General features: G+C 44.4%; 1 protein-coding gene across 2 annotated transcripts; it reads left to right on the forward strand.

The window, feature by feature from the left end:
• The first annotated feature begins 34,714 nt into the window (after positions 1-34,714).
• MFGE8 (milk fat globule EGF and factor V/VIII domain containing) lies at positions 34,715-105,418 on the forward strand. Of its 2 annotated transcripts, none has more exons than XM_067471452.1 (10): positions 34,715-34,895; positions 63,022-63,147; positions 65,915-66,040; positions 68,173-68,286; positions 74,976-75,157; positions 79,783-79,938; positions 86,494-86,638; positions 92,159-92,361; positions 97,934-98,089; positions 100,708-105,418. In XM_067471452.1, exons 1-10 carry the CDS (start codon positions 34,823-34,825, stop codon positions 100,849-100,851), a joined length of 1,425 nt encoding a protein of 474 aa, XP_067327553.1. In that variant the 5' UTR covers positions 34,715-34,822; the 3' UTR covers positions 100,852-105,418. The 2 variants fall into 2 exon arrangements, with proteins under 2 accessions (XP_067327553.1, XP_067327554.1); XM_067471453.1 differs by having other exon boundaries at positions 34,716-34,895; positions 92,177-92,361.
• Positions 105,419-115,596: the final 10,178 nt, after the last annotated feature.

Below are 115,596 nucleotides of genomic sequence, written 5' to 3' on the forward strand. Positions count from 1 at the left end.
AGAGGGAGAGGGAAGCTTCAGACGTTTTTGGAGGTTTTTTAGCGTATTTCGCGGTCGCGTCCGCCATTAACGAATCGATTCGTTATTGATTCGGAAATCAATTCGTTAATGTTTTGTAATTTTTTTTCACATTTACAAAATTTCGTAAATATTGAACTTTTTAAAAGGAAAATTTTGTAATTATTTTAAATATCGAAACAAAAAAAAACCCCAAATACAAATCGATTTTAGAAACAAATTTTTCCGTTGTTACCCAGGCCTACAAGAAAAGCCAACAAATGCTCCGTTCAGCAAAGGACAAGAGGGATCCTCTCACCTCTGCAGGGGTCTACTGTGTTACATGCAGCTGTGGACAAGTCTACATAGGGACCCCCAAACGCAGCTTTGCCCAGACACGCATCAAGGAACATGAAAGGCACTGCAGACTACTTCAACCAGAGAAGTCAGCCATAGCAGAGTACCTGATGAACCAGCCTGGACACAGCATATTATTTGAGAACACAGAAATGCTGGACCACAACAACAACCACCATGTCAGACTACACAGAGAAGCCATTGAAATCCACAAGCATGTGGACAATTTCAACAGAAAGGAAGAGACCATGAAAATGAACAAAATCTGGCTACCAGTATTAAAAAACTCTAAAATCACTACAGCAAAACAGCAGAGAGGAAACAACCAGGCACATCTTAACACCTCTCAACAGAACATTTTCCCAGGCTTAGCCAAGCCTTCAAATGCTAATGAAGGTGGTCAGCTGAAACATTCACACCTAGCTCCAGCAGAGAAGAGCTCTTTGCCCCACCCCAGCCATTCCACAGATATATAAACCCATTGTCCTAGTTCCAACAGACCTCACAACCTCTGAGGATGCTTGCCATAGATGCAGGCGAAACATCAGGAGAAATGCCTCTAGAACATGGCCCTATAGCCCGAAAAAACCTACAAGAACCTAACCTGTTAACTGTTTAATTGCTTTTATATATGTATGTATTTTTGACTCAGGCATCGAATTGTGCCTTCTTTTGTATTGTCGAAGGCTTTCATGGCTGGAATCACTAGGTTCTTGTGGGTTTGTAGATTGTTTGTATGTTGTGATGAGGAAACACAACATACAAACAATCTACAAACCCACCAAGAAAATCCAACAAATGCTCCGTTCAGCAAAGGACAAGAGGGATCCTCTCACCTCTGCAGGAGTCTACCATTGTGTACCATGCAGCTGTGGACAAGTCTACAGAGGGACCACCAAACGCAGCATTGCCCAGACACGCATCAAGGAACATGAAAGGCACTGCAGACTCCTTCAACCAGAGAAGTCAGCCATAGCAGAGCACCTGATGAACCAGCCTAGACACAGCAGATTATTTGAGAACACAGAAATGCTGGAAACACCAACAACCACCATGTCAGACTACACAGAGAAGCCATTGAAATCCACAAGCATGTGGACAATTTCAACAGAAAGGAAGAGACCATGAAAATGAACAAAATCTGACTACCAGTATTAAAAAAACTCTAAAATTATAACAGCTAAACAGCAGAGAGGAAAAAACCAGGCACAGATTAACACCTCCCAGCAACAGATTTTCCCAGGCTCAGGCAGGCCTTCAAATGCTAATGAAGGTGATCAGCTAAACATTTCCACCTAGCTCCAGCAGGGAAGAGCTCCTTGCCCCACCCCAGCCATTCCACAGATATATAAACCCATTTTTCCTACTTCCAACAGACTTCACAACCTCTGAGGATGCTTGCCATAGATGCAGGCGAAACGTCAGGAGAAATGCCTCTAGAACATGGCTCTATAGCCCGAAAAAACCCACAAGAACCTAATTTTTTGGATTGCTTGTAAATCAAAATGCAGGCTATAGTCAAGAAATCGGAAGAAAAGGAAGATTCACCTCAATGCTAGTGCTGATTATTCACATGATGAACACAGACTTCCAATGAGAATCCTGTCTTTTATGTGTTGTCTTTTATGTTTATGTGTTGTGTTGTGTTTATGTGTTGTGTTGTCGAAGGCTTTCATGGCTGGACTCACTGGGTTGCTGTGAGTTTTTCCGGGCTAGAAGACTGGAGATAGCGAATGAAGCCAAATTTTCATTCTGCTCTCGTGTCACCTCTAGATTGGACTACTGTAATGCGCTCTACGTGGGGCTGCCCTTGAAAACGGCTTGGAAATTCCAACTGGTCCAACGGGCAGCGGCCAGGATGTTAACTGGTGCTCCTTACAGAGAGAGGTCAACCTTCCTGTTCAAGGAGCTCCACTGGCTGCCGTTTATTTTCCGAGCCCAATTTAAGGTGCAGGTGCTCACCTACAAAGCCCTGAACGGTTTGGGACCAGCCTACCTGCGTGACCGCATCTCCATTTATGAACCCATGCGCTCACTTTGTTCATTCGGAGAGGCCCTGCTCGTGATTCCGCCTGCGTCGCAGGCGCGTTTGGTGGGGACACGAGACAGGGCCTTTTCTGTGGTGGCCCCCCGACTCTGGAACACCGTCCCCAAAGATCTTAGACAGGCCCCTACCCTGGCAGTCTATAGGAAGAACTTGAAGACCTGGCTGTTCCGATGCGCCTTTCCAGAATAGGAAAACTCCAACAAGAAGTCCCAGAAGCACTTGATTAGAATTAAGATTGCTGCACACTGCACACTGCACTTATCCTATAATCCTTACATATCACCTGTCACATCAGCACTTTTAATCCTGTACCCTTTACTGTGGCCCAGCCCAGTTTTATAGTGTCTTGATATATTGTTTACTGTTTGTTGTTTAATATTGCTTTAATATTGTTTTTGATTGCATATCTTCTTTGATTGCAGTCTTGGGAAGGGAGTGGAGGTACTTGAAGTCCCATCATCCATGGTCTGTCCTCCTCCAATCTGCACCAGGATGTAGAGTGGGTCACTGGGGCTCCGCGTGCCAAGTTTGGTCTTGATCAGTCATTGGCGAGGATCTCAGTGGTCTCAGAAAGTGAGTGAAGTTACTGCAAGTCCCATCACCCATCTCCAAACTTTTCCAAACAACACCAGGACGTAAAGTGGGTCATGAGAAGTCTCTGTGCCAAGTTTGGTCTTGATCAGTCATTGGATGAGGTTCGCAGAGGTCTCAGAATGTGAGTGAAGGTACTGAAAGTCCCATCATCCATGGTCAACCCTCCTCCAAAACTGCAGCATTTGCTTTAACTGTTTTTAATTTGCTTTAGGTTGTGTATTGTTATGTTGTGTGTTGAGGCCTTGGCCTTTGTAAGCCGCATCGGGTCCTTCGGGAGATGCTAGCGGGGTACAAATAAAGTTAATAATAACAATACTAATAATAACTTCAAATCTAACTGGCATCATATCTACCAAAATGTGACACTACATCCCCCATGTTTAAACTATGGAACATAAAACTGGGCAAGTGGGGTTTATATATCTGGGAAATAATGTCCAGGGTGGGAGAAAATAATGTCCAGATGTGGGGTTTATATATCTGTGAAATAATGTCCAGGGTGGGAGACACACCTCCAAAAAAGAAACACCTCCCAACAAAGGATTCTCCCAGGCAGCAACCACCCAGGCTTTGAAGCTGCAAGGCCATTAAATGCTAATCAAGGTGGCCAATTGCAACACTCACATTTGTCTCAACCAGACAAGAGTTCTTTCTCCCACCCTAGACATTCCACAGATATATAAACCCACTTGCCCAGTTTTCAACAGACCTCACAACCTCTGAGGATGTAGGTGAAACGTCAGGAAGGAATGCTTCTGAAACATGGCCATGCATCCCGGAAAAAACACAGCTACCCGTCCTGTGTTTTCTTGCCTTAGTCCAACTTTGCTCTGCTTTAGCTAATGTTGGAAAATATTCTGTAGTTTCTGGGTTGCTGTGAGTTCTCCAGACAGTACGGCCATGTCCCAGAAGCATTCTCTCCTGATGTTTCACCCACATCAATGGCAGGCATCGCCATAGATGTGGGTGAAATACTGTCCTGTGTTTTCTTGCCTTAGTCCAACTTTGCCCTGCTTTGGCAAATGGTGGAGAATATTCTGGAGTTTCTGGGTTGCTGTGAGTTTTCAAGGCCATATGGTCATGTTCCAGAAGCATTCTCTCCTGATGTTTCACCCACATCTATGGCAGGCATCGCCATAGATGTGGGTGAAATACCTTTCCTATGTTTTCTTGCCTTAGTCCAACTTTGCCCTGCTTTACCTAATGTTGGAGAATATTCTGTAGTTTCTGGGTTGCTGTGAGTTCTCCAGACAGTACGGCCATGTTCCAGAAGCATTCTCTCCTGATGTTTCACCCACATCTATGGCAGGCATCACCATAGATGTGGGTGAAATACCTGTCCTGTGTTTTCTTGCCTTAGTCCAACTTTGCCCTGCTTTAGCAGATGTTGGAGAATATTCTGGAGTTTCTGGGTTGCTGTGAGTTCTCCAGACAGTATGGCCATGTTCCAGAAGTGTTCTCTCCTGATGTTTCACCCACATCTATGGCAGGCATCGTCATAGATGTAGGTGAAACGTCAGGAGAGAATGCTTCTGAAACATGGCTTTTCCAGGTCATATGGCCATGTTCCAGGAGCATTTTCTCCTGACATTTCACCCACATCAATGGCAGGCATCGCCATAGATGTGGGTGAAATACTGTCTTGTGTTTTCTTGCCTTAGTACAACTTTGCCCTGCTTTGGCAAATGGTGGAGAATATTCTGGAGTTTCTGGGTTGCTGTGAGTTTTCACGGCCATATGGTCATGTTCCAGAAGCATTCCCTCCTGACGTTTCACCCACATCTATGGCAGGCATCGTCATAGATGTGGGTGAAACGTCAGGAGAGAATGCTTCTGAAATATGGCCATACAGCCCGGAAAACTCACAGCAACCCAGTGATTCTGGCCATGAAAGGCATCAACAACACACTTCGGAGTTTTTCTAAAATTCCAGTTTTATGTTCCAGCCACATAGTCCAAAATGGAGGATGTAGTGACACATTTTGGTGGAGATGATAGTTAGATTTGAAGTTTTCAGTGATACAAGAGCACAATACAAATTTGGCAATGGCTTCATTTGCTATCTCCAGTCTTTGATCCTTTCCTCTAAGTAGCTTGAGACTACTTTCCAGGGAAAGCGTACGATTACAAGCACACTCACAGCATCTCATTTAATTGCTTCTGCCCCATTTGCCAGTATCTCCTTGGCCAATTTGCCATTGCTATAAGGATGTGGTCTCCTTGCCAAAATGGAACGGAGTGCGGAGTGTGCTGTGCTCTTCCTCATCTTCTTTTAAAGGTCTCTTGTTGTGCTGCCAACTCTTTTCAGGAATTGTATTTTGGACACAACTCAAGATCTCTTGTTCAGCCTTCCATCAGATTTCACTTTGTACCTTTGTGGAAAGAATAAAAGAGGGAGGCTGAGGCTGGATTGACACTGCCATATGATACAGTTTCTGAATCCAGATTATCTGTTTTGAACTGGATTATATGAGTCAACACTGTTGTATAATCCAGTTCAAAGCAGATAACCTGCATTCAGAAATGGGATTATATGGCAGTGTAAATGGGATCTGAGATGCCACAGAGTCCAAAATAAGTAGAATCTGTTTATTAGATGGTGCATCAAGAAAGTAACTTAGTAGTTATATTTTATGTATGTTATCTTAGTATTTAAATTATATATATATATATATATATATATATATATATATATATTTATTTGCGGGGGGGGGGGGGGGGGGCTCTGGTGGTACAGCTGAGCTGCTGAACTTGCTGACCAAAAGGTCAGCGGTTCGAATCTGGGGATTGGGGTGAGTTCCCATTGTTAGCCCCAGCTTCTGCCAAACCTAGTAGTTCGAAAACATGCAAGTGTGAGTAGATCAATAGGTACTGCTTCTGCAGGATGGTAATGGCTCTCCATGCAGTCATGCTGGCCACATGACCTAGGAGGTGTCTACGGACAACGTCGGTTCTTCAGCTTAGAAATGGAGATGAGCATCAACCCCCAGAGTTGGACACAACTAGACTTAATGTCAAGGGGAAACCTTTACCTTTTATATATGAGGGTTGAATGAAAAGAAATGCCTCCTCCTTTGTTTCTTGGGTTTGGATGGGAAAATGTTTAATAAATCAAACGCAGAAATAATCCTTAGAATGTGCTCTTTAACTACCACTATTCACTTTCCCACATAATCACTAGACAATTGGATACATTTCTGCCAACAATGAACAAGTTTTCTGAAGCCGTCATGGAAGAATTCGACACTGTTTCCGCAACCAGCGTCTCACAGTTCTCTCAACATCTTCATCAGAAGCATCATGATGTCCCTGCAGATCTTCTTCCATTATCAGGAACAGATGGAAATCAGACGGTGCTAAATCTGGACTGTATGGAGGATGATGTACGGTGGTGAGATCCAGTCTCTGACGTTTCAAGTCTGTGCGCTTTCATTTCAGGTGTTAGCATCCTGGGTACCCATTGTGCACAGATCTTCCGATAGCCAAGCAAAGCAATAATGTGACCCACACATTCTTGTGAAATACCGATTATGCTTGAAATTTCTCTCTGAGTGATACGATGATCGTCCTGAATCTGTCAACCTTTTGCTTGTGAAACTTGGTGGTTGCTGTCACAGGATGTCCAACTCTTTGTTTGTCACACAAGTCAGATGTTCCCACCTCGCCCAACGACGCACTGTACTCACATCAACACAATCCCCATAAACAGCTTGCATTCTCTGCTGAATCTCCTTTGGGGTGACACCTTCTGCTGCCAAGAATTCAATGACTGCACGTTGCTTAAGTCGCATTGACCGACTGTCTGCGCAGGGTTCATACTTTGCACTTTAACAACACAACTGTTCAATGCTAAGGCTTCCCGTCAAAATGGAACTGTAGAGGAGAGTCTACTGAACAAGCCAGTACCTGCCACATACAAGTACTGCCATCTGTTGAGGAGTTACGAAGTTGGAGGCATTACATTTTCTACTAAGGCTTCCCGCCAAAATGGAACTGTAGAGGAGAGTCTACTGAATAAGCCAGTACCTGCCACATACCAGTACTGCCATCTGTTCCCCACCTGTAGGGAAAAGGTCCGCAAGGCTAAAGCAAAAAACGAGCTCAGACTTGCCAGGGACATTAAAAACAATAAAAAGGGCTTCTATTCTTATGTCAGTAGAAAAAGGAAAAACAAGGAGGCGATAGGACCTCTTCGCGGAGAAGATGGGGCAATGCTGACAGGGGACAGGGAAAAGGCAGAACTACTTAATGCCTTCTTTGCCTCGGTCTTCTCACAAAAAGAGAGTCTTCAACCTCAGCAAGATGGAGTGGATGAGGGATTGGAGGACATCCAACCCCAAATTGGGAAAGAAGTCGTCCAGGAATACCTGGCCGCTCTTAATGAGTTCAAGTCCCCTTTCAGGGCCAGATCAACTACACCCAAGAGTACTGAAGGAACTAGCGGAAGTCATTTCGGAACCATTGGCAACCATCTTTGAGAGTTCTTGGAGAACGGGAGAAGTTCCAGCAGATTGGAGGAGGGCCAATGTGGTCCCAATCTTCAAGAAGGGAAAAAAGGACGACCCAAACAACTACCGTCCGGTCAGCCTCACGTCGATACCGGGCAAGATTCTGGAAAAGATTGTTAAGGAAGTGGTCTGCAAACACTTAGAAACAAATGCAGTCATCGCTAATAGTCAACATGGATTTATCAAAAACAAGTCATGCCAGACTCATCTGATCTCTTTCTTCGATAGAGCTACAAGCTGGGTAGATGCGGGGAATGCCGTGGATGTAGCGTACCTGGATTTCAGTAAGGCCTTCGACAAGGTCCCCCATGACCTTCTGGCAAGGAAACTAGTCCAATGTGGGCTAGGCAAAACTACGGTGAGGTGGATCTGTAATTGGTTAAGTGGACGAACACAGAGAGTGCTCACTAATGCTTCCTCTTCATCTTGGAAAGAAGTGACGAGCGGAGTGCTGCAGGGCTCCGTCCTGGGCCCGGTCCTGTTCAACATCTTTATTAATGACTTAGATGAAGGGCTAGAAGGCATAATCATCAAGTTTGCAGACGATACCAAATTGGGAGGGATAGCCAATAGTCCAGAGGACAGGAGCAGAATTCAAAACGATCTTGACAGATTAGAGAGATGGGCCAAAACTAACAAAATGAAGTTCAACAGTGACAAATGCAAGATACTCCACTTTGGCAGAAAAAATGAAATGCAAAGATACAGAATGGGGGACGCCTGGCTCGAGAGCAGTACGTGTGAAAAAGATCTTGGAGTCCTCGTGGACAACAAGTTAAACATGAGCCAACAATGTGATGTGGCGGCAAAAAAAGCCAATGGGATTTTGGCCTGCATCAATAGAAGCATAGTGTCTAGATCTAAGGAAGTAATGCTGCCCCTCTATTCTGCTTTGGTTAGACCACATCTGGAATATTGTGTCCAATTCTGGGCACCACAATTCAAGAGAGATGTTGACAAGCTGGAAAGTGTCCAGAGGAGGGCGACTAAAATGATCAAGGGTCTGGAGAACAAGCCCTATGAGGAGCGGCTTAGGGAACTGGGCATGTTTAGCCTGAAGAAGAGAAGGCTGAGAGGAGATATGATAGCCATGTATAAATATGTGAGAGGAAGCCACAGGGAGGAGGGAGCAAGCTTGTTTTCTGCTTCCTTGGAGACTAGGACGCGGAACAATGGCTTCAAACTACAAGAGAGGAGATTCCATCTGAACATTAGGAAGAACTTCCTGACTGTGAGAGCCGTTCAGCAGTGGAACTCTCTGCCCCGGAGTGTGGTGGAGGCTCCTTCTTTGGAAGCTTTTAAGCAGAGGCTGGATGGCCATTTGTCAGGGGTGATTTGAATGCAATATTCCTGCTTCTTGGCAGGGGGTTGGACTGGATGGCCCATGAGGTCTCTTCCAACTCTATGATTCTATGATTCTATGATTCTATGAGGCATCACTTTTCATTCAACCCTCGTATTTCTGTATTTATACACATCTTTATGTGCACGCACATGGAGCCAAATAGAAAAAAAACCAATCTGATGAAGTGGACACCACTGGATATACTCTCACACTATTATAATTTTACTCGTAGTATTTTAGCACTCACACCATTAGTATTCATACTCTGCATGGACACTGCAACAGCAGATTTGCAAAACGATGCATCCCTGGACACTCGTATATACAGATGTCATAGCAGTCAGCCACCAAAAATGTGCAGCCCTCTAACAAAGCCCAATTCAAAGTGCTGGTTTTGGCCTTTAAAGCCCTAAACAGTTCTGGCCCAACCTACCTGCCCGAATGCATCTCCCTTACGAACCATCGAGGATCCTGAGATCATCAGGGGATGCCCTGCTCTCGGTGCCACCTTCGACACAAGTACGTCTGGCGGGGACAAGAGACAGGGCCTTCTCAGTGGTGGCCCCTCAGCTATGGAACGCCCTCCCGAGGGAGATCAGTTCGGCTCCCTCCCTACTAACATTTCGGAGGCAAGTTAAAACATGGTTGTTTGAGCAAGTGTTCACAAATGCAGAGTAAACAACATAGGAAATTGAATGACTTGACGATGGAACTGGACAATCCTCGATAATAAGGAGGCGCTAATGATGTTGTTATTATTGTTGTTGTTCTATACTCTTTTAATGTTTTAACTTGTTTTATGATATTATGTGCACTATTTTATTGGAAACCGCCTTGAGTCGCCGATTGGCTGAGAAAGGCGGTATACCAATACAGCAAATAAATAAATAAACAAACAATAAACAACAGCTGTGGACATGGACTGATAGACTCAATGAAAAGGGACTTCCACTGAACATATCCAAAACGGAGTATCTGGAATGTCGCCATCAAACTGGGAAAACTATTTAAATTAATGGACAAGCACTAAAGAAGGCCATCCAGTTGAAATACCCAGGTTCACTAGTCTCCATAGGTAGCGACATATTGCCAGATGTATGGTCACAAATAAATGCAGCCTGTATTGTCGAAGGCTTTCATGGCCGGAATCACTGGGTTGTTGTAGGTTTTTTGGCCATGGTCTAGAGGCATTCTCTTCTGACGTTTCGCCTGCAGATAGGAAAGCCAGATGCAGGCGAAACGTCAGGAGAGAATGCCTCTAGACCATGGCCATATAGCCTGAAAAAACCTACAACAACCCAAATGCGGCCTGGTTGAAATGGCGGCATACTTCTGGCATTCTGTGGGACTCAAAACATTCCTGAACAACTCAAAGGCTAAGATCAACACTACACTATCCAACAATAAGTTAGTAAAGTGTTCCTTCCTACTCTCCAATCTCTTAGAAAATAATCCAATCAGATAGGAAAGCCAGATACTCCCCTGAAATTACATTGAAAGCATTAGGATAATTGAAAAGGAATAGGTCTTGGTAACCATGTGCTAATTCCCCAAGAAGAGGGCTAGAGGGCACTGTGTTTCCAGAAATATTGATGGCTCAGAGTAGCAACAGTCAGAACTGACCACGGAACAGGAGACGGGTTCCAGATTGGGAAAGGCGTCCGGCAAGGCTGCATCCTCTCACCCAACCTTTTTAACATGTATGCAGAACACATCATGCGAGGATGTGCGGGGCTGGATGAATGCAAAGCTGGGGTGAAAATGGCTGGAAGAAACATCAACAACCTCAGATATGCAGATGACACCACCCTGATGGCCGAAAGCGAGGAGGAGCTGAGGAGCCTTCTAATCAAGGTGGAAAAAGAAAGCGCAAAAGCCGGGTTGCAGCTAAACGTCAAAAAAACCCAAGATTATGGCAACAAGAATGATTGACAACTGGGAAATAGAGGGAGAAAATGTGGAGGCCGTGACAGACTTTGTATTTCTAGCGCAAAGATGACTGCAGATGCAGACTGAGGCCAGGAAATCAGAAGACGCTTACTTCTTGGGAGGAGAGCAATGTCCAATCTCGATAAAATAGTCAAGAGTAGAGACATCAGACTGGCAACAAAGATCCATTGCCTAGTCAAAGCCATGGTATTCCCTGTAGTCACCCACGGATGTGAGAGCTGGACCTTAGGGAAGGCTGAGTGAAGGAAGATCGATGCTTTTGAACTGTGGTGTTGGAGGAGAGTGCTGAGAGTGCCTTGGACTGCGAGAAGATCCAACCAGTCCATCCTCCAGGAAAGAAAGCCCGGCTGCTCACTGGAGGGAAGGAGACTAGAGGGAAAGTGGAAGTCCTTTGGCCACATCATGAGGAGACAGCAAAGCCTAGAGAAGGGAATGATGCTGGGGAAAGTGGAAGGCAAAAGGAAGAGGGGCCGACCAAGGGCAAGATGGATGGATGGCATCCTTGAAGTGACCGGACTGACCTTGAAGGAGCTGGGGATAGCGACGGCCAACAGGGAGCTCTGGCGTGGGCTGGTCCATGAGGTCACAAAGAGTCGGAGACGACTGAACGAATGAACAACAGAGCACAAGTGCTTCAGGAAGGAAAGAGAGAAGGAAGGAAGGAAAGAGGTAGAGAAGGAAGAAAGGAGAGAAAGATGGAGGGAAAGAAAAAGGGGGAAGGAAGGAAAGTTAGAGAAGGAAGGAAGAAGAGAAGGAAAGAAAAAAGGGAAAGAAGGAAGGAAAGAGGGAGCGAAGGAAGGGGGGAAGATGTAGAGAAAGAGGGAGGGAAGGAAAGAGAGAAGGAAGAAAAGAGAAACAGCAGAAGAGAAAGAAAAAGGGGGAAGGAAAAAAAGAGATAGAGAAGGAAGGAAGAAGAGAAGGAAAGAGGGAGTGAAGGAAGGAGGTAAAGAAGGAGAGAAAGAGGGAAGGTTGTGTGGCGGGTACAGCTAGTTAGTAATATTACATGTAATATAAATATATAATTATAATATCATACATTTATTATTTATTCATTTATTTACATTATTTATATCCCGCCCATATCAGCGCACAGGTGACTCAGGGCGGTCTACATATCGGCACAATTCGATGCCATCAATACATACATTCAAAAAGCAAAACCAATTAAGTGCATTTAGACAAAAAAGTGCAATAACAATTTAAAAAGAGCTATATCCTCTCATTCCAATCCTCATTCGTTTCATCGTCTTGGCCGTTCCTGGGTCATTCTCCATCTCAAGCTTGACTATCTATTCCAGGGTTCCGAATGCCTGCTCAAAGAGCCAAATTTTCACTCTCTTATGAAAGGTCAGGAGGGAGGGGGCTGATCTAATATCCCTAGGCAGGGAGTTCCACAGCCGAGGGGCCACCACAGAGAAGGCCCTGTCTCTCGTCTGCGCCAAGCGTGCTTGCAAAGCAGACGGGATCAAGAGCAGAGCCTCCTCAGATCATAGAATCATAGAATCAAAGAGTTCGAAGAGACCTCATGGGCCATCCAGTCCAACCCCCTGCCAAGAAGCAGGAATATTGCATTCAAATCACCCCGACAGATGGCCATCCAGCCTCTGTTTAAAAGCTTCCAAAGAAGGAGCCTCCACCACACTCCGGGACAGAGAGTTCCACTGCTGAACGGCTCTCACAGTCAGGAAGTTCTTCCTCGTGTTCAGATGGAATCTCCTCTCTTGTAGTTTGAAGCCATTGTTCCATTGCGTCCTAGTCTCCAGGGAAGCAGAAAACAAGCTTCCTCCCTCCTCCCTGTGGCTTCCTCTCACATATTTATACATGGCTATCATATCCCCTCTCAGCCTTCTCTTCTTCAGGCTAAACATGCCCAGCTCCTTAAGCCGCTCCTCATAGGGCTTGTTCTCCAGACCTTTTATCATTTTAATCGCTCTCCTCTGGACACATTCCAGCTTGTCAATATCTCTCTTGAATTGTGGTGCCCAGAACTGGACACAATATTCCAGGTGTGGTCTAACCAAAGCGGAATAGAGGGGTAGCATTACTTCCCTAGATCTAGACACTATGCTAGACAGATGATCTTAACTTCCTGGAGGGTTCGTAGGAAGAGATGCGTTCGGATAGCTAGGCTGGGCCAGAACCGTTTTACATTACAACTGTACCCTGGCTCGCTTCTGATGCCATAAATAAATACATTTAAAGGACAACTGCACTTGCATTTAGTAAAAAATTAATAATCATCCTCATAAATAGGTGATCAGAATGGCCACGCTGAGAGATGCAGAGAGCTCTGAATATTCCCAGGCAAGATTACACCAGAGCAATAAAGCTTCCTTCAGCCCAAACATACCAAAGAGCAAGACTTTCTGTTAATGGCTTCCATGGCATGCTTCAGCGTACAGATGTGTGGAGTCCAACCACACCGTTTCCTTTCCCTCCATCTTCTGGAATGCGCCGTAAGCTTGGCCTCTGCATATAACAAGCAGCAGATCCTGGGGGACATGTGCCTCTCTGGGAAACGTCTGCCAGTGACAGAAGTCCGCACATGGATTTCATTTGGGACATCTGGCTGGCTGGCTTGTGGCTTGTTGGTCTGGGGGATCTCCCTCCTCCCTCCTTAAAGGAAAAGGCTGGTCATCAAAGGGAGGAGGACAAGCGTGAGCCACTGGGAAGCCTCCTCTCGCATGCCAGACTTCCATTGTGGTTTCTATGCCCTGCAAAATATTTGATTTTTATAAAGGCAGGAAGTTACAGAAAAGCCATAACCCAGCTGGGGAAAGGCCATTCCAGAGTTTCCGTTGGATTCCTATTGCCCTCTCGGCTCAATTTTAAATGCAAGAGCCTAAAAATTCAGGGCCAGCTCCAAACATCGTGCTGCCTGAAGTGGAGTAGCAATGTTTCCCCTGGAATATAAGTATCTAACTGTCAAAAACAACCAAATTATTTTGACATATGAAGCAGAAGACCCTTAACCCGAATCTCCTCCCATTTATGAAACTAACAAAAAAATTTCACAGTTGATTGGGTTGCTGTGAGTTTTCCAGGCTGCCTGGCCATGTTCTAGAAGCATTCTCTCCTGATATTTGGCCCAATAAAATTTTTGTTTTTATGCCTTTGAAACAGTATTATTACTACATTATCGAAGGTTTTCATGGCCGGAATCACTGGGTTGCTGTGAGTTTTCCGGGCTGTCTGGCCATGTTCCAGAAGCATTCTCTCCTGATGCTTGGCCCACATCGATGGCAGGCATCCTCAGAGGTTGTGAGGTCTGTTGGAAACTAGTCAAGTAGGGTTTATATATCTGTGAAATGTCCAGGGTTGGAGAAAGCACTCTTGTCTCTGAGGCAAGTGTAAATGTTGCAACTGGCCACTTTGATTAGTATTTAATGGTCTTGCAGCTTCAAAGTCTGGCTGCTTCCTGATTAGAGGCATCCTTTGTTGGGAGGTGTTAGCTAGCTCTGATTGTTTCTTTTTTATTGTCCTTTTGTGATACCCCCCCCCCACATCCACACACTTCTTCTGATGTTCAGCTCAGCTGTCTCAGACCCCATCTGCACTGCCATATGATGCAGACTGAACTACATTGAACTGGATTATATGAGTCCATATGAGCATCTCTCTTCCTTTGCTCAGCCTTCCCTAAGGTCCAGCTCTCACATCCGTAGGTGACTACGGGGAATACCATTGCTTTTACTACGCGGATCTTTGTTGTCAGTGTGACGTCTCTACTCTTCACTATTTTATCGAGATTGGACATTGCTCTCCTCCCAAGAAGGAAGTGCCTCCTGATTTCCTGGCTGATTTTCTAGTCTGCCACAACTTATGGTGAGAGCTGTTCAGCAGTGGAACTCTCTGCCCCGGAGTGTGGTGGAGGCTCCTTCTTTGGAAGCTTTTAAGCAGAGGCTGGATGGCCATCTGTCAGGGGTGATTTGAATGCAATATTCCTGCTTCTTGGCAGAATGGGGTTGGACTGGATGGCCCATGAGGACTCTTCCAACTCTTTGATTCTATGATTCTATGATTCTATGATTCTATGATTCTATTCATGTTGCGGCCATAGCGAGACAATTTAATATAATTTGACAGGGGGTGTGGGGTGGGTGGGAAATCCTTACTCGATAACACAATGAGCCACTGAAACTCAGTGCTTCCTCTTTCTGGGAAATGCACCCAAACCCTATGAGAGATGCCTGTCAGTTCTGCTTTATGTGGCTAAACTGAGACCTGGACTGACCCTCCCTCCCACCTGCATGACTGTCCCCACAATGTCACGTCTCCTTGAGCTGCACCCCATACCAAAAATAAACCTGGCACAGGAAAAGTCTGCAGGGAGGCAAGCAAAAGCCCTGGCGAATGTTTGTTCATGTCAGGATGCGTTGGGTTCTTTAAACAAAACCCCACATTCGTTTATTTTTAAATATACAAGCAGTATAATGCGGGGAGTAGATGATTTCCTTGTGATTTTTGCAAGGGCCAGCCAATTAGCATTACAAACTGTTTGATGGGGGGTGGGAAATAAAAAGGACCAACCAATCAGCAATCTTTAGCTGGAATCAAAAACTGGTTGATTTTGGCCCTGATTCACCATGGAAATATGTCTGTCTAAAATTGTTCTTTTTTGGTTTGCAGGACTTCAGAACCATAGAAGGCTTGTTACTACTGAATATGTGCACCGTTGATTCCACCCTAAAAATATCTCAGCAGCCATCTACAAGCAATGAGGTGACAAAGAGTGAAAATATGGAGAAACTCGGCAAGGAAATAAATGAGGAAAAACAAGCAACACGGGAAGAAAAGGGTTAATAAATAATTTTATGGTTGGGGGTCACCACAACTTGAGGAACTGAATTAAGGGGTTGCGGCATTAGAAAGGTTGAACAACACTTGGGGCCCTTCCAGACAACTCTATATCCCAGAATATCAAGGCAGAAAATCCCACATTATCTGAGTGTGGACTCAGCTAACCCAGTTCAGAGCAGATATTACAGGATTTTCTGCCTTGATATTCAGGGATCTAGGGCTGTGTGAAAGGGACCTGGGATAGCAAGTAAACCATCTTGTCCGAAACCTCTCCTTGTCATTAACCATCTTGTCAGTAGCCAAGCAAAATGTGGCCTCTAGAAACAATATCATATGAAAGCTGACTGGCACAACCTGGGGATCACAACCAAACACAGTGAAGACATCTGCCCTTGAGCTATGCTACTCTGCTGCTGAATACGCATGCCCAGTGTAGAACACATCTCCCCACGCTAAAACAGTAGATGTGGCTCTTAATGAGACATGCTGTATTATCACGGGGTGTCTGCACCCTACCCCACTAGAGAAATTACACTGCTTAGCTGGTATTGCACCACCTGACATCCGCCGGGAAGTAACAGCCAATAGTGAAAGGACCAAGGCAGAGACATCTCCAGCCCATCCCCTGTTTGGGTATCAGCCAGTACGCCAACGACTTAAATCAAGAAATAGTTTCCTAAGCTCTACAGAGACACTCGCTGGAACATCTCAGCAAGCGAGAGCCCAAAAGTGGCAGGATCAAACCCAGAACCTAAATGAGAGACTCCCACCTGGGCACACAGAAGACTGGGCGACTTGGAAGGCGCTGAACAGACTGTGCTCTGGCACCACGAAATGCAGAGCCAACCTTCAGAAATGGGGCCACAAAGTGGAATCCTCGGCATGCGAGTGTGGAGAAGAGCAAACTACAGACCACCTGCTGCAATGCAACCTGAGCCCTGCCACATGCACAAGGGAGGACCTTCTTGCAGCAACACCAGAAGCACTCCAAGGGGCCAGATACTGGTCAAAGGACATTTAATAGAATACCAAGTCTGCAAACTTTGTGTTTTGTTTGTTTGTTTTTAATGCAATACAACTGTTTTGGTTCACTCCTGATATGATAACTCCACAACCTGCATTTTCGATTGTTCCTCATGGTACAATGCCTCCCCTGCACTTCCTTGTAACGAACCAGTTTAAGTGGACTAGGTCACCCCATTATCACGAGCTCTACATGTTATAACCTCTTATCTCAGATCCAAAGAGATTTGACCAGGCCTTCAAATTAAGCTTCCAGCAGCTGTGGCTGTGCTTGCTGATAGCTCTATGGGAGAGGGAGGAGCAGCCGCAATCTCCGAAAGGATTAAGCCCAAGGCTTGTTCCTAATCCTTCGAGACAATCAAGGCCTTCGAGCATGGCTTGCATCTCCTGCACAACCAGCACCAGCCAATACACAACTCACCCGATGAAGGAAATAACCAGGCATGCTTGGGCAACAAATACTAGGACAATGGGACAAAAAAAAAGGAAAGAGCATACATATAGCTTTTGTCAAATGTTTATCTGGGTGTCTTCCAGACCATTGTACTTAGTAGGCCTGGGTAACAACGAAAAAATTTGTTTCTAAAATCGATTCGTTTTTTGGGGGTTTTTGCGTTTCGTTATTTAAAATAATTACAAAATTTTCCTTTTAAAAAGTTCGATATTTACGAAATTTCGTAAATGTGAAAAAAATTACAAAACATTAACGAATCGATTTCTGAAACAATAACGAATCGATTCGTTAATGGCGGACGCGACCGCGAAATACGCTAAAAAACCTCCAAAAACTTCTGAAGCTTCCCTCTCCCTCTGTTCTTGACTGTTGGTGTGATATTATAATTTTTTTTCACTAATTAAACCATAAAACTGGCCCAGACATGCGGAAATAATAACGAAACGACCTCAGAACAATAACGAAACGAATACCATAACAAAATACGAAGCATTTACAAAACGTGTTTAAAAATTCGTTTTTTAAAAAAATTGCTCCAGAATAGTTCGTTATCGTTTTGTAATTAAAAAAATTAACGAATTATTAACGAATTACGAATTAACGAAACGAAACCGCCCAGCCCTAGTACTTAGTTATGGGGCGGCTTCATTGTGTCCTTATATTTTAAAAGCAATATTCCAAGTATCTTTCTTTCAGAATAAGTCTTCTGCAGCAGTTTGCTTTTACCTGAGTATACTGGGAATGGCAAGATCCCACCTCTCTTTCACTCTACTGAGTTAACTGAGTGCAAAGTATTGTTGTATATTGGACCCAGTTTGAGGCAAATATTGCAAGCAGTGTACAAAAGGAGGCTGTCCAGACCTTGAACCGGTGCTTGGCCGCTGTGTCGGACTGGATGAGGGCTAACAAATTGAAATTGAATCCAGACAAGACAGAGGTCCTCCTGGTCAGTCGCAAAGCCGAACAGGGCATAGGGTTACAGCCACTGTTGGATGGGGTTCCACTGCCCCTGAAGACACAGGTTCGCAGCCTGGGAGTGATCCTGGATTCATTGCTAAGCCTGGAACCCCAGGGGAGCTTTTGCACAGTTAAAACTCGTGCACCAGCTGTGCCCGTACCTTTGGAAGCCTGATCTGGCCACAGTGGTCCATGCTCTGGTTTCATCCCAAATAGATTACTGCAACACGCTCTACATGGGGCTGCCTTTGAATACGGTGCGGAAACTTCAGCTAGTCCAATGGACAGCAACCAGATTATTAACTGGGGCAACATACAGGGAGCATACCACCCCCCTGCTATGCCAGCTCCACTGACTGCCACTTCACCTCTGAGCCCAATTCAAAGTGCTGGTTTTGACCTATAAAGCTCTATATGGTTCTGGCCCAGCTTACCCGTCTGAACGCATCCACCTCTACGTCCCACCTCGTAATCTAAGATTATCCGGGGAGGCCCTGCTCTCGCTCCCACCAACAGCATAAATGCGTCTGATGGGGATGAGAGACAGGGCCTTCTCGGCTGTGGCCCCTCACCTCTGGAACACACTCCCAAATGAAGTAAGATCCTCTCCCTCCCTCCTGGCTTTTAGAAAAAAAAATCATGGTTCTGGGACCAGGCCTTCGGGCAGTAGATGTATGTAGCATTTTAGAGGGACATTGACTGGAACGGCGATTCAACTGATGAGACTCTTTTATTGTTTTAATGCTTGTTGATGTATTGTTTTAATTCTGATTCATGTTTAAATGTGGCTTTACTATTGTAATTGTTTGTATTGGCATCGTATCGGTGCCCAATGTAAGGCATTGGATTTTGCTATTATTTATGTGTAAACTGCTTTGAGTCCCCCCCCAGGAGTGAGAAAGGTGGTATACAAATACTATAAATAAATAAAAAAGAGAAAAGTGGCAGAAAATGAGAGGAATTGGGACATTTTAAAAATGGGACAAGAGACAATGGAGCAATGTTTCCTGCTAAGTTGTTGTAGGTTTTTCGGGTTGTATGGCCATGTTCTAGAAGCATTCTCTCCTGACGTTTCACCTGCATCCATGGCAAGCATCCTCAGAGGTTGTGAGGTTCCCTGCTAAATTGGTTCAGTTGGCAGAAAAAATGAAATGCAAAGATACAGAATGGGGGATGCCTGGCTCGAGAGCAGTACGTGTGAAAAAGATCTTGGAGTCCTCATGGACAACAAGTTAAACATGAGCCAACAATGTGATGTGGCGGCAAAAAAAGCCAATGGGATTTTGGCCTGCATCAAGAGGAGCATAGTGTCTAGATCTAAGGAAGTAATGCTACCCCTCTATTCTGCTTTGGTTAGACCACATCTGGAATATTGTGTCCAATTCTGGGCACCACAATTCAAGAGAGATATTGACAAGCTGGAATGTGTCCAGAGGAGGGCGACTAAAATGATCAAGGGTCTGGAGAACAAGCCCTATGAGGAGCGGCTTAGGGAGCTGGGCATGTTTAGCCTGAAGAAGAGAAGGCTGAGAGGAGACATGATAGCCATGTGCCAATATGTGAGAGGAAGCCACAGGGAGGAGGGAGCAAGCTTGTTTTCTGCTTCCTTGGAGACTAGGACGCGGAACAATGGCTTCAAACTACAAGAGAGGAGATTCCATCTGATCATGAGGAAGAACTCCCTGACTGTGAGAGCCATCCAGCAGTGGAACTCTCTGCCCCGGAGTGTGGTGGAGGCTCCTTCTTTGGAAGCTTTTAAGCAGAGGCTGGATGGCCATCTGTCAGGGGTGCTTTGAATGCAATATTCCTGCTTCTTGGCAGGGGGTTGGACTGGATGGCCCATGAGGTCTCTTCCAACTCTTTGATTCTATGATTTTAGTTGGAGATCTAGTTTCTCGATGATTCCATTTTGGCTTCCTTTCCCCTGGCATTCACCGCCTGAAAATGTTTCATATTGGAGAACCGCTACAATATTAAAAAAATTAATGGTTAAAGAAGGGACACAATCAAACATTAGACTGGATTATACACCTCAACTGTTCCAACTTTAGAAGGACAGTCCTTAAATATGACTTAGGGCAGGGGTCCAAAGAGCATTCTGAACTCCACCAATGATGGCATTGAACCAATCTAGGCACACAGAACTCCCATGACCAACAGAAAATACTGGAAGGGTTTGGTGAGCATTGACCTTGAGTTTTGGAGTTGTAGTTCACCTAGATCCAGAGAGCACTGTAGACTCAAACAATGATGGATCTGGCCCAAACTTGGCATACTCCATATGCCCAAATATAAACACAGATGGAGTGTGGGGGAAATAAACCTTGACTGTCATGGCGCGAGTGTAGAACTGTTAGTTGTAAGATTTAAACTGTTGTATCATGCTTAATCCTACCTTTTTACCCCGCTTATGTATAGTTGGATTTATTGGTTATTTATAGCTTTCAATCAGTGTTGTTTGCACCAGTTAAATTACTTCCTCAAGCTCAATTGTTTGGCTCCACCTATTCCTGGAGGAGGGGAGTGCTTCCCTTTTTCATTCTGCCATCAGAGTTTCTATCGGATGGATGTGAGTAAGAGACTTGGCTCTAAAAGCCCCTGATTAAATTACCTCTCATCACCAATTCTAAGGTTTCTTACCCTTGGGATTCATGCTTTATGTCCAGATTGTCCTGGACAACATTGAGGAGACCAGTTCTTTTGGCACCAGAGGAAGGTCTTGTCCCTTCAACATAGGCCATTGGATTGGGGTTGTGTTTATTCCTATATTCACAGCCATTGAGGAAAGAGGAAACAGGAAAAGCTTCTCAGGGGCAAACTCCTTGGACTTCAGAGATTGTAAAGTATATTTCCTTTATCCCTGTTGAAACACCAAGCTTATGCCTGAGAAAGATAACTCATTGTGAACAATAAATACCATTTCGAGTTATCTGTTGTGTTTTGGTCTTTGGGAGTTCCAGTTTCCTATAGGAGGGCAAGAAGCAATCCCCTGGGGAAAGATGCCACGTGCATGCCTCTCTCATTAAGAGTTATAGCCCCCAAGCACGATGACACATTGACATTTGGAAATTGTAGTTACTGGGATTTGTAGTTCACCTACAATCAAATAATGATGGATCACACGAATACTCAATATCCCTGAATGTGAACACCGGTGGAGTTTGGTGGAAATAGACTTTGACATTTGGGAGTTGTAGTTTATGGGATTTATACTTCACCTACAATCAAAGAGCATTTTGAACCCCACCAATGATAGAATTGGGCCAAACTTCCCACACAGAACCCCCGTGACCAAAAGAAAATACACTCCTCTTCTGACCCCCCACAGGGGTCCCGACCCCCAGGTTGAGAAATGCTGTGCTATCCAAGAGGACGAAAGGAATGATGGGTTCCTTGACCAGGACATAAATAGACTTTTCTCATGGAAAAGTTTTGGCAGGCTTCTGAGTGGGAAAAAGACATATAAATATGTAAAAGCAACATTTTCCATCTATACTCTCCAGTAAACTGTATTTCTTTCACATTACATTAAAATTATTTCCCCCCGTCGTCATTTGAACAGGTCCCTCATCTGTTATTATCTTTAGACTCCTCTGTTTTCTTCCCTCTGTCACTGTTTTCTTGGAAAAAGGTTGAACAATGTCCTTATTCGGCATCGCCTGTGTTTTCCCTGCCTTGAAACACTCCGCACTTCCTCCTGTGTTCATGCACCCGAAAGTGATTTGTTGATTGGTTCTGGTATTTGGGTCCCTTGAGAGAGAAGAAAGAAAGAAGCGGAGGAGGCAGGGGACACTTTTTCTTATAACAGGCAGTCTGTTTTCCGAGGACTCACGCGGTGACACTGTCAGAATGTAAACACTACTGTTGAACATCCAGCCCCATTCGTCTCCTCTTTTCTGACTTCCTTCCCTGCACAGTCTCTGCTTTGTCCCAGATCTGGCCCTGCCATTAGGCAGAGGGAGGAAACCGACCCAGGCAGCAGATGCAGAGGACTTCACCCCACAACGGGGTGAAATTGTCTTCTTTGCATGTGTGTGCTCTCGCACGCTGGGCCTATGACAATGTCTGTTTGCAGGACGTGCTTTCTGTATGCCCAACGGGATGCCGGGGTGCCTCAGCTAAAGGGTCCCATAGGTTTCCCAACACAAAGTTCTGTAGAGGCTCAAAATAAATCCAACAAAGTTCTTTATTAAGGCTTAAATCTTCAAACAAATGAATTAAATGCTTTATAATCTTAAAAGGCTGGTATCTTTCTCGATCTGCCAACAAGGGTCAGGCAACTGCTTGATAAACTGTTCCTATCTTGGGTTGTTGTAGGGTTTTTTGGGCTATATGGCTATGGTCTAGAGCAGGGATCCTCAAACTTTTTAAACAGATGGCCAGGTCATAGTCTCCAAAATTGTTGGGGGGCCAGATTATAATTTGAAAAAAACATGAATGAATTCCTATGCACACTGCACGTATCTTAGTTGTAGTACAAAAAACACTTATAAACAATACACTAATTAAAATGAAGAACAATTTTAACAAATATAAACTTATTCGTATTTCAGTGGGATGTGTAGGTATGCTTTTGACTGGTGAGATAGGATTGTTGTTGTTGTGTGCTTTCAAGTAGTTTCAGACTTAGGTTGACCCTGAGCGAGGGCCGGGTAAATGACCTTGGAGGACCGCATCCGGCCCCCGGGCCTTAGTTTGAGGACCCCTGGTCTAGAGGCATTCTCTCCTGACGTTTCGCCTGCATCTATGGCAAGCATCCTCAGAGGTAGTGAGGTCTGTTGGAACGAGGAAAAGGGGTTTATATATCTGTGGAATGACCAGGGTGGGGCAAAGGACTCTTGTCTGCTGGAGCTAGGTGTGAATGTTTCAACTGACCACCTTCATTAGCATATAATGGCCTGACAGTGCCTGGAGCAAACTTTTGTTGAGAGGTGATTAGATGTCCTTGTTTGTTTCCTCTCTGTTGTTGTGCTGTGGTAATTTTAGAGTTTTTTAATACTGGTAGCCAGATTTTGTTCATCTTCATGGTTTCCTCCTTTCTGTTGAAATTGTCCACATGCTTGTGGATTTCACTGGCTTCTCTGTGTCGTCTGACATGGTGGTTGTGAGAGTGGTCCAGCATTTCTGTGTTCTCAAATAAAATGCTGTGTCCAGACTACTTCAACCAGAGAAATCAGCCATAGCAGAGCACCTGAGGAACTAACCTGGACACAGCATTTTATTTGAGAACACAGAAATGCTGGACTATTATCACAACCACCATGTCAGGCTACACAGAGAAGCCATTGAAATATGCAAGCATGTGGACAATTTTAACAGAAAGGAGGAAACCATGAAAATGAACAAAATCTGGCTACCAGTATTAAAGGACTCAAAAATTACAAAAGCAAAACAACAGAGGGGAAACAATCTGGGACATCTAATCACCTCTCAACAAAAGATTGCTCCAGGCACTGGCAGGCCATCAAATGCTAATCAAGGTGATCAGCTGAAACATTCACACCTAGCTCCAGCAGACAAGAGTCCTTTGTCCCACCCTGGTCTTTCCACAAATATATAAAGCCTTTTTCCTAGTTCCAACAGACCTCACTACCTCTGAGGATGCTTGCCATAGATGCAGGCGAAACGTCAGGAGAGAATGCCTCTAGAACATGGCCATACAGCCCGAAAAAAACCTACAACAACCCGGAATTTTCTTGTGTTCATGAAACCACTGGGTAATATCTGGGCTTCATGAAGGGAAGGAAAAGGAGGATTGTCTCCCTGAAACTGGACTCAAAGGCAAAGTGAGGAGGGTTTGATGGAACTCTTCCTAATTTAAAGGCTGCTGAGAAGTAAGCAGAAAATACTTCTGTATGCTTATTCATAAGTAAACAGGGCTGTTCTGCTGTAGTATCACAAATAGCAAGTCTCTGCATGTTTACTTAGACGCTAGCGTGATCACTGTATCTACTCAAAAGAAAGTAGGAATGAATCACTTTCAAATGCCATTAGAAATACCAAGTGAGCAAGGCAAGCCCTTGAAGGACATGATTCAATAGCACTAGCGGAACAATATTGTCATAATCAACTGTTTAAGGAAAAATACATTCATTCAGCAGAAGAGATCTTATCGGAGATCTCTCTTATCACTTGTAGTCTGAACCTGATATCAATGACCAAACCTTTAAATTATCCTCAAGGGCTTCAGATGCTCCTGGTCTGAGGGTCAGGGCTACACATGCCTGTGTGCATAGATTACACACACATTTGGCCCAGCCATCTTCCTCCATCCCTTGGATGAAACAGGAGGGGGGACTTTTCTCCACTCCTTTCCCCAATGTGGAAAATATTTATGTGTCTTACAAGAGATCTCTAATACCAGAATACTGTGTCCAGTTCTGGGCATCAAAAGTCCAAAAGGACATGGACATCCTGGATTATGCCCAGAGGAGGGCGATCAATAATAATAACAACAACAACAACAACCCAAGCCACCTTGCTTGGATCTGCACGCATCTTTCGAAAATACATCGCACAGTCCTAAATGCTTAGGAAGTGTTCGACTTGTGATTTTGTGATACAAAATCCAGCATAGAGATCTCATTTGCTGTGACATACTGTGGTTTTGTGTCAGTAAAATAATAATAATACCCTTTATTTGTATTCCGCCTGTTGCAATCCAGAGCAGGGAACGAGGCCCTAAGATAACTATCCACCACACTTGGCTGTGAAAAACAATCCTTTTTTATTGAAGAAAAATGGTTACAAAATAAAGGAAAAATGCAAGTCAAAAGCCACAGCAAAATCAGCAAACATGAATTTAAATGGACAAAGCAAAACCAAAAGCCTCACTGGGAAAATACTGGAATCTGTTAGCAATCCACTAACCGTACTTGATATCCTAGAAATCTTCCCAAACTATGACCAGGGAATTGGGAGAACTGCCAAGGTCTTCATCAGTTCTGAAACGATGCCTGAACTGAGGCAATCAGCCTGGCGTATTGCAATTAAAACTCAAGAATCGGTTCCGTGAACCGCCCTTCTGTTTTGAAGCCAATGTTTTTAATTCTTGAATTCGGGAGGATCGACACAAACTGAGTGTTTTATTTCTGTCTTCCCAAATTTGGCCCCTTCTGTTGTCATTACAGTTAACAGGTGCAGAAGGGAGGGAAAGTTCAAGGCCTCCCTCTGAAACATTCTCATGAACACTGGTACTTTCATTTTCCAAATCTACAGAAGTTCCTTCCTCACTAATTTCAGGAACATTGGCATTTTCCAAACCTACAGCAGATTCTTCCTCACTAATTTCAGGAGCATTGGCATCAAGAGGTACATTTCCACTAGCATCAGTAAATATACTTTCATTAGCATCAGGAGGAACAAACAGAGAATCAGGTTCAAGTTCAAACTCAGGCTGAACCCCAACACCACCCTTCTCCCCTCGGGGACTCAGAGCGGATTACAGCATTTACATACATAGGCAAACATTCAATGCCTTTACAATCATATACAATGAGACACATAAACACAAACTAAGGCAGAGGCTTCTTCTTTCCTTTCCGGCTTCTCCTTTCATTTCCAGCTTCTGGAGGCAGTGCTCATTTCTGGCTCTGGGTAGGTGCTTTGCTCCATTTTCAAGCTGAGGAGCCTGCGTTCTCACCTCCTGGTTGTGTGGCCAGCAAGATTGCTTGGAGTGTCTCTTTGCCTTTTCCTGCTGGAGCGGTACCTATTTATCTACTCACATTTGCATATTTTCAAACTGCTAGGTTGACAGGAGCTGGAGCTGACAGATGAGAGCTCAACCTGTCTTGCGGATTTGAACTGCCAACCTTCAGATCAGCAGTTCAGCGAACCTTCAAGTCAGCAGTTCAGCAGCACAAGGGTTTAACCCAGGGGTCCTCAAACTAAGGCCCGTGGATACGGCCCTCCAAGTTCATTTACCTGGCCCTTGCTCAGGATCAACCTGGCTTGTTTTGCCACCGTTATAGCACTGTCAGCAGTAGCAACAGGTTAGATCTAGCCAGTGGCTGATGCTCCTCTCCCTTAGAAGAAACCCAGCCCTTCCTCCCCTACTTTTGGCAGGGTGTGGGTGTCACATTGCCAGGGCTCTACCTTATTTAGGTAGAGATTAACCAAACTCCCAGTTTTATCAAACAGTTTAATTAAAACAGCACTTACTTGCTGGCTGTTTTTATAGTCCAAAACATATTTAATAAGCTTCAGCACTATAAGAGGGTTTTCCAAGTCCAGTTTCTCTTGTTGCAACAGTGTAGTAACGGAGAGGCCATGGACTATATTTTAGTTCTTGAGACCACTGGTGGTTCATGGACCACAGTTTGGGAACCACTGGTCTACGTAGACTCTGGTCATCATGGCACAGAGATCCCTTTTCTCCAAATATAGCACTCAGCTAGAGAATAAACAAAAACTGACAGCAAAAATAACTTCGTAGTCAGAAGGGTCCAGTCCAGTGGTCAAAGGCCGAGAGTTCAATAACAGAGTCCAGGGATTAAGAGTCTATACCGTAATCAAAAGCCAGTCCAAAGGTTCAAGATTCTAGGGTTCCAAGATTACAGGAGACAGGTCAGGATACCGAAAATCCAACAGACCTGGGGGAAAACCAGCAGCATCCACCACCAAAATACAACAGATACTTTTCTCCCAAAGATCAGTCTCAAGGTTAGTTCCTTCAATCCAGTAACACCCAGCTGCAACCCATCTCCTGCACACCTCCACCCCTAATTGCTTTCACCCATGAACTCCCACTTACAGATTACCAAACCCTTTAGAACTAATACTCACATTAACCCTTCCATCACCAAACCACCATCAACTGCAGAACGTATGACATTGGGTCAGGAGTTTTGCTTTCCTTATTTGATGTGGACATTAGTTCATGCAGTTTTAAAGTATGGCTAGAAACGGGATCTCTATGCCATGATGACCAGAGTCTACATAGACCAGTGGTTCCCAACCTGTGGTCCATGGACCACCAGTGGTCCCAAGAACTAAAATATAGTCCATGGCCTCTCCGTTACTACACTGTTGCAACAAGAGCAACTGGTCTTGCAAAACCCTCTTATAGTGCTGAAGCTTATTAAATGTGGTTTTCTGTGGGCGAGCAGATGGCGACTACTGGATGGCATATGTTCTGTATCAGAAACTAGACCTAATGTGGTCTATCCAATGCAATTTTCTGAATCTACACCCCAAATAGCCAAACTGAATCTAAAGTTGAACAAAAACTGATTTGTAACCCTTTTGGTCCTAATGATGGAGAGTGGTCTCTGGTCAAGGTGGTCCTTGTCCAAGTGGTCCCTGGTCAAAAAAAAGGTTGGGAAACACAATCATAGACAGTGATCAATGCAGGCGACAAATAATAGTATGATATGGGTGGCAAACCATGAGAAGAGCCATCCATTTCATGACATGAGTCTAAACCAGTGGTTCTCAACCTGGGGGTCGGGACCCCTGAAGGGGTCACGAGGGGCTGTCAGAGGGGTCACCAAAGACCATCATAGACAGTATTTTCTGTTGGTCATGGGAGTTAAGTATGGGAAGTTTGGCCTAATTCTATCGTTGGTGGGCTTCAGAATGCTCTTTGGTTGTAGGTGAACTATAAATCCCAGCAACTACAACTCCCAAATGTCAATGTCTATTTTCCTCGAACTTCACCAGTGTTCACATTTGGGCATATTGAATATTCGTGCCAAGTTTGATCCAAATCCATCATTATTTGAGTCCACAGTGCTCTCTGGATGCAGGCAAACAACAACTCCAAAACTCAAGGTCAATGCCCACCAATCCCTTCCAGTATTTTCTGTTGGTCATGGGAGTTCTGGCCAAGTTTGGTCCAATTCCATAGTTGGTAGAGTTCACAATGGTCTTTGAATGTAGGTGAACTATAAATCCCAGCAAGTACAACTCCCAAATGACAAAATCAATCCTCCCATCCCAACCCCACCAGTATTCAAATTTGGGCATATTGGGTATTTGTGCCAAATTTGGTCCAGTGAATAAGAATGCATCCTGCATATCAGATATTTACATAACGATTCATAGCAGAAACAAAATTACAATTATGAAGTAGCAATGAAAATAATTTAATTGCTGGGGGTCACCGCAACATGAAGAACTGAATTAAGGGGTCGCGGCATAAGGAACGTTGAGAACCACTGGTCTAAACATTCTACATACATCTCTCCGTATCTCAGCTCAAGTCTCCGTCAGTCATCCTGATAAAGGCTTTATCAGCTGATTAGTTTCATTTCCTCTATTTCCTATTATGCCCTAGACTTATCCATGCCTGATAATACACTTTTTTTGATGAGCCAGCTCACAATCAGCCACCTTCTTGAAGCATGAGATGGAAACCCAAAGAATGGCCTGTTGTTTACTATGATAAACGGAAAGGGATAAGGGGAGACAATTCCTCATTTTTCAACATCCCCTCCTTCCTGCCTCTGACTCCACAACATCAGCTTTGGTTGCAACATCTATTCTGTAAAACATAGCGCTCAAATCTTTCATGACACAAACAGAAGTTATAGAGAAATCTGAGAAATGGTTGAAGGTCTTCCACCCTCCAGATTTACTTTTTGCCAACAAGTAAAAATATTTCTATTCTGACAGGGAACTAACAATGTAAGGCCCACTTGCAATGCACTAGTTATTGCCCATTGTGCTCATGTGTGCATCTCTAGGTGTCTTAATGATGTTTGATTTAATTTGGTTTATCATTCGATCAGGTTTAAACTTTCCTACATTGTTTACTTTAACAGTGTATTTTTTAATTGTATTAAATATCATTATTATTATCAATATTATCAATATTAATAATTATTATCAATTATCAATTATATTATCAATATATTATATTATTAATATAATAATAATAATAATAATAATAACTTTATTTGTACCCCGCTAGCATCTCCCGAAGGACTCGATGCGGCTTACAAAGGCCAAGGCCTCAAAACACAACATAACAATACACAACCTAAAGCAAATTAAAAACACTTAAAGCAATATTAAACAACAAGCAATAAAACAATACACAAGGACAGAGTAATGGGTACAGGATTAAAAGTGCTGACGTGACAGGTGATATGTAAGGATTATAGGGTAAGTGCAGTGTACCAACAATCTTAATTTCTAATAAAGTGCTTCTGGGACTTGTTGTTGGAGTTTTCCTATCCTGGAAAGGCACATCGGAACAGCCAGGTCTTCAATAATATACTAATAATAATTAGAAAGAGAAACAACTGGAAAAGCTGATTTAAAGATCGAACTGCAAAGACTTTGGCACAAGCCAGTCAAGGTGGTTCAAGTGGTGATCGGCACACTGGGTGAAGTGCCTAAAGACCTTGGCCTGCACTTAAACACAATCGGTGTTGTAGTTCAGCGTGTTGCTCAAGTTGCTACTCCTAGTAGCAGGGAAAACGGGTCTCCTTTAGAGTCAGAAAGGGAACAGCAGCGTCAGCACATTAGAGAAATCATTATGGCTCCAAGCGATACTGACACGTTCCCAGGTTTTGCTGATCGGGAAACAGGGGATGGGGAAGGGAGCAGAGGTGTAAATAGAGCTGCTCGAGAGCCAGAGTCTGAAGGGGAATTACAAAGGAAGCGTATTTGGGAAATACTTTGTGCACCAACAGAGGATGAAGATTTCATTGGGTTTGAAAGGAGTTCTGGGACTGGGAGTGACATGGACGACGATGAAGAGTTAAATTGGACCCGTGTGCAAAACATAAGGGATATCTGTAACCAGCCCACCTCTAGTGAGGAATTTGAGGGGTTCACTGAAGATTGGCAGCCAGGGGACTCTTGGCAGGATCTGAACCCTGATAATCCTTGGCAGAAGTGGAGGGATGGGCATTCAGCTGGGGGTGATGGTGAGAGGGTGGGGAGCTCATCAAGCTCCAATGATGAATTGTAAGATATAAGGGGGTTCAGTTTGAATGGCAAGTTGCAGAAGGCAAAGTGTCGTCTTGGGGACATTAGTCTTGTATCTGCCAGCTTTCCACCTTGGGTCCTGGGCTATAGCCTCGTGTGTTCCTGTTTCCTGAGTGACTTCAACGTTTCAGCCTTGCTTCGCTACAGAATTGACTACGGACCGGTTTGACTTCGCTTTTGGACTTTGCTTGTTAATATCTTTGTGACTTTAACAACTTTCAGTTTTGAAACAACGTTCTTTCAACTTTATAGACTGTGTTCTTGCTACATTTTGATTTTCAAGCAAATTGCTTCATCTTTAGTTTAATCCGGATTAAGAGGCAGTGCTATAATCCGGAATATATTTTAGTTTCTTCTATTGACTTATTTTTGGTGCCAAATTGCTCCAACAGACTGAAGCACTGCAGTTAAGTGCTTTTCAAGACTTTTTGTTAACAATAAAGCTGTGTTTTACCATTTGAACTGTGTCTGGCGTGTTTAAAGGCTTCTGGGTTCTGACAATCGGCGCTGGCAAAATTACCACCTGCCAGCTGCAAAAGGCCACCTTACTGGGATCTGCTTGCATTGTTCGCCGATACATCACACAGTCCTAGACACTTGGGAAGTGTCCGATGTGTGATCCAATACAACCAGCAGAGTGATCTTGTCTGCTGTGGACTCATCCTGTTGTGTTTCAAATAATAATAATAATAATAATAATAATAATAATAATAATAATAATAATATCCCACTACCACAGTGTTTCTCAACTTGGGGGTCCGGACCCCTGGGGGGTCGCGATGGGGTGTCGGAGGGGTTGCCAAAGACCATCAGGATACACAGTATTTTCTGCTGGTAATGGGAGTTCTGTGTGTGAAGTCTGGTCCAATTCTATTGTTGGTGGGGTTCAGAATGCTCTCTGATTGTAGGTGAACTATAAATCCCAGCAACTATAACTCCCAAATGTCAAGATCTATTTTCCCTAAACTCCACCAGTGTTCACATTTGGACATATTGAGTATTTGTGCCAAGTTTAGTTCAGATCTATCATTGTTTGAGTCCACAGTGCTTTCTGGAGATAGGTGAACTACAACTCCCAAACTCAAGGCCAATGCTCACCTAACCCTTTCATTATTTTTTGCTGGTCATGGAAGTTCTGTGTGCCAAGTTTGAGTCAATTCCATCTCTGGTGTAGTTAAGAATGCTCTTTGATTGTAGGTGAACTATAAATCCCAGCAACTACAACTCCCAAGACCCAGAGAATAAGAATACATCCTGCTTATCAGATATTTACATGATGATTCGTAACAGTAGCAAAATTCCAGTTATGAAGTAGCAACGAAAATAATTTTAGGGTTGGGGGTCAACACAACATGAGGAATTGCATTAAGGGGTCGCGGCATTAGGAAGGTTGAGAACCACTACACTACCAGATGCTGAAATTTTAGCTTCCAAGCCAGGACAGAAGGCAGCCCAGTTGGCCTGGACCTGTGGTAAATATCATTATTATTATATTCTTTCATCTGGTTTGCCAGATGAATGGATCAGAAAGCAGTTTGGTGCCTGGTTGGGAAGACATCCAATAGCTAACGGCAACCTTGGAAAGCAATTGCCGGCCATGTGCTCATAAGATTGTCCAAGATAGTTTGGTTTGCAGGCCATGAAAGGAGAAGAGTGTGATTTCTTTGGGTATTATACCCTCTAAGTGTGGTGCTACCACAGCTTAGTCATGTGTGAAAAATGCCATGAGTGGGTCATCTTGGCCACTGCAGAACAATGCACCAGATAAGAGAGGCTTCTTTGGAAATTACACAGATAGTAGAGGAAGAAGTTAGTGATAACCCTCTCTCAGTGAATGGGCCTTGTACAACCGCAGCCAAGTTCAGGAGGTGAGGGAGAGAGAGCCTCTACACAGGGCAAAGTTCCTTTTCTGTCTGCCCCTTGTCAAAGAAAGAGTGTGGATGAACACATGGCGGAGAAGAAATTCCCCGGATTCTTATTTCCCTACTAAAATATACATTTCTCTGATCCTAAGATTGTCAGTGAGATGGAGAAAAATCCATAGATTTCAGAACCTTGTGATGTGTTTCAGCATTTGGGCACCACAATTCAAGAGAGATATTGACTCTAAGCTGGAATGTGTCCAGAGAAGGGCGACTAAAATGATCAAGGGTCTGGAGAACAAGCCCTATGAGGAGCGGCTTAAAGAGCTGGGCATGTTTAGCCTGAAGAAGAGAAGGCTGAGAGGAGATATGATGGGCATGTATAAATATGTGAGAGGAAGCCACAGGGAGGAGGAGGGAGCAAGCTTGTTTTCTGCTTCCCTGGAGAGAGACTAGGACGCGGAGCAATGGCTTCAAACTACAAGAGAGGAGATTCCATCTGAACATGAGGAAGAACTTCCTGACTGTGAGAGCCGTTCAGCAGTGGAACTCTCTGCCCCGAGTGTGGTGGAGGCTCCTTCTTTGGAAGCTTTTAAACAGAGGCTGGATGGCCATCTGTCAGGGGTGATTTGAATGCAATATTCCTGCTTCTTGGCAGAATGGGGTTGGACTGGATGGCCCAGGAGGTCTCTTCCAACTCTTGGATTCTATGATTCTATAGCGTAGACCTGAAAATTGTGTGACCTAAATATTTGAAAAACACACACACAAACAAGCTTCATTTAATGAGAGACTGCCTATAGGGCTCAAAGTTTATTTCCTGTCAGTTGCCTGTGGGACTTCGTTTCTGGAGTGTGTAGAAACAGAAGTTTTGGGAGTTGGGGACGAATGGACTCCAGAGCTCCTCGCTCAAAGACGTCTCAAGAATGATGCCTTGCCCCTCCTTTAGAGTAAGGGGATTGGGGGGCAAAGAATCCCATAAAAGCGATGTAATAAATCTATATCAATAAAAATGTAATGTTTGTTTGTGGGGTTAACAGAACTAAAAAAACCACTGGACAAATTGACACCAAATTTGGACACAAGACACCTAACAACCAAATGTATGTCCACTCAAAAAACATTGATTTTGTCATTTGGGAGTTGTAGTTACTGGGATTTACAATTCACCTACAATCAAAGAGCATTCTGAACCCCACCAATGATGGAATTGAACCAAACTTGGCACACAGTTCTCCCATGACTAACAGAAAATACTAGAAGGGTTTTGTGGGCAGTGTCCTTTGGTTCTGGAGTTGTAGTTCACCTACATCCAGAGATCACTGTGGACTCAAACAATGATGGATCTGGATCAAACTCTACACGAATACTCAATATGCCCAAATGTGGACACTGGTGGAGTTTGGAGAAAATAGAATATTGACATTCGGGAGTTGTAGTTTCTGGGATTTATAGTTCACCTACAATCACAGAGCATTCTGAACAAGCCCTATGAGGAGCAGCTTAAGGAGCTGGGCATGCTTAGCCTGAAGAAGAGAAGGCTGAGAGGAGATATGATAGCCATGTATAAATATGTGAGAGGAAGCCACAGGGAGGAGGAGGGAGCAAGCTTGGTTTCTAATGCTCTGGAGACTAGGATGCAGAACAATGGCTTCAAACTACAGGGAAGGAGATTGCCCCTTGCCACCCCTCCAGGGGTCTCGACCCCCAGGTTGAGAAATGTTGCTCTAAGGCAGTGTTTCTCAACCTGGGGGTCGGGACCCCTGGAGGGGTTGCCAGGAGGTGCCAGAGGGGTCACCAAAGACCATCAGAAAACAGTATTTTCTGTTGATCATGGGGGTTCTGTGTGGGAGGTTTGGCCCAATTCTATCATTGGTGGGGTTCAGAATGCTCATAGATTGTAGGTGAACTATAAATCCCAGCAACTACAACTCCCAAATGTCAAGGCCTATTTTCCCCACACTCCACCAGTGTTCACATTTAGCATACTGAGTATTCGTGCCAAGTTTGGTCCAGATCCATAATTGTTTGCGTCCATAGTGCTCTCTGTAGGTGAACTACAACTCCCAAACTCAAGGTCAATGCCCACCAAACCCTTCCAGTGTTTTCTCCTCTCTTGTCGTTTGAAGCCATTGTTCCATTGCGTCCTAGTCTCCAAGGAAGCAGAAAACAAGCTTGCTCCCTCCTCCTCCCTGTGGCTTCCTCTCACATATTTATACATGGCTATCATATCTCCTCTCAGCCTTCTCTTCTTCAGGCTAAACATGCCCAGTTCCCTAAGCCGCTCCTCATAGGGCTTGTTCTCCAGACCCTTGATCATTTGAGTCGCCCTCCTCTGGACACATTCCAGCTTGTCAATATCTCTCTTGAATTGTGGTGCCCAGAATTGGACACAATATTCCAGATGTGGTCTAACCGAAGCAGAATAGAGCATGGGGAGCATTACTTCCTTAGATCTAGACACTATGCTCCTATTGATGCAGGCCAAAATCCCATTGGCTTTTTTTGCCGCTTTGATTGTAGGTGAACCATAAATCCCAACAACGACAACTCCCAAATTAAGTTTCATAACAGGAGCAAAATTACAGTTATGAAGTAGCAAAAGAATGTTCTGGTTGGGGGTCACCACAACATAAGGAACTGTATTAAGGGGTCACGGCATTAGGAAGGTTGAGAAACACTGCTCTAAGGGATGCTGGACCTGTGTTGGTCTCAGCCTCAGGCTCCTGTCCGCCTTTTGCCTTCAGGCAGGAGACTGAGGCGCTTGGTATGGCCCTTGGCTCCTTTCCCTGGGGCTCCGCTCGCCATTGGCCGCCGGCTTGGGACTTATGGGGAGGAGGGGGGGGCATGGCAGGCGGGGAAGGAAGGAGAGCGGAGGCGGAGGCTGGGACTGAGTCATTGCGCTCCTGCTGTTGCTGTTGCTGCTAATCCGGGCGGAGAGCACAACACCGCCGCCGCCGCCGAGGAAGCCGGAGCCCAGACGGAGGCCCCATGAAGTCGGCCAAGCCCCTCCAGCCCCTCCTGGGGCTCGCCTTCGTCGCCTCTCTCCTGGCCGGGGTCAAGAGTAAGTAGCACGCCCTTCTGAACGCCCCACTCAACCAGGAGGCGCCCCTCCATGCAGGTGAAGCCTTCCCAAAGCCCCCTCCAACGCTGCATCCAATTGTCGGCTCCGCCAAGGCGGCAGTCTGATTTACTCACAGACTAGCTGTCCCCTGCCAGGCGTTGCTGTGGCCCACTCTGGTGACCTGGAAAATAAAGCAGTTTGCTTTCTAATTTATGTCATGTCTAGGTTCTTGTGGGTTTTTTCGGGCTGTAGAGCCATGTTCTAGAGGCATTTGTCCTGACGTTTCGCCTGCATCTATGGCAAGCATCCTCAGAGGTCGTGAGGTTGGGCGAATCCAATGCCATAGATGCAGGCGAAACGTCAGGAGAAATGCCTCTAGAGTAGGCCTGGGTAACAACGGAAAAATTTGTTTCTAAAATCGATTTGTATTTGGGGGTTTTTTTTGTTTCGATATTTAAAATAATTACAAAATTTTCCTTTTAAAAAGTTCGATATTTACGAAATTTCGTAAATGGTAAAAAATTAACGAATCTATTTCCGAAACAATAACAAATCGATTCGTTAATGGCGGACGCGACCGCGAAATACGCTAAAAAACCTCCAAAACCTTCTGAAGCTTCCCTCTCCCTCTGTTCTTGACTGTTGGTGTGATATTATAATTTTTTTTCACTAATTAAACCATAAAACTGGCCCAGACATGCGGAAATAATAACGAAACGACCTCAAAACAATAACAAAACGAATACAATATCGAAATATGAAGCATTTACAAAACGTTTTTGAAAATTCGTTTTTTTAAATAATTGCTCCAGAATGGTTCGTTATCGTTTTGTAATTGAAAAAATTAACGAATTATTAACGAATTATGAGTTAACGAAACGAAACCACCCAGCCCTACTCTAGAGCATGGCCCTATAGCCCGAAAAAACCCACAAGAACCTAGTGATTCCAGCCATGAAAGCCTTCGACAATATGCCATGTCTTTCTGCTTGTGGGTAAACAGTATTTCTTCCTGTTTCTTTGTCAGTGTTGATGTGGAGATTGGGTTGTTGTAGGCTTTTTCGGGCTATATGGCCATGTTTTAGTTGAACCCTTGTGCCAGCAGGACTGAAGACTGACAGGTCAGAGGTACAAATATGGGTGAGAGCGGGTTGAGCTCCCTCTGTCAGTTCCAGCTTCTTGTGCTTGGAGGTGAGAGAAAAACATCAAAAACATCCAGGCATCCCCTGGGCAACATTCTTGCAGACGGCCAATTTTCTCACAACAGAAGTGACTTGCAGTTTCTCAAGTCGCTCCTGACATAGCGGCTGAGGGGGAAATGGAAGGGGCCTGAGGCTGTTAGGAATGGTGGGAGTTGCAGTCCAAAACACCTGGAGGGCCAGAGTTTGCCCATGCCTGTTCTACATGTAAAGGGTTTATTCCAGCACTGACCTGTGTCACTTGGATGCTTTGTTTAGATTCACACCTTCTGGCTGTGGTTCTTTAGGGCTAAAAATATTCTACACGTGCTCACATGACCATTTAACCATGTCTTTGTGCAGCCAGTAATTCCAGCTCAAATGAAACTTGTCAGTTGGCTTACGGGTATAGCTGCCACCTATTTACTACTTTAATTATTCTGGACTAGCCGTCCCCTGCCACACGTTGCTGTGGCCTGGTCTGTGTACATGTGCTTTGTGTATGTATATATTTGTGTATATGTGTATATATGTGTGTGTGTGTGTATGCATGTGTCTGTGTGTGTGTGTATATATATATATATATATATTAATGGTTCTCCATGCAGTCATGCCACCCACATGACCTTAGAGGTGTCTATGGACAATGCCGGCTCTTCGGCTTAGAAATGGAGATGAGCATGCATGTGTGTATGCATGCATGCGCACGTGTGTGTGTGTATGTGTGTGTGTGTGTGTGTGTGTGTGTGTGTGTATATATATATATATATATATATATATAATATTAATGGTTCTCCATGCAGTCATGCCGGCCACATGACCTTAGAGGTGTCTATGGACAACGCCGGCTCTTTGGCTTAGAAATGGAGATGAGCACCACACCCCAGAGTCGGACACAACTGGACTTAATGTCAGGGGACAACCTTTACCTTTTATATATGTGTGTGTGTGTGGTTTTGTGCATGTGTTTTAATGTACTTTTTATTTTTGGCTTTTTAAATGCCTTCTGCTGTGTTTTTCAGTGTTTTTATGAGTGCTCGTCACTCATTGGCCTGATAGGTGTCTTGTGTCCAAATCTGGTGTCAATTCATCCAGTGGTTTTTGAGTTATGTTAATCCCACAAACTAGCATTACATTTTTAGCCTGCTACACATTGCTGTGGCCCAGTCTGTTGATCTGGAAAATAAAGTAATGGGAAAGTTATGGTTTCTAATATATGTAATTTTTTCTGCTTGTGGGTAAACAATATTTCTTGCTGTTTCTTGGTCAGTGTCGATGTGGAGATTGTCTGGTCTGCCTGCTCTGGAACATGCAACATATCATTATCCTTCTTTAGGGGTCCCTTTCAAATGTATGATACTATATCTCTCTGTGTGTGAATCATATATATCTATCTCTATGGCTGGATGGCTCTTTGTCAGGAGGGCTTTGATTACGTTTTCTTGCCCTGGTGAAGGGAGTTGGACTGGATGGCCTTGAGTATTTTCTGTTGGTCATGGGGGTTCTGTGTGGGAAGTTTGGCCCAATTCCGTCCTTGGTGGGGTTCAGAATGCTCTTTGATTGTAGGTGAACTATAAATCCCAGTAACTACAACTCCCAAATGTCAAGGTCTATTTCCAGCCAAACTCCGTCTGTGTTCATATCTGGACTTATGGAATATTTGTGCTAAGTTTGGTCCAGATCCATCATTGCTTGAGTCCCTGGTGGCGCAGTGGGTTAAACCCCTGTGCCAGCAGGACTGAAGACCGACAGGTCACAGGTTCAAATCCGGGGAGAGGAGGATGAGCTCCCTCTATCAGCTCCAGCTCCTCATGCGGGGACATGAGAGAAGCCTCCCACAAGGATGATAAAAACATCAAATCATCTGAGTGTCCCCTGGGCAATGTCCTTGCAGACGGCCAATTCTCTCACACAAGAAGCAACTTGCAGTTTCTCAGGTTGCTCCTGACACAAGAAAAACCAAAACAAACCAAAACAAAACAAAACAAAACAAAAAAAAAACAGCAAAGGGCCACCTGACTTGGATCTGCACGCATCATTCAAAAATACATCACACAGCCCTAGACGCTTGGGAAGTGTTCAACTTGTGATTTTGTGATACGAAATCCAGCATATATATCTCATTTGCTGTGACATACTGTGTTTTTGTGTCAGTAAAATAACAATAATAATAACAACAACAATAACAATAGATTACCATTTGCCAGCTGCAAAAGCCCACCCTACTGGGATCTGCACGCAATATTTGCCAATACATCACACAGTCCTAGACACTTGGGAAGTGTCCGACATGTGATCCAATACAACAACAAAAAAAGTGTTTGAGTCCACAGTGCTCTCTGGATGTAGGTTAACTACAATGCCCAAACTCAAGGTCAGTGCCCTTTTAGTGTTTTCTGTTGGTCATGGGAGTTCTGTGTGCCAAGTTTGGTTCAATGCCATAATTGGTGGAGTTCGGAATGCTCTTTGATTGTAGATGAACTATAAATCCCAGCAACTACAACTCCCAAATGACAGAATCACACATTTTTGAGTGAAGGACATACATTGGGTTGTTAGGTGTATGCTGTCCAAATTTGGTGTCAATTCGCCCACTGGTTTTCGAGTTCTGTTAATCCCACAAACGAACATTGCATTGTCGAAGGCTTTCATGGCCGGAATCACTCAGTTCTTGTGGGTTTTTTCGGGCTATATGGCCATGTTCTAGAGGCATTTCTCCTGACGTTTCGCCTGCATCTATGGCAAGCATCCTCAGAGGTGAGGTCTCTGACCTCACCTCTGAGGAAGCTTGCCATAGATGCAGGCGAAACGTCAGGAGAAATGCCTCTAGAACATGGCCATATAGCCCGAAAAAACCCACAAGAACTGAACATTGCATTTTTATTTATATAGATGTTGAGACAAAATATACAGCCACATTATAATTTTGTAACAGCAGCTACATCAGACCAGGGAGTGTGTAACTGTGTAACTGTGCCCTCCACCCGTTTGCTTATCAATGCTTCTTCTATTCAACTCAGATGAATAAGGTAAACATCTGTTTATAGAAGTCCTTTTCAGATAGATTCTAAATATGGCTGCTTTAACATTTTATTTATAGGTGGTATAAATTTCCACATTCATGACGCAGTATGGATTTGACTTGACTTTGGTCAAGTACCAGCCCAAGACTGCAATGACTGTATCTCAATGGAAGGTTTTAGAATAATAGAATCATAGAATCAAAGAGTTGGAAGAGACCTCCTGGGCCATCCAGTCCAACCCCATTCTGCCAAGAAGTAGGAATATTGCATTCAAAGCACCCCTGACAGATGGCCATCCAGCCTCTGTTTAAAAGCTTCCAAAGAAGGAGCCTCCACCACACTCCGGGGCAGAGAGTTCCACTGCTGAACGGCTCTCACAGTCAGGAAGTTCTTCCTCGTGTTCAGATGGAATCTCCTCTCTTGTAGTTTGAAGCCATTGTTCCGCGTCCTAGTCTCCAAGGAAGCAGAAAACAAGCTTGCTTCCTCCTCCTCCCTGTGGCTTCCTCTCACATATTTATACATGGCCCTCATCATGTCTCCTCTCATCCTTCTCTTCTTCAGGGTAAACATGCCCAGCTCCTTAAGCCGCTCCTCATAGGGGTTGTTCTCCAGACCCTTGATCATTTTAGTCGCCCTCCTCTGGACACATTCCAGCTTGTCAATATCTCTCTTGAATTGTGGTGCCCAGAACACCAGTAGCAGGTCTTTATATCTGAGGGTTGAACAATCTATATTGGAACATGCAGCTCTGTCCATCCACAGAGGGTTGCGCCAAGTGTTCGTGTCAAATGGAGTAAACACTTTGAATTAGTGATGACTTGGGAAGTGTCCAGATGAAAACAAGCCCTATGAGGAGTGGCTTAAAGAGCTGGGCATGCTTAGCCAGCAGAAAGAAGGCTGAGAGGAGACATGATGAGGGCCATGTATATATGTGAGAGGAAGTCATAGGGAGGAGGAAGCAGGCTTGTTTTCTGCTACCTTGGAGACTTGGATGCGAAACAATGGCTTCAAACTACAGGAAAGGAGATTCCACCTGAACAAGAGGAAGAACTTCCTAACTGGGAGAGCTGTTCAGCAGTGGAACTCTCTGTCCCAGAGTGTGGTGGAGATTCCTTCTTTGGAGGCTTTTAAGCAGAGGCTGGATGGCCATCTGTTGGGTGTGCTTTGAATGTGATTTTCCAGCTTCTTGGCAGAATGGGGTTAGACTGGATAGCTCACCAGTTGTCTTCCAACTCTATGATTCTAAGTCAACACTTTCAGAATCATCCAGGCCATAGTATTTCCAATTTCTGTGTGTGATAAACTGGACAGTGAAGAAAGCTGACTGCATTAAACCAACTTACTTACTGGGTGAGAGTTCTATAGATACCTTGAACTATTAAAAAGAGAAATGAATGGGTCTTAGAGCAATTTAAGCCTGAACTCTGTCCAGAAGCCAAGCTGATATTTTGGACATCTTGTGAGAAACCTTGACTTGGAAAAGACGATAACTTGGAAAAGTGGATCTCACTTCAGAGCAGTGGTTCTCAACCTTCTTAATGCTGCGATCCCTCATGTTGTGGTGACCCCCAACCATAACATTATTATCGTTGCTACTTCATTACTACAATTTTGCTACGGTTATGAATGGTAATGTAAATATCTGATATACATGATGTATCTTCATTCACTGGACTAAATTTGGCACAAATATCCAATACACCCAAATTAGAATACTGGTGGAGTTGGGGTGGGAGTTGATTGTGTCATTTGGGAATTGTAGTTGCTGGGATTTATAGTTCACCTACAATCAGAGCATCCTGAACTCCACCAACGATGGAATTGAACCAAACTTGGCACACAGATCTCCCATGACCAACAGAAAATACTAGAAGGGTTTGGTGGGCATTGACTTTGAGTTTTGGAGTTGTAGTTCACCTACATCCAGAGAACACTGTGGACTCAAACAATGATGGATCTGGACCAAACTTGGCATGAATGCTCCATATGCTCATACATGAGCACTGGTGGAGTTTGGGGGGGGGGGGGAATAGACCTTGACATTTCTGGGATTTATAGTTCGCCTACAAGCAAAGAGCATTCTGAACCCCTCCAATAATAGAATTGGGCCAAACTTCCCACACAGAACTCCTGTGACCAACAGAAAATGCTTCCAAAAAGGAAGAGAACAGGGAGCCTCCTTTGCTGAAGGGGTTCCTAAGACTATCAATATGTGTTTTCTGATGGTGTTTGGCAACCCCTCTGACACCCCCTCATGACCCCCCCAGGGGTCCTGACCCCCAGGTTGAGAAACACTGCTTTAGAGAAAGGTGGGATGTATATTCAATACATCGGTAAATATACATAAAAGGCAGTAGACACAGAGGTTAAACAGTTTATTGCAGATTTTATTCCATCGTGGAAGCCATGTGTCTGAGTTTGCAAAATCTGAGCAGGGTAGTTGATGACGGGCATCTTGGTGGCCTCCCATGCATTTGCTCATCATACTATGAAGCCAACTGGATTGCAAATAACAAGTCAAAACTTTAGTTAAGTTCTGTTTATTCACTGGGTTGCTGTGAGTTTTTTGGGCTGCATGACCATGTTCCAGAAGCATTCTCTCCTAACATTTCACCCTCATCTATGGCATCCTCAGACGTTGTGAGGTCTGTTGGAAACTAGGCAAGTGGGATTTATTTATCTGTGGAATGATTTCCAGGGTGGGAGAAAGAACTCTTGTCTGCTTCAGGCAAGTGTGAATGTTGCAATTGGCCACATTAATTAGCATTTAATGGCCTTGTAGCTTCAAAGCCTGGTTGATTGCTGCCAGGGGGATCCTTTGTTAGGAGGTGTTACCTGGCCCTGACTGATTCTTGTCTGGAATGGACAAAATCTGAGTACCAGTATTTAAAAACCCTCTAAAATCAGGACAGTAAATAAAAAGCAACACTCAAAAGTGAAATTTCAGGCAGGAATCAATCAGGGCCAGCTAATACCCCCCCAGGCAGCAATCACCTTGATTAGCACTGAAAGGCCATTTAGCTTCAAGGCCTCACTGATTAGCACTGAATGGCCATTTAGCTTCAAAGCCTGGCTGATTGCTGCCTGGAGGATCCTTTACTGGGAGGTGTTAGCTGCCCCTGATTGATTCTTGTTTGGAATGTCCCTTTTGAGTGTTGCTTTTTATTTACTGTCCTGATTTTAGAGGGTTTTTTAAATACTGGTAGCCAGATTTTGTCCATTCCAGACAGGAATCAGTCAAGGCCAGCTAACACCAGTCAGCCAGGCTTTGAAGCTAAATGGCCATTCAGTGCTAATCAAGGTGATCAATCAAGGTGCTAATCAATCAAGGTGCTAATCAGTGCTAATCAAGGTGAACACCACTGGAGAAATTACACTGCTTAGCTGGTATTGCACCACCTGACATCCGCCAGGAAGTAGCAGCCAATAGTGAAAGGACCAAGGCAGAGACATCTCCAGCTCATCCCCTGTTTGGGTATCAGCCAGCATGTCAACGACTTAAATCAATAAATAGTTTTCTTAGATCTACAGAAACACTCGCTGGAACACCCCAGCAAGCGAGAGTCCAAAAGTGGCAGGCCCAAACCCAGCACCTCAATCCATGGCTGATACCAGATGAGAGACTCCCCCCTGGGCACACAGAGGACTGGGCGACTTGGGAGGCGCTGAACAGACTGCGCTCTGGCACCACGAGATGCAGAGCCAACCTCAAGAAATGGGGCCACAAAGTGGAATCCTCGACACGCGAGTGGGGAGAAGAGCAAACCACTGACCACCTGCTGCAATGCAACATGAACCCTACCACATGCACCAGGGAGGACCTTCTTGCGGCAACACCAGAGACACTCCAAGTGGCCAAATACTGGTCAAAGGACATTTAACCAACTACCAAATTTGCAAAATCTGTGTTTTTTTTTTCTTTTTCTTTTTAATTTCTGTGTTTGTTTTGCTCTGTTGGAATTGTAATATAATGGTATGGCTGCTGATGACACGACAAATAAATAAATAAATAAATAAATAAAAGGTGATCAATTGCAACATTCACACTTGCCTCAAGCAGACAAGAATTCTTTCTCCCGCCCTGGACATTCCAGATATATAAACTTCACTTGCCTAGTTTCCAACAGACCTCACAACGTCCAAGGATGCCTACCATAGATGTGGGCAAAAGGTCAGGAGAGAATGCTTCTGGAACATGGCCATACAGCCCAGAAAACTCACAGCAATTCAGTGTTTCCAGTCATGAAAGCCTTCTGGCAACACATCTATTAATTCAGTTTGGCTCACTGAAGTGAGGACTAGTAGAAGCAGTCATCATCACTCTCCCAAATATCGAGGTGCTCTTGCTCTTTGGGCAACTGCTGAAGGAGAGCAGAGCAGGCATTTCCTTGTGACTGTTGATGGCGATTGCAGAAAAGAAAGCTCCAGTCCTTTGTGATGGGCCCAGGCCTGAGCTGACAGATGAAACATTTATCTGCCTGCATTCTTGGAACCATCCTGAGCAGAGTCAGCAGTATTGAGTCTTTAAGAGAAGCAAAGCTGGTTTGCTTTGGGAGTCAAGAGAGGGAGCTGGCAGGGATTAGGCTGAATTTTGCATGAATGGAAATCCCATCAGATTGGACTGCCCACAAACCACTCTGGCAAGCGGAAAAGGGAAGAGAAAACAACACAGAGAAGGCAATCCATTCTCATTGACATTCAGCAACTGTCAGCAGGCGTTTAAAACAGAGTTTTACAAGAATGGGCTGGGGATGGTGTATTGTTTTCAATTGAACTGTATAAAATAGCTTTTTGTCTTCTCAGTTTATATACCTGTGGAATGTCCAGGGTGGGAGAAAGGACTCTGCTTTGCTTTGATGCCGAACGACACCCCCCCTCAATTTTTCCTTATGAATTAATAGAGACACTCTCATACCATCTATATTAATAAAAATGTAACGTTCGTTTGTGGGATTAACATAACTCAAAAACCACTGTCCACAAGACACCTACTAACCCAAGGAGTGACCATCACTCAAAAAAATTGAGTTTGTCCTTTGGGGGTTGTAGTTACTGGGATTTATATTTTATCTACAATCAAAGAGCATTCTGAACTCCACCAATGATTGAATTGACCTAAACGTGGCACACAGGACTCCTGTGACCAACAGAAAATACTAGAAGTATTAGTAATTAGAAGTATTAGAAATACTAGTATTTCTAGAAATACTAGAACTAGAACTTTAAGATCGTCTGGGGAGGCCATGCTCTCGGTCCCGCCTGCATCGCAGGCGCGTTTGGCGGGGACGAGAGACAGGGCCTTCTCAGTGGTGGCCCCTCGGCTATGGAATGCCTTACCAGCAGACATCAGACAGGCACCTTCGTTGCTGGCGTTTCGGAGAAAGGTCAAGACTTGGCTTTATGAACAAGCGTTTGGTTAAACAGTACAACCGAACATAGGAAGACGGTTAATGGAACATAGGAATGGCACAAGGATTATGAGAACGGATCTGATTTCACGGAGGCGATGTTGATTTGTTAATGGTTGTTGATTGATGCTATTGATTTTGTTGTTATTTGTTATGTTTTTAATTGCACTGACATTGTTATGATAACCTGTACCATGTAAACCGCATTGAGTCACCTGTATAGGCTGAAAAATGCGGTATACAAATAAAGCAAATAAATAATAATAAATAGAAGGGTTTGGTGGGCATTGACCTTGAGTTTGGGAGTTGTAGTTCACCTACATCCAGAGAACACTGTGGACTCAAACAATGATGGATCTGGACCAAACTTGGCACGAATATTCCGTATTCCCTCTCTTTTTACTCTGACCCAGAGCAGCCATTGGTGCTGAGAGAGGGGTCCCCAACTGATGACATACAGAACCCCTGTGACCAACAGAAAATGCTTCCAAAAAGGAAAAAGACAGGCAGAGAGATCTTCAGTCTCCTCTGCTAAAGGGGTTCCTAGGACTATGTATTGTCGAAGGCTTTTATGGCTGGAATCACTAGGTTCTTGTGGGTTTTTTCGGGCTATAGAGCCATGTTCTAGAGGCATTTCTCCTGACGTTTCGCCTGCATCTATGGCAAGCATCCTCAGAGGTTGAGAAGGTCTGTTGGAAGTAGGAAAAATGGGTTTATATATCTGTGGAATGGCTGGGGCGGGGCAAGGAGCTCTTCCCTGCTGCAGTTAGGTGTGAATGTTTAGCTGATCGCCTTCATTAGCATTTGAAGGCCTGCCTGAGTCTGGGAAAATCTGTTGCTGGGAGGTGTTAATCTGTGCCTGGTTTTTTCCTCTCTGTTGTTTAGCTGTTATAATTTTAGAGTTTTTTAATACTGGTAGCCAGATTTTGTTCATTTTCATGGTCTCTTCCTTTCTGTTGAAACTGTCCACATGCTTCTTGTGGATTTCACTGGCTTCTCTGTGTAGTCTGACATGGTGGTTGTTGGTGTGGTCCAGCATTTCTGTGTTCTCAAATAATATGTTGTGTCCAGGCTGGTTCCTCAGGTGCTCTGCTATGGATGACTTCTCTGGTTGAGTGAGTCTGCAGTGCCTTTCATGTTCCTTGATGCGTGTCTGGGCAATGCTGCGTTTGGTGGTCCCTATGTAGACTTCTTGTCCACAGCTGCATGGTATACGGTAGACTCCTGCCGAGGTGAGAGGATCCCTCTTGTCCTTTGCTGAACGTAGCATTTGTTGGATTTTCTTGGTGGGTTTGTAGATTGTTTGTATGTTGTGTTTCTTCATCAGCTTCCCTCTGCGATCAGTGGTTCCCTTGATGTATGGCAGGAACACTTTTCCATGTGGACAATTTCAACAGAAAGGAAGAGACCATGAAAATGAACAAAATCTGGCTACCAGTATTAAAAAACTCTAAAATTATAACAGCTAAACAACAGAGAGGAAGAAACCAGGCACAGATTAACAGCTCCCAGCAACAGATTTTCCCAGGCTCAGGCAGGCCTTCAAATGCTAATGAAGGTGATCAGCTAAACATTCACACCTAAGTGCAGCAGGGAAGAGCTCCTTGCCCCACCCCAGCCATTCCACAGATATATAAACCCATTTTTCCTACTTCCAACAGACCTCACACCTCTGAGGATGCTTGCCATAGATGCAGGCGAAACGTCAGGAGAAATGCCTCTAGAACATGGCTCTATAGCCCGAAAAAACCCACAAGAACCTAGGTTCCTAAGACTATCTGAAATATGTGTTTTCTGATGGTGTTTGGAGACCCCTCTGACACCCCCTTGTGATCCCCACACGGTCCCGACCCCCAGGTTGAGAAACGCTGATATAATGCATAAACTCCATACTTTGCTCTTATTCTCTTCTACTCCTATAAAATGTATATATAATAATAAAAACTGAAGGTAAGGGTGAACTCCAATGACCTCTCCCCTGGATTTTCCCTTGCCTGGGGCGTTCTCTCAATCCCTCTTCAAGAAGCAAAGGACCTTCCTGTTTCCCAGAACTTGCCACCCAAAACTCCCCTTTGGGATAACACCAACATTAGAAGGACAATAAAAGAGCTGAAACGCTGATGATCCACTCAGGACTCCTATGTACACACCTGAATCTGTCATTATCCTCACCCAGGAGGCACCTTGGAACATGACAATCCTCTTTGTCCCCAGTTCCTGGACCCTGATACTGTCATAATCCTCCAATTTGCATTTCCAAAGCTTCATTATCCATGGCTGAGCACCACCATAATCTGCAGGGCGGGCTCAACCCCCCAGCCTCCTGCCCACTCCTCTCCCATCCATTGAGAGCCTCAGGGAAGCCTGGCCCAGCTGGGTGGAGAACTTTGTGACATCAACAACTCCAGGACCAACCAGCCCCAAGAGACCGTCTCCGGACTAGCCAGAAGCAAGGATCAACACAATTGACCACAACCAATGGGAATAGAGGGCAGGAGGGCCACATTGATCAGCATTGAATGGCCTTGCAGCTTGAAAACCTGGCTGCTTCCTGCCTGGGGAAATCCATTGTTGGAATGTATTAGCTGGCCCTGATTGTTTCCTGTTTGGAATTGTCCTGAGTTGCCCTTCAAAAAACAGCCTTTAGACAATGTTGAAAGTAAAAGAAAAATGCTTTACTTCAGCAGACACAAAGGATAAACAAATGCAATTGAAAAGGGCAAAAGAAAACAAGGAAGTCTTAATCCCGACACAAATTAAAGTCTCTTATAAAGTCACAAAAGAAACACCAGTCTTCCATCAGACAACGGGCAATGAACTAAGCTCCTTGCCCCACCCCAGCCATTCCACAGATATATAAACCCATTTTTCCTACTTCCAACAGACCTTCTCAACCTCTGAGGATGCTTGCCATAGATGCAGGCGAAATGTCAGGAGAAATGCCTCTAGAACATGGCTCTATAGCCCGAAAAAACCCACAAGAACCTAGTGATTCCAGCCATGAAAGCCTTCGACAATACAATGAACTAAGTCCTTAGCAGCAGACACAAAGCAGGTTCCATTGCAGTGAAAACATCAGTATCAGGGTCGTCGTTACCAGCGAAAGCTGACTGTTCCTGCTTCTGATTTATAGCCCTGAATTCCCCACTCAGGAGTCTCCCAATTAGCTCAGCGTTTTTAGCAGCCATTCTAGCTGAAAGCCCTCTGTGCTCAGTCTCTTTTCATCTCTCTAGAAATGTGGGCACTTTCAAACCCTCATTGTCTGATTCTTCTTCTCCCTCCAATTCCTGAGCACTTCCCTGCTCCCCTTCCTCTTCTGAAGATGAGGAATCCCTAACAGGAATTCCCCTGTTGTTTGAGTGTTCCTCTTTATTTACTGTCCAGATGAGAGTTTTTTTTTAAAATACTGTTAGCCAGATTTTGTTCATTTTCATGGCTTCCTCCTTTCTGTTGACGTTGTCCACATGCTTGTGGATTTCAATGGCTTCTCTGTGTAGCCTGACATGGTGGTTGTGAGAGTGGTCCAGCATTTCTGTGTTCTCAAAGCATATGCTGTGTCCAGGTTGGTTCATCAGGTGCTCTGCTATGGCTGACTTCTCTGGTTGAGGTAGTCTGCAGTGAATTCATGTTCCTTGATTCGTGTTTGGGCAATGCTACGTTTGGTGGTCCCTATGTAGAGTTGTCCACAGCTGCATGGTATCAGGACCAGCTTACACCTCCCAACAAAGGATTCCCCCAGGCAGGAAGCAGCCAGGCTTTGAAGCTGCAAGGCCATTCAATGCTAATCAAGGTGGCCATTTGCAACATTCACACTTGCCTCAAACAGACAAGAGTTCTTTCTCCCACCCTGGACATTCCATATATATATAAATCTCCCTGCTTAGTTTGCAACAGACCTCACAACCTTTGAGGATGCCTGTGGGCGAAACGTCAGGAGAGAATGCTATTGAAACATGGCCAGACAGCCCAGAAAACTCACAGCAATCCATACTATGAATATTTTTTTAAAACTTTGGTAGATTTTAAAGGTGTTTTTCATTTAAATTGTAAGATGCTTTAAATGCCAGTTTTGGAAGAAAAGTAGGAGGAAGAGAGGAAGAAAATGTGAAATATCAGAGCCAATCTGTTGCAGTGGTTCAAGCACTGGAATATGGCTCTGGAGACCTGGATTTGAATCCTTGCTCAGTCATGCAAATCCCACTGGGTGCTCTTGGGCAAGTCACGCTCTTTCAGCCTCAGAGGGAGAAAAAGACAAAACTCGTGACTTGAAAATGCAGCCAGTGTTATTTGAAGAACTTGCTGTTTCCAATGATTAGCAGAAATGGCTTTCTTTTTTTTCTGAGTGCACAAAAACATTGGAATATCTAGTCCTCATGACTGTTTTCCCAGGCACTTCCTGATGTTGCAAACTAAATGGGTGTTCTTTGGGAGTGTAATTGTGTGGTTCGTCCAGTTCCTCTGCTCTCCTGACAGCGATATAATTGACGGTTTGCTACTGACCCAGCAGTCCTGACACAGATACACATTTTTGTTTTAATCCTTCATTCACTCGCCAAACAACGGTTTATAACCTTTGCTGTTTCGATACGACTCTTTTCTATTGTTCGCTGGTTGTTTGTCTCAGAGAGGTGGAATTGTTAGAGACTAGGGCTGGGCGGTTTCGTTTCGTTAATTTGTAATTCGTTAATTTTTTCAATTACAAAACGATAACGAACCATTCTGGAGCAATTATTAAAAAAAACGAATTTTCAAAAACGTTTTGTAAATGCTTCGTATTTCGATATTGTATTCGTTTCGTTATTGTTTTGAGGTCGTTTCGTTATTATTTCCGCATGTCTGGGCCAGTTTTATGGTTTAATTAGTGAAAAAAAAATTATAATATCACACCAACAGTCAACAACAGAGGGAGAGGGAAGCTTCAGAAGGTTTTGGAGGTTTTTTAGCGTATTTCGCGGTCGCGCCCGCCATTAACGAATCGATTCGTTATTGTTTCGGAAATCGATTCGTTAATTTTTTACCATTTACGAAATTTCGTAAATATCGAACTTTTTAAAAGGAAAATTTTGTAATTATTTTAAATATCGAAACAAAAAAACCCCCCAAATACAAATTGATTTTAGAAACAAATTTTTCCGTTGTTACCCAGGCCTATTAGAGACCCTAAACTGGGTCTTCTAAGGTCCACATCACGGGAGCATGAAAGGAAGGAGACAGTCCCCCAAAAACGATCAAAAAACAAGGTTTATTTTAGTTTCTTCATGAAGAAGACGGACAGCCTGACAACATACGCAGATGCTACCCTTCAAGTGACTGCCGTGTCCCCTTGGCTTTTTGACCACCGATATATAGAATCATAGAATCAAAGAGTTTGAAGAGACCTCCTGGGCCATCCAGTCCAACCCCATTCTGCCAAGAAGCAGGAATATTGCATTCAAATCACCCCTGACAGATGGCCATCCAGCCTCTGTTTAAAAGCTTCCAAAGAAGGAGCCTCCACCACACTCCGGGGCAGAGAGTTCCACTGCTGAACGACTCTCACAGTCAGGAAGTTCTTCCTCATGTTCAGATGGAATCTCCTCTCTTGTAGTTTGAAGCCATTGCTCCGCATCCTAGTCTCCAGGGAAGCAGAAAACAAGCTTGCTCCCTCCTCCCTGTGGCTTCCTCTCACATATTTATACATGGATATCCTATCTCCTCTCAGCCTTCTCTTCTTCAGGCTAAACATGCCCAGCTTCTTAAGCCGCTCCTCATAGGGCTTGTTCTCCAGACCTTTTATCATTTTAGTCGCTCTCCTCTGGACACATTCCAGCTTGTCAATATCTCTCTTGAATTGTGGTGCCCAGAATTGGACACAATATTCCAGGTAAAGTGGTCTAACCAAAGCGGAATAGAGGGGTAGCATTACTTCCCTAGATCTAGACACTATGCTCCTATTGATGCAGGCCAAAATCCCATTGGCTTTTTTTTTGCTGCCACATCACATTCCTGGCTCATGTTTAACTTGTTGTCCACGAGGACTCCAAGATCTTTTTCACACGTACTGCTCTCGAGCCAGGCATCCCCCATTCTATATCTTTGCATTTTGTTTTCCTGCCAAAGTGGAGTATCTTGCATATAACCTCAAGTAAACAAGAACATTTTTTTGTCATGGAAAGTACTCTCTTTCCAGCCCCCTCCCTTGACCTTTTGATGGAAAGTACCTTCTTGTACCTGCAGACTCTGCGCTTAACCACAACCTTTGAACTTAACCACAATACAACTTCCGACCTCTACATGTCACATCTTGTTTCTTAAAAACATTTTCTTCCGTGTTGCTCTTTTTCTACAGAGAAAGGGTATGTTTCTCTTTTGCTGTTAATTTCATTCAAAGCCCCTTGCTTAGCATTTGCAAATCTCACTCAAAGACCCTTTCAAAATGAGCCTATGCTTGAAAGAACTCTTGTCTGTTTGAGGCAAGTGTGAATGTTGCAATTGGCCAGCTAGATTAGTATTGAATAGCCTTGTAGTTTCAAAGTCTGGCTGCTTCCTGCCTGGTGGAAATCCTTTGTTGGGATTCCCCCAGGCAGGGAATCAACAGACAAGAGTTCTTTCTCCCATCGTGGACATTCCACAAATATACAAACCCCACTTGTCTCCATCAGACCTCACAAATTCTGAGGATTCCTGCCATAGGTGTGGGTGAAACGTCAGGAGAGAATGCTTCTGGAACATGACCACACGGCCCAGAAAACTCACAGCAATTCCGGCCATGAAAGCCTTCACCAACACATCGGCTACCTCTTCAGGCCTTTGCCAGAAATCCTCCACAGCATTTGTTTCTTGATCTAATTTGAACAGCTGTGAATTGAATCTGGGACTTTAGAAAGTAGGAAAAGTTTGGTGTACTCAATATGGACTAGCATGCTGATTGTTAGTGGCTCGCTGGGATTTTGAATAGGAGTTTTTTTCATTCTATTTGGAGAGGTTAGGAATTGAATTGAGGTCCTTTTTCAATCAGGGTTGGATTCAAACCATGTTATTAGTCAGAATCCAGCCTTTTTGGGTTCCTAATCTGGGTATATCAGAGGCCATGCTCTTTCCTACCGATAGAAGCTTTCCCATTTATTTGGTACTACCTTGGGTACCTGCCGTTTTCCAGGTTACTTGAAAAAGTCAATTTTGTAATAGTACAAAATGCATAAAGTTGAACTACACCTGACATCATGCCAGGTTAATTCTGAGAAACACCATCATTCCCTTCGGGGTGAGAAAAGCGGTATACAAATGTTGTAAATAAATAATACTTAAAGTTTGTTATGTTGGGCAAGTTTGCTCTAGATGCATCATCAGTGGTGATCAGTGTGCTCCCTGGCTGTAGGGTAAACTACAACTCTCACTATTGTATGTCAGCCCCCCCAAACTAGTTTGAGTTAGTCATGGGGGTTCTGTGTGCCAAGTTTGGTCCAGGTCCATCATAAGTGGAGCTCACAGTTTCTCTAGTCGTGGGTGAACTACAACTCCCAGAAAGGAAGGTCACTTCCCCCAAACCCCTCCAGTAATCAAATTTCAGCATATCAGGTATGTGTGCCAAGTTTGGTCCAGATCCATCAGTGTTTGGGTTCACAGTGCTCTCTGAATGTGCTGTCTGGATGTAGGTGAACTGCAACTCCACCAAATCAAGAATTTTCCTCAAAGAACTTCAGTATTTTTTGCTGGTCATGGGGACCTTTGTGCCAAGTTTGGTCCAATTCCATCTTTCATGGAGTTCAGAGTGCTCATTAATTGCAGGTGAACTATAAATCCCAGTACCTACAACTCCAAAATGTCTAGGCAAATTACCTCAAAACCTAGTAGTATTCCAATGTGGCCATATTGGGTATGCACGCCAAGTTTGGTCCAGAACCATAGTGCACTCTGGATGTAGGCGAACTACAACTCCTATAAATCCCTCCAAAGACCTTCAATATGTTTTGTTGGTCATGGGGGTTCTGTGTGCCAAGTTAGAGACAAACAACCAGAATGAAATTGCCCCTGTATGAAAGTCTTCACTTGGGTGGTGGGCAGGATTGTGTTTGTGCAGGACATTGGCAAGGCTCTTGGATATGTTTACGGTGCTCTCTATAACCTGCAATGTCATTGGGCCATTGGTGTCTCCTGAGGAGTGGGAGCTATAGCTATTTTCTGTCTGTGTAAATGGACACCCCAGCTACACACATACATAGAATCATAGAAGTATAGAATCAAAGAGTTGGAAGAGACCTCCTGGGCCATCCAGTCCAACCCCATTCTGCCAAGAAACAGGAATATTGCATTCAAATCACCCCTGACAGATGGCCATCCAGCCTCTGCTTAAAAGCTTCCAAAAAAGGAGCTTCCACCACACTCCGGGGCAGAGAGTTCCACTGCTGAACGGCTCTCACAGTCAGGAAGTTCTTCCTCGTGTCCAGATGGAATCTCCTTTCTTGTAGTTTGAAGCCATTGTTCCATTGTGTCCTAGTCTCCAGGGAAGCAGAAAGGAAGCTTGCTCCCTCCTCCCTGTGGTTTCCTCTCACATATTTATACATGGCTATCATATCTCCTCTCATCCTTCTCTTCTTCAGGCTAAACATGCCCATCTCCTTAAGCTGCTCCTCATAGGGCTTGTTCTCCAGACCCTTGATCATTTGAGTCGCCCTCCTCTGGACACATTCCAGCTTGTCAATATCTCTCTTGAATTGTGGTGCCCGGAATTGGACACAATATTCCAGGTGTGGTCAAACCAAGGCAGAATAGAGCATGGGGAGCATGACTTCCCTAGATCTAGACACTATGCTCCTACTGATGCAGGCCAAAATCCCATTGGCGTTTTTTGCCACCACATCACATTCCTGGCTCATGTTTAACTTGTCCACGAGGACTCCAAGATCTTTTTCACACGTCCTGCTCTCGAGCCAGGCCTCATCGTCCCCTGTTCTGTCTCTTTGCATTTTGTTTTTTTGCCTAAGTGGACTATCTTGCATTTGTCCCTGTTTATTATGTGTGTAGATAGGTTGAATCACGTTCTTTCTTCGGACTTAGTTACCTGCAGTAAGAGCTTTGCCTTAATATATGCTGGTATTTTTGGAGCCACTCTTTTGCCTTTGGCTCCATCCAGCACTAGGCTGTAATCTGAAAGAAGCAGTCCAAAATTGCCTTTGGACGTTGTGTTGAAAGAGGCTCTTTGTCTGTCCTTGTTTCACATGCGGAATTCAAGAGTCTGCCAATGGACCTTCATATCTCTAAACTCAAACACTGAAATTTGCTACTGATTTGGCAGGTATGAGATCAGCACAGAGAGTATCAACAAATGAGTCTTTTCCTATCTTAACGACTGCACTTTTTTCCCCAAAAGAGAGCTGAGATTGGGTTGCTGTGAGTTTTCCGGGCTGTATGGCCATGTTCCAGAAGCATTCTTTCCTGATGTTTCGCCATCATCTCGCTTTCACCCTCCATTTGTGCTTCTTTAAATTCTGCAGCACTGCTGGTCACAGCTGACCTCCAGCTGGAGTGCTCAAGGGCCAGGGCTTCCCAGTTCTCAGGGGGCCTCATGTAAGCCGCCCCGAGTCCCCATTGGGGAGATGGTGGCGGGGTATTAAATAAAGATTATTGTTATTATTATTATTATTATTATTATTATTATTATACCCCACTTGGTTGTTGTAGGTTTTTGCGGGCTATATGGCCATGGTCTAGAGGCATTCTCTCTTGACATTTCGCCTGCATCTATGGCAGGCATCCTCAGAAGTTGTGAGGTCTGTAGCAAACTAGGCAAGTGGGGTTTTCACACCTAGCTCCAGCAGACAAGAGCCCTTTGTCCCACCTTGGTCATTCCACAGATATATAAATCCTTTTTCCTAGTTCCAACAGACCTCACTACCTCTGAGGATGCTTGCCATAGATGCAGGCGAAAGGTCAGGAGAGAATGCCTCTAGACCATGGCCATATAGCCTGAAAAAACCTAGTGGGATTTAATAATTGTTGGGACTCCCCCAGGCAGGGAATCAAACAGACAAGAGTTCTTTCTCCCACCCTGGACATTCCAGATATATAAACCCCACTTGCTTAGTTTCCAACAGACCTCACAACCTCACAACCCAGACAAGACAGAGGTTCTACTGGTCAGTCGTAAGGCCGAACAGGGTATAGGGTTGCAGCCTGTGTTAGACGGGGTTCCACTCCTCCTGAAGACGCAGGTTCGCAGCTTGGGTGTGATCCTGGACTCTTCGCTGAGCCTGGAACCCTAGGTCTCAGCGGTGGCCGGGAGAGCTTTCGCACAATTAAAACTTGTGCGCCAGCTGCGCCCGTACCTTGAGAAGCCAGATCTGGCCACGGTGGTCCACGCTCTTGTCACATCCCGGTTGGATTACTGCAACGCACTCTACGTGGGGTTGCCTTTGAAGACTGCTCGGAAACTACAACTAGTTCAGCGAGAAGCAGCCAGATTGCTCACCGGAGCGGCGTACAGGGAGCATACAACCCCCCTGTTGCGCCAGCTCCACTGGCTGCCGATCCAATTCCGAGCACAATTCAAAGTGCTGGTTTTGACCTACAAAACCCTATACGGTTCCGGCCCAGTGTATTTGTCCGAACGGATTTATTATTTATTTATTTATTTATTTGATGCATTTATTAACCGCCATTCTCAGCCCTTTAGGGCGACTCATGGCGGTGTACACACATATAAAAGACAATTTACAAAGAGGCAATTACAACAACATATAAACTACATAACAATTACAAAAACTACACTAAAAATCCGCTTCGTCTCATAGTGGAATCATAACCAATCTCATATTCCTTGTTCCATTCCAATCATCTTTACCACATTGTTATAGCACTTAATTAAATGCCTTCTCGAACAGCCATGTCTTGAGGCTTTTTCGGAAGGACATGAGGGAGGGCGCCTGTCTGATGTCTGCAGGGAGAGTGTCCCACAGCCGGGGGGCCACCACCAAGAAGGCCCTCTCCCTCGTCCCCGCCAGACGTGCCTGTGATGCAGGCGGGATCGAGAGAAGGGCCTCCCCAGACGATCTCAAGGTCCTCGTGGGCTCGTAGGCCAAGATGCGGTCCGAAAGGTATTTTGGGCTGGAACCGTTTAGGGCTTTGTAGGCCAAAACCAGCCCCTTAAATTGGGTCCGGTAGCAAATCGGCAGCCAATGGAGCTGGGACAACAAGGGCGTTGTATGCTCCCTGCCACCCGCTCCAGTTAGTAACATGGCTGCCGCGCGCTGAACCAGCTGAAGCTTCCGGGCCGTCTTCAAGGGCAGCCCCACGTAGAGAGCGTTGCAGTAGTCAAGGCGGGATGTGACCAGAGCGTGTACCACCGTGGCCAAGTCAGACTTCCCGAGATACGGGCGCAGCTGGCGCACGAGCCTGAGCTGTGCAAATGCTCCCCTGGTCACCGCTGACACCTGGGGATCCAGGCTCAACAATGAGTCCAGGGTCACACCCAAGCTGCGAACCTGCGCCTTCAAGGGGAGTGCGACCCCATCCAGCACAGGCTGTAACCCTATACCCCGTTCGGCCTTGCAACTGACCAGGAGTACCTCTGTCTTGTCTGGATTTAATTTCAGTTTGTTTGCCCTCATCCAGACCGTTACAGCGGCCAGGCACTGGTTCAGGACCTGGACAGCCTCCTTAGTAGCAGGTGGGAAGGAGTGACAGAGTTGGACATCATCTGCGTACAGATGACACCGCACCCCGAAACTCCGGATGATCTCACCCAGCGGCTTCATGTAGATATTAAACAGCATGGGGGACAGTATGGAACCCTGTGGAACCCCACAAGTCAAAGGTTGTGGTGCGGAACAGGAGTCCCCCAATAACAGCTTCTGGGTACGACCCTCCAGAAATGACCGGAGCCACTGCAGAGCAGTGCCCCCAAGACCCATCTCTGCAAGGCGCCCCAGAAGAATACCGTGGTCGACGGTATCGAAGGCCGCTGAGAGGTCCAGGAGCACCAACAGGGACACACTCCCCCTGTCTAGCTCCCGGCGCAGATCATCCACTAAGGCGACCAAGACCGTCTCGGTACCATGTCCCGGTCTGAAACCAGACTGTGCCGGATCCAGATAATCCGTGTCTCTCAAGAATACCTGGAGTTGTGAGGCCACCACGCTTTCCATGACTTTGCCCTCTCCCTCTACGTCCCACTTCGAAGCTTAAGATCTTCTGGGGAGGCCCTGCTCTCGACCCCGCCACTCTCACAAGTGAGGCTGGCGGGGACGAGGAGCAGGGCCTTCTCAGTGGTGGCCCCCCACCTGTGGAACTCACTCCCCGGGGAGATCAGATCGGCATCTTCCCTCTGGATCTGGGATCAAGCCTTTGGTCATTCTGAAAGCTAACTGAAGGATCTGATGATAGACAAGGACAAATGGAATGGAATGGATATATGGACTCTGAACCCTGAGCATGAGATTGTTTTATGATTTTATTATGTATTGATGTTTTTAATTAATTGTTGTATTTGTATTGCTGTGAATGGTCTTGGGCATCTAATTGTGCCCCCCACTGTAAGCAGCCCTGAGTCCCCCCCGGGGTGAGAAGGGCGGGGTATAAGTAAATGAAATAAATAAATAAATAAATAAACCTTTGAGGATGCCTCCCATAGATGTGGGCGAAACTTCAGGAGAGAATGCTTCTGGAACATAGCCAGACAGCTTGGAAAACTTACAGCAACCCTGTATTGTTTCTGTTAATCTGGGTGTGCTTCCAGTCTGGCAAATTGTGTTGGCTTGTGCAAGACTATTTGAGGTCACTTGTTTTTTTTAAACGTATTTTTTATTGAATTTTTAGGGGAAAATAAAAATAAAAAAGCGGGGTAAAAGGGGGAATAATAGGGAGTAGGAAAGTTTGACGAGTAGAAAAGAGGAAGAAGCTAACTATGGTTAAAGGGGTATGGAAGTTTCCTTACTAATTGAGATTGGAGTGAAAGGGCTCGGGGAAAGGGAAGGTAAAAAATGGGGTAAAAAGGGAAAAAAGAAAAAAGAGAAAAAAGTTTATTGAAAAGAAAAAAAGGGAAAAAGAAAAATTGTAAAACAAATATGTAAACATAAAAATAAAAAGTTCTTGTTTACTTCCAAATTCTTTTCCTGACCAGGAGATTGACCTCTTGCATGTAAATTGTAATTAGTCTCTCCGTCTTCTCATAATTACATCATGTGGTCACTTCTTGATGCTTTTGTGACACCTTTTTACATATACAAACATTTGCTGTCATTTGTGATGTGGGTCATGATTGTCTGTGTGTCTGTTGTCTAATTCCATGCCTCCTTATGGAGTATGCCTGCCATAGATGTGGGCCAAAGTTCAGGAGAGAATGCTTCTGGAGCATGGCCATGCAGTCTGGAAAACTCAGAGCAACCCAGTGATTCCGGCCATGAAAGCCTTCGACAACACAGAGCTGAGATTCTTTCAAAAAAGGATTCTGTGGCCGTTCAATATGACATTTATTTCTTTTTTGTTTTGTCGAAGGCTTTCATGGCCGGAATCACTGGGTTGTTGTAGGTTTTTTTGGGCTATATGGCCATGTTCTAGAGGCATTCTCTCCTGACGTTTCGCCTGCATCTATGGCACACATCCTCAGAGGTTGTGGGGTCTGTTGTCGAAGGCTTTCATGGCTGGAATCACTGGGTTGTTGTAGGTTTTTTTGGGCTATATGGCCATGTTCTAGAGGCATTCTCTCCTGACGTTTCGCCTGCATCTATGGCACGCATCCTCAGAGGTTGTGGGGTCTGTTGTCGAAGGCTTTCATGGCTGGAATCACTGGGTTGTTGTAGGTTTTTTTGGGCTATATGGCCATGTTCTAGAGGCATTCTCTCCTGATGTTTCGCCTGCATCTATGGCACGCATCCTCAGAGGTTGTGGGGTCTGTTGTCAAAGGCTTTCATGGCTGGAATCACTGGGTTGTTGTAGGTTTTTTTGGGCTATATGGCCATGTTCTAGAGGCATTCTCTCGTGACGTTTCGCCTGCATCTATGGCACGCATCCTCAGAGGTTGTGGGTTCTGTTGTCGAAGGCTTTCATGGCTGGAATCACTGGGTTGTTGTAGGTTTTTTTGGGCTATATGGCCATGTTCTAGAGGCATTCTCTCCTGACGTTTCGCCTGCATCTATGGCACGCATCCTCAGAGGTTGTGGGGTCTGTTGTCGAAGGCTTTCATGGCTGGAATTTCTGGGTTGTTGTAGGTTTTTTTGGGCTATATGGCCATGTTCTAGAGGCATTCTCTCCTGATGTTTCGCCTGCATCTATGGCACGCATCCTCAGAGGTTGTGGGGTCTGTTGTCAAAGGCTTTCATGGCTGGAATCACTGGGTTGTTGTAGGTTTTTTTGGGCTATATGGCCATGTTCTAGAGGCATTCTCTCCTGACGTTTCGCCTGCATCTATGGCACGCATCCTCAGAGGTTGTGGGTTCTGTTGTCGAAGGCTTTCATGGCTGGAATCACTGGGTTGTTGTAGGTTTTTTTGGGCTATATGGCCATGTTCTAGAGGCATTCTCTCCTGACGTTTCGCCTGCATCTATGGCACGCATCCTCAGAGGTTGTGGGGTCTGTTGTCGAAGGCTTTCATGGCTGGAATCACTGAGTTGTTGTAGGTTTTTTCGGGCTATATGGCCATGTTCTAGAGGCATTCTCTCCTGACGTTTCGCCTGCATCTATGGCAGAGGTAGTGAGGTCTTTTTTGTTCGTTTGCAATTTTGTGGAACCGTGTTGCACACAGGCGCACTGCCTTCCAGAGCACATTGATTGAAATTGACACTTCTGTGCCTTTTCTGCTTGGCCCAGTGAAGGTGTTACCGCAATCTGGGTTGACAGCAATCCTGATCCTTGGAGCTTTTGAGGGGAGAGGAGGAGATTTCTCCGCTTCCTCGGGGCATGCGTTCCTTCTCCTCCCTGGCAGCGCCATGATAAGGGGATGAGCTCATGCGGAGCCATCCGGGGAAGCAGGCAGTGACTTGGTGCGCTGCCTGAGCTTTGTCGCTCCCACCCAGCCTTGGCTACAAGCCCTGCATAGGCACTTTGAACTCCTTGCTTGGGGCCTGGTTTCAGCTTGGCTTGTTGCTCTGGAGTGGCAGCGAGGGAGATTAACTGCTATAAAAAGACGCATGAGCAATCATGCTCAGAGGAGTAGGCTTAAGCTAATGGAAGTTGCACAGCCCATTCCAATGCGTTAATTCCTCCCCAATCCTTCTCCAGATAATTTAGATAAGATGGGTAGTTGTGGTGGGCACTGTTTTCTTTGTTATCCTGCTACCAGATAAGGGGGAGGTTCACGACAGAGAAAAAGAAATACTTTTTTCTGCAAATAGTGCATTGCTAAACTGTGGAATTCACTGCCACAGGATTTTTACAACAACAACAACAATTCCAAGTGTGACGGCGCGTCTGGCCCCATTTGTATGTAAATATATAGTTAAATTGTCTGGCTATTTACAGTTGTCTATCAGTGTTGTTTTGCATCGGTTGAATTGATATTGATAAGCTGGAATGTGTCCCGAGGAGGGCGACTAAAATGATCAAGGGTCTGGAGAACAAGCCCTATGAGGAGCGGCTTAAGGAGCTGGGCATGTTTAGCCTGAAGAAGAGAAGGCTGAGAAGAGATATGGTTTTGTTGTTGTTCATTCGTTCAGTCGTCTCCGACTCTTCGTGACCTCATGGACCAGCCCACGCCAGAGCTCCCTGTCGGCCGTTACCACCCCCAGCTCCCTCAAGGTCAGTCCAGTCACTTCAAGGATGCCATCCATCCATCTTGCCCTTGGTCGGCCCCTCTTCCTTTTGCCTTCCACTTTCCCCAGCATAATTGTCTTCTCTAGGCTTTCCTGTCTCCTCATGATGTGGCATTCAAAGTACTTCCACTTTCCCTCTAGTCTCCTTCCCTCCTGTGAGCAGCCGGGCTTTATTTCCTGGAGGATGGACTGGTTGGATCTTCTCGCAGTCCAAGGCACTCTCAGCACTTTCCTCCAGCACCACAGCTCAAAAGCATCGATCTTCCTTCGCTCAGCCTTCCCTCAGGTCCAGCTCTCACATCCGTAGGGGACTACAGGGAAGACCATTGCTTTGACTTTGCGGATCTTGGTTGCCAGTGTGATGTCTCTACTCTTCACTATTGTATCGAGGTTGGACATTGCTCTCCTCCCAAGAAGGAAGCGTCTTCTGATTTCCTGGCTACAGTCTGCATCTGTAGTAATCTTTGCACCTAGAAATACAAAGTCTGTCACGGCCTCCACGGTTTCTCCCTCTATTTTCCAGTTGTCAATCATTCTTGTTGCCATAGTCTTGGTTTTTTTGACGTTTAGCTGCAACCCGGCTTTTGCGCTTTCTTCTTTCACCTTGATTAGAAGGCTCCTCAGCTCCTCCTTGCTTTTGGCCATCAGAGTGGTGTCATCTGCATATCTGAGGTTGTTAATGTTTCTTCCAGCAATTTTCACCCCAGCCTTGCATTCCTCAAGCCCCGCACATCCTCACATGATGTGTTCTGCATACAAGTTAAAAAGGTTGGGTGAGAGGATGCAGCCTTGCCAGACGCCTTTCCAAATCTTGAACCAGTCTCCTGTTCCGTGGTCAGTTCTGACTGTTGCTCCTTGGTCCTTGTACAGATTCCTCAGGAGAGAGGGAAGGGGGCTTGGTATGCCCATCCCACCAAGAACTTGCCACAATTTATGATGATCCACACAGTCAAAGGCTTTAGAATAGTCAATGAAGCAGAAGTAGATGTTTTTCTGAAACTCCCTGCCTTTCTCCATTATCCAGCGGATATTGGCAATCTGGTCTCTCGTTCCTCTGCCTTTTCTAAACCCAGCTTGAACATCTGGCAACTCTCGCTCCATGTATTGCTGGAGTCTTCCTTGCAGGATCTTGAGCATTACCTTACTGGCATGATGAGAAATAAGGGCCACTGTACGGAAGTTGGAGCAGTCTTTCGCATTTCCCTTTTTTGGTATGGGGATATAAGTTGATTTTTTCCAGTCTGATGGCCATTCTTGTGTTTTCCATATTTGCTGGCAAATGGCATGCATCACCTTGACAGCATCATCTTTTAAGATTTTAAACAGTTCAGCTGGGATCCCGTCGTCTCCTGCTGCCTTGTTGTTAGCAATGCTTCTTAAGGCCCATTCAACCTCACTCCTCAGGATGTCTAGTTCTAATTCATTCACCACACCGTCAAAACTATCCTCAATATTATTATCCTTCCTATACAGATCTTCTGTATAGTCTCGCCACCTTCTCTTGATCTCTTCAGCTTCTGTTAGGTCCCTGCCATCTTTGTTTCTTATCATACCAATTTTTGCCTGAAATTTACCTCCAATGTTTCTAATTTTCTGGAAGAGGTCTCTTGTCCTTCCTATTCTGTTGTCTTCTTCCACTTCCATGCATTGCTTATTTAAAAATAGTTCCTTATCTCTTCTGGCTAACCTCTGGAATTGCGCATTTAACTGGGCATATCTCCCCTTATCCCTGTTTCCTTTTGCTTTCCTCCTTTCTTGGGCTACTTCCAGTGTCTCAGCAGACAACCATTTTGCCTTCTTGGTTTTCTTTTTCTTTGGAACGTACTTTGTTGCCGCCTCCTGAACAATGTCTCGGACTTCTGTCCATAGTTCTTCTGGGACTCTGTTTACTAAATCTAGTCCTTCAAATCTGTTCTTCACTTCCACTGTATATTCGCTAGGAATGTTAGTGAGATCATATCTAACTGGTCTGTGTATTTTCCCTGATCTCTTTAGTTTTATTCTAAATTGGGAGATATGGTAGCCATGGATAAATATGTGAGAGGAAGCCACAGGGAGGAGGGAGCAAGCTTGTTTTCTGCTTCCCTGGAGACTAGGACGCAATGGAACAATGGCTTCAAACTACAAGAGAGGAGATTCCATCTGAACATTAGGAAGAACTTCCTGACTGTGAGAGCCGTTCAGCAGTGGAACTCTCTGCCCCGGAGTGTGGTGGAGGCTCCTTCTTTGGAAGCTTGTAAACAGAGGCTGGATGGCCATCTGTCAGGGGGTGATATGAATGCAATATTCCTGCTTCTTGGCAGAATGGGGTTGGACTGGATGATGGCCCATGAGGTCTCTTCCAACTCTTTGATTCTATGAGAAGGCTGAGAGGGGATATGATAGCCATGGATAAATATGTGAGAGGAAGCCACAGGGAGGAGGGAGCAAGCTTGTTTTCTGCTTCCCTGGAGACTAGGACGCAATGGAAGAATGGCTTCAAACTACAAGAGAGGAGATTCCACCTGCACATGAGGAAAAACCTCCTGACTGTGAGAGCCATTCAGCAGTGGAACTCTCTGCCCTGGAGTGTGGTGGAGGTTCCTTCTTTGGAAGCTTTTAAACAGAGGCTGGATGGCCATCTGTCAGGGGTGCTTTGAATGCAATAGTCCTGCTTCTTGGCAGAATGGGGTTGGACTAGATGGCCCACGAGGTCTCTTCCAACTCTTTGATTCTAGGATTCTATGATTCGAGATAGGACTATTCATCCTTTTTGTAAGTGTTGGCCATGTTGACATGTGCCCTTGGTTTTCCAGGTGATTCCTGTGTTGTGAATCAATGTCTGAATGGCGGGACCTGCCTCACCGGTATCGACGACTCTCCTTTCTTCTGCATCTGTGCAGAAGGATTCAGTGGGATCAATTGCAACGAGACTGAGAAAGGTTGGTTTCTGTTACCCTTCTCTTTATTGTGTTCTTCCCTTATCTTTCCTTCAGGGCAGTGGGACCTGATTTGGAGTTGTGGGACTGGAGTCAGTTGCAATTTTGGGTGGAGTCAAAAGAACCTGATTGTTTTATACTAGTCTAGTCTGGTTTTGTTTTATCAGCGGGGTGTGAGGACGCACACTTGCAGTCAGTCCCAGCTTCACTAAAACCATTGATTTTGCCATTGATTGGGCTTTTTGGGTCTGTGGGAGGGAGTCTTTCTATCCCAAGAGTTTTCCTCACTGAGATTATTTTAGCATTTGGAAAATCTAAACCTATATATCTGTATAAATAAAAATGTGATGTTTGCTTGTGGGATTAGCATAACTTAGAAACCACTGGACGAATTGGCACCAAATTTGGACACAAGACACCTCTCAGGCCAATGAGTGACCATCACTCATAAAAGCACGGAAAAACACAGAGGAAGGGACTTAAAAAGCCAAAAAACAAAAAATACATTACAACACATGCACAAAACCACATATATATGCAAAGACACACATATATAGAATCATAGAATCCTAGAATCAAAGAGTTGGAAGAGACCTCATGGGCCATCCAGTCCAACCCCCTGCCAAGAAGCAGGAATATTGCATTCAAATCACCCCTGACAGATGGCCATCCAGCCTCTGCTTAAAAGCTTCCAAAGAAGGAGCCTCCACCACACTCCAGGGCAGAGAGTTCCACTGCTGAACGGCTCTCACAGTCAGGAAGTTCTTCCTAATGTTCAGATGGAATCTCCTCTCTTGTAGTTTGAAGCCATTGTTCCGCGTCCTAGTCTCCAAGGAAGCAGAAAACAAGCTTGCTCCCTCTTCCCTGTGGCTTCCTATACACACACAAAACACATATGCACAGATTGGACCACAGCAGCGCATGGCAGCGGACGGATAGTATGTATACACACACACACACACACATAGATATAGCCCCTGGTGGCACAGTGGGTTAAACTGCTGAGCTGCTGAACTTGCTGACCGAAAGGTCACCGGTTCAAATCCAGGGAGTGGGGTGAGCTCCCACTGTTAGCCCCAGCTAATTTCCTATATGTTGCTTCTTATGCATCAACTCAATTTTTATTAAGTAATTAATCAGGACTGGTGCAGCTGAAAAATAATAAAAATATTATAATAATATACTTTATTTATTTATTGGCCCCCCCTAGTGGTGCAATGGGTTAAAGCACTGAGCTGCTGAACTTGCTGACCGAAAGGTTACCGGTTCAAATCCAGGGAGTGGGGTGAGCTCCCACTGTTAGCCCCAGCTTCTGCTAACCTAGCAGTTTGAAAAGATGCAAATGCGAGTAGATCAATAAGTACTGCTCCGGTGGGAAGGTAATGGCACTCCATACAGTCATGTCAGCCACATGACCTTGGAGGTGTCTATGGACAACACCAGCTCTTCGGCTTAGAAATGGATATGAGCACCAACCCCCAGAGTTGGACACGAATGGATTTAATGTCAGGGGAAAACCTTTACCTTTACCTACACACACACACACACACACACACACACACATAAAATCCCATATGCAAGGGAAGTGCTACATGACCTACTTTGGGGCTGAGCAAGTGGCTCCTTCTGGAGGACTTTAGATAGTCACAAATTCCTTAAAGTAATGATAGATGAGTAATTTTGCCCCTAGTCATCTCTCTGTTCCTTCTAGACAGTGGTTCTCAACGTTCCTAATGCCACAACCCCTTAATACAGTTTCCTCATGTTTTGGTGACCCCAATCATAAAAGTAATTTCGTCGCCATTTCACAACTGTAACTTTGCTATTATTATGAATTATAATGTAAATATCTGATATGCAGGATGTATTTCCATTCATTAGACCAAATTTAGCACAAGTACCCAATACACCAAAATTTTAGTACTGGAGGGGGGGGGGAGGTTGGAGGGGATTGATTTTGTCCTTTGGGAGTTGTAGTCACTGGGATTTGTAGTTCACCTACAATCAAAGAGCATTCTGAACTCCATCAGCGATAGAATTGAACCAAATTTGGCACACACAACTCCCATGACCAACAGAAAATACTGAAAGGGTTTGGTGGGCATTGATCTTGAGTTTTGGAGTTGTAGTTCACCTATATCCAGAGAGCACTGTGGACTCAAGTAGATGATGAATCTGGACCAAATTTGGCACGGATACCCAATATGCCCAAACGTGAACACTGGTGGAGTTTGGGGGAAATAGACCTTGACATTTGGGAGTTGTAGTTGCTGGGATTTATAGTTCACCTACAATCAAAGAGCATTCTGAATCCCACCAACTACAGAATTGGGCCAAACTTCCCACACAGAACCCCCATGACCAATAGAAAATACTGTGTTTTCTTATGGTCTTTGGCGACCCCTCTGACACCCCCTCACGACCCTCCCAGAGGTCCCGACCCCAGGTTGAGAAACGCTGTTCTAGAAGACGTGGAGGTCATCTTTTGCCTTCTTTTTGGTGCTTTCTGGGTCATGTTAGGTTCAGATTAGGCATTGCTTCTGCTAATCTGAATTAATAACACGCAAGCTTTCTTGGAAAAGGATGCCAATACCATGAGCAACATCTGCCAGTTTTATGTTGGATTAAGAGACATGCTTGAATGGGAATTCACACCATGTGTGTGTATGTATATGCCTTCATGTCTTCAAGTTGGGTGAATTTAATGTTACCTTTCCTACATTTTGTATAATTATGAAATATTTAATTGTCCTGTCTGACATCTCCGCAGGCCCCTGCCACCCCAATCCTTGCCAGAACGGAGGAGTGTGTGAGCTGGTTCCCAACCGAGGGGATGTCTTCACGGAATATACCTGCAAGTGCCCCGAAGGCTATGATGGCAAACTTTGCCAGAAGAGTGAGTGTTGGATGTTTTTGAGAACAATGACTCTGGGTATAGAAGAACAGCCCTTCCTGTTCTTGGACTACCAAAGTATTGCAACCATTGGCCAACAGTATCCCATTTCTAACAGGCAACAACTGGGAACCTGTCCATCATCATTAAGTTTTGGTCCCGCCCCTTGCTCAGGGCAATTGGGAAGGGAAGGGAGCCATTTTTAGTTAGTCTCAGCAAGGAAAGCTGATGTACAGGACATGTGCAAGCTTCCCCTGTACAGAAGCTTCAACCCTTAAGACTTTCCGGGGGAAAACAGTCTTAAGAGTCTCCAAAGATTTCCAGGGAAACTGCCCTAAAGACCAAAGAACTCCAGCTGGAGAATATCTAAGTCTTTACTGGTAGGTCCACTCGGTGCTTCGAGATGCAGTTTGACCCGGTAGCGGAGCCCACATCAGTAAGGGTTAGATTACAGTCAGCCTGGGAGAAGTTAAAAAGGGGATTTTCCATTTAAAGTAAAGAAGAAGTTATTGAAGACAGTTGCCTGTCCTTCGTGGGCAAGTTTAGGAAGCCACCAGTTGCATAAAGCCTGGAAGCATTTGTTTAGCTTTATTGAAGACAAGAGAAGTTTCTGTTTGATTGTTCATTAATAAAGAACTTTGTTATACTTCACAAGCCATCTAAAGACCATTTGTGGCGGAAAACCTCTGAGAACTTCTCCTTGGGCCCCCTGGCTTCCCGCTTGGAAAAGGTTGCACGTTCTGTCTTAAAGGAAATTCTTTACAGACCCAGCGCACGACAGAACAATGAGACAATATTGGGCTATATAAATATAAATAAACAAGTCTCAGGACTTCATCCCATGAGTTGGGGAAAGTGGAGGGAACGATCTTACCCCTTTCCCTCCCCTCTTTCCAAGGACTTCATCCCACGGGATAAGTAAAGTAAGATCATTAGATTGTCGAAGGCTTTCATGGCTGGAATCACTAGGTTCTTGTGGGTTTTTTCGGGCTATAGAGCCATGTTCTAGAGGCATTTCTCCTGACGTTTCGCCTGCATCTATGGCAAGCATCCTCAGAGGTCCACCACCTCTGAGGATGCTTGCCATAGATGCAGGCGAAACGTCAGGAGAAATGCCTCTAGAACATGGCTCTATAGCCCGAAAAAACCCACAAGAACCTAAGATCATTGGCTTTCTCTTAAGCTTTGCAATGCCTCGTTTAGAAATTAAACATGATTTTCCTATCCTCATGACAGCTTCTACTTTTCTCTGCTTTCTTTAGGATTTATCCATTTGATTTGTCTCTCCTACGACATAGCTCCAATTAATAAGAGTTTTAAGTTACAATATGCCAGCATTCTTGAGCTCTGCCTTTTGTTCCACTCACTGCTGAAATGTTCCCTTCTGAGAATTATAAGGATTGTGTAAAATTCCCTCAGACCTTGGCCTGAAAGAGGTGTTCCACCCATCCACATAAGGCTCATATTGCAAATTATGTGATGTCATCTCTTGTGCTTAGCTAAAGAATAGGCCTGGGTAACAACGGAAAAATTTGTTTCTAAAATCAATTCGTTTTTTGGGGGTTTTTGCGTTTCAATATTTAAAATAATTACAAAATTTTCCTTTTAAAAAGTTCGATATTTACGAAATTTCGTAAATGGTAAAAAAATAACGAATCGATTTCCGAAACAATAACGAATCGATTCGTTAATGGCGGACGCGACCGCGAAATACGCTAAAAAACCTCCAAAAACTTCTGAAGCTTCCCTCTCCCTCTGTTGTTGACTGTTGGTGTGATATTATAATTTTTTTTCACTAATTAAACCATAAAACTGGCCCAGACATGCGGAAATAATAACGAAACGACCTCAGAACAATAACGAAACGAATGCAATAACGAAATACGAAGCATTTACAAAACGTCTTTAAAAATTCGTTTTTTTAGAAAAATTGCTCCAGAATGGTTCGTTATCGCTTCGTAATCAACAAAATTAACGAATTATTAACGAATTACGAATTAACGAAACGAAACCGCCCAGCCCTACTAAAGAATAAATTCCCTTTTATTTTCAGTATGAGAAAATCTAATAACTGAGATTCAGCATTAAAAAAAAAATCAAATGTCAGTGCTGGTTTGTCTTTCTTTTGTCTGCAGATATGAACGAATGTGCATCGCAGCCCTGTAAGAATGGAGGCATCTGCCTGGATCTAAGTGGCGACTATGCCTGCAAATGTACTTCGCCCTACCTTGGGAAGACCTGCCATATCCGTAAGTCTCTGGCTGACCCCAGTGATTGGTTCAGAGGAAGAGTTTGGATAATTGAAAAATTGATAAGTGAAAAAGATCTTGGAGTCCTCATGGACAACTAGTTAAACATGAGCCAACAATGTGATGTGGCAGCAAAAAAAGCCAATGGGATTTTGGCCTGCGTCAATAGGAGCCTAGTGTCTAGATCTAGGGAAGTCCTGCTCCCCATGCTCTATTCCGCCTTGGTTAGATCACTTTACCTGGAATATTGTGTCCAATTCTGGGCACCACCATTCAAGAGAGATATTGACTCTAAGCTGGAATGTGTCCAGAGGAGGGCGACTAAAATGATCAAGGGTCTGGAGAACAAGCCCTATGAGGAGCGGCTTAAGGAGCTGGGCATGTTTAGCCTGAAGAAGAGAAGGCTGTGAGGAGACATGATGAGGGCCATGTATAACTATGTGAGAGGAAACCACAGGGAGGAGGGAGCAAGCTTGTTTTCTGCTTCCCTGGAGACTAGGACGCAATGGACCAATGGCTTCAAACTACAAGAGAGGAGATTCCATCTGAACATGAGGAAGAACTTCCTGACTGTGAGAGCCGTTCAGCAGTGGAACTCTCTGCCCCGGAGTGTGGTGGAGGCTCCTTCTTTGGAAGCTTGTAAACAGAGGCTGGATGGCCATCTGTCAGGGGTGATTTGAATGCAATATTCCTGCTTCTTGGCAGAATGGGGTTGGACTGGATGATTGCCCAGGAGGTCTCTTCCAACTCTTTGGTTCTATGATTCTATGATTCTAATTGATAGTTTTGGGTGACAACTCTTGGAATTAAAATTTGGAGAGTTGTTGACCAAAAAACGTTATTTTATCAACTTTTGGAGGGAAGTTATGAACTTAACTTACAAAGTTAGATCATAGAAATGTAACACTGGAAGGAACCATAATAATAATAATAATAATAATAATAATAATAATAATAATCTATATAAATAAAAATGTAATGTTCGTTTATGGGATTAACATAATTCAAAAACCACTGGATGACCTGCCACCAAATTTGGATACAAGACACCTCTCAGGCCAAAGAGTGACCATCACTCATAAAACGCGGAAAAACACAGCAGAAGGAACTTAAAAAGCCAACGCATGCGCAAAACCACTTATATATATGCAAACACACATATATACACATATACACAAATATATACACCCATATACACAGACACAAAACAGGGCTGAAAAAAGGGCTGAAAAACTCATCTTATGCTCGAGTATATACGTGTATTGACTTACAGTATTTATATTCCGCCCTTCTCACCCCGAAGGTAACTCAGGACAGATCACAGAGAAAGTTCATTCCAAGTTGAATAGCTCTTACTATTAGGAAATCCTTCTTAGTATTCAGGTGGAATCTCGTTTTGTGTGATCTGAATCCATTGATCCCTATCCTAGTCCCTGGAATAGGAGAAAACTAGCTTGCCCCCTAGAATCATAGAATCAAAGAGTTGGAAGAGACCTCCTGGGCCATCATCCAGTCCAACCCCATTCTGCCAAGAAGCAGGAATATTGCATTCAAATCACCCCTGACAGATGGCCATCCAGCCTCTGTTTAAAAGCCTCCAAAGAAGGAGCCTCCACCACACTCTGGGGCAGAGAGTTCCACTGCTGAACGGCTCTCACAGTCAGGAAGTTCTTCCTTGTGTTCAGATGGAATCTCCTCTCTTGTAGTTTGAAGCCATTGTTTTGCGTCCTAGTCTCCAAGGAAGCAGAAAACAAGCTTGCTCCCTCCTCTTCCCTGTGGCTTCCTCTCACATATTTATACATGGCTACTCCTCAATGTGACATCCTTTCAACAGCTACCGTGTCCCCGCTCAGCTTTCTTTTCTGCCATTCAAACATGTCCAGCTCCCTAGGCTGCCCTTCATAGGGTTTGAATTCCAGACCTTTGGTCATTTTGCTCTCTCTCCTCTGGACATGGTTTAGCTATTCAGCATTTTTCATGGTTTGTCACGCAGGAACGGCAAAACGCAAGCTTGTGGAATATACTTGTTCCTGACACCGAATCCCTCTCGAGACGTTTTGCTCCAGCATCCCAGTTAGTGGGGCAAATCAAACCCAGTATGAAGAGAAGGCATTCGTGTTTGCTTCTGTTTATTATTCGTAAACATGAAAGAGATCTCTTTGATCAGATGACTGTTTAATGCAAAGAGGAACAAACAAGCACAACACAGAAGAGAGTGTTGTATTGTTTTGTGTATTATGCGTGACACTTTTGAGAATTCAAAGCCCTTTATCGTTTCACCTCATTTACTCCCAAATTGGAATGTTACTGGGTCACTGGGAGTTTGTATGGCCATGTTCCAGAAGCATTCTCTCCTGATGTTTCACCCACATCTATTGCAGGCATCTTCAGGGGATGAGGGATCTGTTGGAAACTAGGCAAGTGAGTTTTAGATGAGGGTTGAATGAAAAGTAATGCCTCCACCTTCGTAACTCCTCAACAGATGGAAGTACTGGTATGTGGAAGGTACTGGCTTGTTCAGTAGACTCTCCTCTACAGTTCCATTTTGGAGGGAAACCTTAGCATTGAACAGTTGTGTTGTTAAAGTGTGAAGTATGGAACCCTGCGCAGATGGTCGGTCAATGCGACTTAAGCAATGTGCAGTCATTAAATTCTTTACAGCAGAAGGTTTCACCTCAACATCTTTAAACTTACTTGCTAAACGACACACAGTACTCACATCAACACCCACACATTCTTGTGAAATGCCGATTATGCTTGAAATTTCTCTCTGACTGATACGACGATCATCCTGAATCAATCTGTCAACCTTTTGCTTGTGAAACACAGTGGTTGCTGTCACAGGACATCCAACTCTTTGTTTGTCACACAAGTCAGATGTTCCCACCTCAACATCTTTAAACTTACTCGCCCAATGATGCAAAGCACTCACATCAACAAAACCACCATAAACAGCTTGCATTATCTGATGAATCTCCTATGGGATGACATCTTCTGCTGTGACTGCACGTTGCTTAAGTTGCATTGATTGACCATCTGCACAGGGTTCCATACTTTGCACTTTAACAGTACAACCATTCAATGCTAAGGCTTCCTGCCAAAATGGAACTGTAGAGGAGAGTCTAGTGAACAAGCCAGTACCTGCTGCATATCAGTACTGCCATCTGTTGAGGAGTTACGAAGGTGGAGGCATTACTTTTCATCCAACCCTCATATATCTATGGAATGTCCAGGGTGGGAGAAATAACTCTTGTCTGTTTGTGGCAAGTGTGAATGTTGCAAATGGCCACCTTGATTAGCATTTAATGGCCCTGCAGCTTCAATACCTGGCTGGTTGCTGCCTGGGGGAATCCCTTGTTGGGAGGTTTTAGCTGGTCCTGATTGATTCTTGTCTGGAATTCCCCTGTTTTTTGAGTGTTGCTCTTTTTTTTTACTATCCTGAATTTAGAGATTTTTACATACCTGTAGCCAGATTTTGTTCATTTTCATGAGTTCCTCCTTTCTGTTGAAATTGTCCAAATGCTTGTGGATTTCAACGGCTTCTCTGTGTAGTCTGACAGAGACTGCAACAGAAAGGAGGAAACCATGAAAATGAACAAAATCTGTCTACCAGTATTTAAACAACTCTAAAATCAGGACAGTAAATAAAGAGCAAAACCCAAAAAGCGGGGGAATTCCAGATGAGAATCAATCAGGGCCAGCTAAAACCTCCCAACAAAGGATTCCCCCAGGCAGCAACCAGCCAGGCATTGAAGCTTCAAGGCCATATGCTGGGTGGGGTTGCACTCCCCCTGAAGCCACAGGTCCACAGTTTGGGTGTTCTCCTGGACTTATCAATTAGGTTTGAGGCTCAGGCGTTGCCGGTGGCTGGGAGGGCTTTTGCACAATTGAGACTTGTGCACCAACTGCAACCGTACCTCATGAAGGCGGATCTGGCTGGGGTGGTCCATGCCTTAGTCATCTCCAGATTGGACTACTGTAATGCGTTCTACGTGGGGCTGCCCTTGAAAATGGCCCGGAAATTCCAACTGGTCCAACGGGCAGCAGCCAGGTTGTTAACTGGCGCTCCTTACAGAGAGAGGTCAACCCTCTTGTTTAAGGAGCTCCACTGGCTGCTGTTCATTTTCCAGTCCCAATTCAAGGTGCAGGTGCTTACCTACAAAGCCCTAAACGGTTTGGGACCCGCCTACCTGTGTGACCGCATCTCCGTATATGTACCCAGTAGGCCTGGGTAACAACGCAAAAATTTGTTTCTAAAATCAATTCGTTTTTTGGGGTTTTTTTTGTTTCGATATTTAAAATAATTACAAAATTTTCCTTTTAAAAAGTTCGATATTTACGAAATTTCGTAAATGGTAATAAATTAACGAATCGATTTCCGAAACAATAACGAATCGATTCGTTAATGGCGGGCGCGACCGCGAAATACGCTAAAAAACCTCCAAAAACTTCTGAAGCTTCCCTCTCCCTCTGTTGTTGACTGTTGGTGTGATATTATAATTTTTTTTCACTAATTAAACCATAAAACTGGCCCAGACATGCGGAAATAATAACGAAACGACCTCAGAACAATAACGAAACGAATACAATAACGAAATATGAAGCATTTACAAAACGTGTTTAAAAATTCGTTTTTTTTAATGATTGCTCCAGAATGGTTCATTATCGTTTTGTAATTGGAAAAATTAACGAATTATTAACGAATTACGAATTAACGAAACGAAACCGCCCAGGCCTAGTACCCAGACAATCTCTCTGATCATCTGGTGAGGCCCTGCTCACGATCCCACCTGCGTTGCAAGTGCGATTGGTGGGGACAAGGGACAGGGCCTTCTCCATGGTGGCCCCCCAACTCTGGAACTCTCTTCCGAAGGACATCAGACAAGCCCCAACATTGTCAGTCTTTAGGAAGAGCTTGAAGACGTGGTTGTTCCAGTGTGCCTTCCCAGAATAGGAAACTCCTAGCATCATGTCCCAAATGCACTTTACTAGAGATTAAGATTACACACCGCACCTATCTCCAAAAACCTATCCATCTCACCTGTCATGTTCAGCATTATTATATGTTCAGCAAATTTTAATCATTACATTTGGCCCGGGCTTAGTTTTAAATGTGTCATGGTGTTATTGTCGAATGTTTATTGCTATTGTTTTAATGTTTATTGCTTGTTTTATGAGTTTATTTAATGTTGTATTTGTTATGCTGTTGTTTTATTGATGTGTTGGGCCTCGGCCTCTTGTAAGCCACATTGAGTCCTTCGGGAGATGTTAGCGGGGTATAAATAAAGGTTTATTATTGTTATTATTATATTATCTTCTCAGATTGGTGGCAGAGAGAGACAGATAGCAGCCCTCATTGGAGTATGGCACAATACGAGTAGCTAATAGGCCTGGGTAACAACGGAAAAATTTGTTTCTAAAATCGATTCGTTTTTTTGGGGGTTTTTGCGTTTCGATATTTAAAATAATTACAAAATTTTCCTTTTAAAAAGTTCGATATTTACGAAATTTCGTAAATGGTAAAAAAATAACGAATCGATTTCCGAAACAATAACGAATTGATTCGTTAATGGCGGACGCGACCGCGAAATACGCTAAAAAACCTCCAAAAACTTCTGAAGCTTCCCTCTCCCTCTGTTGTTGACTGTTGGTGTGATATTATAATTTTTTTTCACTAATTAAACCATAAAACTGGCCCAGACATGCGGAAATAATAACGAAACGACCTCAAAACAATAACGAAACGAATACAATAACGAAATACGAAGCATTTACAAAACGTCTTTAAAAATTTGTTTTTTTTAATGATTGCTCCAGAATGGTTCGTTATCGTTTTGTAATTGGAAAAATTAACGAATTATTAACGAATTACGAATTAACGAAACGAAACCGCCCAGGCCTAGTACCCAGACAATCTCTCTGATCATCTGGTGAGGCCCTGCTCACGATCCCACCTGCGTTGCAAGCGTGATTGGTGGGGACAAGGGACAGAGCCTTCTCCATGGTGGCCCCCCAACTCTGGAACTCTCTCCCCAAGGACATCAGACAAGCCCCAACATTGTCAGTCTTTAGGAAGAGCTTGAAGACGTGGTTGTTCCAGTGTGCCTTCCCAGAATAGGAAACTCTTAGCATCATGTCCCAATTGCACTTTACTAGAGATTAAGATTGTCTGCACACCGCACTTATCTCCAAAAACCTATCAATCTCACCTGTCATGTTCAGCATTTTAAAATTTTAATCATTACATTTGGCCCGGCCTTAGTTTTAAATGTGTCATGGTGTTATTGTCGAATGTTTATTGATATTGTTTTAATGTTTATTGCTTGTTTTATGAGTTTATTTATTGTTGTATTTGTTATGCTGTTGCACCGAGTCCTTCGGGAGATGTTAGCGGGGTATAAATAAAGGTTTATTATTGTTATTATGTTATCTTCTCAGATTGGTGGCAGAGATAGACAGATAGCAGCCCTCATTGGAGGGATGGCAAGTAACAATACAAGTAGCTAACATTTGCTACCAATGACTCTTTCTTTTTCTACTGCCATAGCTTCCATACTCTTCATTTGCGCAGATTGTCTAAGTCTTAATCCTGCCCCGATATTTCTTTCCCTCCCACTGTGGCATTTTGCATCCCTTCATCTTCATCAGGCATTCTTCTTTCTCCCTCCACCCCTAATGACCCATTTCAGGCTGCGGAGACATCCTGGGAATGGAGACGGGAGCCATCGCCAACTCCCAGCTCACGTCGTCTTCGGTGCATTTTGGCTTCCTTGGCCTCCAGCGCTGGGGTCCGGAGCTGGCTCGCCTCAACAACAAAGGGATTGTGAACGCCTGGACCTCCAGCAACTATGACCGCAGCCCTTGGATTCAGGTATCCATTCACTGAGGAGGATTGAGTCCAGGGTGGGGTCTAAGAACTGCAATAAATCAAGCAAGGAGATGGTGTGCTGGCTGCTTTCTCCATTTCGCTTTTAGAGAAGGTGCACAGTGGCAGCTCACCATCTCTATGTGTTGTCTTCTGCAATGCAGAGAATGTGATGGGTGCTTTTGATCTTCATTACCTACCTAAAAGACCTGGCTGTGATCAAAGGCAGTGTGAGACAGTTGTTTCTGGTGATAATAATAATAATAATAATAATAATAATAATAATAATAGTAATAATAATATCGGCACACTGGGTGCAGTGCCAACAGACCTTGGCCTGCACTTAAACACAATCGGGGCTGACAAAATTACCATCTGCCAGTTGGAAAAGGCCATCTTACTGGGATCTGCACGCATTATTCGCCAATACATCACACAGTCCTAGACACTTGGAAGTGTCCGACGTGTGATCCAATACAACAGCCAGCAGAGTGTCTCCTGTGAACTCATCTTGTTGTGTTTCAAATAATAATAATAATAATGTGACATACTGTGCTTTTGTGTCGGAATAATAATAATAATATAATAATAATAATGTCATTGAGTGCTCAAACCACTAGACTGCATTGGCTGTCAGTACTTGCTTTAAAAGCGGCACATATAATGCTTAAATGCAATTGGCGCTGACAACTCTACATACGAATGAGACATCATCACCAAGGTTCTGGACTCTGCTCAGGTCTTGCAAAGTCAAGGCTGTGGTTTGCAGGAGTTAATTAAGCCACCCACAATGCAGCTTACACAATATGAGGATTGAAAGATCGAACTGCAAAGACTCTGGCACAAGCCAGTAAAGGTGGTCCAAGTGGTGATCGGCACACTGGGTATAGTGCCTAAAGACCTTGGCCAGCACTTAAGAACAATCGGCACTGACAAAATAATTAATAATAATAATAATAATAATAATAATAGTTGCTGACAAAATTACCATCTGCCAACTGCAGAAGGCCACCTTACTGGGATCTGCACGCATTATTCGTCGATACATCACACAGTCCTAGACACTTGGGAAGTGTCTGACGTGTGATCCAATTCAACAGCCAGCAGAGTGTCTGCTGTGGACTCATCTTGTTGTGTTTCAAATAATAATAATTGCAGAGACTCTAGCACAGGCCAGTCAAGGTGGTCCCAGTGGTGATCAGCACACTGGGTGGAGTGCCTAAAGACCTGGGCCTGCACTTAAACACAATAGTTGCTGACAAGATTACCCAGTAAGGCCACCTTACTGGGATCTGCACGCATTATTCGTCGATACATCACACAGTCCTAGACACTTGGGAAGTGTCTGACGTGTGATCCAATTCAACAGCCAGCAGAGTGTCTTCATCTTGTGGTGTTTCAAATAATAATAATAATAATAATGTATTGTCGAAGGCTTTCATGGCTGGAATCACTAGGTTCTTGTGGGTTTTTTCGGTCTATAGAGCCATGTTCTAGAGGCATTTCTCCTGACGTTTCGCCTGCATCTATGGCAAGCATCCTCAGAGGTAGAGGTCTGACCTCTACCTCTGAGGATGCTTGCCATAGATGCAGGCGAAACGTCAGGAGAAATGCCTCTAGAACATGGCTCTATAGACCGAAAAAAACCACAAGAACCTAATAATAATAATAATGATAATAATAATAATAATAATAATAATAATGCCTGTATTACCCACCTTTCCCTGTGGCTTGAAGTGGGATACAAACTCATGAAAAAAAAAGAGATAAAACACTATTAGAAGATGTACAACATGATACACAAAGTTAAAATGAAGACTTCTACAATGTATAATGCACCATGGCACAGATACATTACTTTGCAACAAAAGTCTGTGCTAACAAATCCTGATTAGAGATCAAAACAATTGAACAAATCCTACATTCAGGGTTGTTTATTTATTTATTAATATTTTTGCTGTATATACTCAAACCTAATTTTTAACCCCTTTTTTACGCAGAAAAAGTCCCCTTTGGCTTATACTCGAGTCAAAGTTATTTATTATTATTTTTATTACATTTATTATTTTACTTTATTATTATTAATTGAGACACAAGAAGATAAGTACACAGCAAACAAGATCCTTATACTGGCTGTTGTATTGGATCACATGTCGGATACTTCCCAGGTGTCTAGGACTATGTAATGTATCGGCAAATAATGCATGCAGATCCCAATAGGGAAGCCTTTTGTAGCTGACAGATGGAAATTTTGTCAGCACCGATTGTTTTTAAGTACAGGCCAAGGTATTACATTTATTATTTGACCTTATAAGTGTTATTATTACATTTATTATTTCACTCTATTTATTATTATTATTATTACATTTATTATTTTACATTATTATTACTGCTATTATTACATTTCCATTATTATTATTATTATTATTATTATTATTATTATTATTATTACATTTATTATTTTACTCTATTATTATTGGAAGGATACGTAGTAGGCCTGGGTAACAACGGAAAAATTTGTTTCTAAAATCGATTCGTTTTTTGGGGTTTTTTGCGTTTCGATATTTAAAAGAATTCCGAAATTTGTTTTAAAAAAAGTTCGATATTTACGAAATTTTGTAAATGGTAAAAAATTACAAAACAATAATGAAACAATAACAAATCGATTCGTTAATGGCGGATGCGACCGCGCAATACGCTAAAAAGCCCTCCAAATGGGACCGGGGGAACTTCTGAAGCTTCCCTCTCCCTCTGTTGTTGACTGTTGGTGTGATATTATAATTTTTTTTCACTAATTAAACAAAAAACAACTATAAAACTTGCCCCAGACATGCGGAAATAATAACGAAACGACCTCAAACCAATAACGAAACGAATACATAACGAAATACAAAGCATTTACGAAACGAATTGAAAAATTCGTTTCGTTTTTAAGCTGCTCCAAAATGGTTCGTTATCGCTTCGTTAACAAAAAAAAACGAATTTTTAACGAATTACGAATTAACGAAACGAAACCGCCCAGCCCTAATACGTAGGCACATTTTCATTGAAGAAGATCCGAATAATCAGAGTTGGACAGTCTTTATCTTAAATTAAAATTTTATGTAAATATTGAAAAACATTTAACCTACAGATGCTTCAGTTAATGCAATTGTATTGGTATCTCGGCTTATACTTGAGTCAATCAATTTTGTGGCAAAATTAGGTGCCTCGGCTTATTTTCGAGTCGGCTTATACTGGAGTATATACGGTAATATGCATAACAAGGGATGCATGGTTGATGGGAAGTGGTGGCCAAGTGTTTAAGGAATTAGTTATTTTATGCTCCTGGGACTGTTTCCTCCCCTCAATTGTGTCGGAGGATTCTGTCCTGCCACCAAGAGCGAAATCAGATGTATTAGATTTCCTATTTATGGGGTAGGAATGATGGTGGTGACAGAACTTTAATTGGGTGATAAAGAGGGATGGGAAAACAGCACGTCCCATGATCCATCTTCTTTCCGTGAATCCCAATTTATGTTGCTAGGAGGAGGCAGCAAATGACACCAAATTGGGAGGGATAGCCAATAGTCCAGAGGACAGGAGCAGAATTCAAAACGATCTTGACAGATTAGAGAGATGGGCCAAAACTAACAAAATGAAGTTCAACAGTGACAAATGCAAGATACTCCACTTTGGCAGGAAAAATGAAATGCAAAGATACAGAATGGGGGACGATGAGGCCTGGCTCGAGAGCAGTACGTGTGAAAAAGATCTTGGAGTCCTCGTGGACAACAAGTTAAAAATGAGCCAGGAATGTGATGTGGCGGCAAAAAAAGCCAATGGGTTTTCAGCCTGCATCAATAGGAGCCTAGTGTCTAGATCCAGGGAAGTCATGCTCCCCATGCTCTATTCTGCTTTGGTTAGACCACACCTGGAATATTGTGTCCAATTCTGGGCACCACAATTCAAGAGAGATATTGACAAGCTGGAATGTGTCCAGAGGAGGGCGACTCAAATGATCAAGGGTCTGGAGAACAAGCCCTATGGGGAGCGGCTTGGGGAACTGGGCATGTTTAGCCTGAAGAAGAGAAGGCTGAGAGGAGATATGATAGCCATGTATAAATATGTGAGAGGAAGCCACAGGGAGGTGGAGAGAGCAAGCTTCCTTTCTGCTTCCTTGGAGACTAGGACGCAATGGAACAATGGCTTCAAACTACAAGAGAGGAGATTCCATCTGAACATGAGGAAGAACTTCCTGACTGCGAGAGCCGTTCAGCAGTGGAACTCTCTGCCCCGGAGTGTGGTGGAGGCTCCTTCTTTGGAAGCTTTTAAGCAGAGGCTGGATGGCCATCTGTCAGGGGTGATTTGAATGCAATATTCCTGCTTCTTGGCAGAATGGGGTGGACTGGATGGCCCAGGAGGTCTCTTCCAACTCTTTGATTCTATGATTCTATGAAAAACATGCAGCTTAATGTTGAATCCAAGGAGAGAGTTTATTTATTTATTTATTTGCTTTATTTCTATACCGCATTTTTCAGTCCGGTTAGGTGACTCAATGCAGTTTGTTGGCCATCTAGTCAAAGTTGTTGGCCATCTAGTCAGTTTGGCTTATTGTGTTCTCCTTTGGGGTTTATCTTTTTCCATACCAGGCAAACCTGCTGAGGAAAATGAGGCTGTCTGGGATTGCCACGCAAGGGGCACGCCGTGCAGGCCGAGCAGAGTATGTCCGGGCTTATAAAGTGGCCTACAGCCAGGACGGGCGCGAGTTCGTCTTCTGCAAGGATGAAGAGCAGGACCAGGATAAGGTGAGCAGCGGTGCTTTGTAGGACAGCTGGAGATGAGGGCAGAAAGGTGGCATGTGTATGAGGGGAAGTGAAGAAGGAAGGAAAGGGCCACAAAGAGAGCTTGCCCAATGTTTCCAGAAAGTGTCCACGGAGGTAAGTCTTCTCAGAGCTGGAGAAGGGAGAAAGCAGGCATGAAGCAATCCCAACGATACCATAGAATCATAGTTAGAAGAAGATACATAGTGGGGAAAAAGTATGGGCCATCTATGCATGCCATGCAGGAAAAAAAAACAATCAAAGTACCCCTAACACAGTGTTTCTCAACCTGTGGGTCAAGACACCGGGGGTTCACGAGGGGGTGTCAGAGGGGTTACCAAACCCCATCAGAAAACACATATTTCGGATAGTCTTAGGAACCCCTTTAGCAGAGGAAGTTGAAGATCTCTCTGCCTGTCCTTCTCTTCCTTTTTGGAAGCATTTTCTGTTGGTCACAGGGGTTTCTATATGCCAAGTTTGGTCCAGGTCCATCATCGGTGGAGGTCACAGTTTCTCTTCTTTTCTATTTTCATGTCAGGAGCGACTTGAGAAACTGCAAATTGCTTCTGGTGCGAAAGAATTGGCCATCTGCAAGGATGTTGCCCAGGGGACACTGGGATGTTTTTATGTTTTATTATCCTTGTGGGAGGCTTCTCTCATGTCTCTGCGTGGGGAGCTGGAGCTGACAGAGGGAGCTCATCCACACTCTCCCTGGATTCCAACCTCTGACCTGTCAGTTTTCAGTCCTGTTGGCACAAGGGGTTAACCCAGCGTTTCTCAACCTGGGGGTCGGGATCCCTGGGGGGATTACGAGGGGGTGTCAGAGGGGTCACCAAACATCATCAGAAAACATATATTTCAGATAGTCTTAAGCAGAGGAGGCTGAAGATCTCTCTGCCTGTCTTTCTCTTCCTTTTTGGAAGTATTTTCTGTTGGTCACAGGGGTTCTGTGTGGGAAGTTTGGCCCAATTCTATCATTGGAGAGGTTCAGAATGCTCTTTGCTTGTAGGTGAACTATAAATCCTAGAAACTTCAACACCCAAATGTCAAGGTTTATTTTCCCCAAACTCCACCAGTGCTCACATTTGAGCATATTGAGTATTCGTGCCATGTTTGGTCCAGATCCATCATTGTTTGAGCCCACAGTGTTCTCTGGAGATAGGTGAACAACAACTCCAAAACTCCAAGTCAGTACCCACTAAATCCTTCCAGTATTTTCTGTTGGTCATGGGAGTTCTGTGTGCCAAGTTTGATTCCATTCCATTGGTGGTGGAGTTCAGAATGCTCTGATTGTAGGTGAACTATAAATCTCAGCAACTACAATGGAGGGGTTCACAGTGCTCTTTGCTTGTAGGCGAACTATAAATCCCAGAAACTTCAACACCCAAATGTCAAGTTCTATTTTCCCCAAACTCCACCAGTGCTCACATTGAGTATTTGTGCCATGTTTGGTCCAGATCCGTCATTGTTTGAGTCCACAGTGTTCTCTGGAAGTAGGTGAACTACAACTCCCAAACTCAAAATCAATGCCCACCAAATCCTTCCAGTATTTAGTCTTGGGAATTCTTTGTGCCAAGTTTGGTTCAATTCCATCACTGGTGGAGTTTGGAATGCTCTGATTGTAGGTGAACTATAAATCTCAGAAACTTCAACACGCAAATGTCAAGCTCTATTTTCCCAAACTCCTCCAGTGCTCACATTGAGTATTTGTGCCATGTTTGGGTCCATCATTGTTTGAGTCCACAGTGTTCTCTGGAAGTAGGTGAACTACAACTACAAAACTCAAAGTCAATGCCCGCCAAATTCTGTTGATCATGGGAGTTCTGTGTGCCAAGTTTGATTCAATTCCATCCTTGGTGGAGTTCAGAATGCTCTGATTGTAGGTGAACTATAAATCCCAGCAACTACAATTCCCAAATGTCAAAATCAATATCTGCCCCAACTCCACCAGTATTCAAATCTGAGTGTATTGGATATTTGTGCCAAATTTAGTCCAGTGAATGAAGATACATCCTGTATATCAGATATTTACATTATCATTCATAACAGTTGCAAAATTACAGTTATGAAGTAGAAACGAAAATAATGTTATGGTTGTGGGTCACCACAACATGAGGAAATGTATTAAGGGGTCACGGCATTAGGAAGGTTAAGAACCACTGTCCTAACAGATGACCATCCAGCCTCTTTTTAAAAGCCACCAAAAAGGAACTTACACAAAGGCAACAGTGCTCCATGCAGTCATGCTGGCCACATGACCTTGGAGGTGTCTATGGATAACACTGGTTCTTCGGCTTAGAAATGGAGATGAGCACCACACTCCAGAGTCAGACATGACTGGACTTAATGTCAGAGGACAACCTTTACCTTTTTACCTATATAGGCAACACCAGGTGTATAGGCTAATTTCACATACATTTCTAGCCCCTCTCTGCATGAAAATGTAGTTGGTTGAATGCTGGTTTTGTTTTTCGTCTATTTTGTTGTGATAGGTAGGCCCCTACTTGTTGTTGTGCAGGTGTTCACGAGGCAACCCTGACATATTTGGGAATCCAGACATTCTTTGGAGTTTCCTTCCTCGTTACAAGCCCTGACTAGTCTGATCATGGAGCTAAAGCTGTGTTTTGGTGATGAGAAACACATTGCTCCTGGTGGCATAGTTGTCATTCTTTCCTCTCCCCTTGAAAAGCTTTCCTTCCAAATTGCAATTGATTTGAATTGGCGGCCACACAAAAGGTGAAGCATTCCGGGTCAGGTCACAAAGAGCTGCGCTGGCCGGCAGTAAATAGTTGGCTAAACAGATCTGGTTATTTAGTGAAAGCCCATTGGTGATTAATCAAAACTGGGAAGTGGGGGGGGGGGGTGTTGCCAGAAAGACCTTTGAATTAAATGGGACTTAACGGTAGTTTTTGGTCTGTACGTATAAAATTAGTGTATATTGGAATCATTGAATGGTGCGGGAAGACTACACGGACAAGCTGTGAAATGCTTGCTTTTTTTTTTGGACATTATTTATAATTCATCCTTCTCACCCCACAAGGGACTCAGGGCGGATCACAATGCACATATACATGGCAAGCATTCAATCCCATTGACACACAACATATATAGACAGACACACAGAGGCTATTTAAATTTCCAGCTTTATGAGGGTGTGCTTTTGAATTCCGGCCACCGGGGGAGCTGTTGATTCGCTGTCCACTTGTGACAGCAATGGAGTACTTCCTCATTCTTTTGCACGCTGCTGGAGAGGTGTGTGTGTATATATATATATTGTTGTTGTTCATTCGTTCAGTCGTCTCCGACTCTTCGTGACCTCATGGACCAGCCCACGCCAGAGCTCCCTGTCGGCCATTACCACCCCCAGCTCCCTCAAGGTCAGTCCAGTCACTTCAAGGATGCCATCCATCCATCTTGCCCTTGGTCGGCCCCTCTTCCTTTTGCCTTCCCCTTTCCCCAGCATCATTCCCTTCTCTAGGCTTTGCTGTCTCCTCATGATGTGGCATTCAAAGGACTTCAGCTTTGTCTCTCGTCTCCTTCCCTCCAATGAGCAGTCGGGCTTTCTTTCCTGGAGGATGGACTGGTTGGATCTTCTCGCAGTCCAAGGCACTCTCAGCACTTTCCTCCAACACCACAGCTCAAAAGCATCGATCTTCCTTCGCTCAGCCTTCCCGAAGGTCCAGCTCTCACCTCCGTAGGTGACTACAGGGAAGACCATGGCTTGGACTAGGCAATGGATCTTTGTTGCCAGTCTGATGTCTCTACTCTTGACTATTTTATCGAGACTGGACATTGCTCTCCTCCCAAGAAGGAAGCGCCTCCTGATTTCCTGGCCACAGTCTGCATCTGCAGTCATCTTTGTACCTAGAAATACAAACCCTGTCACGGCCTCCACGTTTTCTTCCTCTATTTCCCAGTTGTCAATCATTCTTGTTGCCATAATCTTGGTTTTTTTGATGTTTAGCCGCAACCCAGCTTTTGCGCTTTCTTCTTCCACCTTGATTAGAAGGCTCCTCAGCTCCTCCTCGCTTTCGGCCATCAGAGTGGTGTCATCTGCATATCTGAGGTTGTTAATGTTTCTTCCAGCCATTTTCACCCCAGCTTTGCATTCATCCAGCCCCGCACATCCTCGCATGATGTGTTCTGCATACAAGTTAAAAAGGTTGGGTGAGAGGATGCAGCCTTGCCGGACGCCTTTCCCAATCTTGAACCCGTCTCCTGTTCCGTGGTCAGTTCTGACTGTGGCTCCTTGGTCCTTGTACAGATTCCTCAGGAGAGAGGGAAGGGGGCTTGGGATGCCCATCCCACCAAGAACTTGCCACAATTTATTATGATCCACACAGTCAAAGGCTTTAGAATAGTCAATGAAGCAGAAGTAGATGTTTTTCTGAAACTCCCTGCCTTTCTCCATTATATATAATTATTACATTTATTATACATTTGTTTATAGCAGTTACATATTATTCAACATCCTCTTTAACATATAATCTTTTTCTTCTGCTTAGGCATTCCCCCCCCCCACCACTGTGTCCCCCCCCCCCCCCCCCATTTCAAGCCACAACTTTTACATATCATCTGTCCAGAATCTCATTTCTTCTTGTGGCGGTATCTTTCCTTCTTTGTTTTTTAAACCATTTACAACAAATTTACCCCATACAACATCAAAATCACTTTGTTTCCATATACCTTTTTAAACTTTTAATATACATGTCAGCTTACCATTTATTGCCAATTTCCATGCTTGCTTCCTTGTACCACTCCTCTATTTGTATATTTATTTCTTTTTTCCAGTTCCTTGCTATGAGCAGTCTTGCTATTGTTAATAAGTTCGTTAGCACTTCTTTATCCTCCTTTTTCAAATGTTTGTTGTTATAACCTGCTGGAGAGGTTTTTTATGGCGTCGTAAATTAGTTAAATTACCCTCCCCACATAAGTGCTATCTAAATTTCCTACTTGACAGATGCAACTGTCTTTCGGGCTGCAAAGGTTGACAGCAAGCTAGACAATGGCCGGAAGCTCATTCTGACCCAGGCTGACTTCGAACTCATGACCTCTCAGTCAGTAGTGATTTTAATGCAGCTGACACCCAACCCGCTGCGCCACAGCCTGGTGTTTTCATTATAGTAATACGTTTTTATGGTTTATTGTTAAAATAGTTTGAACGTTTAATTCTATTTTAGTGTTTGCATACTATGCAACCATGAAAATGAACAAAATCTGGCTACCAGTATTAAAAAAACTCTAAAATTAGAACAGCACAACAACAGAGAGGAAACAAACAAAGACATCTAATCACCTCTCAACAAAAGATTGCTCCAGGCACTGCTAGGCAATCAAATTCTAATCAAGGTGGTCAGTTGAAACATTCACACCTAGCTCCAACAGACAAGAGTCCTTTGTCTCACCCTGGTCATTCCACAGATAGATAAACCCTTTTTCCTCGTTCCAACAGACCTCACAACCTCTGAGGATACTTATTTATTTATTTATTTATTTATTTACTTTATTTGTATACCGCAGTTTCTCAGCCCGTTTACAACAAGAGCAAAAATTAAATGCTAACAACATACACTATTTAAAAACAATTAACACCGTAGTATACTAAGTAATTACACATCAATAAACAACACATTAACATCTCGTAACTAGAATCGTGATCCATCTCGTCATCCGTAATTCTGTTTTCATATATTCATTATATTCATTGCACTGCTTATCCGAACGCCTGTTCAAATAGCCAGGTTTTCAGTTTTCTTCGAAACACCATTAACGAGGGGGCTGATCTAATGTCTATGGGAAGGGCGTTCCACAGCCGAGGGGCCACCACTGAGAAGGCCCTGTCCCTCGTCCCCACCAAATGTGCCTGTGATGCAGGCGGGATTGAGAGCAGGGCCTCCCCAGAAGATCTTAAAGTCCTGGTGAGTTCATAGGCGGAGATGCGTTCGGATAGGTAACTTGGGCCAGAACCGTTTAGGGCTTTATAGGCCAACACCAGCACTTTGAATTGTGCCCGGTAGCAAATTGGTAGCCAGTGGAGCTGGCGCAGCAGAGGAGTTGTATGCTCCCTGCGCTCCGCTCCTGTTAGTAACATGGCTGCCGAACGTTGAACCAATTGAAGCTTCCGAGCCGTCTTCAAAGGCAACCCCACATAGAGAGCATTGTAGTAGTCTAAACTGCAATAGTCTAAACTTATTTGCTATGTACTGTATTGTTGTATTGTGTTGGGCTCCGGCCTGTTGTAAGCCGCATCGAATCCCTTGGGAGATGCTAGCGGGGTACAAATAAAGTAATAATAATAATAATAATAATAATAATAATAATAATAATAATAAAAAACGGGATGTAACCAGAGCGTGGACTACTGTGGCCAAGTCAGACTTCCCAAGGTGCTTGCCATAGATGCAGGTGAAACATCAGGAGAGAATGCCCCTAGAACATGGCCATATAGCCCAAAAAAACCTACAACAACCCAGTGATTCCGGCCATGAAAGCCTTCGACAATATATTATATTATAGTTTTTCCATTTCTTTCTCTTGTAGGTTTTCTCAGGCAATGTGGACAACGATGGTACCGTGACCAATATGTTCAATCCTCCCATCACTGCTCAGTACATCCGCATCTACCCTGTGGTCTGTCGGAGAGCCTGCACGGTGCGCTTTGAGCTGATTGGCTGTGAAATGAATGGTAAATGCTTCTCAACTGGGCTGGGTGATGGCTCTCTCTTTGGTTTATTTGTCCTGCTTTTGCATTGGTCTCCTGAAGTCAACCGGCTCTCACATTGGATTCTTTTTTTCTCAACTGTAGATTGGGAAAATCAGAAGAGAACAAAATCCCAATTCAGAGCTGATGAAAGGCTCTGGACGAATCTATAGGGCTGAAATTTTAAAAGTGGGACGGGAGGAGAAAAATGAATGAATGTGGCAGCTCCAATAAGGCTCAACTGGATTTTATTTAACTCAACTTGGGTATTACCTGGGTTATTGGAAAAAATCAAATTTTTAATTGTGCAAAATGCATATAAGTTGTGGGTGAACTACAACTCACATCATGCCAGGTTAACCCTGAAAAAAATCCATCAGTACTTAAAAGTTTGTTATGTTGGGCAAGTTTGCTCTAGATGCATCTCTGGCTGTAGGGTAAACTACAATTCTCACTACTGTGAGTTAGTACTTTCAAACCTCTCCAGTAGGTTGAGTTAGACATGAGGTTTCCATGTGCTGAGTTTGGTCCAGTTCCATCATTGGTGGAGGTCTTCTTCTTCTTTTTCATGACAGGAGTGACTTGAGAAACTGCAAGTCGCTTCTAGTGTGAGAGAATTGGCCATCTGCAAGGATGTTGCCCAGGGGACACTGGGATGTTTTGATGTTTTATTATCCTTGTGGGAGGCTTCCTCATGTCTCCACATGGGGAGCTGGAGCTGAAAGAGGGAGCTCATCCACACTCTCCCTGTATTCCAACCTCTGACCTGTCAGTTTTCAGTCCTGCTGGCACAAGGGTTTAACCCAGTATTTCTCAACCTGGGGGTCAGAACCCCTGGGGGGGGGGTCACAAGGGGGTGTCAGAGGGATCGCCAAACACCATCAGAAAACACATATTTTGGATAGTCTTAAAGACCCCTTTAGCAGAGGAGGCTTAAGATCTCTCCGCCTGTCCTTCTCTTCCTTTTTGGAAGCATTTACTGTTGGTCATGTGGGTTCTGTGTGGGAAGTTTGGCCCAATTCTATAATTGGAGGGGTTCATAATGCTCTTTGATTGTAGGCGAACTATAAATCCCAGAAACTACAACTCCCAAATGTCAAGGTCTATTTTCCCCCAAACTCCACCAGTGTTCACATTTGAGCATATGGAGTATTTGTGCCAAGTTTGGTCCAGATCCATCATAGTTTGAGTCCACCTGGATGTAGGTGAACTACAACTCCAAAACTCAAGGTCAGTACCCACTAAATCCTTCCAGTATTTTATGTTGGTCATGGGAGTTCTGTGTGCCAAGTTTGATTCAATTCCATTGTTGGTGGAGTTCAGAATGCTCTGATTGTAGGTGAACTATAAATCCCAGCAACTACAATTCCCAAATGACACAATCAATCCCCCCTCCCAACTCCACCAGTATTCAAATTTGGGCATATCGGATATTTGTGCCAAATTTAGTTGAGTGAATGAAGATACATCCTGCATTTCAGATATTTACATTACCATTCATAACATTAGGAAAATTACATTTATGAAGTAGCAATGAAAATAATGTTATGGTTGGGGGTCACTACAACATGAGGAACTCTACTAAGGGGTCGCAGCATTAAGAAGGTTTAGAACCACTGGATGAACCCATTGCACCACTGAGGGCTCCTCTCTTCTTTGGTGTCTATGGCTGATGGGGTATTTCCATAAGGCATACTTGACTTTCTCTTTGCTCCAAAATTCCTTTGTTATCTGCGTTAGCCATTGCTATGACACCTGCTGGTGTTCCCAGGAGTTGCAAAACTGGATACTATTCCTTTCCACTGGCACTCCTTAATTATTCAATCATCATCATCATCATCATCATCATCAGCAAGCGAGAGTCCAAAAGTGGCAGGCCCAAACCCAGAACCTCAACCAATGGCTGATACCCAATGAGAGACTCCCCCCTGGGCACACAGAGGACTGGGCGACCTGGAAGGCACTGAACAGACTGCGCTCTGGCACCACGAGATGCAGAGCCAACCTTCAGAAATGGGGCTACAAAGTGGAATCCTCGACATGCGAGTGTGGAGAGGAGCAAACCACTGACCACCTGCTGCAATGCACCCTGAGCCCTGCCACATACACAAGGGAGGACCTCCTTGCAGCAACACCAGAGGCACTCCAAGTGGCCAGATACTGGTCAAAGGACATTGAATCCACTACCAAACTCACAAATTTTGTAATCTGCTTGTTTGCTTTGTTCTGTTAGAAATGTAATATAATTTGACTGGTTGTTCTGACACGACAAATAAAACAAATAAAATCATCATCATGGATTACTGTAATGCACTCTACGTGGGGCTGCCCTTGAAAACGGCTCGGAAACTCCAACTGGTTGAACGGGCGGCAGCCAGGATGTTAACTGGGGCTCCTTACAGAGAGAGGTCAACCCTCCTGTTTAAGGAGCTCCATTGGCTGCCGTTTACCTACCGAACGCAATTCAAGGTGCAGGTGCTTACCTACAAAGCCCTAAATGGTTTGGGACCTGCCTACCTGTGTGACCGCATTTCTGTGTACGAACCCACGTGCTCCCTTCATTCATCCGGAGAGACCCTGCTCGCGATCTCACCTGCGTTGCAGACGCGTTTGGTGGGGACGAGGGACAGGGCCTTCTCTGTGGTTGCCCCCCGACTAGAACACCCTCCCCAAAGACATTAGACTAGCACTCACGTTGGCAGTCTTCAGGAAGAACTTGAAGACCTGGCTATTCCGATGTGCCTTTCCGGATTAGGATAACCTCCAGCACTCTGTCCCAGAAGCACCTTATTAGAGTTTAAGACTCTCTGCACATTGCACTTGCCCAGAAATCCAACATACCACCTGCCACACCCAGCACTTTTTTAACCTGTACCCATCATTGGCCCGGCCCTGGTTTTTATTGCGTAATAGTGTAATGTTTTTGTAATTGCTTATGTTTTATGGGAGTTGTAGTTGCTGGGATTTGGAGTTCACCTACAATCAAGGAGCACTCTGAACTCCAGCAACTATGAAATTAAATCTAACTTGGCACACAGAACTCTCATGACCAAGAGAAAATACTGGAAGGGTTTGGTGAGCATTGACCTTGAGTTTGGGAGTTCTGGTTCACCTAGATCCAGGGAGCACTGTGGACTCAAACAATGATGGATCTGGACCAAACTTGGCTTGAATACTCAATATGCCCAAATATGAATACTGGTGGAGTTGGGTAAAATAAACCTTGACATTTGGGAGTTGTAGTTGCTGGGATTTATAGTTCACCTACAATCAAAGAGCATCTGAACCCCACCAATGATAGAATCGGGCCAAACTTCCCACACAGAACCCCCAGACCAACAGAAAATATTATTTATTTTACTTATATCATTTTTACTCTGTCCATATCAACCCAAAGGTGACTCAGGGTGGCCAAACAATCGGCACAAAGTGACGCCATACATAAAATGCATACATCAATGAAAATAAAACATCACATTACAATATTTCTAAAAACATCAAAACAGTGAAAAATAAAAAAATGAAAACTATGTCATCATATTCAGTCCTCATCCGTTCCGTTGTCTTAGCTGTTCCTAGGTCGTTTTCCAATTCGGGTTTATCTGATTAAGCGGAGGCTCCAAAACCTTGCTCAAAGAGCCAAGTTTTCAGGTTTTTTCCTGAAAGCTTAGGAGGGAGGGAGCCAATCTGATATCCCTGGGCAAGGAGTTCCACAGCCGAGGGGCCACCACAGAAAAGGCCCTGCCTCTCGTCCCTGCCAGACGTGCTTGCGAAGCAGATGAGATCGAGAGCAGGGCCTCCTCCGACGATCTCAAATCCCTAGTGTTTTCTGATGGTCTTTGGCAACCCCTCTAATGCCCCCTTGCGACCCCCCCCCCCCCGGGGACCCGACCGCCAGGTTGAGAAACACAGTCACAGAGACATACTTCTAGGCACCTTCGCTGCTTCTCTGTCTCTCCTCAGAGTCCGAGATGTTGCTTTCTAAACCAGATATTTAAATAGTTTTGCAAAATGTCATTCATAGAATCATAGAATCATAGAATCAAAGAGTTGGAAGAGACCTCATGGGCCATCCAGTCCAACCCCCTGCCAAGAAGCAGGAATATTGCATTCAAATCACCCCTGACAGATGGCCATCCAGCCTCTGCTTAAAAGCTTCCAAAGAAGGAGCCTCCACCACACTCTGGGGCAGAGAGTTCCACTGCTGAACGGCTCTCACAGTCAGGAAGTTCTTCCTCATGTTCAGATGGAATCTCCTCTCTTGTAGTTTGAAGCCATTGTTCCATTGCGTCCTAGTCTCCAAGGAAGCAGAAAACAAGCTTGCTCCCTCCTCCCTGTGGCTTCCTCTCACATCTTTATACATGGCTATCATATCCCCTCTCATCCTTCTCTTCTTCAGGCTAAACATGCCCAGTTCCCTAAGCCGCTCCTCATAGGGCTTGTTCTCCAGACCCTTGATCATTTTAGTCGCCCTCCTCTGGACACATTCCAGCTTGTCAATATCTCTCTTGAATTGTGGTGCCCAGAATTGGACACAATATTCCAGATGTGGTCTAACCAAAGCAGAATCGAGGGGTAGCATTCATTCGCCTTACTGGGTAAAATATAGTGTCTTGTCTCATCTGCTGAGAGTATCTTCATTTTAAATTGGATTTATAAGCCTTGAAGATAGGAGACTATCTCAGAATTAGCCGTAATGGTGTGCAAAAGAGAGTCACAAAGAAGTGATCCCCATTATTTAAAAATCCATTAACGTAACAGCATAAAAATGTACGAAATAACACAGCATAGTTGCAAGGTATAGTTCAGACATGGGCAAACTTTGGCCCTCCAGGTGTTTTGGACTTCAACTCCCACAATTCCTAACAGCCTCAGGCCTTTTCTTTTTCCCCCTCTGCCGCTTAAACTGCTAAATTTAGCACCAGATTCCCTGGTTAAATGGGTTAAACTCTTGTGCCAGTAGGACTGCTGACTGAAAGGTTGGAAGTTCGAATCCAACGAGCAGGATGAGCTCCCATCTGTCAGCGCCAGCTTCTCATGTGTGAACATGAACATGCGAGAAGCCTCCCGCAGAGGGGTAAAACATCTGGGCGTCCCTTGGGTGACGTCCTTGGAGATGGCCAATTTTCTCACACCAGAAGTGACTTGCAGTTTCTCAAGTCGCTCCTGACGCACACACAAAAGCACTAGATACAACAGTGCAGCCATCAATGGCATGTGTTTGTTTCCAATGCAGTTATTCCAAGTTGCCCACTCTATACACCAATGGTCTGACTTGATATCATATTGCCTCCCCTGATTCTATCTAGATTTTTCTTGCTTCTTGATTGATGAATCCACACTGAGTTCTTTGAATTTGGAATAATTAAAAATCACTGCTTTCGGGGACGTTTGGGACGTGTCTGATTGGTGATGCTTGAACTTTTCTTGTTATTTTGGGCTGCTGAAGATCTGTTCCTTCTGGGCTCTTCCCTTTCACTGTGCCTATAAACTGTTGTGTTACAGTGTATTTCAACATGGCAGGTTGCTCGGAGCCGCTGGGCATGAAATCCCGCCTCATCTCTGACCAGCAGATCACGGCGTCCAGTGTGTACAAGACGTGGGGCATCGATGCGTTCACTTGGTATCCGCACTATGCGCGCCTCGACAAGACGGGAAAGAGCAATGCCTGGGCAGCCCTCCACAACAAGCAGGGTGAATGGCTACAGGTGGGTCTTTGAAGAGATGGGGATTTGGGAACCGGAACTTGTGGTTACACAGCACTGTTATCGTGGAATTCGGTTGAGTTGCAGGGATAGTTTGATGAGTGAGGATGATGAAAGCATCCTCCACCTCTCCTTCAGGCTTCCCTGTTCCCTCTGAGCTGAGCTGCAATCCTTAGAGCCGTCGCAAACTCTGTTCCTGCGAGAGAAAACCTTGCTAGCATGTCCCTGACGTCACGAGACTCCGCCTCTCTCCCCGCCCCTTTCTCTGTCCCTTTCTCCATGCGAGCGTGGTTTTTCCTTTGCTAGGGCAGCATTGCCCGCATTTTCTCTCAGTTGGCAGAATTCAACTGAGAGAAAATGCGGGCAATGCTGCCCTAGCAAAGGAAAAACCACGCTCGCAAAGAGAAAGGGGCGGAGAAAGGGGCGGGGAGAGAGGCGCAGGCTCATGACGTCAGGGACTTGCTAGCAAGGATTTCTCCAGCAGAAACCTAGTTTGCGACGGGCCTTACAGTAGATTTCCTCAACAATAATACGAGGGTTGAATGAAAAGTAATGCCTCCACCTTCGTAACTCTTCAACAGATAGAATCATAGAATCATAGAATCCAAGAGTTGGAAGAGACCTCATGGGCCATCCAGTCCAACCCCATTCTGCCAAGAAGCAGGAATATTGCATTCAAATCACCCCTGACAGATGGCCATCCAGCCTCTGCTTAAAAGCTTCCAAAGAAGGATCCTCCACCACACTCCAGGGCAGAGAGTTCCACTGCTGAACGGCTCTCACAGTCAGGAAGTTCTTCCTAATGCTCAGATGGAATCTCCTCTCTTGTAGTTTGAAGCCATTGTTCCATTGCGTCCTAGTCTCCAAGGAAGCAGAAAACAAGCTTGCTCCCTCCTCCCTGTGGCTTCTTCTCACATATTTATACATGGCTTATTTATAGATGACCGTACTGGTATGCAGCAGGTACTGGCTTGTTCAGTAGACTCTCCTCTACAGTTCCATTTTGGCAGGAAGCCTTAGCATTGAATGGTTGTGTTGTTAAAGTGCGAAGTATGGAACCCTGCACAGAGGTCGGTCAATGCGACTTAAGCAACGTGCAGTCATTGAATTCTTGACAGCAGAAGGTGTCACCTCAACATCTTTAAACTTACTCGCCCAGTGACGCACCGTATTCACATCAACACAATCACCATAAACAGCTTGCATTCTCTGATGAATCTCCTTTGGGGTGACACCTTCTGCTGTCAAGAATTCCATGACTGCACGTTGCTTAAGTCGCATTGACCAACCATCTGCACCACTCCCCAGAGTTGGACATGATTAGACTTAATGTCAGGGGAAAACCTTTACCTTTACCTATATTATTTATATTTTGCTCTATCTCCCTGAGGAGACTCAGGGCAGATTACAGAACACATATACGGCAAACATTCAATGCTGTTATACAATTAACAAGGTAGGACACTACATAAACAGATGTGAAAGCTCTCCCCATCTTTTCCATTTCTGTCATCTGGAGGCTGTGCTCAACTCCGGCCACCAGGGGAGTGCTGTTGCTCTGTCTTCCATGCCGTGGAGCTTTGTCATCCTTAGATGTCCTCCTGATTGAATTGCCTTATGGGCACTTTTTATTACCCAAGTACTTTCCAAGTAGCATTTTAAAGCTTACTTTCCCAAGTAGCATTTTAAAGCTGAGAACAAATGTTCTACATCCATCGCAGTCTGGTTTCAAGCCTGGTCATGGTACGGAGAAGGCTTTGGTTGCCTTGGTGGATAACCTCTGCAGAGAGCTCGAGAGAGGGAGTGTGTCCTTGTTGGTTCTTTTGGACATCTCAGCAGCTTTTGATACCATCAACCTGACTTGGCCATGGTAGTCCACGCTCTGGTTACATCCCGCATAGATTACTGCAACGCGCTCTACCTGGGGCTGCCCTTGAAGACTGCCCGGAAGCTTCAGATGGTCCAGCGCTCAGCAGCCAGGTTGTTAACAGGAGCGGCACTCAGGGAGCATACCACTCCTCTGTTGAGCCAGCTCCACTGGCTGCCAATTTGCTACCGGGCACAATTCAAGGTGCTGGCATTAGCCTACAAAGCCCTAAATGGTTCTGGCCCCTCTTACCTCTCCGAACGCATCTCCTCCTATGAACCGGCGCGGACATTAAGATCGTCCGGGGAGGCCCTGCTCTCGGTCCCGCCTGCATCACAGGCACGATTGGCGGGGACAAGAGACAGGGCCTTCTCGGTGGTGGCCCCTCGGCTATGGAATGCCCTACCGGTTGACATCAGACAGGCCCCCTCGTTGCTGGCGTTTCAGAGGAAGGTCAAGACTTGGCTCTATGAGCAAGCGTTTGGCTAAACAGTGCAACTGAACAACTGAACACAGGAAGTCGGTAAAACTGAACATAGGAATGGCACAAGGATTATGAGAATGGATCTTGTTCTGTTGAGGCGTTATGAATGGATAAGGAACTGATAATAATTGTTGATTTTGTTGTAATGTGTGATGTGTTTTTAACTGTATATTACTGTATAACTTGCACTGTGTAACCGCATTGAGTCGCCTAATCTAGGCTGAAAAATGCGGTATAGAAGTAAAGCAAATAAATAATAAATAAATAAATAATGGTATCCTTCTGGGGTGGCTCTCCGGAATGGATCTTGGGGGCACTGTCTTGCAGTGGTTCCGCTCCTTCCTAGAGGATTTTACCCATTTGGTGAAGCTGGGGGACACCTGCTTGGGCCCCTCACCATTGACCTGTGGGGTCCTGCAAGGTTCCATTCTACTTCCTATGCTTTTAAACATCTACATGCAGAATAATCACAGGATGTCTTAAACCTACACCTGTTGATAAACTCTACAAGCTAGCTGGCACCCCCCCCCCCCCGATGTGTGACGAGAAGTTGCTGCTAAATGTGAGAGAAATAAGGTTGAACACTTTGAAAGCCACCCACTACGTGGCTACCAGCCTCCTCCCAGTAGACTCATAGAATCATAGAATCAAAGAGTTGGAAGAGACCTCATGGGCCATCGAGTCCAACCCCATTCTGCCAAGAAGCAGGAATATTGCATTCAAATCACCCCCGACAAATGGCCATCCAGCCTCTGCTTAAAAGCTTCCAAAGAAGGAGCCTCCACCACACTCCGGGGCAGAGAGTTCCACTGCTGAACGGCTCTCACAGGAAGTTCTTCCTCATGTTCAGATGGAATCTCCTCTCTTGTAGTTTGAAGCCATTGTTCCATTGCGTCCTAGTCTCCAAGGAAGCAGAAAACAAGCTTGCTCCCTCCTCCTCCCTGTGGCTTCCTCTCACATATTTATACATGGCTATCATATCTCCTCTCAGCCGTCTCTTCTTCAGGCTAAACATGCCCAGCTCCTTAAGCCGCTCCTCATAGGGCTTGTTCTCCAGACCCTTGATCATTTTAGTCGCCCTCCTCTGGACACATTCCAGCTTGTCAATATCTCTCTTGAATTGTGGTGCCCAGAATTGGACACAATATCCCAGGTGTGGTCTAACCAAAGCAGAATAGAGCATGGGGAGCATTACTTCCTTAGATCTAGACACTAGGCTCCTATTGATGCAGGCCAAAATCCCATTGGCTTTTTTTGCCGCCACATCACATTGTTGGCTCATGTTTAACTTGTTGTCCACGAGGACTCCAAGATCTTTTTCACATGTACTGCTCTCGAACCAGGCGTCACCCATTCTGTATCTTTGCATTTCATTTTTCCTGCCAAAGTGGAGTCTCTTGCATTTGTCCCTGTTGAACTTCATTTTGTTAGTTTTGGCCCATCTCCCTAATTTGTCAAGATCCCTTTGAGTCCTGCTCCTGTCCTCTGGACTATTGGCTATCCTTCCCAATTTGGTGTCGTCTGCAAACTTGATGATCATGCCTTCTAGCCCTTCAAAATCAAGGAAAAGCTTTATGGGAACCACCATTCCTCTTGGCGTCCCCACAGCAACAGCAAGGGTATCCCTCTGGGCAGCTAAATCAGGAAATTCCAACTGGATTGCCCCCCACAAGAGAGGGTCTTCCTCCAGGGGCAAACCAAGAATGGGCAACTTGGAAGTCCCTGAACAGACTCAGAAGCAGAGTGGGCAGATCAAAACACAACCTGGCAAAAGGGCACTACCTAAAAGAATCCCATACCTTGTGTGACTGTGGAGCAGAACAGACAACTCTGCATCTGTATGCTTGTCCACTATGCCCTGCCTCATGTACAGAGGAGGAATTGTTGGAGGCTACAGACAATGCTGTTGCTGTTGCTCGTTTTTGGACAAAATATATTTAGCCACCTGCACGCCTTCTATTTTTATCAGTTTTATACTAATTTATGCAATGCTTTTGATAAGAAATAAAAACTAACATCTGTATGAAACTGCTGGGTGAGATCATCCAGAGTTTTGGAGTTCAGTGCCATCTCTATGCGAATGACACTCAACTATTACTCTTTTCCACCAAATTCCAAGGAAGCTCTCTGGATCCTTGACCAGTGCCTGGCGACTGTGATGGACTGGACGAGGGCTAACAAGCTGAAACTTAGTCCTGATAAGGCACAGGCCCTCCTGGTCAGTCACAAGGCTGATTGGGGCATAGGGTGGCAACCTGTGCTCAATGGGGTTACACTCCCCCTAAGGACATGGGTCTGCATTCTGGTGGTCCTCCTGGGCTCAGTGTTGACATAGCTGTTTCAGTGTGCCTTCCCAGAATAAGGAAACTCCCAGCAATATGTCCCTAAACACACTTTAATAATGATTTAAGATTGTCCGCACATTTCATCCCTCTCCAAAACTTCTATCCCAGTTACATGTCACCTTGTCATGCCCAGCATTATTTTTAAAGTTTTTAATTATTACATTTGGCCCAGCCATAGGTTTCTAAACGCGTCGTGTTATTGTTAATGTTTATTGCTTATTTTGCTTATGAGTTTATTTATTGTTTTGTATTATTGTTGTTATTGTTTATTGTTGTATTGTGGGTTCAGCCTCATGTAAGCCGCACCGAGTCCCTTGGGGAGATGATAGGTAAAGGTAAAGTTAGTCCCCTGACATTAAGTCCAGTCATGTCTGACTCTGGGGTGTGGTGCTCATCTCCATTTCTAAGCCAAAGAGCCAGCGTTGTCCATAGACACCTCCAAGGTCATGTGGCCGGCATGACTGCATGGAGCGCCGTTACCTTCCCGCCGGAGCGGTACCTATTGATCTACTCACATTTGCATGTTTTCGAACTGCTAGGTTGGCAGAAGCTAGGGCTGACAGCGGAAGCTCACGCCGCTCCCCAGAATTGAACCTGCGACCTTTCGATCAACAAGCTCAGCAGCCCAGTGCTTTAACCCACTGCGCCACTGGGCGCTCAATGGGGGAGATGATAGCGGGGTACAAATAAAGTTATTATTATTATTATTATTATTATTATTATTATTATTATTGACTCTTGACACTCAGGTGTCAGTGGTGGCTGGGAGGGCTTTCATGTGGTTTTAAATGTGTTTTTAGTTGGTAAACTCTATTGTTGCCAGGCTTGTTTTTTTTTTTTACTCATAGCAGTGAATTTCCCTGTCTTTGCTTTCTGCAGATTGATCTTGAGACTCAGAAAAAGGTGGCTGGGATTGTCACACAGGGAGCTCGTGATTTTGGCCACATTCAGTATGTCGCTGCCTACAAAGTCGCTTACAGCGATGACGGGAAGTACTGGACGCTTTACAAAGACAACAAGACAAACGGCACTAAGGTAGATCTGAGCAAAATCTCTGCGGCATGGAAACAAGTGGATTTAATTTCTATTTTTTTGCTGTGTAGGTCTTCTGTGTCCACTTAGTAAGTCATTTCCTGATGCCTTGGATGCTTTATTTTGTTTCTTAACACAAATAGTGTATATACTTGCGTATAAGCTGACCTGGCGTACGGCGTACGGCAAGGCTGCATCCTCTCACCCAACCTTCTTAACTTGTATGCAGAACACATCATGCGAGGATGTGCGGGGCGTGAGGAATGCAAAGCTGGGGTGAAAATGGCTGGAAGAAACATTTACATCCTCAGATATGCAGATGACACCACTGAGGAGCCTTCTAATCAAGGTGAAAGAAGAAAGCGCAAAAGCCGGGTTGCAGCTAAACGTCAAAAAAACCAAGATTATGGCAACAAGAATGATTGACAACTGGGAAATAGAGGGAGAAAAGGTGGAGGCCGTGACTTTGTATTTCTAGGTGGGAAGATGACTGCAGATGCAGACTGTGGCCAGGAAATCAGGAGACGCTTCCTTCTTGGGAGGAGAGCCATGTCCAGTCTCGATCAAATAGTGAAGAGTAGAGACATCAGACTTGCAACCAAGATCCATTGCCTAGTCAAAGCCATGGTCTTCCCTGTAGTCACCTACGGATGTGAGAGCTGGACCTTAGGGAAGGCGGAGCGAAGGAAGAGAGATGCTTTTGAGCTGTGGTGTTGGAGGAAAGTGCTGAGAGTGCCTTGGACTGCGAGAAGATCCAACCAGTCCATCCTCCAGGAAATAAAGCCCGACTGCTCACTGGAGGGAAGGAGACTAGAGACAAAGTGGAAGTCCTTTGGCCACATCATGAGGAGACAGCCAAGCCTAGAGAAGACAATGATGCTGGGGAAAGTAGAAGGCAAAAGGAAGAGGGGCCGACCAAGGGCAAGAGGGATGGATGGCATCCTTGAAGGGACTGGACTGACCTTGAAGGAGACCCTGGGGGTGGTGACGGCTGACAGGGAGCTTTGGCGTGGGCTGGTCCATGAGGTCACGAAGAGTCGGAGACGACTGAACGAATGAACAACAACAACAACAATAAGCTGACCTGAATATAAGCTGAGGCACTTAATTTTACCACAAAAAACTGGGAAGATGTATTGACTCGACTATAAGCTGAGGACAGGAAATGCATCAGCTAGTGGTAAATTTCAAAATAAAAATAGATACTAATAAAATTACATGAATTGACGCATGAGTAGGTTAAATGTTTTTGAATATTTACATAAAACTTTAAGGTAAGACTGTCTGATTAAACTCTGATTGAACCATTATTCTAACCTTCTTCAAGGTAAATGTGCTTACGTATCCTTCCAATAATAATAAAGGGAGCAAGATAATAAATGTAATAAAAATAATAACAAAGTATTGGAAATGCAATAATAATAATAGCCATAGCAGAGCACCTGAGGAACCAACCTGGACACAGCATATTATTATTTGAGAAGACAGAAATGCTGGACCACTCTCACAAGCACCATGTCAGACTACACAGAGAAGCCACTGAAATCCACAAGAAGCATGTGGACAATTTCAACAGAAAGGAGGAAACCATGAAAATAAATAAAATCTGGCTACCAGTGTTAAAAAACTCTAAAATTAAAACAGCAAAACAGCAGAGGGAAAACAATCAGGGACATCTAATCACCTCTCAACAAAAGATTGCTCCAGGCACTTCCAGGCCATTATATGCTAATCAAGGTGGTCGGTTGAAACATTCCCACCTAGCTCCAGCAGACAAGAGTCCTTTGTCCCACCCTGGTCATTCCACAGATATATAAACCCATTGTCCTATTTCCAACAGACCTCACTACCTCTGAGGATGCTTGCCATAGATGCAGGCGAAATGTCAGGAGAGAATGCCTCTAGAACATGGCCATATAGCCCGAAAAAACCTAAAACAACTCATTCACACCTAGCTCCAACAGACAAGAGGTCTTTGTCCCACCCTGGTCATTCCACAGATATATAAACCCAATTTTCCTAGTTGCCAACAGACCTCACTACCTCTGAGGATGCTTGCCATAGATGCAGGCGAAATGTCAGAAGAGAATGCCTCTAGAACATGGTCATATAGCCCGAAAAAACCTACAACAACCCAATAATAATAGAGTAAAATAACAAATGTAATACTAACAATAAAGTGAGTAAATAAAACCCTGGTTTCTTCGAGTGCTATTCCAATGCTTAAACTATGTTGGCTCTCTAGATTGCCATTACCTTAAATAAAAAAGAAGTACATTCTCTAGGTTCTTGTAGGTTTTTTCGGGCTATAGAGCCATGTTCTAGAGGCATTTCTCCTGCATCTATGGCAAGCATCCTCAGAGGTTGTGAGGTGCCTCATTACCTCTGAGGATGCTTGCCGTAGATGCAGGTGAAACGTCAGGAGAAATGCCTCTAGAACATGGCCCTATAGCCCAAAAAAACCTACAAGAACCTAGTGATTCCAGCCATGAAAGCCTTCGACAAAAGTACATTCTCATTTTTTTAAAAGCAGAAAGGACAACGAAGCCTGCAATTATCCAGGCTTGCCTCCCTCTTTCTTGCCTTTTCCTAACAGAGCTGTTTCTTCTTTCCCAACACAGATATTCGAAGGGAATTCCGACAATTATTCTCACAAGAAGAATGTTTTCGACGTGCCCTTCTATGCCCGCTTTGTCCGCATCTTGCCCGAATCCTGGCACAACCGCATCACGTTGCGCGTGGAGCTTCTGGGCTGTGACGAGTAGCAGTCCCGTGGCCAAAGGGACTCGAGGACTGGACTAGTTTCCTTGCCCTTTTTGACCGTTTTCCTGCCCTGGAGTCATGGCGCTTGCTGCCCTTACGTCCCTCCTCTCTGTTTTAGCCCAGTTTGTCAGAATCCTGCACCTTGTGATGGTTGGGGATTGGGAGGGGGGGCAACGTGCTGCCCGACGTCGTAGATGGAGCCGGCCTCTGTGTGAATAGGGTACTTCTTTCCTTGTCTTCCCCCCTCGTTGTTATTTCTCCCCTTTTGCTTTCAGAGAACTGCATTACCACGCGCCCTTCCATTTCCCACGGGTCCTTAGCACTGCACTTTAAGAGCCAATGCACATGGCGGAGCCCTTGCTTTTGCGGACCTTCTTCCATCTGCCAAGATATAGTGATACGGTCTTCCTTAATGCAATAACACACTGCGAACTTAAGCTAGCTTCATCATCATTCTTCTTCCCTGCGGTCCAGAGGGACCATGGGTTGGGAATAGGAGAGTCTAAGGGCCATCCAGACAGTACCTTTATCCCGGGAGCTTCCACAGCAAATAGGAGGGTGAGCAGATGCCGTTCCCTGTAAACACAGAAGCAGTTGGTTCTTGTGAGTTTTTTCAGGCTATATGGCCATGTTCTAGAGGCATTTTCTCCTGAATATATAAGATATATAAACCCATTTTCCTATTCCAACAGACCTCACTACAATGTATTGTCGAAGGCTTTCATGGCCAGAATCACTCAGTTCTTGTGGGTTTTTTCGGGCTATATGGCCATGTTCTAGAGGCATTTCTCCTGACGTTTCGCCTGCATCTCTTGCAAGCTTCCTTAGAGGTGAGGTCTGCTGGAGCTAGGAAAAAAGGGGTTTATATATCTGTGGAATGACCAGGGTGAGACAAAAGGCTTTTGTAAGTTGGGCTAGGTGTGAATCTTTTCAACTGACCACCTTGATTAGCATACAATGGGCTGACTGTGCCTGGAGCAAACTCTTAATGAAAGGTGCTTAGATGTCCCTGCCTGTTTTTCTCTCTGCTGTTTTAATTTTAGAATTTTTTAATACTGGTAGCCAGACTTTGTTCATTTTCATGGTTTCTTCCTTTCTGTTGAAATTGTCCACATGCTTGTGGATTTCAATGGCTTCTCTGTGTAGCCTGACATGGTGGTTGTGAGAGTGGTCCAGCATTTTTGTGTTCTCAAATAATTTGTGTTCTCAAAAAATTTCTCTGGTTGGAGTAGTCTGCAGTGCCTGAGGAAGCTTGCCAGAGATGCAGGCGAAACGTCAAGACCTCACTACCTCTGAGGATGCTTGCCATAGATGCGGGCGAAATGTCAGGAGAAAATGCCTCTAGCACATGGCCATATAGCCCGAAAAAAGCCACAAGAACCTAGTGCTTCCAGCCATGAAAGCCTTCGACAATACACAGAAGCAGTTGCTACAAAAGGCAAAAATCTTGGAAATCATGGGATTTTTTTAATCTGGGGTTGTTTCCGGATTTTAGATCTTTGTTCCTGATTGGTTGGTTCCTAAAAAGAAAGTGACACTTGAGTAAAAGCAAGATTTATAGGTGCAGGAATATTGCAGTTTTGCACCGAATATGCGGATCTTCGCATGTCTGTATGTCCCTGCATTCGGAAATCACGGGGTTTTTTTAAATCTGGGTTTGTTCCCGGGTTTTAGATCTTTGTTCCTGATTGGATGGTTCCTAAAAAGAAGGTGACACTTGAGTAAAAGCAAGATTTATAGGTGCAGGAATATTGCAGTTTTGCTTCGAATATGCAGATCTTCGCATGACTGTATGTCCTTGCATTTGGAAATCACCGGGATTTTTAAAATCTGGGTTTGTTTCTGGGTTTTAGATGTTTGTTCCTGATTGGTTGGTTCCTAAAAAGAAAGTGACACTTGAGTAAAAGCAAGATTTATAGGTGCAGGAATATTGCAGTTTTGCACCAAATATGCGGATCTTCGCATGTCTATATGTCCCTGCATTTGGAAATCACGGGATTTTTTAAATCTGGGTTTGTTTCCGGGTTTTAGATGTTTGTTCCTGATTGGTTGGTTCCTAAAAAGAAAGTGATACTTGTGTAGAAGGCAAAAAAATTGTTTGTGTACCAGAAACTTTATGAAACATGTGAATGGCACAGTTTATTTAAGCAGGGCAAAGAAAAAAAAATCCCGGGACTTCAGAATTCTGAGACCTGTTGGTCCCAGAATTTCTGCCTCTGTTGTCCAGACTTGATGCTTTGATGCAAGATTTAGAGGCTCCCAAGATGTCCACAGTGAAACTTCCAATGAAAACATTGGCATTCTTTTTTTAAATTCAAGATGCAGATATGATGAGAATAACTGCAACGAATCACTGCAAAAGCTCCATTTTTGCCTCTGTTAAAAACTCGTGATTTTGTGCTGTCTGGAAGTGCCCTAAAACTCATTTGGAAGTGGCTCCTTTTGGGATTTCCTGGAGGAAGCCATGGCAGTTGAAGTGGCCCAAGACCCAAATTCTGCAATCTAGACACAATATAATTTGTATGCAGAACACCCTATGTTTTCTTTTATTTTGGAAAGCATGATCAAAATTCGATACCAAGAAAAGTTGAATTTCACAATATTTTACAGTTTTGAAGAAATCAGAGGAATGAGAGAAGTCGTGCAGGGTGCACCTGTGCTCCTTCTCCCTGGACATGTTGTGGCTCACTCCTTTGTCGTTCTTGTCATGTCATCAGCCACTGCACATATGCATACTTCCATGTTTATCTCCCCAGCCACAAGAGCCAGGAAATTGGACTTTCTCCAAGCAATGAATGCTAGATTCCTTTTGCATCCATTCTCCCTTCGTTTGCACTCTGATCCTATCCTCTCCAACTTCACCCCCCAATAACATTTCTCAGGATGCCAAACATTGGAGAAGGGGTCCTTTAAAGGGCGAGCTCTCAGATCTGCAAAACTACACCCAGATGGTGGAGTGGCTTAGAGGGAGAAGCCTCACCTCTCCCTTTTGCAAATGGGGCGGAAAACGCAATTTTTTTTACCCATAATGATTTTTGCCACCAATTTCCTCAAGTGCTCTACATTCTCAGGTTGGCGCAGAGTTTGTGCGTGATACAAGGCCATATTAAAAAACAGGGTTTTGTGAAGCCATAGAGGGACAGAAAGGACAGATATTGACATTGTTTGGAGACATTACTTCTTTGGGTTGCTGTGAGCTTCCAGGCTATATGACCAGAAGCATTCATAGAATCCTAGAATCAAAGAGTTGGAAGAGACCTCCTGGGCCATCCAGTCCAACCCCATTCTGCCAAGAAGCAGGAATATTGCATTCAAATCACCCCTGACAGATGGCCATCCAGCCTCTGTTTAAAAGCTTCCAAAGAAGGAGCCTCCACCACACTCCAGGGCAGAGAGTTCCACTGCTGAACGGCTCTCACAGTCAGGAAGTTCTTCCTCATGTTCAGATGGAATCTCCTCTCTTGTAGTTTGAAGCCATTGTTCCATTGCGTCCTAGTCTCCAGGGAAGCAGAAAACAAGCTTGCTCCCTCCTCCTCCCTGTGGCTTCCTCTCACATATTTATCCATGGCTATCATATCTCCTCTCAGCCTTCTCTTCTTCAGGATAAACATGCCCAGCTCCTTAAGCCGCTCCTCATAGGGCTTGTTCTCCAGACCCTTGATCATTTTAGTTGCCCTCCTCTGGACACATTCCAGCTCCTGATGTTTTGTCCACATCTACAATTTTACAATTTAGCTGTAAATCGCCTAGAGCATTCTCGGATGGAGGGCGATTAATAAGTAATTAAATATGATGATGATGATGATGATGATGATGATGATGATCTATGGCAGGCATCCTCAGAGGTTATGAGGTCTGTTGGAAACTAGGCAAGTGGGTTTTATACGTCTGTGGAATGTTCAGGGTGGGAGAAAGAATTGCAAATGTGTATGTTGCAATTCCCCCAGGCAGAAAGCAGCCAGGCTTTGAAGCTGCAAGGCTATTCAATGCTAATCAAGGTGGTCAACTGCAACATCCACACTTTCCTCAGGCAGACAAGAGTTCTTTCTCCCACCCTAAACATTCCACAGATATATAAACCTCACTTCTTGCCTAGTTTCCAACAGACCTCACAACCTTTGAGGAAGCCTGCCATGGATGTGGGTGAAACGTCAGGAGAGAATGCTTCTGGAACATGGCCATACAATCTGGGAAACTCACAGCAACAGTGATTCCGGTCATGAAAGCCTTCAACAACATATTACTTCTTTGGATTGCAACTCCCAGAAATCCCCAGCTGGTCCACAGATATGCACAAAAAGGGTTCCCAAGCTTAGATTCCAACCGTTGCGGAATCCCCTTTGGAAGGTGTTTGTTTGTTTGGGGGTCGGGATGTACACACATGGCTTTCAATAAGGCAAGCCTAAGAAGACAGGTGTTTGTAGGGGTGTTGTTTGAGATCTGGAAGCAATTAACCCCGGGCAAAGAAATAAACGCTATAGGATGTCCTGATGGTGGTGACTGTGGCTTCGCAGCAAAGGCGCAGTGCTCAGTAAAGATTTGCAGTATTAAAACAACTCTTTAAAATTATTTGGTTTCATGTCTTTTTTTGCACTGTAATATGAATCCTTGGATTAGGGCAGTGGTTCCCAACCTGTAGTCTGTGGAACACCAGTGGTCCGCAAGAACGAAAATATGGTCAGCGGCCTCACCGTTACTACAATGGACACCACAGCTACACACATACATAGAATCATAGAATCAAAGAGTTGGAAGAGACCTCATGGGCCATCCAGTCCAACCCCATTCTGCCAAGAAGCAGGAATATTGCATTCAAATCACCCCTGACAGATGGCCATCCAGCCCCTGTTTAAAAGCTTCCAAAGAAGGAGCCTCCACCACACTCCGGGGCAGAGAGTTCCACTACTGAACGGCTCTCACAGTCAGGAAGTTCTTCCTCATGTTCAGGTGGAATCTCCTCTCTTGTAGTTTGAAGCCGTTGCTCCATTGCGTCCTAGTCTCCAGGGAAGCAGAAAACAAGCTTGCTCCCTCCTCCTCCCTGTGGGTTCCTCTCAACATATTTATACATGGCTATCATGTCTCCTCTCAGCCTTCTCTTCTTCAGGCTAAACGTGCCCAGCTCCTTAAGCCGCTCCTCATAGGGCTTGTTCTCCAGACCCTTGATCATTTGAGTCGCCCTCTTCTGGACACATTCCAGCTTGTCAAGATCTCTCTTGAATTGTGGTGCCCAGAATTGGACACAATATTCCAGGTAAAGTGGTCTAACCAAAGCGGATTAGAGCATGGGGAGCATAACTTCCCTAGATCTAGACACTAGGCTCCTATTGATGCAGGCCAAAATCCCATTCACTTTTTTTGCCACCACAACACATTCCTGGCTCATGTTTAACTTGTCCATGAGGACTCCAAGATCTTTTTCACACGTACTGCGATTGTTCTCATGAAACCCTCTTATAGCACTGAGGCAATGGGGATGTTGGGATGGGGGAGGCTGACTACCCACGAAATATGTGACAACAAGCCTCCTGGCTGCTGCTTCTCCTCCCTCCTGAGCGGAGCTGTTCCATGTGGCACCTGGAAGCGGGGGCACCTTGGTGTCTGTGTTTAGGCCTGTTCTTAGGGTTATTTGGGGTGCTGATTCAGAAAATTGCATTATACAAGGCTACCACATGGTCCTGTTTTGCCTTAGAAACAGCCTTTCAAGGGTTAAGCAACTAAAAAATGCTTTACTCCAGCAAAATGATAATAATAATGTAAAAAAACAGCAGCAAAGGAACAGAAAGTAAATCCCAAAAGCAAAGCAAAACATGAAACGAGTCTTTGGCAAAAAGTCTTTGTCTGGCACTTTGCAGACGTTGGAGCTGCAAGCAAGGAAACTGGAGCACAGAAGCACTAAGTAGAACTGTTGCTACCAGCATTGACCACTTGCTTTACTGCTGATTGATAGCCCTTAGCTCTCAGCGCAGGCATTCCTAGGACGAGGTCTGATTACTCAGCATTCATGCAGCCATTCTAGCTTACCTTCTCCTTTCATAGAATCAAAGAGTTGGAAGAGACCTCATGGGCCATCCAGTCCAACCCCATTCTGCCAAGAAGCAGGAACATTGCATTCAAAGCACCCCTGACAGATGGCCATCCAGCCTCTGTTTAAAAGCTTCCAAAGAAGGAGCCTCCACCACACTCCGGGGCAGAGAGTTCCACTGCTGAACGGCTCTCACAGTCAGGAAGTTCTTCCTCATGTTCAGATGGAATGTCCTTTCTTGTAGTTTGAAGCCATTGTTTCGCGTCCTAGTCTCCAAGGAAGCAGAAAACAAGCTTTCTCCCTCCTCCCCGTGGCCTCCTCTCAACATATTTATACATGGCTATAATGTCTCTTCTCAGCCTTCTCTTCTTCAGGCTAAACATGCCCAGCTCCTTAAGCTGCTCCTCATAGGGCTTGTTTTGCTCATCGGCATTCCTGAAATGTAACCGCCTTGAGTTCCCGCCGGGGTCAAGAAAGGTGGGCTAGAAATGAAGTAAATAATAAAAAATAAATAGGAACCAGCAATATGTTTTCCTCATCCTCTTCTTTCTCCTTAACACTTGGCCCCAATTCCCCAACTCCTATTTATTTATATATTTATTTATTTATTGCTGCATTTGCATACCGCCCTTCTCAGCCTTTCGGTGACTCGAGGCGGTTTACAAGGCAAAATTCAATGCCATAGAAACACAATATAAAAATGATAACATCCATAAAATCATAACAAAAACATAAATCAATAAATTCTCATTAAAACATTGTCCATTCTCATTGTATGGTTGTTCCAATTCCTATGTCCGTTACTCAATATTTGCAAGTGCTTGCTCAAATAGCCAGGTCTTGAGTTTTTTTCTGAAATGTTAGGAGCGAAGAAGCCAATCTGATCTCCCTTAGGAGGGTGTTCCATAGCCAAGGGGCCACCACTGAGAAGGTCCTGTCTCTCGTCCCCGCCAGACGTACTTGTGACGAAGGCGGGACCAAGAGCAGGGCCTCCACAGATGTTCTTAAAGTCCTCCATGGTTCATAAGAGGAGAACCATTCAGACAGGTAAGTTGGGCCAGAACCATTTAGGGCTTTATAGGCCAAAGCTAGCACTTTGAATTGTGCTCAGTGGCAAACCGGCAGCCAGATCTGATCTCCCTTGGGTGGGTGTTCCATAGCCAAGGGGCCACCACTGAGAAGGTCCTGTCTCTCGTCCCCGCCAGACGTACTTGTGACAAAAGCGGGACCAAGAGCAAGGCCTCTACAGATGCTCTTAAAGTCCTCCATGGTTCATAAGGGGAGATGCGTTCGGACAGGTAAGTTAGGCCAGAATCATTTAGGGTTTTATAGGCCAAAGCCAGCACTTTGAATTGTGGAGCTTGCACAACAGGAGAGTTGTACGCTCTCTGAGAGCCGCGGCTGTTATTAACCTGCCTGCCAATCGTTGGACCAGTTGAAGGTTCCGGACAGTCTTCAAAGGCAACCCCACATTGAGCGCGTTGCAGTAGTCTATATGGGATGTAACCAGAGTGTGGACTACCATGGCCAAGTCAGACTTCCCAAGGTACAGGCGCAGCTGGCGCACAACTCCTACATCTTCAGCCTCCTGTTCTAAGAAGAGGAGTACACAACACACAGCAAATCAGCTCTAGATGATTAAATATGGTTTTCTATGGGCGAGCAGATGGTGATGACTGGGTGGCATCTGTTCTGTATCAGAAACTAGAGCTGATGTGGTCTATCCAATGCAATTTTCTGAATCAGCACCCCAAATAACCAAACCGAATCTAAAGTTGACGAAAAACTGATTTGTAACCCTTTTGGTACTAATGTTGGAGAGGGGTCCCTGGTCAAAAAAAGCTTGGAAACCACTGGATTAGGGTCTACTTTTCTGGACAAGAAACAAGCACGCTCCATCTTCTCCATAATTCCTTACACATATTTAAAGACAACGCTTATGTCACCTGTCTGTCTCCCCTTCTCCAAGCTAAACATACCCAGCTCCTGAAGTTATTCCTTATTAGAATGGATTTCCAGAGTGTTAGTTGTCTTGGACACGTTGCATCTTGTCAACATCCTGATTGAACTGTGGTGCCCTGTAATAGGAAAAGATAGAGCATGCCAAACCAATGACATCTTGGGCTTTTGAAAGGTCAGTCCAGGTTTGCCTCAGGCAATACCATTTTCTCTACCATGAAGTCAATAAGCTACATGTGGTGCAAGGGCAGCTGGCAATTGCACCGTGACAAAGAGGTCAGAGACTGAGTTGTTGTGAGTTTTCTGGGCTGTATGGCCATGCTCCAGAAGCATTCTCTCGTGACATTTCACTCACATCTATGGGAGCCTCTGGTGGCGCAGTGGGTTAAATCCTTGTGCCGGTAGGACTGAAGACTGACAGGTCACAGGTTTGAATCTGGGAAGAGTGCGGATGAGCTCCCTCTATCAGCTCCAGCTTCACATATGGGGACACGAGAGAAGCCTCCCACAAGGATGGTCAAAATATCCAAACATCCAGGCATCCCTTGGGCAACGTCCTTGCAGACGGTGAATTTTCTCACACCAGAAGCAACTTGCAGTTTCTCAAGTCACTCCTGACATGAAAAAAACAACAACAACACATTTATGGCAGGCTTCCTCAAAGGTTGTGAGGTCTGTTGGAAACTAGGCAAGAAGCATTCTCTCCTGACGTTTCACCCACATCTATGGCAGGCTTCCTCAAAGGTTGTGAGGTCTGTTGGAAACTAGGCAAGAAGCATTCTCTCCTGACGTTTCACCCACATCTATGGCAGGCTTCCTCAAAGGTTGTGAGGCCTGTTGGAAACTAGGCAAGAAGCATTCTCTCCTGACGTTTCACCCACATCTATGGCAGGCTTCCTCAAAGGTTGTGAGGCCTGTTGGAAACTAGGCAAGAAGCATTCTCTCCTGACGTTTCACCCACATCTATGGCAGGCTTCCTCAAAGGTTGTGAGGTCTGTTGGAAACTAGGCAAGAAGCATTCTCTCCTGACGTTTCACCCACATCTATGGCAGGCTTCCTCAAAGGTTGTGAGGTCTGTTGGAAACTAGGCAAGAAGCATTCTCTCCTGACGTTTCACCCACATCTATGGCAGGCTTCCTCAAAGGTTGTGAGGCCTGTTGGAAACTAGGCAAGAAGCATTCTCTCCTGACGTTTCACCCACATCTATGGCAGGCTTCCTCAAAGGTTGTGAGGTCTGTTGGAAACTAGGCAAGAAGCATTCTCTCCTGACGTTTCACCCACATCTATGGCAGGCTTCCTCAAAGGTTGTGAGGTCTGTTGGAAACTAGGCAAGAAGCATTCTCTCCTGACGTTTCACCCACATCTATGGCAGGCTTCCTCAAAGGTTGTGAGGTCTGTTGGAAACTAGGCAAGAAGCATTCTCTCCTGACGTTTCACCCACATCTATGGCAGGCTTCCTCAAAGGTTGTGAGGCCTGTTGGAAACTAGGCAAGAAGCATTCTCTCCTGACGTTTCACCCACATCTATGGCAGGCTTCCTCAAAGGTTGTGAGGTCTGTTGGAAACTAGCCAAGAAGCATTCTCTCCTGATGTTTCACCCACATCTATGGCAGGCTTCCTCAAAGGTTGTGAGGTCTGTTGGACACTAGGCAAGAAGCATTCTCTCCTGACGTTTCACCCACATCTATGGCAGGCTTCCTCAAAGGTTGTGAGGTCTGTTGGAAACTAGGCAAGAAGTGGGGTTTAGATATCTGTGGAATGTTCAGGGTGGGAGGAAGAACTCTTGTGTGCCTGAGGCAAGTGTGGATATTGCAATTGGCCCCCTTGATTAGCATCGAACAGCCTTGCAGCTTCAAAGCCTGGCTGCTTCCTGCCTGGGGGAATTGCAAAATTCTCACTTGCCTTGGGCAGAGAAGTTGTGAAGATGCCTGCCATAGATGTGGACAAAATGTCTGGTACATGGTCATGCAGCCCGGAAAACTTACAGCAACCCAGTGAATCCGGGCATGAAAGCCTTCGACAACACAGAGACAGAGACAGTTCTATGGGTTGGATATGTTGGACACAATGTCTAATGAAAATATTAAATGACAGATCTGATATACTCTTAGCTAAAATCTTCCTCAGGTATGCAATGTAAGATAGAGGGAACATGGGACCAATGGTTTCACGACCAGCAAATGCTTAAGCAGGGCTGCAGCCCACACAGGTCTGATTTTATTTATCATGTCATTGGCAACCAGACATTTTTAACAAAAACAAACAAACAGACAAAACACATTATTTGCAAGTGCGGTAATTGATTAAATGTCCTTTGACCAGTATCTGGCCCCTTGGGGTGCCTCTGGTGTTGCCGCAAGGAGGTCCTCCCTTGTGCATGTGGCTGGGCTCAGGATACATTGCAGCAGGTGGTCTGTAGTTTGCTCTTCTCCACACTCGCATATCGTGGATTCCACTTTGTGGCCCCATTTCTTGAGGTTGGCTCTGCATCTCGTGGTGCCAGAGCTCAGTCTGTTCAGCACCTTCCAAGTCGCCCAGTCTTCTGTGTGCCCAGGGGGGAGTCTCTCATTGGGTATCAGCCATGGATTGAGGTTCTGGGTTTGAGCCTGCCACTTTTGGACTCTCGCTTGCTAAGGTGTTCCAGTGAGTGTCTCTGTAGATCTTAGAAAACCATTTCTTGATTTAAGTCATTGATGTGCTGGCTGAAACTCAAACAGGGGATGAGCTGGAGATGTCTCTGCCTTGGTCCTTTCACTATTGGCTGCTACTCCCCAGCGGATGTCAGGTGGTGCGATACCGGCTAAGCAGTGTAATTTCTCCAGTGGTGTGGGGCGCAGACACCCTGTGATAATGCGGCATCTCTCATTAAGAGCCACATCCACTGTTTTAGCGTGGTGAGATGTGTTCCACACTGGGCAGCATACCCAGCAGCAGAGTAGCACAGCGCAAGGGCAGATGTCTTCACTGTGTCTGGTTGTGATCCCCAGGTTGTGCCAGTCAGCTTTTGTATGATATTGTTTCTGGCACCCACTTTTTGCTTGATATTCAGGCAGTGCTTCTTGTAGGTAAGAGCACAGTCCAGGGTGACTCCCAGGTATTTGGGTGCGCTGCAATGCTCCAGTGGGATTCCAAAAGTGGGTGCTAGAAACAATATCATACGAAAGCTGACTGGCACAACCTGGGGATCACAACCAGACACATAAATACCTGATAAATACCTGGGATTGCTGTATCAGCCTATCTGTGTGAAATGTCTCTAAACAGTTGGCTGCAGGTGAGCTCACCTTGATCCATCCCAACTGTAGGAACCCCCTCTCCTTTTTGTGTTCCTCTACCCAGCCCAGGGCTTTTTCCAGTGTAACTTCTGCGCAGTTGTTATGAAACGACAAAAGCAATCAGAGTGCCAGCTGCAGGGCAGCAAAGTGATGATCACAAAGACAAAATGGAACGGGAAAAACAAAACAGAATGCACAAAATCAGTCTAAATTTGAGTCAGGCTATTCTACTTTCTCTGCCATCAGGAAAATAATTGGCCTATTGAAGGAAACATGCACGGCAAGGGCATCTGGCAAGTCTGTTTATATTATCCCTTCTGCTTCCTCCTCCATTGACACCTCCATGAAAGGTCTGTTTTCCATCCTAAACTCCTCTCTTTCCCTCTCTCCTCATTCCTCCTTGTCTCCATATTTGCAAGTTGAATTCTCATATCTATATAAATAAAAATGTATTGTTCGTTTGTGGGATTAACAGAACTCAAAAACCACTGGATGAATTGACATGAAATTTAGACACTATATCCCTAACAGATGATTGAGTGACCATCACTCAGAAACCCCACCCCTCACCCCGCAAAAAAAAAAAAGTGGAAAGGACTTAAAACTCCTAAAAGCTAAATGATGAGAAGCTAAATGACAAAAAAAGGAAAGGAAGAGGAAGAAAGGGGAGAAAGAAAGGAAGGAAGGAAGATTTTAGAATCTCTCCTGCCTTTTCGGTCAAAAGGAAGAATTCAGATGTGCTGGTGGCCAGATCAGGATAGCTATGAGAAACCATTGCAAGTACTATTGAGATATTGATATCAAGTACTATTGATATGGTTAAGGGAAATAAGAAAGAAATATAAAGGAGAGAGAGAATTTACCAAATTTGAAGAAATGATTAGCCAAAGGGGGAGTAAGGAAGGAAAAGAAAGAACAAAAGGTATATCAAGTGATGGAGTCCAGGAGCAGGACCACCTTAAAAGAATGTGGGAGTTAGATTGTAATAAAGTAATACACCCACAAAACTGGAAAGGAATGTGGAATATGCGTATATTTAAAAATATTTATTTATTTATTTATTAATGCGCTTGTATACCGCTAATATCTCAGCCTAAGTCGGCGACTCATTGCGGTTTACAACACTTAAAAAACAATATTCAGTTTAAAAGCACAAAACACATATACAATACAAATTATTGGGCCACCAATAACAATCCCATGCATCTCGTAACTGGAATCGCAATCCAAAATTCATCGTCCATGATTACCAATCCTTAGTCATCAAAATTCGTTGCAACGGATTAACCGAATGCTTGTTTAAACATCCATGTCTTCAATCTATTCCGAAACACCATCAGTGAGGAGGCTGATCGTACCTCTATGGGGAGGGTGTTCCAAAGCCGAGGGGCCACCACAGAAAAGGCCCTGTCTCTCGTTCCCGCCAGCCGCACTTGTGAAGCCGGTGGGATAGAGAGCAGGGTCTCCCCAGAAGATCTTAGGGTCCTGGTGGGCTGATAGGCTGAGATACGTTCGGATAGATAAGTTGGGCCAGAACTGTTTAGGGCTTTAAAGGCCAACGCCTTGGAGGTTTTTTTTAGCATATTGTCAATAAGAATAAAAGAGAACTATTACAAAGTGGTGTGGAGATGGTACCTCACACCAATCAGATTAAATCAAATGGACAAGAAACATTCTAAGCAGTGCTGGAGGGGCTGTCAAGAAACTGGCACATATATACACATGTGGTGGTCTTGCAAATATGTTCAAAAATTTTGGGAAAATGTATTTCAAGAAATAAGAAGAATCACCCAAATAGAGATAACAGGAACACCGGAGATAGCACTGCTGTCATTTATTGACAATGTTAAAATACCAAAAGAACTAAAAGAATTAATTGCCAATCTGGTAACAGCAGCAAGATTGTTAATAGCTAAAAAATGGAAAGAAGGAGGGGAGTGCCAATTGGAAGAGTGGTCTAGGGAGATCTGGGACATCGCAATAAACGATAAATTGACAGGAAACATTAAGGTTAAAAGAGGATTATCAAAAAAAGATGATTTTGGGAATATTTGGGGGAAATTGATAGAATATGTATATATAGAAGGTAAGGGGACCAAACCTGTAATAGAAACAACTGATTTTTGGAAATAAATAAGAAAGAAATATAAAGGAGAGAGAGAATTTACCAAATTTGAAGAAATGATTAGCCAGAGGGGGTGAAGGGTTGGCACTGGGTGATTGGATGTAATGAAACAGGAGAATGAAATATTATAGGTATCAAGACATACATGTTCTGTACAATTGTTAATGGAAAGTGATAAGTATAAGAATGTTTAAATACCGAATATGTTAAAGCTACAATAAATAAAAAAATTATTACAAAAAAAAAGAGATATTGAGATATTAAGATATTGAGATATTGAGCTACTGAGAAATAGAAAGATAAAGATAGTTACTGAGATATAGAAAGAACCATTGAGCTATATAGATAGATATTCAATATTGAGTTATAGAGAACTATTGAGCTATATAGAGTTAGAGATAGATAGTAGGCTTGGGCGGTTTCGTTCGTTAATTTCGTAATTCGTTATTAATTCGTATTTAAATTAGCTTACGATCCAATATTGAGCCATGCTGGAATAGTGTGAGGAGTAATTAAGATTCGAAACAATTTTTTCAATTTATTTCATAACTATTTCGAAATTATTTCGTAATTAATTCGCAATTAATTCGTAATTATTTCGTAATTATTTTGGCATGTCTGGTGCAAGTTTTATAGTTGTTGTTTGTTTTATCACAACAACAGAGGGAGAGGGAAGCTTCAGAAGTTCCTCCTGTCCCATTTGGAGGTTTTTTTTAGCATATTGCGCAATCTCGTCCGCCATTAACGAATCGATTCGTAATTATACGAAATTTCGTAATTTTCGAAATTTTTTAAAGGAGAATTTCGGAATTATTTAAAAAAAACGAAACACAAGGGCCCCCTAAAAACAAAACGAGCTTAGAACCAATTTTTTCCGTGGTTACCCAAGCCTAATAGATAGTATTGAGCATTTGCCCAACATATGTGAATGATTGGGTGCCATCGTGCGAAGTCTGTCTGCAATGCACAACACGCAGCATTCCTATTTGCACAATTCTGCTCCTGTCACTGTCAGAAGGATACTTTGATTGTGTTGTTGTTCATTTGTTCAGTCATCTCCGACTCTTCGTGACCTCATGGACCAGCCCACGCCAGAGCTCCCTGTCAGCCGTCACCACCCCCAGCTCCTTCAAGGTCAGTCCAGTCACTTCAAGGATGCCATCCATCCATCTTGCCTTTGATTGTACTGTGGTGAATAATTCATCCTGCATACATAGGAAAACTTATATGTGTGTTGCTAACACAATATTGGCCAAACTCACCTGCTTAATCCAGTGACGGAGCCACTTCTGCTCTCCAAACATAGTTTGAGTCTGGCTGTAAATTTTTTCCCCATAGCTGTAGTGTTATGGATGACTGTGTTACAC

This window comes from Anolis sagrei, chromosome 9, assembly GCF_037176765.1.
Source record: "Anolis sagrei isolate rAnoSag1 chromosome 9, rAnoSag1.mat, whole genome shotgun sequence".
Taxonomy (NCBI): Eukaryota; Metazoa; Chordata; class Lepidosauria; order Squamata; family Dactyloidae; genus Anolis; species Anolis sagrei.

Bases quoted from the DNA above. Each gene is read 5' to 3' on its own strand.
- MFGE8 (XM_067471452.1), top strand. From the start codon at position 34,823: ATGAAGTCGGCCAAGCCCCTCCAGCCCCTCCTGGGGCTCGCCTTCGTC. The intron at 75,158-79,782 runs GTATCCATTCAC...TTTCCATACCAG, and splicing joins ACCGCAGCCCTTGGATTCAG to GCAAACCTGCTGAGGAAAAT. The intron at 86,639-92,158 runs GTAAATGCTTCT...GTTGTGTTACAG, and splicing joins GATTGGCTGTGAAATGAATG to TGTATTTCAACATGGCAGGT.